This window comes from Leptodactylus fuscus, chromosome 1 (assembly GCF_031893055.1).
Source record: "Leptodactylus fuscus isolate aLepFus1 chromosome 1, aLepFus1.hap2, whole genome shotgun sequence".
NCBI lineage: Eukaryota > Metazoa > Chordata > Amphibia > Anura > Leptodactylidae > Leptodactylus > Leptodactylus fuscus.
Genome location: NC_134265.1, coordinates 106,446,877 through 106,552,343, shown reverse-complemented (window position 1 = coordinate 106,552,343; position 105,467 = coordinate 106,446,877). Strand labels below are relative to the sequence as shown.

Below are 105,467 nucleotides of genomic sequence, written 5' to 3'. Positions count from 1 at the left end.
GAACTTCACTAGACTGACATTTCATTCAGGGTATTTGCTATGTAACAACCTCTACAAAATGTCTGAATAGAATTTTTCCAACTGTGCAGAATCAGACAAATTAGTGATACTTGCTGCTATATGGAAATGTCCTTTTAATATTGTTTGTTTGATTGGATCATCACATTCTTAACAGTACTCTTTCTAAATTCTGTGATTTCAGGAACCCCAAGAGGAGCATGAAACCTCAGTTGAAAACACAGATGAAACCAATCACGATCCTCAGTTTGAACCCATTGTTTCTCTGCCGGAGCAAGAAATTAAGACTCTTGAAGAAGATGAAGAGGAGTTATTTAAAATGTGTGTTTGGCTGGTTCATGGGTGATGGTGGCTTTGGTTAGATTTAGTTCTGGATGTAGAGAGCGTAATCCAGGGCAGTTTGTAGTATTTTCACCTATCGATATCTGATGCTTATTCCTCTTTTATTTCTAAGATTTCACAAAGTTTTTCCCTTTTATTTCTAAAATACTTTTTGACTTATAAATAGTAGTGTTTGCAGTGGTAGAAATTCCAGGTATGGTCTGACCTCTGTAGTCAGTCCAAATGGTATTTTGTTGTGTTATCCTCACTTGGCAACAACTACTGGAGTATAATACGTTGTTTGGCCATTTGTAAATTTATTGAAAAAAAAACAATATTTTGGTTTTTTTTTTGTCTTCTGTAACTACATTGATACAGAATATCAAATGCATCTTTTTTGTAGGAGAGCAAAGTTGTTTCGATTTGCTTCTGAAAATGACCCTCCAGAGTGGAAAGAACGAGGTACTGGTGATGTTAAACTACTTAAACACAGGGAGAAGGGGACAATCCGCCTTTTGATGAGAAGAGACAAGACATTGAAAATCTGCGCTAATCATTATGGTAGGCAACAAAGAGCTACGTCATTAAAAATAATTGCTATTTCTACTTCTGTACTTGAAGAACTAATATATATAGACCACTGAACTGAAGGTTTCATCCTTTGCTTAGGATGTGTTCAAAAGTCTTCAGCATGACCTCCAACCTGTCCAATCTGCAGAATGTGTATTAGGGTTTTTCCGGGCAAAAAATGTTTTGTTTTGTTTTTTTAAAGGTCTGTTAGTGCTATTAATGGATTGATAAATGCACCCAAATAATTGTAGCAGTATTTTGAGTGATTTCTGGGTGTCTCTGGGAGCTCCTGGTATCCTCTGCATTTACTTGGTTCATGTTCCTACTACGTAGCTTCCACGCTAGGTCCCACTCACTTCACTCCACCCCCTGCCCCACCCTTTCCAATTAACTTAGCCTGACACCATTATATTTGCCTCTCTTCCTTCTAATCTTCCTCCTGTAGTTCCCTCTTTTCTGGTTCTGCTGACACACGCAATAGTCCTTAGATACACCCCTACTGCTCAGGCGTGAGACTAATGCACATGCCGGCAGTCAGGAAAGGTCCCCCAGCAGGAAGAGAGGTAAGTATAAAGGAGAGGGGGGGGGGGGGGAGTAGTAGTGACGTTCCATTTCTGATGGATCGTCACCGGATAACCAGTTAATGTCCCTGGGGCGGTCATGGGAATTGGGTAAATATACATTTTTGATAAATTGTTATTTAGAAAGTAGGTGGAGGAGGGTGTAGAGATTTGCTTTTATCCTGGAACCCCTTCTAAGTTTAGTGAAAAGCTATTTGACTTTATTCTAATTTCCCATTTACTCCCAAATTGTTACATTTCTACTTCCATACGAGAATCATGTTGAGATGCTTTTGGGAATGTTTTGTTTATGAACTTTAGTGCACGTCTGAACAGGAGCCTGATAGCAAATGCACATAGATATTAACCCTTTAGTGATCAGCTTGTATATATAGCTTAATGACCAACTTTTTAACTCTTTCTGGGAAGGAACGGTAAAAAAACCCCACAATTTTCATATTATGATATGAAGTTTGTGCTGTTCTCAAAGCAGCTTAAGTAACCATTTTCTGATAGTTGCAGTCAAGCTTCTTTAATTTGTCAAAATAGTGATTGAGTTCATGTAAAAGAAAATATGCAACAAACAATATCTAATTAAGCAATATCAATAATTGTATAATCGAATTTAAAATAACGAATAACTTTATTTTGATTTGAGACTGTAACTTTTCAACAAATCAACCCAAAACTGGTCCTGACTGTTTCCACTGCCCTGGTTATTAGTTGCTTATGATAAAAACACATTTTGCATAAAATAAAATACTTGTGCGTTGTCACATTCTAAGATTCATAACGAGTCATGAGGTTTTTTGATTACTTCTCATAGCAATTTTTTTTCTTGTTAGATGGGAAAGAAACAATTCTGGTGTGTGGGTTTGTGTTTTTTGGGCGTTTTGTTTTTTTTTCCAAATTTTGAATGGTAAATAACATGACTAGTATTGCTTGGGTCATTACAGACGTGGGGGTATCGGTTTTGTGGTGGGTTGTAAGGGGCAGGGGTAGAGTTGGCCCTTAATTCTACACATGATCTTTTGATCCCAAACCTGTGGTATATAAATTTTTATATTTTTTCCTCCTCAGTGACTCCATCAATGGAACTAAAGCCCAACGCAGGTAGTGATAGAGCATGGGTCTGGAATACATATGCAGATTATGCAGATGAGGCACCAAAACCTGAACTACTGGCCATTCGGTTTTTAAATGCAGAGAGTGAGTATTTTTTTTAATATATATATATATTTATTTTTTTTTACAAACTTAACTTCTTGGTTCACATCTGTTCATGAGTTTCCATTTGGGAATCCACTTGAGGACCCCCCGAATGGAAACCTAATCCGCATAAAAAAGCAGTTACTTTAGAAAACCCGTGGACCCCACAGACTATAACAGGGTTTGTGTGTGGTTTCCTCACGAAAAATGTGGAGAGAAAAGTGCTGCTTGCAGGACTTTTCTCTCTGCATTTTTCATGCGGAGATGGGAATGGAATGGCCCGAACACAGATGTAAATCGGGCCTCAACCGTTGCAGTTATTCATTCCCATTGGAAAATATGGGGGGGTGTTACCTTCCCATAACTTGGTGTAGAGCTTCAAATAAAAATAAAACATACAATCTCATTCAGATGTATAGACTTTCGAGCCTTTCCTCTAGGTTCGAGAAGTTAGATGATTGGCAGTTCCTGTACTGTGAACTTGTCTTTATTTTAACCTTAGATTTGTGTAGTTGTATATTGATGTGATAAAATGCAATATCTCATTAGGAAAGACTCCTGTTTAGGTTAATGGTCATTTTGCAGCATTCACGTGAACTGAGCTGGAATCTGGCTTCTTGGCAACCTCTCCACCACGTCTTCTGTTTTTATTCATAAAACAGTATGTTGGTGTTTAGATTCCTGAAAACCCAGCTGTGTTGTAAAAAGAGCTGTCGTATGTGTATATAAATATTACATTTATCTGTCTATCTTTTGAAGTTGGTTAAATAGCTGCAGTGTACAATGTTTCTCCAATAAGTTTTTGTATGTCTTCTGAGATAAGAGATCACACTGCAGAAGTTTGGGCTAACTTTGCTACAGTGAGGAGCTGTTTTTCCTCTTTATATACTACCGTGGTGCAGATTTCTATTGATGATTGAAAGGGAAAAATAAGTGAAGGGCACTTTTCTTATATAACGTATATCACAAAGTTTATTTTCCTATGAGCTATGTATTTATGAAACAAATAATTAATTACACTTGAATGCACCTGGCTATGTATTCCGGAAGCATGAATTAGTGACATATCTAGGATACACCGTCAATTGCTTGTTTGGCGGTCGTTTGCCATCGCCTGTTAATATGGCAAAAAAATGAAGAAATCCTTGAAGTATGTGGGTTTGTTTGTTGGTTTTTTTTTGTTAATTTTATCCATAAGCTATATTTTTAATGTGTGTGCATATAAATGGCCGCACTGCAGAAATCTGGTGGAAAGTATTAGAGCTTAAAAACCTCCTTATGCTGAGCTGATTTAATTTTTTTATTCTGCTATACAACTCAATATTTTACATCTCAATACTTTAGTTTTCACAGTTGTAATTTTTGTACTGACTAATGTGTGCCTTTTTTTTTCCCCCCAAAAAAAAACAAAAAACCAGATGCTCAAAAGTTCAAGGCAAAATTTGAAGAATGTAGAAATGAAGTAAAGGAGAAAGCAACTAAAGGTAAGGATTTGTATAATCCCCTTGTGGCAGACTCACTCTGTGCTCAACTGCAAACTCCAGTTATAGCGCTTTTTCAGTCTGCTATATAAACACCATGGTCATCTGAAGACTTTCTTTACTGCAGAAAATCTGTTTGACGATGGGATATTAATGTGAATGTCCAGGTGGTGATTCATTTTGTTTCTACAAATTATTAGCTGATATTGGAGGCATCTGCAGGTTTGAAATACACGTTTGTTCAACCACACTGAAGGTATTTGTACATGATGTAATCCGTATCCAGTATACTGTGCCACAGTGACTTAGGTGTACAGTTGGGCACTGTATTCTGTCTATGCAACTCAATTCTATGAATGAGGCCTTGTTGATACATTAAAAGTAAAAAAATAAATTCTACATGGTGGAAATTTGATAATTATTGGGACAGATTTCAGTTTGTCTTGGGAATACAGCTTCTGCTGTAGAAACTTCTATATAAACTTCACATAAATATGACTTGTATTTAAAAAAAGAGGTGTCTTTCCATATAAGAGGAAAGGTATGGACAGACAGACATATCTGTACTTGCTATGTGATTGTTTTAGGCTTAATTTCTTTGTCTTCTAAAGTATACATGCCTCTTGTCTTTAAACTCCATGCAGAGGTCAAACCATATCAGTTTTACCCAGTGAAAGACTTCATCATCTTGCTACTGAAAAAGTTACATTTAAAATAGATAAGACTATATTGATGATTTCTCCTTAGAACCCCGCTAATTATATTGATGAGCCACGATAACAACCAGCACCGTTGCTATTTGATGGGGCTGAGTTCCTTAGATGTCCGAAGTCAAGTCAGTTGGTCGCATGGCCATGTTGCTGCTCAGTTCTGCAGTGTGGTTAGTGCTGTGTTTAGTACGCCATGAAAAGCTGAAACACTTATCCAAATGCAGGAATCTTTTCAAACAACTACCAAAGAAAAGTCTTAGATTCCGTAATCCCTGGTCTGTTGCATCTCATTAGCACCAGTAGACAAAATGCAGCATAATATCAAGTAAAATGCAAACATGGTCTTTGTTCCAAAAATTGTAAAGCGGTCAGTGATGCCACTGAAAGCAACCACGTGGTCAGATATTCATGATATATAGAAATATCCTCCGTATCTGCATTCAAACTGTAAGTAAATATACATTGAGAATACAATAAGCCATATATGTCATACATATAGCCTAGAAACTGTATATAGATAACTAGTATGTCAAAAACAATACAGATCATAGCGTCAAGATTCCTATTGAGGTTGGAATCCATGGTCACAATTCTTTTTTTATATATTTGCTGATTTTATGCATTTTCTAGGTTATATTTATGACTTACGAATTTATTGTATTGATGTATATTATAGTCTCTGTGCAGTTATAGAGGGTATGTTTCTATGTTATGAATATCTCATCTTGTGAGCTGTTTCTGTGGCATCACTAGGACTTATTTATATATATTTTTTTAATGTAATACATACCATTGGTATTTCTATCTCTTCAGACAGCTGGCAACCCCACCAATTTGATTTTGAATACCTATTTTATAGATTTGTCACCAATATAACTAGTCTCTGAAAAAAAGCTCTAATATGCTGCAATATGTAAGGTCAGCCTATTACAGTTACAGGTCTGTACTGCTAGTCAAAATAAAGCATAAAAATGTCTTTTGGGATAGGACCGCTGAAGAATACAGCAAAGCTGGTTTTAGTTCTTGTGTGTTTGAGGACTTACTGTGTAAAAGAAAAAAGAAAAGTTTGCTTCATATCTATCAAATAAATAAAACATATTAAAGACCCCTTTTCATGCTCTTTTTGCTTTAGTGTTTTTGCAAAGTTATCTTACTGATGGTGTGGCCATTTTTTTTTTTTCTGTCCCTAGCAGATGTGACCAAAAATGATAGTGCTGATAAAGTGGCTGAGAAATTAGAAGAACTCACTGTAAAGGAGGAAAGCAAGGTTCAAGACAAAGAGGATGCCAAGCAAGAAAAAACAGAAGAGAAGCAATAAGTCAACTAGAGCCTTGTTCTTTTATTTTTTACAAGGGACTTATAACTAAGAAAAAAGAACTGAGTTTAAATATTCAGGTTGTTTTTTTTCTAAGCTTTTGTCCTTCAGCTGAATTCTTCAGAAACAAATCCATTCCCCAGTCATGAAAATGTACTGTGTTCACTTTCTTTTTCCATAGTGGAAACACTTATTTATAGTCATCCAAAGTAACAAATAAAACCAGTTTGAAAATGTACTGGAATCTATAATGGTTATATCTTGGCTAGGATTGTTCATGGGTGCGGTCCTTTGCAATTGGACATATAATACAGTCCAACATCACATTTCTTTAGAGAGGTGTTTCATTGAAAGGATTTGATGGGTTATTTTTTGTGTTGACCCTGCTAGGATGACTGTTGAATTGAATAAATTTGAACTGAGAATGAATATATCTGGTGGGTTCGTATCAATGTCATTTCATTAGTCTGGAGTAAAAGAATCATTCTTCAGTCTCTGCACAGCTCTGCTTTTGTGGATCTTATATGTTAAACATATAAGATATGATCAAGATCTTCTAAACTGCCAAAGAATGCTTTCTTTTACCAGAAATACGTTGTCTTCCCTGTGATGCACTAATGTATGAATTGTACTGTGGAAACTCCTTTTGTGTTACAAGGAGATGGAGGGAAGGTGAGGGACTTTAAAAGCATGCTCAGAATGATTTATAAATATAAAGCCGAATGGTACTTGCCTCACTGATTCCTTACTGGCCCTGTTCAGGTGCGTACTGAGTCACTATTTTCTGGTCTCTTCTTGATGTGCAGGAAATGACCACTCAATCACTGGATGTGGCAAGTCACTGCTGCGACAAATGATTGGACATATCCTGCATGTTAAAGTGGTACTTTTTTTTTTTTTTTCTGTTTAAGCACTATGCAATGTAGTCAAATGAATTCAATACTGCAGAATTAACACCCTCCAAGACCATACACTGTGAGAATGTCACCACAGTACCTGCAAGCTGCACAGACCACTGCTGATAAAACTGGGGATGGTAATGGGGCGTGGTGACTGACTGTGAGAGGAGGAGGAGGTAGGCTTTTTTTTTCTCAGGAGGCAGGTCTTGAATGAATCTGTGGTCACATGGTAGATCTCAGTAGGATCTGCAGGCAGCAGAGTCTCCTGTTTACAAGGCAACCCATATTAGAAAAGAGCTCACACTAGACAGATATTACCATTGAGGGGATGATCTTTTAGTCAATGTCTTATCCCAAAAATCGCACTATTGTCTTTTAACTGGAGGAACTTAGTGATGAGGAATGAGTGAGGTGAGAACTGCTTTTTTGTGTTTAAGAAGTTGTCCAGTTTCAGGCAAATATTGCGACAAATGTTTGTATAATGAAGTTATGTGGTTTTTCAATATACTCTTTGTATTCCTTATGTTTTCCTAGAACCATTTACGGCCATTCATTTTGCTTAGATCCAGTACAAAAAAAATCAGTTCATGGTCATGTGATGGACACCGGTGCACAGCTCGTCACAGCACAGTAATCGGACATCTGCCTGGTAATGCACTGTACACCTGTGTGTATCACATGGCCATGTACTGACTTATCTACTAGATCTAAGCAAAATGAATGACAGCAAGAAGAGATCTAGAAAACCGAGGAATTAATACAGAAAATATATTGGAAAATTGTATAGTTTTCATTATACAAACAATGTGTCAAACTGGAAAACAATTTTAACCTATTTTGAATTTGTCTTAAGGTTCCTCCCCCCCAACTGGAAAATCCATTTAATACTAGGTAATGCTGTTTTGGAAGTTTTCCAAGAGTTTTGCGTTACTTTGAACCTCAGTTGTGGCACAGTAGCTGCTATTTGACCCTATTATAGTTCTGTGACTTAGGGCATATGTATGGATGTTACATCAAATGTTTCATGCTGTAATAGATAGCAGCTCTCACCTACAGTTAAAAAAACAAAACAAAAACTTTGCTTTGTGGCACACATTTCTTTCCTTCTTTAATTTCTGTGCCAAATGCCCTCCTGCCCTTTATTTGATTGCTAGGGCTAGAATCTAAAATTCCTAAATCATGAATTCTTATGCATTAGTTGCTGACTGATGAAGCCTTTGCAGTGAGAAACACATTGAAGAGATAAGCGGCAACAACTCCTTTATGGTTCAATTTCCTGACCTGTAGCTGAATGTATTACTTTTATAGATTTAAAGCAGAGTGATTTGTGGTTCAGATGTTACTTAACCTGTAGAAAGTATGCGAGGATTTCCAGTTATTGTTGGCCTTTATGAGCTCCATGGGAAGTTGGCTGGTGAATTACACAAGGTTGCATATGGATAGTTCTTTATTTCCAAATGAATTTAATGCACTTAATGTCACTAAAATGCCGTTGATTTTAAGAAGTTATGTCCTCAGACTTAATATAGTCTCTGAAATAAAAACTATGTACCCACTGCTTAGTAGAACATTTTTTTTTGCCTCTGCATGTCAGAAATTCTCTTCAGCTACATTTTAGAGTTCAGATTTGTTAATATAGATATATGGAGTCACGTTAAATATATCAAACAGGTAATTAAAAAAATGTTCTATAGTCTTTGTTCAGAGTGTTAAAACTTGCAAGCAGTTGGAATTTATATAGTTCCCCCATTGTAGTTTCTTTAAAGGGAATCTCAGAAGTGAATTGACTAGAACCCTAATGTCAGTACAATGTGGATCTGAGTCTACAGTTTCCAAATATCCCTCTGTTCAGTCTTGGAGCCACAGTTTCAAGTTAATCAAATGATTAGAGAGTTGTTTTGGACGTGTGCTTAAGCATGTCTTGATCCCCAGTCTCCGCTATAGATTCCTGGGTACTTCCCTTATTTACATATAAATAAACTGCAATTTACTTGAAAATGGGACTCCAAAGCTTGAATAAGTTACATTTGGAAACTGTAGAATCTCCTCTTCAAGGTATGATGATTAGATGTATAACAAACTTACTGCTGACATTCCTTTTAACACAGGAAAGTGGTGGTATACATAGGAATACATGTTAGCGGGCGGCGCTTAACCCCTTGGTGTGCGGCCTCTTCCATGCATTCCTATGGGAGCAGAGGTATTTGAAACTATTTGGCGAATACTATTCGCTCATCTCTACTAGTTATGTCTGTGTGCACTCACGAACTCCTTAGCTATACTGTAATTTCTATATCCTCCAAAAAAAAACAACAACTTTATATGGAGAGAAAAAGGGGAACATCTGAATTTTTTTAAGCAGTCTGTGCGGTTTCAAATTTATCAAACATTGCACTGTCCAGAAATGGTAGTTTAACATCTATGCCATTTCTTCAACTGGAATGAGATTACTATCTAGTACACATCAGAGTGAATGGCTAACTACCGTGGGGAAGGTAGCTCGGTAGAAGCAGTGGTGCGGATCCAACCAGTCAGTGACAGGGACACAAAATATGCAGGAAACAGGTTTATTTAGAAAAAAAAAAACAAAACAGGAAAATAAACCTTGACTTCAGGCACAAAATGAGCAAAATAAAATAGCCTTACTTCAGACAAAATAAAATCCTGCTCGTCTGAGCAACTAAACAGTAATCCTAAACTAACTACACGTGTGGCTTACTAGCAGCCATACAAACAAACCAATAAGCACAATACAGTCTGCCTGGACTCTGGGTAAAAGGATAGACCCAGATCCCTCCTCTCACTCCCTGGATCTGCCCTGAAGTGCAGGTTCTGCAGCCATTTTGGGACCAGTAAATGAGCCTATGAGTCACACCTGGAGCTGAGGCCTATTCAAGACCCACACTGGACCACACATAAATTAGAAATGTGGGGTAGATATACTGGGACTCCAGCAGCACTCTGCCTGTCATACTACACACAGGCTTTTGAACATAGGGGGAGCAGTGTTAAAAAAAAAAAAAAAAGCACACATTATCATTTGGCTGCCAGAAATTTGGCATGCAGGGCATTAATTTATGCCTGAGAATATGTTGTGGACCTACTTTACTATTTGATGTAGGCTATACATGAGGAAAGGGCAGCCCGGTGGTCTCCATAGACCACCATTGTGAGGGGGTGGATTATGATGTGGATTACGCACCATAATCCGCCCCCTCTGTGCCCATGTGAACGGGCCCTTAGGGTCAATGAATAGAGTTTTGTGATGAGGATTTTGATGCAGAATTTGCCTCCAAAAAAGCCTCACCATAGAGTTCTGTGTATTCTGCTAGTGGGGAAAAAAGCAACATGATCTTTCTTCAGGCGGATTCCGCCTGATAAAAACAACGGGAGGCGGAAAAACCGCTAGCGGTTTTTGACGCTGTTTTTTTCAAAAACCACTTGCAGGGGTTTTTGGTTTTTTTTTCTTTTCAAGGTCCATACATTGTGCTGGAGGTAAAAAACATTTCCTAATTCCTGAAGAGGATTTTTTTCCTTTCCAGAATCCGGACTAAAAAACTCCTAGCCCTTTATTATACCAAGAGTGCTTTTAATATATTGTTCCCTGCGTCCTCTCCTACCCTTAACAAATCTAGCATCAACTTTGTTTCGATCAAGAATTTTTATTTTTTTTTATTGTAATCCTGTGAGATCAGTGACTCTGCTAGTGCAAAAACTGCCTTTTTTCCTTTATATTTCCCAGGGCTCCATATTTGGCTGGCAGACTATGCTATTACTTTGTAGTGTAAGTGAGGCTGTGCTGCAGTTTCCTGCATGATTACCAGTCACACCCCTGCCCCAAAATCAAAAATTTAAGGGAATATAACAGATTTTTACAATTTTATCCAAATTAGGCTAGTGCTGCACTATAACATGAAGACAATGTTTTGTTGTTTTTTGGGGGGTTTTATGAAACTACAGAGCACACCACTGTTGTTTGCATATTGCCTAACCTTAATAAATTTGCTGGAAGTTCTATCTTCTGAGAGCCGGACTGTATGGGTTTACAGCTTCTAAATGTAAATCTTTTAATACACAGATGGAGAACAAAACTTGAAGATAAAACAATACTCTGTGCTGTCAAGGAAGAACTACTCTGAAATACAATGCTGTGCGACCATCAAACTTAACTGAACTTGAATTGTTTTGTAAAGAGGAATGGTCCAAAATCCCTTCATCCAGGATCCAGGAACTGATTAAAAGCTACAAGAAGCAACTAGAGGCTGTTATCTTTGTAAAAGGAGGATCTACTAAATAGTAATGTCACTTTTCTGTTGAGGTGCCCATACTTTTGCATCGGTCAAATTTTGGTTTAATGCATATTGCACATTTTCTGTTAGTACAATAAACCTCATTTCAATTCTGAAATATTACTGTGTTCATCAGTTATTAGATATATCAAACTGAAATGGCTGCTGCAAATACCAAAATATTTAGAACTAAAAATGATTAAGATTAATAGGGGTGCCCAAACTTTTTCATAGGACTGTAGATGTTAAAAGCTGCAGGATCCTGTATTGAAACAGCAGATGAGCTGCAGCAAAAATCACTCATTGTCAGCTGCATGATCCACATGGAAATTTTTCAAGAAAATACAGTACAACATTATTAAAGGATATTTTAGCTTTCCCCAATCATTCACAGCATATAAAATACTAGCATCTGCCAGTGACTTCGTCTGCGGGTTGGAGTTGGCGCTGAGCCGGTGATATTTCGGCATTTGCCGTTTGGTTATGATCCGCCGTGTGCCGCCACATCCACTCTTGCACGCACCTGTTCCGTTTGCTCCTTGCCTGTCCCCGCGGGCTTTTTACCTACCATCTGCTCTGCGCAGCCACCCTTGTCCCCCGCGCTCCTGCCCCTTCATGCCCCCCCCTCTCTCTCTCCCATGGCCCCGGCCATACCCCCGTGGCCCCCATCCTCTCCGTGCCCCCCCCCCCCAGCGCCCTGGACCCCCTCACCCTCCCTCGGCACCCAGGGTCAACCTCCCCATCCCCTCTTTCTGTACACCCCCCCTCCTATGGCCCCCACCTGTCGGGCACCCCCCCCAAACCCCCTGTTTAGCCCCCTCCGCAAAATCCCCTAACTCCCCTGCTGGCACATGCACTGTCCCGCTGCCGAATGACACGGTGTACTCACTATAGCTAAGCTGAAGGGTTGTGAAGGCGCAAGACCAGCAAGCTGAGTGCGGTGTTGGGGACTGTCGCGGGCTGCCGAGGACTTCCAGCGCTGCGGCTTAGGCTACAGCCACAAAGTGGTGGCGTCCCAGAAGACGTTGTGTACGTCGGCAATGTGTGCATGCGCCTGCAAATACAGTGCAGTTGCTGTGGCAGGCCGGGCGGTGTTTGGCAAAGATGCCGGGTCCGTAGCATGGAAGAGGTAGGCCGCTGGAGTAACCTTAACGTGAGCGGGTAAGTGTGAAAGCATATGTAAATGTTATTGCCTGGGGTTAGGGTCTAGCCCGGAGGCGGCAATAGGGAGTTTGTGGTTTGCTATGCTAAGAAGTGTATGGGATTTTAGACGTGCTGCTATGAGTTCTGGTTTTCGGCGGCTCCTGCCAAGAACGTATGTCCATGACTGTTCCGAAAAGTTCTTTCATCCTGCCTATGAACTATATTTTTGGAAAATTTCACACGAATCGGTTGAGCGGTTTTTGCGTGATTGAGGAACAAACATCCAAACACACAAACTTTCACCTTTATAATATTAGTAGGATACAAGGCTTGTTGCAAGTATGCCCTATTTGTTGTAAAAACACTGTAGGTTTTCACCGCGGATTTCATCCACTGTAAGGCCTGATTCACATCTGCGTTCAATAATCTGTTCGGGGAGTCCACATGAGGACTCCCCCCAAACAGACTACCAAACGCATTGACAAGTGGTGAGCAGTGAAAGCACATGGACCTCATAGACTTTAATGGAGTCCGTGTGCTTTTCGCGTGGTCTCCGCACGAGTTATGCAGAAAGGAAAGTAGATCATGAAGTACTTTTACACCATGTGGAAAGCACACCGACCCCATTATAGTCTGTGGGGTCCATGTGCTTTCATAAGCTCACCGCTTGCCCCGTTCGGGGAGGTTCCCATATGGACTCCACGAATGAATTACCGAACGCAGATGTGAACCAGGCCTAAAGCAAAATGCAAATGCAAAGATCCATCGCTCAATCTGCATCAAAATTTTCAATTAAAGGGAGTCTGTCAGCAGGAAACCTGGCATCAAACTAATGACAGTACCTTGTAGGACTGCTTTTACTCTTTCCAAGGATGTCTTTCTTCTGCATTGCAGCTCCGTTTTCATGAAAATCAGCATTTTATTGTTATACAAATTAGCTGAAAAGGGCTTTAGGGGCGTTTCTTATCCTGCTGCAACGTCATTGTCTGCTCTAGATAACCACCCCTAACTGCAGGCCACCTCCCATTGCTTGGGTAACATCTTCCATTTTGCCTGCAGTTAGAGTTGCTTATCTAGAGTGCAGAGAAAAGCCGTCGCGGAAGAAACACTCCTAAAGCATTTTTCAACTAATTTGATGATTACCATTTCATTTAAAGTGGAGCTGCAGTTCAGTTCAGAATAAGGGCTCGTTCACATCAGCGCCCGGGACTCCGTTCTGCAGGTTTCCGATTCCTGCACAAAACAGGGCAGGAGACGGAAACCTGCTGGCATCTTTCAAACTCATTCATTTGAATGGGTTTGAAAAGTGTCCGGCCGTGAGCGCCAGTGAGCGTTTTATGCTCTCCGCGGCGAAACCGGTTTTTTTAAACCAGACACAGAGTCGGACATGCAGTACTCTGTGTCCAGTTTAAAAAAACTGGATTTCACCGCGGAGAGCTTAAAATGCTCACCGGCGCTCACGGCCGAACTCGGCATGACAGGTTTCCGTCTTCTGCATTACGCGCGTAATTCATTGAAAGCAATAGGGAAAAAAGCCTCCCATTGATTTCAATGGGGAGCGCACGTATGCTGGCTGCCATTCAAGTCAATGAGAGCTGCTTTTTACGCGCTCATTCTGAACGTGTTTTTACAATCAGAATGAGCGCAGCGTAACTCCGTGTGAAGGTTCCCTCAAAATGCAAGCAGGATTTCTCTCTCTGCATTTTCTTCCCTTTTCGAGCGGAAACCACACAAACCCCATTATAGTCTATGGGGTGTGCAAGTCTCCGAATGTAATCACTTTTTTAAGTGGATTAGGTTTCCGTTCAGGGGGTCCCCAAATAGAAACGCAAATGCAGGTGTGAACCTAGCGTAAATTAATTAATGGGCGGATTGAACTTAGACTGGTCAGATTTTCCACCAGCCACAACCACTGATACGTTTTCTGACTGCCTGTTAAACTTTGCATTGTACAAAACTTAGATTGTGCCCCATAATCTTTAAAAATTCCCTTTTGTGCCATGTATTCTGTTTTTTATTCCACATTTTGGAACATGTATTTTAACTCCAGCAAACATTTATAAATGTATTTATTTGGCCTCTTATAGTTTTTTCCGGGTAACTGTACAGACAGTTTCCCTTTTAGCTTATGGTTATGTGGAACATTCTGATTTCTTTTTATAATGAAAAGTCAAGCATATGGAATAGGTCAGCGTCATTTTGTTTTCCATAAGCTTCTATAAAACGTATGTGTTGACAGGGTTTTTATTCCCATGAGTAGAACAAACAGCAAGAAGTTTTCCAGGAATAGTTGGTGTCACCTTAAATAAAAATGGTTTTCATCTTTCGGAGAGGAGGGATTTCCTGTGTTAAAACCGGACAACAAATCACAGCAGAGCAAGTGATTATCTGTGTATATTCTGATTTGGATTGAGATGTACACAGACTGGGAGAGGTTCTGAACACTTCGCCTCCTGCGGGCATATCAGCTATACAGGAATGTTTTATCTGGGTTCATCAGAATGTGAACTCTGTTCATGTAACCAAAAAAATCTTTCCAGAAACTGAAGCATACTTATTGTGTAGAGCTCTGCACGGAAAATAATCTGGATGAATGAGATCCCAGAAAATGAATACTGTGCCCAATGCAGTGCATATCTGGCAGGAATAGGGTCTTATTACTGAACACTTTACTCTATACTAGCTACAAAACAAACATTGTTCCAGTCAGGAAAAATTTGCTCCAAATGTATTTTCAAGGTCTACTGGCTATATTCACATAACCGTATCAGTTTGTCTCCCCTGTGAAAAATAGATGAATCAGTCCATTTTTAGTGGTCATTTTGCATCCACTTCATAGTGTTGGTCCATTTTTAATGGCAGAGTGTTATGCATATAGCATTTATTTATAACAAATTGTTCAAAAAAAAAAATAGATTCATTTCATTGGTCTTTTTTTACCGAACCAACTGATCCCTTTTTAACACCCATCACTGCAAATCTGTTTTGCCGACCATCGAAAGTTGATTAATTGACTTAATTGGAGGCTGTGTGGCCTTAAAAGCTGACAAATACAGAACATGTCAGTTTTTGGCCGGGGCCCCACGGGACGTAAACGCCGCGATTTGCCCAAAGAGGAGATACGGCAGGAAAAATCTCAGCGTTTTACATGCGAATCCCATCCCCACTTTGCGGAAAAGATTGCAGCGTGTCCTTTGCGGCTTTGCAAATCGCAGCATGTCAATTATATCTACGGAAACGCCGGCGGCTTTCCCATAGATATACTTGTAACAGAAAGTCCGTAGAGGAAAACTCAGCGAACTTTCTGTTGAAAGCGCTGCAGAAAGAACCGCAGTGCGTTCACGCTGTGGTTCTTTCCGCAGCGCTTTAGCGCTGTGATTACGGCCCGTGGGGCCTTAGCCTTTAGTTGGGTTTTTTTGTTGTTTAATGAAAAGTTGAGTATATTTAAATATGGATGGACAGAGCAACTCTGGGACACACTATTATTTATAAGGTGGGAACTATTATTTATAAGAGGGACAATTAGGGGCACTTTATATAAGTAGGGAATATATAGAAAAAAGTAATCAACCTATATATAAGTAGGGACTATTATTTATAAGGGGCATTATTATTTAAAAGCAAGGAATCTCCCATCTTCCGTACATAGTAGTCCATGCTTATAAATTATGCCCCCTCACAAATATTGATAAAGGGGCAGTTCCTTGTGAATGGGAACTATTATTTATAAGTGCAGGGGCATTTGACTGTGTGATGAGCCACTGAGCGGCATTAGATTGTATAGTGTCACTAAAGAGAGATTAAACTATGTGGGGGCCACTAAGTGGGCATTATAATTTGTGTAGGTCAAGTATGTCTAAGTGGTGGTGATGGTGTGACACACCAATGTGTAAAATTTGCCCTGGAGTCAGTGGACCCTGCTGAACTTGGTGGGGTGCACCAATAATTATGTATTGTATATATCCAGTTTACTCTGCATATAAAGTTCAGTGGTGAGGCTAGGCATGCGATAATGCCTTAAAGCGAATCTATCACCTCCCCCCAAACATCATCTCTTCCATTACAGAGATAAATAATACACCTTGTTATGTCTATCAGGTTTGTAGGTTTGGATAAAAACAACGTTGAAGTATTATGCAAATGAAGCAATTGCACTGTGGGAGGGCCTTCAGCCTTGGGAGTCCTGCTCATGGTTCTCTAGTAGGATGGGCAGTGTCATAACAATGGGAGGATTAACTCTTAGTGCATGGGTTGGCACAGGCAGGAGATGGTGGGGGTCTAAGTGACAAGACCAATGCTCCAGGGAACTGAAGGCCTGCCCCTGAAGTACCACATTTACATGACACTTCAAAGCTGTTTTCTACACAAGTGACATACATAATAAAGGTATATTGTTTATCACTTAATGCACACTGTAATGCAGTGGTGACAAAGGAATACGCTTGGAGAAGGTGATAAAGAACAAAGGAAGACAGGAATTGTTCTGCTAAATGTCATTCCCAAGCAATATATAAAAACATGTTTGAGCTTTGTCAATGTTAGAAACAAATTCAGAATTATAATACTCCTCTTTGTGGGGAGTATAATCTAGGACCAAGACTCCATCTTCTGACTTACAATAAATATACTCAAGTGCATTCACAAAAAGCCCAATGTTATCCCATAGATACCTGCATATAATAGGTTTATACAACCATCATTCATGTGCCAGGGAATTGCCAAGATCAATCTTTTAGCATCTAGGAAAATATTGCATATTGTCAATAGAAAAGAAGTCAATGGTTAGAACATAGATTGTTATATCATAGTAGATCTATACTGCACATTTGCATTGTTTGTTAGTCTGTCAGACATAGGGGTGTGACCTGAAACCTGTAAGATCACTATTTCTGGTCTGAAATCCTACAGGGTGACTGTAGGTTTCGTTTAGAGTAGAGATTAATGACGTGTAGCTCATTAACATTGAATCACTGGTGTGGCATGGAAGAAATCACAATAAATGGTTTGACTGAGATGCTGAGGAGGCAGATTGTAATGCTGTTTAGGACTTACAATAGGTTTTCATCCAGTGTTGATAATTTATACAGAAGTTTCCCAAAGTAATTATAACTATATAGTCTTAAGCTAAAACCCCATGCTGCAGAAACTATTTTTTTTTTTTTGCCGATTTTGCAGTTTTTTTGAGCCAAAGCCAAGAATGACTACAGAAGGAATCCTACTAATCCTACTAATATTAAAAATGTGAAAGTTTGTGTGTTTGTTTTTCAATTACACAAAAAGGGCAGAACATACTTGAATGAAATTTGGCACATGGATAGTTTGTAACCTCGATTAACACATAGGCTACTTTTTATCCCAGTAAATGACATGGCTTCACGACTGTTATGAATTTATGTTCACATATTATATTACAACTGCTTTTGGCAGCAGCCAAAACGCCGAAGCAGGCAAACCATCAACGCCAGCAATTTGCTGAATATAGGCAGATCATCAACACCAACAACAAGCAGACGAAGTCACGGGCAGAGGTTAGTAAGAAATTTATAGGAAGTACATATACTTATACTTGTTGGGAAACTGCAATTCCTAGCATGTCTGATTGAAGTCTGTAGGTATTCCAACTACAGGTGAGCAAGTGTTCATGTTTGGAATTGTAGTTTTGCAACAGAGTGCCAGGGATTTCTATCCCCTGCTTCATATTTATTGTGGTTTGAGTGTTAAAGCAGCACTTTTTTTTCCTTATGTACTTATTCCCCTAAAGCCTGGTTCACATCTGCGTTTAGTATTCTGTTCAGAGAGTCTGCTTGGGGACCCCCTGAATGGAATACCAAATACATTGACAAGCGGTGAGCAATGAAAGCACACAGACACCATAGACTATAATGGGGTCCGTGTGTTTTCCGCACGAGTCATGCAGAGAGGAAAGTAGTTCATGAAGTAATTTTCTCTCTGCATGTTCTGTGCGGACACCGCGTGGAAAACACACAGACCCAATTATAGTCTATGGGGTATGTCTGTTTTCATAAGCTTCCCACTTGTCAATGCATTTGGTATTCCATTTGGGGGTCCACAAGCAGAGTCCCCGAATGGAATACTGAACGCAGATGTGAACCAGGCCTAACAATGACAAAAAAGCCCCACACCCAGATAGAAATGTTAAATTGCGTCAAAACTCAGCATACAGTGATATAAATGATTGAGGTATGGGTTTTGCCACAAGATTGCATAAAAGTCCTTCCCCTGATGCCTATAGAAAAGCTATCAGAGGCTACTTTGGGGTAGGTTACCTCTTTGAGAGAGCTTATTGACTGCTAGACATACCTCTACAACACACTTGAAGACATGTTGCTTAGTTGACAGACTGGGAAAGGGAATTCAATGGACTGAGAGAAGCAGGATAGTTGTTTTAAAGAGGACCTTTCACGTCCGTGGGCACATGCTGTGTATTACACCGCTAGAAAGTCAACAGTACGCTGAATTCTCGCCTTTCCCATTCTGTGCCCCTACTGAAGAGCTATTGGTGCTGGTACCGTAGCTCTTCAGTGTCAGAAGGGCGTTTCTGACAGTCTGTCAGGAACTCCCCTCCTCACAGTAGCGTCTATTGCGCTGTACTGTGAGAGGGAGCATTTCTTACCATCCAGCAATGAGCGGTGAGGAACGCCCCCTAGTACTCGCCTATGGACAAGTACTATCAGGAGTTGGGGAGGCGTTCCTCACCACTCAGCATCATCGCTGGATGGTAAGGAACACCCCCTCTCACAGTACAGCGCAATAGACGTGAATTCATTGCACTGTTGGCTTTCTAGCAGTGTATTACACCGCATGTGTCCGAGGACGTGAAAGGTTCTCTTTAACTACAAATTGCCTGCTATCTCAGGCCTGGTTCACATCTGCGCATGGGTTTCTGTTTGGAAGAACTGCTTGCAGGACTTTTCTCTTCCCATTTTTCATGCAGAAAGGGGAACGCAGATGTGACCTGGGCCTCAGTGGTTCTGAGGGCAGGCAAAAATGCTGAACAGACTGGATGGCCCACACAGCTCAACAGTAGAGAAGATCGTTTGACCCCCCAACAAATATGAGCAGCTTACACAGTTTCCTTGTCTATCATCCAGACACAGGTTGCATCTTCATTATACATCCCTGTCCAGACTATTTCCAGGCGCTTAGCAGAAGGAAATTTGATGTTACAGTGCCCATTACATTTCCTGCCATTGGCAGCCAGCCACCATCGCCTGTGTTGGTCTCTTGGTGAGTTCTTCAATCCTTCCTTTGCTGTGGAGTGGCATATATCCCAAACCCGTTCTGTATGTGTTATTTTTTTTGATCAGTGAGTGTACAATACAGCTAATATTACCTCATTTAGCATCCCCTTACAGAAGCATTGTCACAACTCCTGTCTAAAAGTCTGCACATGTGCTGAAGGTCATTGTAAGTGCTGTACTGAATGTGGTGAACATGGAAATACAGTACTGTATGTAAGTCTGAAGCTGGCTTTTCAGCATATGCACCAAACTTTAACTGAGCAGGAGGATAGGCACAGACAAACCCCTGCGTGTCCGACTTTGTGACCGGTTAAAAAAAATCAGTTTCGCCGCAGAGAGGCAGAAGACGCTCATGGGCGGTGACTTTGCAAACCCATTCAGGTGAATGGGTTTGAAAACTGACCGCCGGTTTCTCTCAGCAGAAGATGGAAACCCGAAAGTGGAGATCGGGCGAAGGTGTGAACCTGTCCTCATGTGTATGGGCAGTTTTTGCTGCTTAGTTGTAATTCTGGTGGTAGACTAGCCATAACTCATGAGTAAATACTGGACTACTACATTGTTATGCTCGGTCTACTCTAGCGTTCAAGTCTCCGTAAAAGACTCTGTTCGCCATTCTGCTTAAAATCGGTTGAAAGAAAAGTCCTCTAAGGAAGACCTGTTTTCTCCGCCGTGTATGGCGGAAACTGGGCGGACCCTATATTTTAAGCAGATAGGGTTCACAATAGTGTTCGGGTTCCTGTCTTTCGGGTCCACTTGAAAGATAGAAACCTGAATGCTAGTGTGACAATTTTATTAATTTATATTAAGTCACCTAGATTTAGAAAAATCTTACAGACTTCATAGCCATCATATCAAAGAGAAAATAACACGTGGAATAAAACAAGATTACGGATGATATATGTATCCATCTAAGGCATTAAAAAAATTCTTGTAAAAAATCCCTAAATTCTGAGAATGTATACCTACAGGTGCAGACCAGAAGTATTTTATTTTCAGAATGGTTACAGCTACAGTATGTGGTTCTTCAGGATAACATCTTTGTCTTTTATTATGTGTTCCTATGGATTGTTTGGTCTATGGCTGCTTGCAGTAACAGATGACAGACACGAGACATGAAAGGGGGGCCTTTAGTCACTATCAGTAGATGGCATTGTAGGATTTTGACCAATTTATTCAATAAAGGTGGGTGACAAGGACATGTTCACATGGTGAGTTGTCTGTGCAGTGTTTAGCATGGATTTTACACTTGATAACCACTCAGAAAACATTTAGATTGAGCCTCTTATTGATATGAAAGATAAGATGACATTTCCGTTCCTGATGCGGTTTCCACACATGAGCAGCTTGAAACTGTACCGGCTAGCAACAAGGTGACTGTCCCTTCAGTGGGGTCGAGCTGCAGTAGGATATATAGCAGGGTAAACACAAAATGGTGGAAGAAATTCTTGTGGGTTAAGGTCCAACGTTGTAGAAAAGCAGCTTTTTTTGCCGCAGATTTTGCTGCTTTTTTTTTTTTCTTAAGCCAAAGCCAGGAGGGGATTGAGTAGAAGGTAGAAATATTAGGATATTTTCACAGAGTTTTTTGGAGCAGATTTTGACGCGAAATCCGCCCTAAAAAACATCTTCTATTGACTTCAATGGGAGCCGCTAGCTTCTTTTTTTCTGCTAGCTAGTAGCAAAAAAAGAAGCAAGCTGCCCTATCTTGCTGCGGATTCCACGGCTGACTCAGCCGCGGCATCTGTGGCACGAGGCTCCCGCCCTCCCGATTAAGCCTATTCTTTGGAGCTAATCCGGAGTGGAATGCCGCGACTGGATGCTGGTCCATCCCGTTGTCGCTAGCCGCCCGGAAGTGTTCACACGCAGGATGCAAATTCTGCCGTGTGAACATATCCTAACAACTTCCTATATATTTCCCCCTCTCTTCGTAGCCATTCTTCGTAGCCCCCCCCCCCCCCCAAAAAAAAAGCAACAAAATTTTCAAACAAAAACTAATGTGTTTTTGCAAGGTAGGGCCTTAGCCATAGGGTGTGTCACAGGGAGCGCAAGTTTCAAGAAAGTATGTATATCATATGTATTGTATTATACAGAGAGCAAAAGGCTGTAAGGATTGTGTTCTGAGGACCTGCACGAGTATCTGAGACATATACTCGAGTATAAGCTGAATTTTTCAGCACAGTTTTTGTGCTGAAAAAGCCCCCCTCGGCTTATACTCGAGTCAGAAATTTTATTTTATTTTTTTTAGGGAGGGGGGGGGGAGGTCTATGACCAGGAGCAATATCAATGTATAGAATCTCCCATAAAATAGTGGAAAAAAAAAAAGCTTTAAAAAAAATAAAATTTTTTAAAGTTCTAAATCCCTCCTTTCCCTAGAATAGACACAATAGTAGAGAATTACTTTGAAACACAAACACATTAGGTATCCCTGTGTCTGAAAGTGCCCGGTCTACTGAATTCCAAGTGGGGAAAGAAAAACCCCAGTCCTCAAGCTCAGGGAAGGGGCAGACAGACAACCAAAACACCCCCTCCCCTTCCCCAGCACCCAGCAACTACTGCACCCAAAAACTCTGACCATTTTAATTTTTGAAATTTTCCAGTAGCTGCTGCATTTCCCCCCCTAGGCTTATACTCGAGTCAATAAGTTTTCCCAGTTTTTTGTGGTAAAATTAGGGGTCTCCGCTTATATTCGGGTTGGCTTATACTCGAGTATATACGGTAATTGATTTATGATGCCAGGCCAGCAATGTAAAGATGGAAAGCTGGGGTGGAATTATGAATGAAAACCCACAGTAAAACCAATTGATTTTATTTTTTTTTCACATAACCAGGTTGGCTGCAGCATGTTGATGGATGGCATAGACCTGGTTACATAACCTGATCTCGTGTGTGTCTTAAAGCACACACCAGTGTGGCAATGTTGTCTACCTGATTGTAAGATGCTAAGGGAATGTTTACATGTAATGAATTCTAATTTTATGGCTAATCCTACATGTGTGGTGAAACGTCTTTCAGACAACTACCCACAATTGCATGAAAAAATGTTTTTTTTGTTTTTATTTAGAGGTGGATGACATGGGTGATATCTGTGTGCCATCTATGCCTCCACAGACCCAAACATTTCATGTAGTGAGTCCAGGCTACAAAACTGCCAGGAATAGGACCTGTATTGAGTTTTACCTGGGCTGACGGCCCCTACCCAGACCCATGATAATGTACAGGTCGCAACTTTCAAAACACAGAAAGAAGGACAAAATGTGCGGTGGCAAGTTTAGCTCCACCCACTTCTAAATTGACTCCGCCCATTCCCATTAATTTCTCTCTGTGCTATCCACACAGTATAATGCTCCTACAGTCATCCTAATATTATATGCCCCCACATTATAATGTTCTCCTTAAATTGACCCAACAGTATAAAGTCTCTCTCCAACTGCCCCAGTTTAATGTCCACCTCCAGTTGCCCCCAGTTTAATGTCCTCTTCCAGCTACCCTCAGGTTTAATGTCTCCCTCCAGTTGCCCCCAGTTTAATGCCTCCTCCATCCATCCCAGTTAAATGTCCTTCGTTTGTCCCCAAAGATAATCCCCTCCTCTATCTGCCACCAAAGTTTAATGTCCCCCTCATATTCTCCCCAGTATATTGCCCCCTCTTTATCTGCCCCCATAGTTTAATGTTAGTCTTGAGCTGCAAAAGTTTAACATAAAACACTGATACTTCCCTCTCCTCGCTCCCCTGCTGTGTAGTTTGCAGTCTCTTGTCCTAGGAGCTACAGGCGCGATATGAGTGACATCATCACATCGCATCTACAACTCCTGGCGTCGGAGCACGCAGGGACTCCTGCTTCATCACTGTATTCAACTCATCTGCGTCCTCTCCAGATGCAGATGTGTTGAATCAGGGACATACCTCTTGCTGACCGAGACGGCAGGACATGACCCAGATTGCAGGACTGTCCCGCTGAATCCGGGACGGTTGGGAGGTATGCAGTTGTCAGTGTGCTAGACGTGAAAAACACAGTAGCACATTGACAAAGCATGCATATTCATGGTGCCTAAGGCTGAGACGACATATTGCAGAAATGCAGCATTTTCTTTGTTGCTGATTTTGCAGGGTTTTTTGAAGCTAAAGCTATGGGCCCGTTCACATGGAGTAAAAGCGTGTGTATTTTGGCAAAATACATGTGTAAAAATTTTGCTAAAATACACGCGTTTACTCCGCCCTATAAGTGGACTTAGCAGAAGTAGAAGAACTTCCTTCATATTTCACACATCAATTTTGGGGTAAAAAAATCAACCAATGTGTAATGTCCTATGCAGATTGTGCCTGGATATTTCTGTATCCCTCACTTCAATCTGCAGCCATGTGAACAAGCCCAGAGTGAATTTCATCTGCAACAAAATGTTCATGAGATCCTGTGTGAACAGTGCCATAACATTCTTTTAGGTGTCAAGATGTCTTTGAATCCCCTGAAACCACTGCCTGTGACGGAGGGGACTGCTCCGGTACACTTCATCCTTACACCTCATATGGATGCCAAACACTGCCGTGAAGGACTTTATACATTGGTAGAGGAGACACAACCGTCCAGACGACATGCCAATGCCAGTGCCCTCTGCCAGTCCTGAGGTAACTGTCCATGCAGCAGGATGTCCACATAGCAAGTGGAGGAACTCGGCGGATCCACCTTAAGGCGAAGGCTCTGGGCTCACAGAGGGCAGGGCTCGGTGGGGTGGGATTTCCTGTGCGAGCAGGTCAGCTGTTCTCTATGTCTGTCTGCTGCTCCCCCTCCCCATTCACTCTCTCTCTCTCTCTCTCTTTCTGTCTCCCTCCCTCCTCCGTGGATCGTGCGGTCAGTGCCCCTCTCTCCCCCCTGGTGCCTCTCTCTTGGGATCTGACTAGTGATGTGTAACCTACAGAATGCCCAGCAGCACTGGAAAGAGGTTTAAACCTACGAAATACATCCCTGTCTCCACTGCCGCTGCCTTACTAGTGGGCTCCACCACTTTGTTTTTTGTTTTCACGTAAGTACAAGGCTGGATGTGCCCGGGGCTGAGGTGGGCTGTGTGGCGGGTGGGGCCTGGCATCTAAGCTGGTAATGTGGGACCACAGGCCTTGATGGAGGAGCTCTGTGCCTAGTGCTCTGCTGTAGCATTTGATACTGTGCTAGGCCTTAGATGCAGGGGCACCAATGCTCTTCCCATAACGGTGCATGTATGTATGGCTGTAATGTATATGGCCTATTGTTGGGGGAGGGTATGTAGGGCACTGGCTCTTCTAGGCACTGCTTGATCTGCATGTTAGTATTAGTCTTGCTGCTGTAGCCGTTCTGCTAGCTCTAGTCTTACCTGATGTATGTATGGCGGCTCCTCATCTGGGATACATTCATTGCCTCCCCTGCTGCCTGCCAGCACTTTTGCCAGGCTGGCATTAACTCTGGTTAAGATGGTCTGCCATGTAGAAGAGAGCTTATGTTATGACTGTGCTACCATCTAACGTGGCACTGTATATTGTATGCTGTGCTTATATCAAGATATTGCCACATTTTCTACTTTATGGAAGGGCACAACCCTCACTCTTTCCTTACTAGTATGCTATACATCTACACCTATCTGTATCCACCCTATTTTCAGTAGCAAAATACTGACTTTTTTTTTAATTTTTTTTCCTGCACAGTCCTGTTTGGGACATTGCTTTGCTGATAACTTTTAACCCGCATTAGTGTAAAGAAGTAACAGGTCACACTGCAAGCTTTAACATGTGCCAGTTTTTTTATAGTGCTATCCAATTACTAAATGTATATAAATGATATAGCATAATAGGATCTGTTTTATGACTAGCAATGCCCTAGGCTAGTGCCTGAAAATCATAAACCACATACACACTGAACTGAGCTAATACCAATTCACATTAATTGCATATGCATTTTATGCATCTGAGCATTCAGACCCCCTGGACATTCACCTGCATTGTCATGACTGGAGTGTTGTCAGGACTGAACCCTGCATTCACGTCATTGCGTTTCAGCTGTAAAACTTGGTCCATGTGTGGGCCAAATTTACCGGCCTGAACTGTATGCTGGGAACAGAATTCTTAAGTATACGAGTCCCTCACCCTGCATATCTTCAGGCAGGTAAGTCCAGTCAATACACAAACTGGCTTTCACAGATGAAACTCGTCTTATGAATGTCTAGAGTGACTTTTGAGTGCAACTCTTAGGCCAAATTAGTGTGAACCTAGTCTTATCTGTTGCTCTGGTCTTTTGGAACGCTAGAACAACGGACAGACTGTGTGCTGTAATAGTGCTTACACACGGAGTGCGGCAGAGCCCAATAACTATATTGCGGTCCGTCATGACCATTGTTTTAAAACTGGAACAGGCTGCTATTGTGAGACTCTGGTACAGATATGATCTAAGCCTTACATTAGTATTGGAGTTGCAGGGCAACATGGTGATCTTTGGTATTGTGAGGGGAATAATGGCAGTAAAATCTGCAACAACAAAAAAATGCAACTTTTCTGTAATGTGCGGTATCATCCTTGGGTTGCTTTCTAAAGTACTGATGCAGTTAGAAGCCATACTATTAGTGGATCAAAAATAAACATAAGTACAATACATGTCTCCTTCCTTTATGATCTGCTTCTGGCATTGGCTTCAAAAACTTTATCAAACTGTCTTGTAAACAAATGCTGTTACGTTTCGGACTGTCGGGGTACAGACAAATATAGCGACCAAGTTATGGTGGTGATGCAACATAAGTTCTCTACTATCACTTACCAGATGTCAAATTAAGCATCTATAAAGTTAACCAGTTTTCTCCCACTAAAATACTTTAATATCATACATCTCATGGCAGTGGAGCCACCTTGGTCTATAGAGATTGCAGCTTATCCGCCCTCAATAATCATGCCACTATATTACATACGACACAGCCATGTGTATGGAATGAGTTCACTGACTGTCCTCGTGCCATATTGTCCTGGAATGATATTTTCTGAATACTTACAGCGTGTGATGTTGGCGTGTTCATTGCATGTGCTAATAGTCTGGGGGCAGTTAAGTGGGCACAAAAGGATATTACATTCAAAGCAAAATCTGTGTCCAGCCTCTCCCTCTGTAAGGTTAATAGTATAGAACCATGATGGCGAACCTGTGGCACTCAGAGCCCTCTCTTTGGGCACCCATCCATGGAACAAATTATACTGTGTGGGGGCCACCGTGGAGCAAATTGTACTGTGTGGGGGTCACTATGGTGCAGATTGTACTATGTGGGGATCACTGTGAAGCAGATTGGACTGTGTGGGGGTCACAGTGGATCAGAAAGCTCTATAAAGCCCCATTCGTATGACCATATTTTGCAGGTCTGTAATCGTATGCAATTGTGGATCCGCACATTATTAAGGTTAAATTGCCATGTTGGCACTTTGTGATAAATTAGTGGGTTTTGAGTTGCAGTTTGGGCACCCGGTCTCTAAAAGGTTCGTCATCACTGGTGTAGAACAATCTGATATTTCTTTTACATTTTACAAGTATGTGCTATGCACATTTTCTTGTTTTCTAGCAGCCAACAATTATGTTATTTTTAAGCCATTATTACTTTGTATTTGACTCTGTGGAACATATCTGGATGATACATTGTAGTTGAATCACAGCAATCTGTTTTTTTCACAAGGTTTGCTTTTTGCCCTCTGAAAGTCTTCATTCCATTTCTGAGTTCTACACTGTACAACCACTAATTTAATTCTGGCGAGACGACTGCTTCATGAAGCAGAATTTTAGTACAGAAAAAGTGAAATGTAAAGCCTCGTGTACACAGCCGTGTTACAGCTCCGTTTTTTTGTTTTGTTTTTTTTTAAGTCTTATTGTTTGTTTGTTTGGCATACATTTCTATAACTGAAATCACTTAACTTCACTTTAATGAGTCTGTCTTTGGCCAACACATGGATTTCTAGAGGTCTATTCAGATAAGTGGGACAGTTGCAGTCATTTCTGGAACAAAATTGCTGCATATGATTTAGCCTGATGGAGAAGTTCTCCCCTAGGCGGCTCCCCCAGGTCCCTGCAGACCCAGGACCTTCATGTGGCACTATGCAGCCTTTTGCATTTGGACCTAATACAGCTCAGTTGTTGTAGTACATGGGGGGGGGGGGGGGGTTTGCATTTGTTTTTTTTATTTGAGTGCATATAAATTGTATAGTTAAAAATTGTGGTATGCTGCATCAAATACTTATGGAGGCCTTCCCCTGAATCTCTGTGTCTTCGAAGCATATGTTCACAGAGGACTGTATATATCACACTGCACACAGATAGCAATGCAGCTGAATTATAGTCAAATTCCTTGGTAGTTTGGTCACTCTGCACTATAATTGTATTCCTGACAAGGAAGTTAACCACTGTACCTTAAAAAATGACATCATTCATCCAGACAGGACCTGCACATGTTGTAATTTAGATGCCTTCATCATGAATCCTGTCTGACTCTATTGATCATCGGATCTTTCCTGATGTCAGGTCCAGGGCGTAGTTTTGGTAATTATGATTGTCAAAAACCTGAGTATACAGATTCTAAATGAAGGTCTAGCCTGTCTCAATCAGCATGGAATATTTAGGGTTTAGGTTTCATTCGAAGGAGCAGCTTGATGTGAAGCATAACAATGGGAATTTATGTATATGTGTGTATGCAAAAGATGTTGCCAAATTCTGTGTGAATAAAATACCCCTGCATTTTGTTCAAGTTACTTGTGGGGTTGCCTGCCTGTTTTTTGCTTCTCGTGTACATATAGACTTAGGCCTAGTCCCTGATGTTTGCATGTGGTAATATGTTGCCACTTTTGTTCAGGAAAATACCACATACATATACACTTCCAGGTACTAGGTATTTCAACATTTTATTTTATTTAATTTTTTTGTCTTAAAAATTCATTTTTCAAAACTGAATACCTTTTTATTTTAGGCGCACAGCTTGTCACAAGTAGCAATTGTGAAAAATAAAGTATACTAATAGTTTTTTGTTTTTTTCTTTTTACATTTGAAAAAGCGGTTATATGGCTTTCTGAGGAGTCAGACAACCCTTTTGAAAAGTGTAAGTCTAGTTTTATGAAGGTTTTTGTAGATCCAATGGGAAATGGAGGATAACACTGTCCATATATCATAGCCTGGAGAATAAGTTGACAAATGGATATTGCAGGAGTAAGGCTAGGTGCACTTCTGCGTTTGGGTTTCTGTTCATGGGGTTCACTTGGAGACCCCCATATGGAAACCTAATCCACTTAAAAAAGTGGTTACCCTTGGACCCCTAGACTATAATGAGGTCTGCTTGGTTTCTGCTAAGTTTCTGTCCAAAAAGGGCGCAAAATGCAGAGAGTAAAGTGCTGTTTGCAGAGCTTTTCTTTCTGCATTTTTCCAGCAAAGAGAGGAACGGAAACCTTGAATGGAGAGCGAGCGCTGGTATGGCCCTTCATTATCCATGGGTTCATGAGTACATAAGTGCCTGAACAAGGTGAAGGTTTACTTCAAATGCAGAAGTGTAATCAATTTCTGATCTGTTTGGTATAAAAGACCAGGGATGTTGAGAGTGCGCCGCGCTTTATTATCTGTCACCAATAGTAATCAATAACCAGCGAATCAGTTCCTGTGTGGAGGACAGAGCCCTAGTCTCCTGAAATGCTTGCAAGTTGAGGTTCACATTGTTTCTGGTACTCCTTGGAGCTTGATGGGTTGGAAGTTATCCGTATACAAAGCTAAGGGAGCGTTCACTCTACCGTCGGTGTCTGACAGGTAGTGTCCGCTGCTAATGTCCGTTCAAAATCTTGGACGGAAATTAGCAGGGGACACTAGCTGTGTCCGTGACATTCTGCATTCATTTAAATGGAGATCGGGTGCGTTGTTTTACATTCTGTGCCTCTCCTTAAGTGTCCGTTCCTAAAGATGTCCGACTTTTCAAGCGGACAGCAAAACCCGACATGTAGGTTTTTTCTGTCTGCTTGAAAAGTCGGACATCTTTGGGAACGGACACTTAAGGACAGGCACGGAGTGTAAAACAACGCACCCGATCTCCATTTAAATGAATGAAAAGTGTCACAGACACAGCTAGTGTCCGCTGCTAATGTCCGTGCAAGATTTTGAACGGACATTAGCAGCGGACACTACCTGTCGGACACTGACGGTAGTGTGAATACTCCCTAATAGAGTTGTGTGGGCTCATCCAAATTACCTTGTATGGATCTAATTGATGTGGGCGGTAGCGAGATAGACCATCTTACCTACAAAGTAGATATCTCTACTACTTTGTTATCCATAGTAAATAGTGCTCACCAAGTGGAAAGTATTTAGTCAGTAAAGGTGAGTCAGGCCACTTACCTTACCCTGAATCTTACCGCTTGATTTCCATTTCCAGCTTTGTCAAAATATAGCCTTCTGTACAGGTCTGTTACATTTATACCTGTTTCCTTAGGCCTCATGCAAACTTATGATACTCACAAGTCTATGGGACCCTGAATTTCTTTATGCCTCTGATTTTATACAGATTAAATCTTTCATATGGATTCTGCATGAATCTCAAAGAAAATGTAAAAATAATTTTGTTTAAAACATGGAAAATAAAGCACTGGTTTTAGAGGAGAGTGGTTCTGTATTGCAAAAGAGAATGAGCTACAGCCAGACTCTGTCTGGTATATGTAGGTAAAATTATCTTGAATTACTTATGAAATGTATCAGCTTCTACCAACCACTTCTTTAGGTTACAGACATTTATTTGTTCCTCTTCTGTAGTTGTGTAATGTTATAGCTATGTTGTATGTCGAACATCATACGGTGAAATATCCTGTTTTTAAAAAAGTGTGACATTTACTAATAGTCATTATGACATCTGAGGGTGCATTCACACTGAGTAAACGCTAGCTTATTCTGAACGTAAAACACGTTCAGAATAAGCGGCGTCTAAAGCAGCTCCATTCATCTCTATGGGAGCCGGCATACGAGCGCTCCCCATAGAAATGAATGGGCTGCTTTTTTCACGACGAGCAGTCCCATTGAAGTGAATGGGAAGTGCCGGCGTGTACGCTCCGGCATGAGCAGAGCTTGCCGTACACGCCGGCACTCCCCATTCACTTCAATGGGACTGCTCGTCGTGAAAAAAGCAGCCCATTCATTTCTATGGGGAGCGCTCGTATGCCGGCTCCCATAGAGATGAATGGAGCTGCTTTAGACGCCGCTTATTCTGAACGTGTTTTACGTTCAGAATAAGCTAGCGTTTACTCAGTGTGAATGCACCCTGACTCTGTGAAATTCTGGTTTTGCTGAAATTATCAGAAGTGACAGGATTTGGTTATAATTCTCTACTTTATCACCAGGTATTTGCTGTTTAGATTGACATAAAACTTAGTGTATAATAATAGTAGCACAGATGATGGACTGTTTTTTTTTTTTTGTTTTTTTTTTTTTAAATCTAGTCAAACCTATAAACCTACATGTTAATCCAAAGGAAGACGCAAGAAAAAAAAACAAAAAAACCATGGGGCCTGCTGCCCCACGTAAGGGGAAAAAATTCTTTCCTAACTACAAATCAGGCAATCAGAATAAATTCCTGGATAAATATCCCATCCCAAATACTAGTTCCCTTTCCTCTCCAGTTATCATCCATCACCAAATCCTGGGTTAGCAATTTCCATAGTCTCACCGCTCTTACTGTAAGTAAACCCCCATCTACGACTATGGTAAAATTGCCCAATGATCAGAAGAACAAAGAGAACATGGGTGAGCTTCATTACCAGGAACAAAAGTTTGTACTGAGCCGCTGTGCATGTGTAAACAATAAAGAAATGGCCGCATTTGAGAGCCATGACTCCTGTTTTCTGGATCAGCAGAGGTCCTGGGTTAAGCCCTCTCCATTCTTACAATGCTGGTTTATCCTATACCAGACGGTCATTGTTACGTCTTTAAATGCCTTTGGTAAGACCTCCTTCACACAAGTTTTTTTTTTTTCTTCTTTTTTTTTATAAAATGCAAGTAAGAGAAAAACAAAACAAAACAGGCATTTGCTTTTTGAAGTGCTCTTTACAACCATGTTTGATTGCATGTTGTGTCACATTTTGTACAAAAAAAAAGCAATGGGAAAAATATGTTGCTAAAACACTGATATTTTGTGTGATTGCAGCCTAAACAGGTTCTCTGGTTTTAGAGAGAGTGATTTTGGGACATTCAAATTGCAAACTTTTACATTATATGCCCGACTGTTTTAGTGATCTTTTGTTAGGGAAGTCCAAAGTGAAACACAGATAACATGTTGTTAAGTGTTGCTGCATGGCCACCACGAGATGGGTAAGAGTTCACCCATTAAAGTCAGTGGACAGGATGGCTCCTCAAAAGTGAGACATCCTCTTCACTCTTACACCTCATAATTCACCAATATGGTTTTTGGAACCTAGTTTTCTAATCCAGACCCCCACCCCTTTTTAACTTTAGGTTGAAATGCTTTTTAACTGCACTAGAAAAATAGTGTGGCATTTGATTACTATGGACAACAAGGTCACTGTCTGTTTCAACCTTTGGGACCTATAATTTAGCTTTTTATTTTTACAGTGTATCAGTTGAACAATGGACTGAATACAGCAAGTTGTGTTATTACTGCTTTGTTCTTTCCCTGAGATAACCTTTGACCTTCTGCATTGCAGGATAAGTAATTGACTGTCCCAGATTAACATCTCTGCTGTTTGTATATTGCATAGATAAGGTGATATTTTGTATATTTAAGAGTAGGATGACCATGTACTGTATGTACCTGGGTTTTGTTTTTCTTTTAAGTATGATAGTGTTTGAATTGTGTTTCTATTCTTGCATCCCTGCTTCTTCATTATCTTGATCTTATAATTGTATCAACATCTCCCCATACATTAAACTAATAAGTAGCTAATCCTGAGTCTCAGGAAGATAAGAAGATCTCTCTGCCTTTTATAGCAAGGTAGACTGGCCAATATCCATGCAATGGATGGATTATACATCATAGCTGAGGATTCTTGGGTTTATACTATAAGGATTTAGAATAAGTCTAATGGATGTAAGGATTTGGATTAAGTGCATCCCAGAAAAATTAAAAACAAAAACTATTATTGGTTCTTGAGAAAGCTGAAGTTGTACCATGTAAGTTAGAAAATGTATTGTTCAAAATGAGTTGCTAGTTCTCTTCCTATCTACAAAAAAAAAAACCTACTGTAAGCTACCAGACTAATTTCTGTAGAGGTCTACTGCTATTTAACATCCCAGATGTCACATTATGTCTGTATTCCCCAGTAGCATGAATAATATTGTTTCCATATAAAGGGGTTCTCTGCTTTGGACAATCCCTACTTGTTAGAAGGGACTAAAGTGTTCTGATGTTGGGATCCCTAGCGATCAATTATAATCTGTTGTACAGCAGTTATAATCTAGGTGAACCTGGCACTTTAGGTTCTACTACACTTGGTTCACACAAGCACTCAGGATTCCATCGTGCGGGTCCACCTGGGAGACCTAAAAGACAGTCGCAGTCTGCTTAAAAAGTGGTTACATCTGGAAACCCACAGACCCCATAGAAGGTCATCCTCGCAGGACTCCTATGTAGACTCCAATGCAAGTGTGAATCCAGCCTGATCCCTTTTAGGCCAGGTTCACACAGGGTTTTTTGGTCCAGAACCTGAGGCAGAAGCCGCCTCAGGTTCCAGACCAAAATACGGGTAGCTGCTGCAGTGCACCGGCATCCAGTCTCACACTCCGCTCCGGATTAGGCCCAATGAATGGGCCTAGTCAGGAGGGAGTGTCTTCAGGCATTTGTCGCAAGGCAATTCCACCTGAGAGAATGAGCATGTCGCTTTTTTTTTCCGGGAGCCAGAAAAAAACGGCTCCCGAAAAAAAGAACTGACCATATCCCATTGATTTCACTGGGAGCCGTCTTTTTGGTCAGGATTATGTGGCGGGTACGGCCTCAAAATCCTGACCAAAATGCCTCATGTGAACTTACCCTCAGGGTAAGTAGTGTTTGTCAAGAAACATGGCGATTAGCATTTGCTTGCATCAGCCAAATTACACAAGCAAATGTATAGGGGAGAAGCCATTACTACTACAAATATCCGTCTTCTATTTGGGTGTACTGATTTATTATCAGCACATCTCTGTTTACACAGTGCGATATGCTGCAGATAATCTATATCTTTTATATATTACTTCATTGTCTGTTACTGTATATAGTTTGGGACAATAAAGCCATGGGGAGGCCAGGACTCCTAGAATCCTAGATCAAACTGGGAAATTCAGCCAATGTGCAGAGCAGATTTTCTGGCCCATATTCACCCATGTACAGGAGGCCTAAGGGCTGAGCCATGTGCACAGAGTCTGTAGAATGGCACCAAAGACACCTGGTTTACAACCTAATGGTGCCTCCTCTTTAAGTCAGGTTCAGTACAAATACAGATATTTTATTTATATGCGTGCATTTGTCTTGGGTGTGCCAGATAATTAATCCGTATAGGATCAGAGTATATATTTTATCTGGTATTGTCATTCAGTAATATGTACAGTTCAGAGACCTTTGGGTCCCTTGAAGCTCCAGGGCTCAGTAGTGATTGTTATATTTGCACCCCCTATAGCTACGCCCTTGTGCCTAATGTTTTCTATATATAACTAGCACATATAATAATTTCAACAAAATTGTGTGTGTGGCAGGGAATAAAGGTCAGGTTTTACTTGGTTTCGTTGCCAAGTGGGATTTATTTTTTGCCTCAGGCAATTTGTATATTTGGATTGTTAATTTCCCTAAGCAACAAAATAGGACGTGTCAGTTTTTGAATATATATATATATATATATATATATATATATATATATATATATATATATATAATATATATATTTTTAGGGATGCACAGGAACTTCTTGCGGGTCCCAACTAATGATGGTGAATTTTAGCGGTAGCTTGTGGGTCACAACATGACCAAGTGCACCTTCATTTTAAAACGACAACATTTTAAGTTTTTTGGTGGTTTTTTTTTTGGGAAATATGTTTCCAGTATTTAGTTTTGTAATATGATCCTTATTTCTATAAATATTTTCTCCTCATTCTTTTAAGGCCAACAATGTAAGCATTTGATGGTTTAATATTATTGACTATATCTACTGACAGTCATTCTGCCATTTTTGTTCTGTATTGATATATTTATAATACAATAATTCAGATACTTCACAAATGTAATGTGGTAAAAACAATGAGAAGTGTGCATGGAGGTAGCCATGATAACCAGAATAAAACCAAAATATATCACATTAATGGTTTATGGGAAAAATATGTAAATCTGTTTTCCAAGATGTAAATAGGAAAACTGTGCCTCTGCTTGCTGTCTTCTAAGGGCAGCCCCCTTAAACACCATGCACAACTTTTTCAACAAGCCTTGATGCTATGATGCGAGGTTTAGCCAAACCAGTAGATGTATTCCAAAAGGAACAGAATCCCAGCTGTGGACAGCGCTATTTCGATGTGGTTGGATCTCATCAGCACAGCATAGGGAAAACTGGTTTGGCAGAGATGAGAGATTTCTAGACCAGGTTCTGGGGATATTATCACTCCTTAAAGGGGTATTCCCACATCGCATACTCACCAGTCTTCACTGCTGTAAAATCTTCTTTCTTCCTGGTTTCTTGCATCATTTGGTGGGTGGGGTTTCACATGCAACCTGCTGTATAACTCCACCCCCAAATTACCATGTAGCTCCACCCACCACATAGCGTGATCCTATGGGGCGGCTCAAGGGCCTGTGATGTCATCAAAGGTCCTCAAATAACACTATATGCACAATATTGGACTATGAAGAACAGGCAGGAGCAACTCCATTCTGTGTTACATACAGAGACTGCCTGTCTCTGCCATAATGAACACAATTAGCTAGCCTGATAACTGGGAGAACAGAAGACCAGTCCAGAAATGCACTATCTGAGTGCAGGACCTAGGTCACGTGGTGTAGACACAGGAATAGCTAGATACACAGGCTCGCTCCCATGCACTTAGCCCCTCCTCCCTCCCCCCTGAGAGCAGCAGATTGACTTTTGACCAGATAAGTCAAGGGCTGTGTCAACAATGAATTGAATAAAGTAAGATAGTGGACAAACAAAGCAGTTTTGCTTAAGCAATGTATTTAGGAAAAGTCTTAAATACACATTAACAAGCAGTATAGATAGGATCCTTGTGATGGGACAACCCCTTTAAGGAGAGATCACCTTCACAGGCATATGGAGACTTACAAAAGCCGTTTTTGCTCCACTGGGGGATTATAGGAAAAATATGCAAATCTGTTTTCCAAGATGTAAATAGGAAAACCTCTGCTTGCTGCCCTCTAGGGGCAGCCCCCTTAAACATCATGCACAACTTTTTCAACAAGCCTTGATGCTATGATGTGAGGTTTAGCCAAGCCAGTAGATCTATATAAAATAGACCATATTAGTTTGACAGTACAAACATATCCATATACTATACTACCCTACATTGCAGTTTACAAATATATTCATACAGTTCATTAAAAAAAAGTGCATCTAAAAATTGTGTTGCGCTGGTCATCAAACACATTTTCCTGTACAGCCCTTACATTTCCCTGTGGGATGAAAAGCCTTGTACAGACATCAGCGCTCTTCAAGATCACATTCCAACTACTGGATGGTCTCCAGTAAGAGAGACAGCAGTCTAGTCTAATATACCTCTCGTAATGCCCTTTTCACACAGACAGCTTTATGTTATGTGGCCAGCTGAAATGATCATGTTGTTATACAATCTAGAGAGCTTTTCCCTAGGAACGTTTGTACTTGAACAATTTTTTTTTTTTTTTTTTGCTAGTACATACGCTCTGCCTTTTTCAGAATGCCCTGGTGACATTTTATAGAATAACAAGTATAAGTGTCATAACAGTAGTTACAATATGCAATTTAAAGGATTTTTCTTGGAGTCTGGTATTGCCAAGTTATCCTTAAGATACAGTCCTATGAAAAAGTTTGGGCACCCCTATTAATCTTAATCATTTTTAGTTCTAAATATTTTGGTGTTTGCAACAGCCATTTCAGTTTGATATGTCTAATAACTGATGGACACAGTAATATTTCAGGACTGAAATGAGGTTTATTGTACTAACAGAAAATGTGCAATATGCATTAAACCAAAATTTGACCGGTGCAAAAGTATGGGCACCTCAACAGAAAAGTGACATTAATATTTAGTAGATCCTCCTTTTGCAAAGATAACAGCCTCTAGTCGCTTCCTGTAGCTTTTAATCAGTTCCTGGATCCTGGATGAAGGTATTTTGGACCATTGCTCTTTACAAAACAATTCAAGTTCAGTTAAGTTTGATGGTCACCGAGCATGGACAGCCACTTCAAATCATCCCACAGATGTTCAATGTTCAATGATATTTAGGTTTGGGGACAGGGATGGCCATTCCAGAACATTGTAATTGTTCCTCTGCATGAATGCCTGAGTTGATTTGGAGCTGTGTTTTGGATCATTGTCTTGCTGAAATATCCATCCCCGGCGTAACTTCAACTTCGTCACTGATTCTTGAACATTATTCTCAAGAATCTGCTGATACTGAGTGGAATCCATGCGACCCTCAACTTTAACAAGATTCCCGATGCCGGCATTGGCCACACAGCCCCAAAGCATGATGGAACCTCCACCAAATTTTACAGTGGGTAGCAAGTGTATTTCTTGGAATGCTTTTTTTTTTGGATGCCATGCATAACGCCTTTTTGTATGACCAAACAACTCAATCTTTGTTTCATCAGTCCACAGGAACTTCTTCCAAAATGAAGCTGGCTTGTCCAAATGTGCTTTTGCATACCTCAGGCGACTCTTGTTTGTGGTGTGCTTGCAGAAACGGCTTCTTTCTCACCACTCTCCCATACAGCTTCTCCTTGTGCAAAGTGCGCTGTATAGTTGACCGATGCACAGTGACACCATCTGCAGCAAGATGATGCTGAAGCTCTTTGGAGGTGTCTGTGGATTGTCCTTGACTGTTCTCACCATTCTTCTTCTCTGCCTTTCTGATATTTTTCTTGGCCTGCCACTTCTGGGCTTAACAAGAACTGTCCCTGTGGTCTTCCATTTCCTTACTATGTTCCTCACAGTGGAAACTGACAGGTTAAATCTCTGAGACAACGTTTTGTATCCTTCCCCTGAACAACTATGTTGAACAATCTTTGTTTTCAGATCATTTGAGAGCGGGCTGTCCATGCTCGGTGACCATCAAACTTAACTGAACTTGAATTGTTTTGTAAAGAGGAATGGTCCAAAATCCCTTCATCCAGGATCCAGGAACTGATTAAAAGCTACAGGAAGCGACTACAGGCAAAAGGAGGATCTACTAAATATTAATGTCACTTTTCTGTTGAGGTGCCCATACTTTTGCACTGGTCAAATTTTGGTTTAATGCATATTGCACATTTTCTGTTAGTACAATAAACCTCATTTCAATCCTGAAATATTACTGTGTCCATCAGTTATTAGATATATCAAACTGAAATAGCTGCTTCAAACACCAAAATATTTAGAACTAAAAATGATTAAGATTAATAGGGGTGCCCAAACTTTTTCATAGGACTGTATATCTTTAACAATAATTCGGCTCCTGTGTCCCTATAACATAATTTTATATCGCTTTTTAAGGGCGTTTAGTATCATTATTATTATTATTAGTTCATTGCGTGGAGTTCAAACCAATTTGATATTTTAGCCGTACATAAAACAGGACTTGAAAGGAGCTTTTTCCAAAAACAGGAATTTTCATTTGTCCTGTGTGAGTGTGCAGTGATGACTCCATTCAGAATTAACTGTATTGAATGGTAGCAAAATCACAACGGTGGATATATGGGATAAGGCTTTGTTCACACCATGGATTTTCTGCATGTCTTCTGTATATTATGTAATTTTTTTGTAATATAGTAGTATAATATATCCTAACAAATATCACCAATAGATTCAGAATTAAATTTTGATCTACAAATGAGCACCCCAAAACTGTTTACCATCCATTTGTTCTGAAAGGGTCATCTACGGTCATGATCTTCCTTGAAGTCAGACACAGCTAAGTATTTGGCCTACGTTGGCTTTTATGGTTCCTTCTCTGTTCTCTGTATTTACCATTAACCTCTAAAGCTGTACATGGTAATAGGATTCATGACTCCTGTGGTCAGTGAGACGTCTTCCTGTCCTCACATTACCATGCCTCTTCCAAAGCAGTCTTCTGATCCTTTTCTTATGCATGAGAAGGGGAAGTGCAGACTCGCAGCATAGCTGTAAGCATAGGACCTGAGGCCACATTCAAATGACCAGAATACATCTGCGTTTTAATGTCTAGCGTCTATATTATGGCCACAGGACCTGGACCCTGCATAGTTTAAGTGAATTAGATCTCTGCAGTGTTTTATTGTGGCTTAAGTTCAGATTACTTAGTGTGATGGAATCTGTGTCTTGCAGCTGTAATAGAAACAGTAGCATGCATCTGTCATGTTCCCACCTGAATGTACCCTTAGAGCATGTTCACATGATCGCATATTCCACATTGAGATCGACGTGAAATCCACTTTCCATTGAAAAGTTGTGTTATTGTCCTAAAACTGAAATTTGTGTCAATAAGTAGGTAGTCACTTAAACTGACGCCACACAGCGATTTTTGGACGTGACTTTTGTTGCATGACCTTACATTACCGAGACTCCTTCACTGAATGACTTGCGACGCTGAGCGATTTGCCTCTTTTAGCCACAAAACATCCGCCATGTCCAATAGGTTTTGTTAGCCATTAGATTTCGCTGCTGGAGCGTTCTTGGGGTTACAGTTTAACGCCATTCACATAAATTAATGAAAGAATTGCACGTTGACACAGATCTTTGGGCAAGCAGTGGGGGTGCAACAAAATTGTTGTGCAGCCCCAGCATTACTGAAATGGATTTCACATGTTTATTAACCCCATTCAGTGATTTGTGACTACTCCATATCCTTGGATTTTGGATCTTTTGTAAATCCATAGCTGGGTTTTGTCACCTTGAAAATCTGAACATGGCCTTAATTTATTGCAGGTAGCTCAGAATGTATTTTCTCGTTGCCAGGGTTCTCTACCTGATGAAGGCCACAATCTCATAATAACATACAAAGTTGCTGCTTGTTGTGTAATGTGTCGGTAGTGTCACACTATCTTTGAGAACAGGGCATGTATCCTATATGTAATAACTGTAGTATATGGCGTTTCACCCTTGTAGCTTCTAATTTATCAAATAATGAAGGGTCAAAGGAATATGTGATTGATTTGTTGCAGAGTAAGGAATTCAGTGAATCCAGTAAAATTCATTTACTAAAAATCAATACAATAAAACACTGCTAAACTAATTCGGTCAGTCTTCAAAAAAAAAAAAAAAATCCAGATTGATGGATGATTCATGTAATAAATAATTCTAGTTATAGGCAGAGAATATAGATTTGTTTTCTTTGCCTTTGCTCATACAGCGGCAGATTTCAGATTTATGACTCATGATGACTAATTTATGTTATCTGTTGCTTTAATTTGCTACAAACATTGTTGTTTCAGATTTTTGTTTTCTTATAACTGTTATTTGTTTAGGCTGTATTCACACATTTATGAAGCCTAAATGTAGATAGACAGCTTTAAAAAATAAATAAATAAATAAAAATAAAGTAAGAAATTGGTCCCAATAAGCATTTAGTAAAGCTAGAGCCCAAGCTCAGTCTTCACTGTGCATTAAAACTAAAACTATCTTTAGGCTGAGGCCCTATGTTGCGGAAAAGCGTTTTTTTGGTTGTGAGTTTTGCTGCATTTTTGAGTCAGACAGGAGTGGCTTCAAATGCAGTGGGGAATCTTAAATTAGCCATTATACTTCTCCAGACTGCTCAATCCCCTCCTGATTTTGGATTTAAAAAAAACCCAACAAAATCTGCTACAAGAAAAGCAGCTTTTCCACAATGTGGGGCTTCAGACATACTATTTTTATTATTAGATTAAATTCACAGTCTTGTGTCTTTGGTGCTTGCACAGTGGTAGGAATCTATATAGATAAATGGAAGCCATTTATCTCTGCATTAATAAAATAAGGGTCTGTTCACATTAGCGTATGTATTCCGTCCGAGGAGAGTCCCCATGGAGACCTCCCGGACCGAATACAATCGCAATTGCAAGCGCTGTGCTGTAAAAGCACACAGACCCCATAGACTATCATTCGTGCGGGTAGTGCGCGGCAAGCACACGGACCCCATTATAGTCTATAGGGTCCATGTGCTTTAACTGCACAGCGCTTGCAGTTGCATTGGTATGCCGTTCGGGGGGGGGGGGACGGAATCTAAACGCTAATGTGAACCAGGGGTAACTTGCCAAAATAAGCATTTGGAGGACAGTTCTGCCTTATATTTTGCTACCAGGTGGCACTTCATGTCTGCAAACGAATTTTAAAAAAGTGACCTTTTTTGTATGTTTTTATTTTGTTACATATGTAGCATTTTTTTCTAGCTTTTTTTTTATTCCCTTAAAATGTTCTGAAAAATCATGTGCATGGAACCAGCTTTGGTTGAATGCTTTCTAACATTTTTCGCTCATGAATCTGTGTACTGCACTTATACTGACCTATAAACATAAACTAATAATGGGTATAATGTATAATTCTTATTTGCAACAATCTCCTGAAAAAGTTATCCCCACATGAATGTGTAGGCTCTTGGCACTGGCTGCAATGAACCCCAGCTACTGTTGCATAGACAAGGGCACACTTTGTACAGTCTCTATATGATGGATTGTCCTCCTCTATTTAGGTTGACTTTGTTGAATTTGATTCCAGCCTGGGCAGTCCCTTTTATATATAGTAGCTGCACTGCCAAGGAGAAGTCTCAAAATAACCCGTAAGGAATGGGCCTAAGGAAGACGTGCCGCACCCATGCTCCCTTGTCCTCTCCTCCATGTACAATGCAGGAATGGCCTAATCTCTGCTCTGTGTATAGTTACAGCAGGTGCTTATTTTATGACTAGGAATGCCATTTGCTCAAAACTGTAATTCTGTCTGCTAATTAAAGGACTTTTTATTGCCATGTTTTTGTGGCATGCGTGATATGAGGTTCATGATGACTATAGACAGACGTAGCCTCCCGCTTCACTTGCTACCATGTGCTTTATCCTGCTACCACAGTAGCAATAGGATGCAGTGGGCTTTCTGTCATTGCAGACTGTACACTCTGGTTGAAGAATGTGGGGAATGGCCCCATAATTAAAGCCAAGATATTAAAGATTGGATTAAGTTTGTTGTATGGGGTTAGAAAAATATGATTGGTTTCTTCCAGTAACACAAGTCTATATCTTTCATATCTAGCATTGTGACTCAGATCTTTCAGTTTGACTGGGACTTTTCTTCAAAAACCGCTAGCCTTTTCCAAAGAGAAGTTTCCAGGTCCATACACTGTGCTGGAGTAAAGAAAAAAAAAAAAAAAAAAACTAAAAACGCCTCAAAAAATGCTCCAAAAAAATGTCTCATATATGAAACTGCGTCAAAGCTTTTTTTTCCTAATTCCTGTGTTTTGTTTTTCTGCTGCCAAAAAACTCTGTGTGAACATACCCTTAAGGAATCCCATGTATTTGTCGCTCCAAAAGATATACAATATGTACACTACGGTCCAATGATGAGCAAATGGTGGCCACCCTACGGTTTCTTTCCTTACATTCCCATAGTAGCCACTAACTCAGACGTATTCTTTGCTGCACGAAGATTATTTCTCCACATAAGGCATGGTCCATCTTTTGTACCATGGAAGAAAGTGGTCAGTCAGAAATTCTATATACTTTTCAGAGGTCATTTTCACAACTCCTGCAACCGTGCATATGTTTTTCCACAATGTGTGGATGGAATTCACAACTTTGCAGGAACTGTAAAATGCTGTGGCCAAATCGTGGCGTTTATACCACGTGGGCCTGGCCTAAGGTGATGTGTTTATAAATCTAAACTACATAAGTCATGCAACTCAAATTTTCTACTGTGTCTGTTTGCTGTCTGTGACTGGGAACACTCCTATTTATATCTAGAGGATGGAAATCTGTGAAAACGTCCAGACGATACTGTGGGCTCGAGCACAGATCTCTCTTCTCGACTGATTTGTTTCAATGTTTCTGTGTAGATAAAGTGCATGAGCCAGGCGTCCAGACTGGTCACCGCAGAAAGCAACATAAACAACAAGCCTTATAGCCGTATAAGTGCACAGACGGTAAAATACCATTTTTGGCACAAGGGATGATTTTATAAGTGAGCTATTGGACAGGAAGATCACTAATAATTTTACAATTTCATCTGTTTTTCCCCATTGTAAGACTGTCATGCAAAGATAAGATCGTAGAACTGGGCTCCATTAACCACAAGTAAATTCAGAGCATCTGTCACCTATGGCTAAAAATAGAAGCCTGTAGCAGTGCCTGCAGTCTGTCAGAGGCCATCATAAAGACCTTCTGTTTGTTGACAGAGGGTCACCATGTATTGTAATGTTCCATAATAACCCTTTAGATCTCATTCACACAGGGATGTTGGGTGTGTTTGATAAACACATCAGTTAGCTTAATGTTTGGGATTCTTGTATTTTTTTTCTGCATTAGTAAGGTGTTCTAAAACAGTACTAAAAAAAAAATTCCCAAAAACTGATTCTATATGGGAAATAAAAAGTGCTAGCATTTTCTGGGGAAAATAATTCCCAACTAGCTGTATTGATATTGAGTGTTGCAGTCTATAAAATAATTGCTGAGACTTAACCTCTACAGGATATCGCCATTTTTTGCGTTTACTCCCTGCCTTCCAAAAGCCTTAACTTTTTATTATTTTTGGATTGGAAGGACTGTTTTTGTGGGACCAATTGTACTGCCTAGTGGTACCATTTAATTTCATGTACAGGGAAGCTGGAAAAAATTTAGTTGCTCCATATTCTTAAGCAGGGGTGTCAAAGCCTTTTTTTTTTTTTTTTTTTTTTTTTTTTGCCAAGGGCCATCAGCCTTTAGGTTTGTTTTGAATGGGTTGTTAGTAATTGAATACTTACCTATTTTTCCTGCAAAGTGCTGATGTGGCACTTGGCTGTGCACCTCTTCTATTGTCCTGCAGGCTACTCTGTCACATGTGCTATGGTAACACAAGTGGCATCGTAGAGTGGCAGACAGCATGTCCAGAAGGGCATTAAAAGACATTATACAGCTGGTCACCACATCAGCGCTTTGCAAGAAAAATAGGTGACTATTCATTTATCTACGTGGCCCTTTTTTTTTTTTCTATTTTTTTTTTTTCTTTTTGCCCACACATATTTTATTCACCTATCCACACTCCTGTCCAGGCTGGCCTACGCTGCCACCTCCACTCTGCTCTGTTCCAGATACTGAATGACAGCACTTAATGTTCTGGTGTTCTGATGCAACATGCAGAGGATGGTCTGGACAGCTGAGTAGATTATCGGTCACTATCTACTGCAATGATCCAATATGTAGCGGCTGATTCAGAAAGGATGCCGACCCCCTAGTTCATGCTATCACCTAAGATAGCTTCATAGCAGATATGACCATGGGTCACTGGCCATAACACACACGGCTGGATTTGGTCCATAGGTCTTATGTTTAACACGTTTTTATGCGCTTCATTTTTATAGCATCCACTGACTGGTAAACATGGAATGTTACTGTTATTCTGCTGGTCGTTACAATTTGCATCAATACCAATAATTTTATATGTTAATAGTATGGCTGATAATTTTGGACACTTTTGAACGTAGTGATACCTAATGTGTTTTGTTTATTTTTATAGGTGATCCTAATGAATCATGGGTAATTTGAAAGTTTTATATACTTTTAAATTGTTTTAAGTTTTAGTCTACCAGAGGTGTAGAGCACAATAATATGATGCCATTGGCAGGCTTTCAGAAGGTTTCCATGCATGCTTATGGTCTCCCTGCATGAGTGACACTTTACTGTTGAAATCGAAAGTGAAAGTAAAACTCAACACTCTGATGCCCTGATTAGATCTACGGTATGGTGCCCGCATCCGGACATGACCCAGGCTGTACATGTACATCCTGGTGTGCATAGGGATTAAAGGGGTTGTCTGTGACTGTAACATTAATGGCTGTAAAGAGAGGTAAGACATCCTGAAGCCTTCTAGTCGCCACAATGAAGAGGCTGCAGTGGCCATGCTTATCACTGCAGATATCCTGATTTATTTGGCCCGTTCTTTGTTCTGATCAATGGAGGTCACGCACAGGCATAAGGATAGGAGGAGTTTTTCAAGATAAAATATTAGAAATGGGGTATTGGGTTTTAAAGTAAGCATTATTCACCTCGCTAATCTACCACCCTTGCTGTTTCGACATGGTTCACTGTTGAGGTTGGTTTGTGTTGAGTCAGTGATTGATTTAGTGGGCACATCCTGCCATTGGATTATTGGATATCACGTTGAATTGTTTAATTTGCATGTATGAGTGGCCTAGTAAAAATTTGAGGGGTAAATTTCTTAATTTTTTTTTTTTTTTAGGGGCAGCAATGACAGGGTTAATAACTGCAGAGGTTAGTCAATTTCTATTTAACAAGCTGTGAAATATTCCAGACAGTCTAGGATTGGGTTACAATGAGATCACGGCAGCTGCTAAGTAAAATTAACCCCTTCATTACTGCTTCTACAATTGTTTGGAGCCATTGACTGGCTGTCCCTTTCTTCTACGTATAAGGTAAATAATTTGACAGCGCTTAAGGGGTATAGTCACTTATCTAGGTTTTTATGCAGTTTTCGAAACCAAAACTAGGAATGGATTCAGTAAAGTGAAGTGGTTTCTGAGCTTTATACTTTATTTTTATGATCCACACTTGATGTTGGCTTTATAAACTGCATCAGAAACGACTTGTGTAAATAGACAAGTGTATATTTCCTTAAGTACTTTGGCACTTTTTTCAGTGCAGTCTATATCTGATATACAGTATTTGTAAGGCAGCGTGCACATTTGCAATTGGAGTTTCTTGTTTAGAGCCGCCAGAATTCACTAACTATTTTAGATAAAAAGGATGAATATCTGACGGGCTCAGTTTGTGTCCATCATAGAATGGAATATTTCTCTGTTCTTTTGGTCCCCTGTCATGGGTGTGAACCTAGTGTAAAAAAGACATTTGTTCTTAAGCATATGGTGTACACTGCATTACCAGTTTTATCTACCATACCTCATGCTCTAGTATTCCAGTATGGGTGGTTTAGTGACCATATTGCATGCTGCTCATATATCAAAGTGCAGACACAATCCTTGCTCTCCTAGGTTTCCATATTCCGAACTTGAGGATCTAATAATTATAATAGAAGCTGCAAAGAGCCTTGACGTCGACCTTGTCAACCAGAGACTGTGAGCAAGGGACTTTTGTCCAACATCAACATCTGACCTCACAAATGGTCTTCTGGATGAATTTGTGTGATGGGTTAACAGCCATGCTCCAAAATCTACTAGAAAGTCTTCTCAGCAGAGCGGCAGCTATTTAAGCTGCACCAGGAGGACCAACTCATAATAATTCCTATAGATATAGAGCAGTTTGTCTTAAAAGCTCCGTTACGTGTATTGTATAGGTGTCTGAATATGGTGTATATGCTTTGAGCTAGATACTATTTTACTGTAGCATGTGAATAAGGCCCGGTTCACATCTGCGCATGCGTTTCCGCTTGGGGACCCACCGAACGGAAACCTAATCTACATAAAAAAGTGGTTACCTAACGAAACCTGCAGACCCCATAGACTATAATGGGGTCTGTGTGGTTTCCGCTTGGTTTCTGCATGAAAAATGCGAAGAGAAAAGTGCTGCTTGCAGGACATTTCTCTCTGCATTTTTCATGCGAAGAGGGGAATGGGATGGCCCAAACGCAGAGGTGAACCGGGCCTTAAGTCTTGTTATAATAGTAAGTTACAAGGATTTTAGTGGAATATAAAGCAGTATCTAACACATTTGACTGTTAAATGTTGCCAACATATCATGAAGACAGTTTGGATTTTGATTTGCATAGAACCCAATAAAATGTCTATTTATGTTTCTTCCCTCAATTTTCACACATATACCAAAAATTCAGCATCTAAAAATTCATTTTGTTCACTTACTGAAATTTTCCAGAAAGTATGAACAAGGAAAGAAATACAGTAGGCATTGTTGTGCAGCACAAAGATGAGCATAACTAGTTGGCGGTGTAACAAGTAGAAAATAAAAATCCCATGCTTCCAAAAAACATTCTTGCTCAGCAGCGTATAGTCCAGCCATCCCAGTATTAACTATCGTTAGGATCTGTCCTAGCTACCAGTCGTCCTAAAGGTATGGTCACACTCTGTTTTTTTGCAAGTAGTATCTGCCTCAAAAAAATGCCTCCCAACTCTCCCATTCATTTCAGTTTGAGTCAGTAGCAGATTTTTTTTCTCTAGCTGAAAAATCAGCTAGAGCCAAAACAAAAATTCATAACATCATCAGTATTGCAAAACCCATTGAAATGAATGAGAGGCGGTAATAAAACCCTAGCAGTTTTTTGCAACTGTTTTTGCATATTTTCTTGGATCATGATTTTTTACGCTCTAGCTGAGAAAATATGCTATAAAAAAAAAATCTGTATGATTCCTATTGAAATAAATGGGAAAGTTTGGAGGCAGAACCTGCATTAAACAACCACTAGTCAAATAAAAGATACCACAACTAGAATATAACTATTTAGAATACAGAGAAAATTGAGTAAAAACCAGACAACAATAAAGACTAGACAAACGAGAGGGGGCAATGAGAAACAATAGAGAGGAAAACAGGTATAAAATACTTTTAATACACTTTAATTGGTATGTTTCTGCATGTGCAGGTGTCCCTGTAATCCCCTTCAGATAAAGGGTGCAGTCACACAAAATTTATGTAAAAAAATCTACCTTGTGTTGAGTTTGGCATTATGCTAGTGTTTCTAGACACTGTGATGCATGCAGAACCTGTCATGTGGGCCTGAGTCACAACATCTTCTAACCATTTCATAGGAAGCAAATGCTACGTCTCTCTGCATATTTTCTTTTATATTCACTAGATATACAGACAGAAAAATAATTTAGTTTAGCTGTACAAATTATAGTTCCTACATCTACATCTGAGTAGAAGGGCAAAGTAGATTTCTAGGATGGAAATGATGGTGTCCAGCAACACTACGATTACAATTGCAATAAAAATTACCATAGAAGGAAACCTATTTAAAATGTTAGGTGGGTTTTTTTTTGTTTTTTTTTTATGGCACAGACCCATTCCCTCAGTTTGTTTATATTTTCCCTGTTATAAAAAAAAAAAAAGAAAAAAAAATTCAATAGCACTATGAAAAAAGACGCAAAAATTAGGTGAATAAACCAAATAATGAAAATGTTATAGCCCTCTAAACTGCACATCTGAAAACTCAAAAAGGTGTCTGCCCTGGTGCTGAAGTGGTTAATCAATTTTATTGCACTTTTTTTTTTTTTTTTAAACCAAACAAATTTATTTTTTTTATTTTTTTTTTAATAGAAAACTAAGCACAACAACAATGGGCAGAATGTGAAATTGGTTGGGGGAAGATCTGAGGGAAAGTTATTTTTTTCTGAAAGAGTAGTTGAGGATTGGAAAACACTTTTGCAGACTTAGATGGAAAATTCACGGTAAAGAGAATGTAGACAAGGCTGGAATAAACACATGCCTATCTCAAGACAAAAAAATCGCATACCTCTCACAGAGTGCAGAAAAAGGGACATAATTTGCAGGTAGCTGCAGTAAATTTACATATAAGGCACACCTGTAATCTCCCAATCCCACCCAGTCTCTTTGTGCTTCTGTACTGTAATGTACCCCCAATGTATCCAGAATTATAGTTTAATCCTTGTACCCACTGCAATTTGTAACAAAAACTAATAAAATAGTACACTTAAAAATTACCTTTTAAAAGATAATTTTTAAGTGTACTATTTTATTAGTTTTTGTTACAAATGTACTGTAATGTAGTGTCATTATTTTGGATAATACAGAGATGAAGTCTTCTAAAAGTTCCCCCTCTTAAAGTATAATGCCCCCTTAGTCACCCCAATTATAATGCCTCCCTCACCTAGAGCTGTTCTCCTGGAGGTGTCTATGGGTCCATTCTGGTTCTCAATGGCTTGGAGCAGCAGGCTCAATTATGTCACTACATTGTAACTGCCTAGTCCCAAGCCTTCAACAACAGTGACTTTGGTGAATGGTGGAGCAATAAGCTGATTGCTCCCTGCTTCACCATTTTATCCAATTCTATTATTGCATCCTGAGGATGAAGATGGAGATGAAGTCAGGCTATGTCAGTTACAACACAAGACAGCAGAAGAGCACTGGGACCTGCTGAATCCAGGTTATCCGGCTGGGGGACAGCACATGCAAGAGAAGATAACTCCCGGTTATTCCCCGACTTCCAAAAGCTATAACTTTTTTTTTTAATTTCCGTTCAGTGTCGCATGAGGGCTTAATTTTTACGGGACAAATTGTACTGGCACCATTTACTATTTTGTACAATGTACTGGGAATCCTGGAAAAAAAACAATAATTTGGAATGGAGTAAAATTAGAGAAAAACTGTGTTTCTGTGACTTTCTTACTGGCTTCATTTTTAGAGTTCACCATCAAACTGAGAGGAAATATTACCTGTATTCTGTGGGTCAGTACGATTATATGATGTCAATTTTTAAATTTTTTTTAAATGTTTTTTAACACCTTTAAAAGAAAATAAGGTGCTTTTTTTGGGGTGGGGGCAGGCAGATGTACTTTTTATTTGTACTAATCTGGGGAATGTCTGATGTTTTTAATCACATATATATTCAAATATTTACTTCTTCTGCTATTTTTCTCATCACATGAGAAAAATAATGTGTTTAGACTGGGCGTTATCCCAAACTGGGATACCTAATGTGTGTTCTAGGGAAAGGGGAGTGATTTGAATTTGTATTTTTATTTTAACTTTTTATTTTTAGAGCCCTCCCTCCCTCCCTAAGGTTCTTGAACCCCAGGGGCCTGATCACTAATTCAAAACACCAAAGCTAATGCATTGCAATGTATTGAGAAATACCTAGCTCAGCCTGTAATAGTTACTAACTAAGGACAAGCCTCTGAGCCTTCAATAGGCTCCTGGCTGTTGTAGTAACAGATCGCCATCTCCAGATTTCACTTCCAGGGCCGCAATCCACCCTAAATTGCGAAACCCATGTCCCGCAGGGAAAATTGCTCCTCTGTCATGTTTGACCAAGGCTTTAGGAGGGTTAATGCCTGTGATCAGTACCAAAAGCATGTTTTAAATTATGGCAAATAAGTATATTCATGAATACAGCACTAGTTGAAACATGACTGTGTTCACCTGACAGCTGTCACCTGTGTAGGGGAAGGACTTTAATATTGTGTTTACACCAAATAGTATTAGAGAAAGAAAATGTGTCATGGACATAAGCTACAATGTAGACGTTAAAAGTATAGCTATGCAATGACTATAAAGCTTTTATTGCTACAGAGTTGGAGAACATGTACAGAGCTTGATAAGGGTTTTTTTTTCTGCATTTTTCTTTTCAACTGAAACACTGAGGTCAGATATTTGCTGGCAGTCTGCCAATGTGTCAGATTCATCACCGTGGCTGATGCTGATGAAAAATCTGGTCCATCTTTAAAGTATCTTGTGTAAGGCCCCTATTAATTCCAATGACTTTACAGGAGATTTTCAGGAACAAGTGCCTGTACTTTTAGCCCTGTTACAATAGTGACAGTAGGGATAGGTAATAGTCCAGTGGCGTAACTACCGTAGAGGCAGCGGAGGCGGCTGCCACAGGGCCCGGGCCATTAGGGGGCCCGGTGACATTCGCTACCGCTGCGTTTTTTTTTTAAATAGGCTGTTACGGGCCCTATTCGCTTGCCGATCCTGGCTGGGCCGGGATCGGTAAGTGACACCGCGGGCCCCACAAGGGCTATCATTATACTCGGGGGTCTTTGCAGACCCCCGAGTATAATGACCGGCGGATTGGGAGAGATAATAAGCATAAAAAACTGTTACTTACCTCTCCGCGATCCTGCCAGGCCTCCGTCCTACTGTTGTCTGACATCTCTGACGTCACATGAACCCGGCATGCTTCCCGGGTCATGTGACGTCCGACGTCATTAACGAAGGACGCGAGCGGTGGTCAGCACAGGAGGACAGCACAGCACAGGAGCCGGGGAACAGGTAAGAAGCAACAGTGTTTTTTTTGTTTCTTTTTAACGTTTTTATTCCCCGGGTCTCCAATTATTATACTCTGGGGTCTGAAAAGACCCCAGAGTGTAATAATTGTTTATGGGTGTCCACAGAGGGACATCATTCTGTGTGCAGGGGACACTATTGGGGTTAATTCTGTGTGCAGGGGACACGATTGGGGTTAATACTGTGTGCAGGGGACACTATTGGGGTTAATACTGTGTGCAGGGGACACTATTGGGGTTAATACTGTGTGCAGGGGACACTATTGGGGTTAATACTGTGTGCAGGGGCCACTATTGGGGTTAATACTGTGTGCAGGGGCCACTATTGGGGTTAAAACTGTGTACAGGGGCCTCTATTGGGGTTAATACTGTGTGCAGGGGCCACTATTGGGGTTAATACTGTGTGCAGGGGACACTATTGGGGTTAATTCTGTGTGCAGGGGACACTATTGGGGTTAATTCTGTGTGCAGGGGACACTATTGGGGTTAATACTGTGTGCAGGGGACACTATTGGGGTTAATTCTGTGTGCAGGGGACACTATTGGCTTAATACTGTGTGCAGGGGACACTATTGGGTTAATACTGTGTGCAGGGGACACTATTGGGGTTAATACTGTGTGCAGGGGACACTGTTGGGGTTAATACTGTGTGCAGGGGACACTATTGGGGTTAATACTGTGTGCAGGGGACACTTTTGGGGTTAATACTGTGTGCAGGGGTCACTATTGGGATTAATACTGTGTGCAGGGGTCACTATTGGGATTAATACTGTGTGCAGGGGTCACTATTGGGATTAATACTGTGTGCAGGGGACACTATTGGGGTTAATACTGTGTGCAGGGGACACTATTGGGGTTAATACTGTGTGCAGGGGACACTATTGGGGTTAATACTGTGTGCAGGGGACACTATTGGGGTTAATACTGTGTGCAGGGGACACTTTTGGGGTTAATACTGTGTGCAGGGGTCACTATTGGGATTAATACTGTGTGCAGGGGTCACTATGAGGGATAATACTGTGTGCAGGGGCCAGTAAGGGACATAATAGAGAGCGGAGGAGGGGGTCGGTCGAGGTCTTCGGCATCAGTTGGCATGGGGGGGGGGGGCATGTCAAAAGTTCGCCACGGGGCCCCGCCATTCCTAGTTACGCCGCTGTAATAGTCCCTGCTGGCTATGCTGCTGTGTAGGCAGTAGGGAGGATTACGATACCCTGCTGCTACTATTGTGTTAGTGTAACAGCAGTCGGGAGGTGAGTGTTTTTTCCGACCACTGTAAATGTCAGGGGTTTACTGTATGTAGGGCACTAATGTGGAATTATACTGTGTGGGGGGCACTGATGGGAATAGTACTGTGTAGAGGGGCACACATTATAATGCTTCTTAATACCCCCAACTCAATGCACATCAGAATGTGTGGAGACGCCAGTAGTGAATTATACCTTGTGTGACTTAACTGTAGCTAATACCCCCCCTTTATCTTTTCCAGAAGACCAGTTAGTGACATTCACCTCTCTACTCCATTAGACCACTAGGGAAGGTTAAATTAATATGACATATTTTTCTTGCCCACACTTCAGGTGATTCGTATAATTAGATGCGTCATCTAAAACCTGGTACTTGCCAGGGGAACGATCATTTTAGCAGTTGTTCCTCCTGTGTAGAATAGGCCAGTATAGAATGAGCACTGATCAGGTTGTATGTCACTGACCAGAAAAATCTTAAAGTATAATACAGCCTTAAAGGAAGTATATCAGAAGTAAATTGGTTATAGACCTAATCCCAGTTCCTTATAGAGGTGATTCTACAGTTACCAAATATGCCTCTGTTACTCAGCTATGGAGCCTCCATGCTAGATTCTCTCCTGTCAGACTCCACCCTTCAGTATGTCATTGACCGCTCCCATCTGGCTCCCAGGATCAATATCGATCTTTAATAGAGAGCTATCAATCAGGTAGTGGAAAGTCACTCCTGGCATCAGCAGGGCACTCAGAGCTTGGCATCTGAGTTGCAGTAATGGTACCTGGCCACTATTTGCTTCCAGCTCCATGCACTGTATAGTATAGGGACCGGACGCATCCCCAAAACAGGTGAGCTGTGCACGTCAGCTGTGGTCTCCCCACTGATCAGATATTTATGGTTTAAGAATAGACCACAAAAAAATCCCTGGACATCCCCCTTAAATGGATACATTTTTTTGTTGTGTGAAGAATAGATATAAAGTGCAATATTGCGCTCTGCTTGCATTAGTGTTGTGGATTTGCCGTCAGGGAAATGGATTGCCTAGAATTCATTGGTTGGGAAAAATGTATTAAAAGTGTACCCATTTTAAAAACCAGTCAGTTTTTGCACAAATCTTTTGGACAGATTTCCTCATTTACTTATGATGTCTGATAGGTTTCTGTCAAAGTTGTTATTTTTGACAATAGTTTTGCAAACTAAACTGTTCCGGCTGTCAGAAAGCAACAAGCCCTTGATGGAACTGGAAAATGTCACTGGGAACAGAGTATTACCAGTACTTTAGTAACCAGATGATAAAAGAAGGTAGTATGCTCCTTATACCAGGCCATGTTGGGGATTATTGTAATCTGCAGACTGGAAGATTCCTTCAGATCATTCCTGTTAGCAGAAAATCATTGCAAGTCGCTAGCGCACAGCAAGTCATTGCTGTGCGCTATCGAGGTTAGTGAAAGTGCCTGGTTACTCCACCTTCCTGTAGAGTGACCCTTCAGTATTAATCTGTTAGGCCTTCTAATGTAGCGAGACAGTGTGTAGGATCCGCCTGCACATGTATTGTCTGCTGTGTGTGGGTTGCTGGCCTTTCATAGGAGGGCTTTGCTGTGCTGTGCACAAAGTCCTTAACTCATTCAGTACTGACAGCAGCACACGTTGTAACAAATATGAATTATGGGCTTATTTTTGTTTTATCTACTAAATCCTATAGATCTACTATATTACTGTGACACATACTATTTTGCAATAAAAACAATGGGGAGAATTCATCAAGTGGCTTAGATAGGTGTTATGTGGCACATTTTTGGTACATGGTCCTTTTTTTGCCCCAGGAATGCACCACATCTCCATGTCTGTGACTTTTTTGCTACTTTATGCAAATAGAGCTGTGCGGGCTGGGCAGGAAAACTTTGGCCTGAAATATTTATTATAATTGCCAGAAAACTGATATCGAGGAAATCTATGCCTGTTCCTGACTTACATAGATATCCATTCTGGTGCACGGGCATGCGTCTGATTTATTAAAACGCTGAAGCATCATAATAATTCTTGTGTTCCTCATGTCAGATAGGGCCTTGAAGAAGGCTGGCGTCGGAAACTCCATTCTTTATAAATTCCTCGATGACCGCCATCTTGACAGGTGTTTGATCTGAGATTAATAGCACTGTGCTATTTATTGTTAGCCTTGAAATCAATGCAGTTTGTTTTGGTGCCAGATATGCTGTTTAAGCTTTGTATTGTCAGGAGGGCGGAGTCAGGCAAGAGCAGGCAAAGGCTGTGAGTGCTGGACACAATGGAGATAGACATTTTCACATATGTTAAGAACATGAATTGGTGGAGGTGGTGAAAAGTCCTTGTTAAAGTTTAAATGGATGATTTTGTGAAAATTCCCCTCTCTAGTGTTGAAGCTAGCCTCTGATCTGTTATTACTGGGTGTCATATTCAGCACATTAGGTTTAGTCTATGGTAGTGAATATATATATATATATATATATATATATATATATATATATATATTTATTTTATTTGTACAGTAAATGATTAGTTTTTGAGAAAAATATTAATGGAGCTTTTATCACCTAAGACTTTTTTTTTAATTTTTACAAGTGAAATATGCAGGTATGTACTAGTCTGTTAATTTTTCAATCACCTGCATTTTTCACGAATCTATAAGCTCCTTGTATGTAATAGCCATTTGCTGGAGACAACAAGAAACAGATTTGGCAAGTCACAAAAAAACATTTTTTCCCTTGTAGCTGTTATATGTTGGATTGTTTTGCATGACTATTTTCATATCTTCATTACACACGTATGAAGTATTTACATATAGGGTAGATGTTTGTTTTTCTCCACTATTCTGTATCAGTTTCCAACACTGATGTCATGGCATTAGTATGTTGATACTTTAAGTAGCACTGTTTCCTCCTACGAGTATTGAATTTGTTTCCAGTGCAGTCACTTTTGGAAATGTTCTGCTCCACATTGGTGTAGTGTTTAGAACATTTTATCCTTCCGGTGACTGTATTATCCCATACAATGATTACTATAAAATAGATCACACTTATCGGCACAGTATTCACATATACAAAATACCTCTTAGAGTTTTCTTTATATTAGGAGAGAGTGGACAACTGGGCAAACTGTGTAATAAAAAGTGATAGGTCTCATGTACTCAGTAACACATAGCAGTTTGTAGTAGCATGCCACAGACACTCTGTGATATACCGTATGTCGGGAATATTCTGCCCTAAATGCTTCCAATGCAAAATACTTATGGCGTGCTATATGTTTTGTATTTTTTCCTAAACAGAAGAGGTACATCTGGACCCTATAGGCTCCTGTGGGTGCTCTATTGCAGCTCAGTACAACTCTGAAGTGTGACCTTAACATGTTTCCATACAGGAGCAAGTCACGGGTACTATCAGACTGGCACAAGGCTTGTCTGCCATTAAAAGAAGAACTTGCACATATCCTGCGGCTGTCTTGATCAATTCCTGATGTAGATTTCATATAACTTGTGTTATACTTAATTTTATAAGCAGAGATATCTCAAGCTCCAACTGTTAAAGTGACTGGCTTCGTGGGAAAAGGACAATGGGGCATATTCATCAATAGAAGTCCAAAACTTTACTGTCTAGATTTGCACCAAAGTTTCTGGAGAATGGCATTTACAACATATTTATGAACCGTGCGCACCAGAAAGAACTGAAAATACAACAGGCTAGACACTTTTGAAAAATGTGCTCCAGAATGGGCGTGGCTTAGAAGTGTCTCTATGTATGTGGAAAAAACCGCATATGGTGCTTATTTCTTGTGCAAAGTAGACCAAGTTTAAAATGGCGTAATGAATTTATGACCATTTACTTGTGCCCCATAAATTCCCGTCGTGTGCCACATATTTCTCTCCTTAGTAAGCGAGAAATGATTTGCGTCTGCTTATGTTGTGCCAAAAATTGTTGGGTATTTGATGTTTGCGCCAAATATTTGTTCCTTACAGCCTTCGAGTTACGTTTTTTTGCCTACAGATTTTGTCTACAAATGTCTGCATGTTTTACAGCAAATATGTCTCATGGTTAGTCAGAATTTTGGCAATTCTAGAAACTCTCCATATTTCTGAAAGTCCATACGACAATTCATTAATATGTCTAAAACTATGAACAGATTATTTAGTTTGACTGTGCAAAGTTTGACAGTTTTGATAAATGTGTCACCAAAATTTTGCCACCTTTATGCCACAAAGCTGACTTGTCCGCACGCTTGTTCAGAGTGCTCCTGTTTCCGACCAGTAAGAGTACACCTACTGTCACCTAGAAGTGTTGCTTAAAAGGAGTGCTACAATGGGCGACCGTTCCTTACAGTTTTCAGAATCTCTGGATTGGAATATTTGTGTGTCTTCACAGACTAAAAACGCATCCTGACCATGTCTGCCCACACAGAGGCTTGGAGCTTTCATCTAAAGACACCATTGTTGTTAGCTGGACCGTTGTCCGTTCTGGTCCTAAGATGGACCAGACAAGCGGACAGAACATGACTTGAGTTCTTGAAAACAATCAGATATTTTGACATTCAACAATATATTTAAAAGAAGCATATCTTTATTATGCAATGAACAAACTTCATTTGCATACACCGAAATCCCCTCTAAGATGTGTAGAAGGACTTTAAGTACAGAGATGGTCTAAGAAAAGCCTACATAAGCTGAAATGCATGTTATTAAACTGTCAGTGTACCCTAGTGTAAAAGGAACATGCTGTGTTTTCACTGTTCTAGATATTAGTAAATGTTGGAGTGCGTGTTTCTCTCTCAGCGTTACAGAATGGAACGTATTGTTCAGTCTATGGTTCTTACATGTGTTAATGATGGTTGGTGGGTAGTTGTGCTTGAGGTTTTGGATAAGTATTTAAAGCTAAGGCCCCACGGGACGAGCTGCAGCCAAAAAGTGCTGCGGGAAAAACTTTGGTAACAACGCATCGCGGTTCTTTCCGTAGCGGTTTAAACAGAAAGTTCGCAGAGTTTTCCTCCATGGACTTTGTTACAATTATATCTATGGGGAAACCGCTGGCGTTTCCGTACATATGATTGACGTGCTGCGATATCCAAAAACGAGTTGGTTTTGGAAATCGCAGTGTGTCTGCAGCGCGGTTTATAACACAAAGTGGGCAAGGGATTCACTGGAATCCCATCCACTTTGCACTTGCTGTAAAATGCTGCGATTTTTCCTGCAGCGTTTCCGGCCCGTGGAACCCTGGCTTAAGGGGTTTTCTGGATAAATGACCTTCGCCAATCTGATAGTGATATCACACTGTCCTATCAATATCAGATTGGCAGAGATCTGAGACCTGGTACCCCTGCTGATCAGCTGTTCTCACCAGCCTCTATACCAAGTGTTTTGGCTATATTGAGTTATTGCATCTCCTCTCCAATTCATTTGCATAGGAGACGAACTGCAGTAACTCAGCATGGCCATTACACAGAAAAAAATCTCCTTCCTGCTCTCTTCTCAGAATAATGGCTGAGAACAGCTGATCAGCTTGGATCCTAGTTGTCAGACACCCAACGATCTGATATTGATGACTTATCAATATAATTTTCCTGGGGCAAGAGGAAATCATGAAATGCGTGAGCTGATGGAGATTATACTGCCGGTGCTTGTATTGTACTAACAAATTCTCACCTGGTAGTTGTGTTGCAGTTGCAGAAATTGTGTTACTGTCTGTCTTTTCTGTGGAAGGTGTTTGCCAAAATCCATAGGCTTATTGTGGGAACAACTGAGCGAGTTCACTCTTATCGATATTCTGGGAGGAGGCTATAATCAGAATAATCGAAGAGTTGTTAAAATAACAACCATGGCATTAGAAAGCCATGAATATAGGAAACAATATATTACAGCCAAGGGTTATCTGTATATGGGTTAGATAAATTCAGGCTGATGTCTGTCGATTGCATTTGCAGTATGGGTACATATGCACACCAGAGCTGTTTTCAAAGACCTTGTAGAAGGACAGAGAGAGAGGTGGATTTGGCTCACACAGCGCTAGGTGGGAGATCTGTGATTTGGAGGGGGTTATCCAGAAATGTCATGCTGATTTCCAAATTTGAAAAGTAAGGCATAGGAGTTCCAGAGCAGACGTCATATCCCTTTTAACCACAATGTGTTGCATTAAATATTGGTAAAGACATAAAAATGTCAACACTGAATGGAAAAACTGTATACACGCTGACAAAATGTCTAATACGCCAAGAAGGAGTTGTCTTAATGAAATGATGATATATGTAAGTGATCACAATATTAGAATAAAAGCATAAGCTTATAGGGGAAACCTATGCAGCTGAACAGAGAGAGTGTAGTACACTCTTATTTCCAGGTTAGAGGGTGTTGAAGATGAGATTTGGTTGGGCATGGGGTCATTCAGGTTTTGTTTGGTATTCTGTGGCACATTTGTCTGCTGCAAGTGTTGTAGCTGAACCTGCAGGTCCTGCACACTCGTAGGATGCCAATGCAGGCGTCTAGTCCCATGAATACTTTATGGGTGATTAAATCTGGCAGCTGGGCAGGCAAAGGCCGAGTTTTGAGTTGGATCATTCCTGGGAAATCCTTGCTGTATAACATGCTGCAATGCAGATTGATTGGACTTCATCGTTATCTATAATTATTATATTTATTATTTATTTATTTTTGTTTAACTTTTAATCACGTTGTTGATAATGAATATGACATGCATACTAAGACTAGGTTCACACTTGCACTGTGCTCTTCGTCGTTCGAGTACCCTGGCAGATACGAATGATACGATAGTCCACCCGCTAAAATAACAGTTACCTGCGGACACCAGCTGACCCCATAAACTAATATTGTCCACAGGATGTCTGTTGGGTTTCTGCCACCTTTATACTGAAAATGGGGGAGAGAAAAGTCCTTTGTGCAGGACTTTTCTCTCCACTGATTTTCTACAGAATCTGCAACTGAGTCTCCTCCTAAGCCTAAGACTCTGTTCAGCCCCACATCTTCTGCATCTATCTTCAACCTCATTTAATGGGACACATACATTTCAAAGGGGACACCACAACAATACCTATTGAACTATAAACAAGATTAGCATTTTCCTGATATTCTAATGAGCTATTTGGTGTAACAAAGATGTCACTTTTGCTCTCCTTGCACTTAAGAGCTATGGCTGAGGGCGATGCACAGGAGAAAAGCCAGTAGCTGAGAAAATACAGCTCTCTGTTGCTTCTTCTCATTCCACCATGAATGAATAGATATTTGCATAAGTGCATATCTTTCCTATTCTGATTGTGCTCTTATTATTATTATTATTATTATTATTATTATTAATAATAGTAATTAATTTATATAGTACCATTAATTCCATGGTGCTTTACATTTGAGGGTTTACGTACGGTACACAAAATATACAACAAAAAAACAATACAATATTAACAATGACTGACTGGCACAGTGGGATAGAGAGCCCTGCCCGCAAAGGTTTACAATCTAGGCTTAGGTGAGTGGGAGAGGCTGTACATATGGTGGTGTGGTGACAGCATTGTTCCTGGAGGTTGTAGGCCTTCCTGAATAGGTGATTCTTCAGGACCTTCTTGAAGCCTGTGATTGTGGGGTCATTCTTATCCATCTTGGTAATGAGTTCCAGAGTATTGGAGAATGTGCATCTAGCTGTTGTTGGATTTTCATCACTATGTATGATAGGGATGTCCAAACTTTTTACCTAGAAGGCCAGATTTGGTTACATGAAAATGTGTGGGGGCTGACATTCTTTTAACCATTAAAGAGACGCATTTCCTTCACATTGCCTAAAGTTTTATTCTTCTTTTTATGCAAATTAAAAAACTTGATTTTTTTATTGATGACCTTGGCTCAGAGTAGGTAATCAATAAGAGATCAGTCACTACAGACACCTAGGATTCCACTGATCAGCTGTTTGAAGGGGTAGCAGTGCTTGGTCCCATTCATTTTTATAGGACGAGGCTGCAATTACATTGCACGGCTGCTATGAAACAGTGTAGAAGTCACAGTGCTCACAGGAGTAATGGCGGATCAGTGGGCATCCCAGGTGTCGAACCCCTTCTAACCTTATTGATGATCTATTCTAAAATGGGTCATCAATAAACAAAAGAAAAACACAAACTGGACAAACCCCTTAAGCTCATACTAGCCGAACCAGAAACCTCCATCTGTAGCCAGCTGTTTCAGAATCCATTCCCCTCATCATTACAGAACAGGGTTACTGGATGGCTGGGTCACTGCCATATCTACTAAAATAATATGCTGTTTCGACCAAACACGCATTTAAGGAACATTTGAACAGCTATCTTGTGTATGGCAGGTTTAACCTTTTAACTCTCTGCTTTAATGTATTGCCCTTCTATAGCATGATATACAAAATGTTGCTTTTCTTTTTTCAGTCATCTTGTTCTTGTAATGGACACCTGTCCTCCTGTGTCTGACCCCCGGTTGGCAGTGTGCTTTGTGTATTCATATGGCAATTTTTACCTTCCCATGTGGCTGTCAACATTCGTATGCTATATTCAATCTGAGAACAGACAAATGGGTTGCTTTGCTGTGTCCTTGAGGGACCGTGAGGCATTTGTACTGATATGAGAAGGTTACAATTGTCACAACCATTTAGTCCAGCGCCTAGCCTCCTGGGTGAGCTTCTAATTGCCTTTGTGCTGTAACCAAACCAAACAGTATTACCAGGTCCCTCAATCTAGACGTCCTAAAAAACCCTAAAACATATATTTGCGAGAACCATGTAAGAATGGGCATTAACAGAAGAAAACTGGCTTTAGAAAACCTGAGGGTCACTAGCTGTAACAAAAATACAGCTCTCTGCTGCGTCTAGTAGTTCAATCATGAATGGACAGATATTTGCATACATAATGTTTTATGGCTGGGCACTAATCTTATGAGTACATATCTTTCCTGTTCTGATTGTGTTTCCTTATAAAAGAATATTTAACTGTTGTTGGATTTTCATTGCTTACTATAGTTTATGAAATGGATATGTAGGATATGTATCTGTAGTGGCCTGAAAGCAAAATGTTCTTTAGAATAGGGCAGCAAATCATGCAAACAAAAAAATTTGTGTGACTTGCTTTGTGATTTTTTTATTTTTTTTATTTTTTTTTAAATGGCAAATGTAGTTTGAGTTTGCTGTGTTCTAGGCAGGGGTTGCAGTGTGACCCCATTGAAATTCATAGATGCAGTGTTGCAAAACACACACCATCTTGTATCCCTAGACTTATTGTAAATGTAATTGAGTAACCTATAGCCTTTCCATGTCTGAACTGGCTGATAACTGTGAACAATAGAAAGCATTCCAATGTGTCCTTTCCATTACCTGTTTAGATTCTATTGACAAATGTCATCTGCAAATGCATTGTATTTCCTAATATTGTGGCTGAAGACCATGACTGAGAATCCAGTAGTTTGTATGTGTGTTTATTATTATACTTCATGCCTATTCTGGATTAATGGATGTTGATATACATTAGACTACTATGTCTAGATTTATGCATTCGGATTAGAATTGACTATACTTTACCAGTCACTAAAATAGCACCGTAATTTATGCAGCATTTTCTCTTCTTCTTCAGGTGCCCCTGGTTAACTCGAGAAATCTCCCCAGCTATCCCAGTGTACAATGGGCTCATGTTCCTCTTTGTGTTGGCAAATTTCAGCATGGCAACCTTTATGGATCCTGGTATCTTCCCAAGAGGTAACTTTTCCTAGTGACTTTTCTTTAGGGATATAGTAATTATTGCTATGCCAAAAGAGTGCCCTTATGTGAGGTTTATGATGTAGCTGAATCTGCCATTTTTAGCTCTAGAATTTATTTTAGCAACATTGTTTGTGAATCTTATAGTATGTGTGAAGTATTTATCCGTGTTGTTTGTGGCTGCTGACTCCCATCTGCCTTGTATACTGACTCCCATCACGGAGAGACCTCGATCTGAACCCATCGCTGGCTCCATGCAATCAATATTAATAAGACAACAAGGCCGTGGGATTAGCAAAGCTGGGCAGGACGCAGGCCTTTGCTCAGCACAAAGAGAATCATTTTGCCAAAGTTACCTTACATAGCAAGTCTTTTCCTGCTCAAGATTAACCCTGTGATGCCAGATTGTATAACAAAGAAGATTAAAGGAAAAAGAACAGCTTGTAATAGAAATCACAAGTCTCTAATAGAATAGACAAGCTAAAGGACAAAAGATGGTTATTTTCCAAATGCCTAATACTCTGCAAATAAAATTACGAACGCATAATGACTTATATTGATGATACTTTCATTTACATAGTGCGCAGAATATATTACATGGGCTAATATGTATGAACTCAAAAACAACATGATCAATAATCCCAGCAATATATAAAAAATATAGAAATATTTATTTATAGATACTTTACAATCAATAGATACCTATAATTGAGCGCTGCGCCAAAATCCCCGTTACCAACAAGTATTACACTCCTGTAGTACTACAGGAGCATACTGCACATCCACAGGATTTCACTGACACTGTCGACATCCTGGACTTGTGCTGCACGCTAGATGTAGTATTTTACTACTTATGCGTGGGATTTCAGAGTGGCTCTCAATGACAACAGTGGTTATAAAAGAATGCCTAAGCTGTGATCTAGTTGAGTTGCAGTCTGTGGTACAAGCAATTTCATGATCAGAGGTTCAAGCGCAATGGAAGAGAGAGCTAAAAAAATAAAATAGTAAATACATTTTTTTTTTTTTAAGTATTAAAAATATTTATTCTGGAAATTAGAGGATAAATTATTGATAGGTGAGGGTGAGACCCCCTTTGATCCTAGGAATTGAATGCAGGTGCGCTCTTGATCACATTAATTCCAATGGAAGCCCTGCAGATGGTACATCACTTCTCAAGCATTCCCTTTGAAATGAATGGCAGCGGAGGCAGCTATGTTTACAACAGGGTTTCCATAGGTTTGGATAGGGTTCCATAGGGTTGGGGAAAAAAAATTGTCCCACTTTACTTGAATCACATATTATAATTGTGTAAGTACATACTTTATAAAATGTTGCCCTAATCTTAGAGGAGAATCTATAAAGTAGATATAGCCATAAAAAAATTGCCTTCGGAAAGATCTTTCAACTTACAAGGCAACGAAAATGTCTGCTATATAACCCATGGTTGTATTACAGCTCCCTACTTGCTGAGACCCTGCTGTACCTCCATATACCTCTGAGTTATTGTTTTATCTATTTATTTTTTTAAATTGCACTACTTTGTATTATAGAAGCGTTCTCCCTTTGGTGTACAATAAATCCATATCATATGGTGGCACAGGAAGTTCCTATGGAGTAGTAAAATAGAGCCCTCAGACTTTATCCTGCCATGTTGACTTTGTGTACAACAGCTTTGCCATTTGCTTGAGGCCCAAGTCACTTGCTGGTTACCTATGGTCTTTGTAAACTGTGTGTTGTGATAAAGTCCCACTAATTGATTTTGTTAATTTTTTTTTAATTTGATAAGCTGATGAAGATGAAGACAAGGATGATGACTTCAGAGCTCCCCTTTACAAGAATGTGGAGATCAAAAGAATACAAGTACGGATGAAATGGTGTGCCACCTGTCACTTTTACCGGCCTCCTCGCTGTTCACACTGCAGTGTCTGTGATAACTGTGTGGAGGTAAGTCTTATGCTTTAAGTGTTATTACACTCAATATTCCAACATGAGGAAAGTGGTTTTCCTGAACATACATATCGTTGACACTGCCGGATTAGCTGTTGAAAGAGACTGTAGCATTCACGAGTGCTATAGCTTTTTATTCTTGCCCTGATTATTTCATGTTAGTCGATCACATGGTACAACAGCAGTTCAGTCCCATTCAAATGATTAGGGCTGAGCTGAAATGCCAAATTCGTTATCTATGTAGTGTACATAGCTGTGCTTGGTATTGAGTGAAGAGGCCACAGTACGCACCTGGACACTACAGCCTCTTCAACCAGCTGATCTGTGGGGATCCTGGGAGTCAGACCCCACCTATTGCATACTGATTAGAGATGAGCGAGTACTGTTCGGATCAGCCGATCCGAACAGCACGCTCCATAGAAATGAATGGATGCACCTGGTACTTCCGCTTTGACGGCGGCCGGCCGCTTAACCCCCCGCATGCCGGCTACGTCCATTCATTTCTATGCGAGCGTACTGTTCGGATCGGCTGATCCGAACAGTACTCGCTCATCTCTAATACTGATGACTTAACCCAAGTGAGAAATTATCAATATATATGTCATGGAAAATCCCTTTTAACCATAAATTTAACATACTGCTCTTAATCTGCACATGCAAATTGCTTATGTTCACCAGGCCTCATTGTGGTGTAATGCTCTTGTTTATCAAAGAAAACTTCTGACATGTTAGGTATATTGAAATGATGGAAGTATACTTTAACAACGCCATGTCACTATATTTATTGATGGCATATTCATTAAATAAATATCTATTCACTGTAGGGTGAACCAGTGTACTCCCACTGATGCAAAACAATTTTTTATTAACCCAGAGTGCAACAAAATAAAAACTGAACAAAAAACTCTTCAGACGTATACTCGCTTCAGCATCTAATGTTTGTACCAGAAGTTTAGTGCACACACCAAATGGAACTAAGAATTTTGAGAGAGATTCTCATTTATGAAATATTTTATTAGTTTAATACATGCAGTACTGTGCTTTGAGAACTTTTTTTTTTTCTTTCTGTAGGACTTTGATCATCACTGCCCCTGGGTGAATAACTGCATAGGACGCAGGAATTATCGCTATTTCTTCCTGTTCCTGCTGTCTCTGAGCACACACATGGTTGGAGTTTTTTCGTTTGGCCTCATATTTGTCCTGCACCATCTGGAGGTTCTAGGAGAAGCCCACACTAGTATTACGTATCCTTTCAGTGCACAAAAAGCACATGTAAATTCTAGCTGACCTTCTGTTGTCAGTTGACAAACAATATTTCCCACTAATGATTACTCTTTGATTCATTTGTCTCTGACTGCCATATTCCTACAAGTGATTTCTGCCATGATCTAAGAATATGATAGCCAGAAACAACTAGTTGGTGCAATATTGCCTTGCACTGCCCTGAGAATAAACACTATGCACTTTTAATGCCAGGTATTATTAAACTTGGTTAGATCATGTTATTCTTCTTATATAGAAGGTTTAGAAAAATACTTATTGTTGAACTGTAAGATTGACCCAGAGCACAGTCTGTCATGTATAATATCTAGAGATGAGCGAACACTAAAATGTTCGAGGTTCGAAATTCGATTCGAACAGCCGCTCAATGTTCGTGTGTTCGAACGGGTTTCGAACCCCATTATAGTCTATGGGGAACAGATACTCGTTAAGGGGGAAACCCAAATCCGTGTCTGGAGGGTCACCAAGTCCACTATGACAACCCAGGAAATGATGCCAACACCTCTGGAATGACACTGGGACAGCAGGGGAAGCATGTCTGGGGGCATCTAACACACCAAAGACCCTCTATTACCCCAACATCACAGCCTAACAACTACACACTTTACACACTCAATACCACCTCTCTGACAGTAGGAAAACACCTTGAAACATGTGTATTTGGCACTTGCAGTGAGGAGAGCTTGTCACCAGCAGTGAATTTGGCCCTTGTAGTCAGTTGAGGTTGGCACCAACATTTGTTTTGAAAATCAGGGTGGATTGAGCCTCTAACCAGCAGAGTTTGGGCAAATTCATGGTGGAGGGAGCCTCTAAAAACCCCAGTTTGGACCAATTCATGGTGGAGGGAGCCTCTAAACAGCCCAGTTTGGGCAAATTCATGGTGGAGGGAGCCTCTAAACAGCCCAGTTTGGGCAAATTCATGGTGGAGGGAGCCTCTAAAAACCCCAGTTTGGACCAATTCATGGTGGAGGGAGCCTCTAAAAACCCCAGTTTGGACCAATTCATGATGGAGGGAGCCTCTAAACAGCCCAGTTTGGGCAAATTCATGGTGGAGGGAGCCTCTAAACAGCCCAGTTTGGGCAAATTCATGGTGGAGGGAGCCTCTAAAAACCCCAGTTTGGACCAATTCATGGTGGAGGGAGCCTCTAAAAACCCCAGTTTGGACCAATTCATGATGGAGGGAGCCTCTAAACAGCCCAGTTTGGGCAAATTCATGGTGGAGGGAGCCTCTAAAAACCCCCAGTTTGGACCAATTCATGGTGGAGGGAGCCTCTAAAAACCCCAGTTTGGACCAATTCATGGTGGAGGGAGCCTCTAAACAGCTCAGTTTGGGCAAATTCATGGTGGAGGGAGCCTCTAAACAGCCCAGTTTGGGCAAATTCATGGTGGAGGGAGCCTCTAAAAACCCCAGTTTGGACCAATTCATGGTGGAGGGAGCCTCTAAAAACCCCAGTTTGGACCAATTCATGGTGGAGGGAGCCTCTAAACAGCCCAGTTTGGACCAATTCATGGTGGAGGGAGCCTCTAAAAACCCCAGTTTGGACCAATTCATGGTGGAGGGAGCCGCTAAACAGCCCAGTTTGGACCAATTCATGGTGGAGGGAGCCTCTAAACAGCCCAGTTTGGACCAATTCATGGTGGAGGGAGCCTCTAAAAACCCCAGTTTGGACCAATTCATGGTGGAGGGAGCCGCTAAACAGCCCAGTTTGGACCAATTCATGGTGGAGGGAGCCTCTAACCAGCAGAGTTGGTGGAAATCAGGGTGGAGGGAGCCTCTAACCAGCAGAGTTGTGGGAAAGCAGGGTGGAGGGAGCCTCTAACCAGCAGAGTTGTGGGAAAGCAGGGTGGAGGGAGCCTCTAACCAGCAGAGTTGGTGGAAATCAGGGTGGAGGGAGCCTCTAACCAGCAGAGTTGGGGGAAATCAGGGTGGAGGGAGCCTAGTATTAGCAGAATTGTGCAACGCTTATGGTGGATGAGTATGAGGATGCGGAGGAATTGGAGAGGTTGAGTACAGACATGGAGTTTCATGTTGGGGTGCTTTACACAGGTGGGCACAAAAATGAAGGCTCTATCCAGTGGTGGTTCATTTTTATCAAAGTGAGCCGGTCGGCACTCTCAGCTGACAGACGGGTGCGCTTGTCAGTGATGATGCCACCGGCTGCACTGAACACCCTCTCAGATAGGACGCTGGCGGCAGGACAGGACAGCACCTCCAAGGCATATAGGGCAAGTTTAAGCCACAGGTCCAACTTCGACACCCAATACGTGTAGGGCGCAGAGGGGTCGGAGAGGACAGGGCTGTGGTCGGAAAGGTATTCCCGCAACATGCGCCTATACTTCTCACGCCTGGTGACACTAGGACCCTCCGTGGCGGCACTTTGGCGAGGGGGTGCCATCAAGGTGTCCCAGACCTTAGACAGTGTGCCCCTCGTTTGTGTGGACCGGTGAGAACTTGGTTGCCTACTGGAGGAACTGCCCTCCCTGCCGCCAACGTCACATGCTGGAAACATCTCCATCATATTCTGCACCAATTGCCTGTGGCAAGCATTGATGCGATTGGCCCTCCCCTCTACCGGAATAAAAGACGAGATGTTTTTATACCGGGGGTCAAGGATAGCAAAGATCCAGTACTGGTTGTCCTCCATGATTTTGACAATACGCTTGTCGGTTGTAAAGCACCCCAACATGAACTCAGCCATGTCTGCCACAGTGTTAGTTGGCATGACTCCTCTGGCCCCACCGGAAAGTTCAATCTCCATTTCCTCCTCATCCTCCATGTCTACCCATCCGCGCTGCAACAATGGGACGATTCGAAGTTGCCCGGAAGCCTCCTGTATCACCATCACATCATTGGACAACTCTTCTTCCTCCTCCTCCTCCTCCTCCTCCTCCTCCATTAAACGCAGTGAAGCGGACAGATGTGTGGACCTACTCTCCAGCTGTGACAGATCGGATGCTATCCCTAACTCCTCTGTGTGATCTGAGTTATCCCTGATGTCAATCAGGGATTCTCTCAGAACACACAAGAGCGGGATTGTAAGGCTCACCATCGCATCCTTCAGAGCTCACCCTCCTTGTGGACTCCTCAAAGACTCGTAGGATGTCACAAAGGTCTCTCATCCATGGCCACTCATGGATGTGAAACTGAGGCAGCTGACTTTGTGGCACCCTAGGGTTTTGTAGCTGGTATTCCATCAAAGGTCTCTGCTGCTCAACCACTCTATTCAACATCTGAAACGTTGAGTTCCAGCGTGTGGGGACGTCGCACAAAAGCCGGTGTTGTGGCACATGCAGGCGTTGCTGGAGAGATTTTAAGCTAGCAGCGGCTACTGTCGACTTGCGAAAGTGGGCGCACATGCGCCGCTCTTTCACCAGTAGCTCTGGAACATTGGGGTAGCTCTTTAGGAAACGTTGCACCACTAGGTTGAAGACGTGGGCCAGGCATGGAACATGTTGGAGTCCGGCAAGCTCCAGAGCTGCTACCAGGTTCCGGCCATTATCACAAACGACCATGCCTGGGCCCAGGTGCAGCGGCTCAAACCATATTGCCGTCTCATCGAGGAGGGCATCCCTCACCTCGGAGGCAGTGTGCTGTCTGTCCCCCAAGCTGATCAGCTTCAGCACAGCCTGCTGACGTCTACCAACGCCAGTGCTGCAACGTTTCCAACTCGTAGCTGGGGTCAATCTAACAGCGGAGGAGGTGGCGGAGGAGGAGGCGGTGGCGGAGGAGGAGGCGGTAGAGGAGGAGGAGGAGGGGGGTGTTCTTCTCGTGTCCCTGCCAGGAATGTTAGGCGGGGAGACGAGGTACACCGGGCCAGTTTGGGAAGCAGTCCCAGCCTCAACTACATTCACCCAGTGTGCCGTCAGTGAAATGTAGCGTCCCTGTCCGCATGCACTTGTCCACGCGTCGGTGGTCAAGTGGACCTTTGTGCAAAGCGCGGAACTAAGGGCCCGCCTGATGTTGAGTGACACGTGCTGGTGCAAGGCGGGGACGGCACACCGGGAGAAGTAGTGACGGCTAGGGACGGCATAGCGAGGTGCCGCAGTTGCCATCAGGTCCAGGAAGGCGGGAGTTTCAACAAGCCGGAACGCCAACATCTCCTGGGCCAGCAGTTTAGCGATGTTGGCGTTCAAGGCTTGCGCGTGTGGGTGGTTAGCAGTGTATTTCTGCCGCCGCTCCAATGTCTGAGAGATGGTGGGTTGTTGTAAAGAAGCGCCTGATGGTGCCTTTGATGGTGCAGGAGAAGGAGATAAGACAGGAACAGGGGAGGATGAGGGAGAAGTCAACAAAGTGGCGGAGGCAGATGAAGTGGTGTCCTGGCTCGTCCTCTGGAGTGCATCGCCAGCATAGTCAGCAGAGGCAGTGGCAGTGGCGTGAACGGCAGGCGGCCTTTGTCCTGCCGTTGCTGCCTGCCACTGATTCCAGTGCTTGGATTCCAAATGACGGCGCATTGAAGTGGTGGACAGGTTGCTCTTCTCAGAGCCCCTAATCAATTTCGAGAGGCAAATTGTGCAGACAACACTATATCTGTCCTCGGCGCATTCCTTGAAAAAACTCCACACCTTCGAGAAACGTGCCCTCGAGGTGGGAGTTTTTCGGGGCTGGGTACGAACTGGAACATCTTGGGAGATTCCGGGTGTGGCCTGGCTTCGCCTAAGCTGCTGACCTCTGCCTCTGCCTCTAGCTACCCTTTTTGGTGCTGCACCTGCCTCAACATCCACACTACTTTCCCCGCTTGACATCCCCCCTGTCCAGGTCGGGTCAGTGTCCTCATCATCCACCACTTCTTCCTCTTCCAACTCCTGTCTCATCTCCTCCTCCCGCACAATGCGCCGGTCAACTGGATGCCCTGACGGCAACTGCGTCACATCATCGTCGATGAGGGTGGGTTGCTGGTCATCCACCACCAAATCGAACGGAGATGGAGGAGACTCTAGTGTTTGAGCATCTGGACACAGATGCTCCTCTGTTAGGTTCGTGGAATCGTGACGTGGAGAGGCAGGTTGAGGGACAATGAAAGGAGCGGAGAACAGCTCTGGGGAGCAGGGACAGTTGGGGTTATTGTTCTGTGAAGCTTGGGAATTTTGGGAGGAAGGAGGACAAGACTGTTGGGTAATAGGAGGAGAGGAGGCAGAGTCTGACTGGCTGCTGGACAATGTGCTGTAAGCGTTCTCTGACAGCCATTGCAAGACCTGTTCCTGGTTCTCGGGCCTACTAAGGTTTGTACCCTGCAGTTTAGTTAATGTGGCAAGCAACCCTGGCACTGTGGAGTGGCGCAATGCTTGCTGCCCCACAGGAGTAGGCACGGGACGCCCTGTGGCTTCACTGCTACCTTGCTCCCCAGAACCATTCCCCCGACCTCGCCCACGGCCTCGTCCACGTCCCTTTCCGGGAGCCTTGCGCATTTTGAATTCCCAGTTAGAAATTGGCACTATATACCAGTAGCAAAAATTGTGGGTGCACGTAACCCCAATATATTCTTTGAATTCCCAGTCAGACAATGGCACTATATACCAGTAGCAAGAAATGAGGGTATTTATAACCCCAATATATTCTTTGAATTCCCAGTCAGACAATGGCACTATATACCAGTAGCAAGAAATGAGGGTATTTGTAACCCCAATATATTCTTTGAATTCCCAGTCAGACAATGGCACTATATACCAGTAGCAAGAAATGAGGGTATTTATAACCCCAATATATTCTTTGAATTCCCAGTCAGACAATGGCACTATATACCAGTAGCAAGAAATGAGGGTATTTATAACCCCAATATATTCTTTGAATTTCCAGTCAGAAACTGGCACTATATGGCAGTAGCAAGAAATGAGGGTATTTGTAACCCCAATATATTCTTTGAATTCCCAGTCAGACAATGGCACTATATACCAGTAGCAAGAAATTAGGGTATTTGTAACCCCAATATATTCTTTGAATTCCCAGTGAGACAATGGCACTATATACCAGTAGCAAAAATTGTGGGTGCACGTAACCCCAATATATTCTTTGAATTACCAGTCAGAAACTGGCACTATATGGCAGTAGCAAGAAATGAGGGTATTTATAACCCCAATATATTCTTTGAATTCCCAGTCAGACAATGGCACTATATACCAGTAGCAAGAAATGAGGGTATTTGTAACCCCAATATATTCTTTGAATTCCCAGTCAGACAATGGCACTATATACCAGTAGCAAGAAATGAGGGTATTTATAACCCCAATATATTCTTTGAATTCCCAGTCAGACAATGGCACTATATACCAGTAGCAAGAAATGAGGGTATTTATAACCCCAATATATTCTTTGAATTCCCAGTCAGAAACTGGCACTATATGGCAGTAGCAAGAAATGAGGGTATTTGTAACCCCAATATATTCTTTGAATTCCCAGTCAGACAATGGCACTATATACCAGTAGCAAGAAATGAGGGTATTTGTAACCCCAATATATTCTTTGAATTCCCAGTGAGACAATGGCACTATATACCAGTAGCAAAAATTGTGGGTGCACGTAACCCCAATATATTCTTTGAATTCCCAGTCAGAAACTGGCACTATATGGCAGTAGCAAGAAATGAGGGTATTTGTATTCCCAATATATTCTTTGAATTCCCAGTCAGACAATGGCACTATATACCAGTAGCAAGAAATGAGGGTATTTGTAACCCCAATATATTCTTTGAATTCCCAGTCAGACAATGGCACTATATACCAGTAGCAAGAAATGAGGGTATTTGTAACCCCAATATATTCTTTGAATTCCCAGTGAGACAATGGCACTATATACCAGTAGCAAAAATTGTGGGTGCACGTAACCCCAATATATTCTTTGAATTACCAGTCAGAAACTGGCACTATATACCAGTAGCAAGAAATGAGGGTATTTATAACCCCAATATATTCTTTGAATTACCAGTCAGAAACTGGCACTATATGGCAGTAGCAAGAAATGAGGGTATTTGTAACCCCAATATATTCTTTGAATTCCCAGTCAGACAATGGCACTATATACCAGTAGCAAGAAATGAGGGTATTTATAACCCCAATATATTCTTTGAATTCCCAGTCAGACAATGGCACTATATACCAGTAGCAAGAAATGAGGGTATTTGTAACCCCAATATATTCTTTGAATTCCCAGTGAGACAATGGCACTATATACCAGTAGCAAAAATTGTGGGTGCACGTAACCCCAATATATTCTTTGAATTACCAGTCAGAAACTGGCACTATATGGCAGTAGCAAGAAATGAGGGTATTTATAACCCCAATATATTCTTTGAATTCCCAGTCAGACAATGGCACTATATACCAGTAGCAAGAAATGAGGGTATTTGTAACCCCAATATATTCTTTGAATTCCCAGTCAGACAATGGCACTATATACCAGTAGCAAGAAATGAGGGTATTTATAACCCCAATATATTCTTTGAATTCCCAGTCAGACAATGGCACTATATACCAGTAGCAAGAAATGAGGGTATTTATAACCCCAATATATTCTTTGAATTCCCAGTCAGAAACTGGCACTATATGGCAGTAGCAAGAAATGAGGGTATTTGTAACCCCAATATATTCTTTGAATTCCCAGTCAGACAATGGCACTATATACCAGTAGCAAGAAATGAGGGTATTTGTAACCCCAATATATTCTTTGAATTCCCAGTGAGACAATGGCACTATATACCAGTAGCAAAAATTGTGGGTGCACGTAACCCCAATATATTCTTTGAATTCCCAGTCAGAAACTGGCACTATATGGCAGTAGCAAGAAATGAGGGTATTTGTATTCCCAATATATTCTTTGAATTCCCAGTCAGACAATGGCACTATATACCAGTAGCAAGAAATGAGGGTATTTGTAACCCCAATATATTCTTTGAATTCCCAGTCAGACAATGGCACTATATACCAGTAGCAAGAAATGAGGGTATTTGTAACCCCAATATATTCTTTGAATTCCCAGTGAGACAATGGCACTATATACCAGTAGCAAAAATTGTGGGTGCACGTAACCCCAATATATTCTTTGAATTACCAGTCAGAAACTGGCACTATATACCAGTAGCAAGAAATGAGGGTATTTATAACCCCAATATATTCTTTGAATTACCAGTCAGAAACTGGCACTATATGGCAGTAGCAAGAAATGAGGGTATTTGTAACCCCAATATATTCTTTGAATTCCCAGTCAGACAATGGCACTATATACCAGTAGCAAGAAATGAGGGTATTTATAACCCCAATATATTCTTTGAATTCCCAGTCAGACAATGGCACTATATACCAGTAGCAAGAAATGAGGGTATTTGTAACCCCAATATATTCTTTGAATTCCCAGTGAGACAATGGCACTATATACCAGTAGCAAAAATTGTGGGTGCACGTAACCCCAATATATTCTTTGAATTCCCAGTCAGACAATGGCACTATATGGCAGTAGCAAGAAATGAGGGTATTTGTAACCCCAATATATTCTTTGAATTCCCAGTCAGACAATGGCACTATATACCAGTAGCAAGAAATGAGGGTATTTATAACCCCAATATATTCTTTGAATTCCCAGTCAGACAATTGGAGCAAAAAAGGCGCCAGGGAAGGTGGGAGGGGAATCGAGTAATGGCGCACTTTACCACGCGGTGTTCGATTCGATTCGAACATGCCGAACAGCCTAATATCCGATCGAACATGAGTTCGATAGAACACTGTTCGCTCATCTCTAATAATATCATAATCCCAATAAATTATATAATAAACTTCCAGAAATTAGGCACCACCATGAGACCGAACAGACAACAGGGTGCTTGGAACAGGTGAGTACGCTTTTTTTTTATTTTTTATATATATATATATATATATATATATATATATATATATATATATATATATATATATATAGTATTTTTATAGTATTTTTTTATGTCTACTTCACTGATATCCCATTACTATATGGGGGCCAGTGATGGGGGGCTAATATCCTGTGTGGGGCATTGGGGGGAATATTAAGGGGTTGCCTGGGTTTAATATTTTTATGGTCTAACCTCAGGATCGATAGGGGGCTAACACCCGGTCCCATCAGTTGTACGGAGTAATTTTCTGAGTCATTTCCATCATGTACAAAATATTGGGATAGGCCATCAATATTATATCTGTGGGAGTCCGACTGCTGGAATGTTAATTCCAGGAGCCACGCTGCTTGCTTGCTAGAGAGTCTGGTTCTGACACATCTCCAACCTCTAGTGAGCTTTGCTATGGACCCTCTCCAGTTTACCTATCCGCCGGGGATTGGGGTGGATGATGCCATCATCCACCTTCTTCTTACCTGGAGAAACCAGAGAACACAGTGAGAATAATGTTCTTTGACTTCACCAGTGACTCTAACACCAAACAGCCAGGGAAACTGAGGGACAAGCTGAACCGTGTTGGAGTGGACCACCACCTCTTCAACTGGATCCTAGACTACCTCACAAACCAACCTCAGTATGTGAGAGCCCGGGGCTGTGTGTCAGACACCGTGATCTGTAGTACAGAGACGCTACAAGGTACAGTTCTTGCCCCTTTCCTCTTCACACTGTAAACTACTGACTTTAGGGCAGTGATTCTTAACCAGGGTCTGGTCGAACCCTAGGCCCTATGCACGGTTCACTTTGTGTACCAGTAAAAAAAAAACCCATATACCTTTGTCTTGAATTTGGAAAAAACTCATATTTGATTTATCACTAAAGAAGGGTTCGGTGAATGTGCTTATGAAACTGGTGGGTTCGGTACCTCAGACAAGGTTAAGAACCACTGCTTTAGGTACAAGTCATCCAGCTGCTACTTACAAAAGTGCTCCGAAGACTCTGCAATAGTAAGCTCATCACAGTCTGAGACAACAGGGAGTACAGAGACTTCAACTGGAATTTTGTGGAATGGTGCCAGTGGAACCACCTCAGGATTAATGCTGGCAAGGAAATGATGGTGGACGTTAGTAAGCAGAGACATGCTCTGAATCTGCTGGACATCCAGGGGACAGGCATTGAGATAGTCATGACCTATAAGTACCTGGGTATGCTCCTTAATAACAACCTAGACTGGGCAGATCACCTGGATGCTCTCTACAGAAAGGGTCACAGCAGGCTTTACCTGCTCAGAAGGGCTGAGGGCCTTTGGAGTCCAAGGGGCACTAATTAGGGCCTTTTTCAACTCTGTGGTAGCATCAGTCATCTTCGGAGTGGCCTGCTGGGGGAGTAGCATTCCAGCCAGGGATAGGAATAGACTTGATAGGCTGGTTAGAAGGACAAGCTCTCTCCTGGGGAGCCCACTGGACCCAGTGCAGGTGGTGGGTGACAGAAGAATACTATCTGTGGTGACCTCCATGCTGGAGAATAACTCCCATCCCATGCATGAGACCGTGATAGAACTGGGCAGTACTGTCAGTGACCGACTGCTTCACCCCAAGTGTGAGAAGGAGCGCTATTGGAGACCCATCCTCTCAACCACAGTTAGGCTGTATAATCAACACCAGGTTAAGCATAGAGCATTTTGCACATAGAACTAAATGATCCTGAAGTTTTTTCTTTTAGTTATGACTCCTACTATCTTTTTATCTTCTATTATGAGTTATTTTATGTGTTGTTTTTTTTTAACATTTTGTATTATTATTGTACTAGACCTGTTATTATCTGTACCCATGCTGTATCAGTACACCAAATCTGCAGGGGTCCAGACATCCCAGTCAGACACTAGGGGTGATGAGGTTAAAGAGAGTCACTAGATTCTAGAATATCATTTCTGGTCCATAGATAGGTTAGGGTCACCTGAATCAAACTGTGTTTTTCCTTTGAATCTGTAGCTAAGATATTTCTGATTTTTAATTTTTTTTTGTCAATTTGCAAATAAGCTCCTTGGAGCAGCAAGGCTGCTGCTGCGTGGAAGAGGTAAGCAACCATGTCCATATTGCTCCAACGAGCCAATTTGCACTTTGACAAAAATGGTGAGATCTGGCACCTGTGGCAATGATTCACAAGGAAAAAATACTATTTAAAGTTAAGGCCCCACGTTACAGAAACACAGTTTTTGTTTTTTTTGTTGCAGGTTTTGCTGCGTCTTTTTGAGCCAAAGTCAGGAGTAGATTGAAAAGGAATGGAAAATATAAAGGAAGCTGTTAGATATTTCCTTTCTGTTAAATGCACTCCAGACTTTGGCTCAAAAAACCGCAGCAAAATTTGCAACAAAAAACGCTGCGTTTCCGCAACGTGGTGCTTTAGCCTAAGGCTGAGGCCCCACATTGTAGAAATACAGCTTTTTTATTGTTGCAGATTTTGCAGTGTTTTTTTGGACTCCTCTGTCACCCATCTGTCTGAAAAGCAAAACATCTCAGGGCACAATTACGAACAGTTGTTTTGGGGAATTACTGTACATATAATATCTATGAAAAATTATATCTTATTAAAATCTATTGTGAAGAGCTAAAATCCTTATCGCATTGGTCCAGTATATCAGTCATGTGTGTGGCTGGCCTGTTTTTCATTCCTGTTGTTGGTCTCACTGGCTTCCATATTGTTCTTGTTGTAAGAGGGCGCACCACCAATGAACAGGTAAAAAGAAAATAAATATTTTATAATGATCCATAATTTGGTATATACGAGCTCTACTTTCCATGTTGCTAAACTGCTAGCAGGCCATGTTATGAAATAGTGTTGATAATACATTTTACTTCTCTAACTACTCAAATCTGTTTTACATATTGACTTCTTTTAGGAGACTTGCCTATTATAAAAAAAAAAAAAATCTGGCCTCGAACCTTTTGTAACTGTTGGTTAAATATACATATATTTAAATATATTTTTGTTTGAACATTTCAATTTCCTTTTCACATGCTTATCTTGATAACCTTTTCCCAGGTGACAGGAAAATTTCGTGGAGGAGTTAATCCTTTCACCAGAGGATGCTGTGGGAACATACAACATGTTTTGTGCAGTCCATTATCACCAAGGTAAGAAGTTTGGTAACACTTCAGTCTCCCGTGCTTCTGGTCTTGCATGGTATGTAATACCAGTTGTAACTGTAGGTACAATGTCTAGCCTTAATACAGATATCTTGAAAAGCTAAAGAGACTCTTTGCATGTCAGAATAACCACTGATAAAATCTATATATTTTTTTTGTTTTACAGTATAGGAGAACCAGAGTTTCTATAGGTTTTTTTTATGCATTTGTTTTTACATGCATTTACTTTTACACCTGGTCTTTAGTCATACATTAATCCTGTATTGGTCCCTCCCCTTTGTGTCTTCTGTTTGTGTTTCCCCTTTAAGACTGGTTGGTTGTACCTTCTTTTATGTCCATACTCATCTGAGGAAGGGGCTGGTCTCCCACATGTCATGCATATGGATATTTATTTAATAAGTTAAAGGGGCTCTATCAGCATGATTTTGCTGATAGAGCCCCACATATGCGTGAATAGCCTTTAAAAAGGCTATTCAGGCACCGTAAAAGTTACATTAAACTACCCCCCCGTTTTAAAATAATACCCTAAAAAAGAATGTGATCTACTTACGCATCGTGCACGCTGGGCGGGCATTCAGGGTGCGCCGTCTTCTTCATCCACGCCTCCTCTTCGTCCGATGTCCTCGGGTCCCGTCCTCCGGCGCTCGTGAACTGACATTGATTTAAAAAAATGGCCTGGGCGCATGCACAGTAGTATGCGGCTTCTACTACAGCTACTGCGCACGCGCCCAGGCCATTTTTTTAAATCTATGTCATTTAGCGAGTGCCGGAGGAGGACGGGACCCGAAGACATCGGAGGAAGAAGTGGTGTGGAAGAAGAAGACACACCCTGAATGCCCGTCCAGCGTGCATGATGCGCAAGTAGATCATTCTTTTTTAGGTTTTGCTGATAGAGCCCCTTTAAATGTGAAATCTATGCTTGTGTAGGATCTATTCTGGGCTCTTCCACAGTCAGCTCTGGTTTTCAATACAAAACGTCTGGATTATTCTGACTTGCAGATTCAGACACTAATCCCTGTGTTGATATTTGTGCCAGTTGTTTTTGTGACTTATCACAATGTCAAAAGGTGAGAACCCACCTATATAAAGATTTATTTAGCAAAATAGTATCTTACAGTACTGCCCTTTTTATAGTGTAGGTTTTCTTCCACTAGGTCTGGCATAAGCTTTTAAATTGTAGTTAGTTGCTCATTGACTCCTTGGCAACAGACTACATACTTATTATCCAGTGCTTCCTGTAATGTAAAAAAGTGACAATTTGTAGTCTGACAAGGAAACCATGGAATCCAGTTAGCAAAATTTTAAGTGGCATGCAATGAATTTCATGAAGATTGAATGGACACTTTAAAAAGGCTGTTCCTAACTTAAATGCTTTCCTACTGCCACATGACTATATAAGTTATGGTTGACGGTCATTTGTGAGCGGTCATATTAACATGGCAATGGCTTTATTCGATTGCTAACAATAGGTTTTACTGCAAATCCCTCTGATCATTGCTGTGCAGCAACAGTAGCAGTACTACAGCTCTGCTACTTCCATAACCTTATTGATGACTTAGTCAACCGTGAATACAGCATCTAGGTAGTTGGACACAGGTGAGGGCTCCCTGTCATATCCTATCGGTGCCCTGAAATGTCATTCTGGAGTTCTGGTGGATTGTAATGGAAGCTGAGGACTTCACATAGCTATGTGCACATTTAGCTGTATCAATTATTAGCTGACGGACACTAATGCTTACATAGTGTTATATATGCCATCAGAAGATTGTTTTGTGACATCTTATATGAGCTAAAAAAAAAAAAAAAAAATTAAGTTGTGTAAATTTTATTAAAAAACAAAACACCCCCCCCCCAAAAAAACAAACAAACAAACAAACAAATAAAAAGTTGCTTTATGTAGCAAAACTAAATGAACTTTGGTTGGACAAAATGAGCATTTATCTTGCTCTGTGTTGAACTACACAATTTGCTGCTTGCTGCATGTGTGTTTTGCAAAAGTATATAAAGATAATACAATTTTTTTTTTAAAAAAAATGATGTAATTAAATACCAAAATTGCTGCTAATACTTTATTTTTGTAAACTAAACAAAAAAGCTGACAGATATTGAAAGACCATTGTTATTGTTTGTGTAATAAAAATTTGTACAATTTTGTATATACTTTCTGAATCCACTCCTCACTTTATTCTAGATCTCTGCTTGCTTGCTAGCATTCATTCATTCTTATTTCCAGTGGATAAAAATCGGTCTATGGTAATGGGATACTCAGTTCATGGTCATGGGATATACACACATATTGAACTCGTTACAAGACAGATATCTGAATACTGTGCTGTGCACCTGTGTGACCATCACATGGCCATCAATTAATTAATTAATTTATTTATTTTGTTTTCAGTGGAAGTAAGCTGAATCAATGACAGCAAGCAGAGATCTAGAAAATTGAGGAACTGTTCCCCCTTTTCTCTTTTATCTAGAAAATTGAGGAATTGATGCAGAAAGTATATGGGAATATTGTGTAACTTTTTATTGTATAAACAATAACATTGGTCTGTAAGTGGCCACCCCTTTAAATGTTCTTCAGAAAGTCCATCTAATATGTCCAGTCCTGGTGGTCCGAAGTATTCAGTAGCTCATTCTTACCACCTGGATCTTCTACAGGAAAAGCAAAGCAATTTTCAGAGATATTAATTAGACTTTCTGAGAGGGAATAAAAGACCACCAGACTTTTATATAAATATTGTCCACTTTCCATTCCCCTCTGTATGGCGTCTGTCATCAGTAAATTGGTTAGAAGCCTAATGATTGCTATAATAAAGGCATATATGGAAACTGAAGAATCACCTTTACAAAGTATTGTAATTGGGTGTATAACCATATTACTGCTAACAAACTCCCTTTAAGAGTCTGCGTCAAACAGGAGTAAATGGAATAAATCCACTTTGTTGCTTTCACAGTAAAGTAAATTTTGATAGCAGAAATAGTCTTTAGGTTTCTTAGAAATGGAAGAGGTGTTAAATGTTATGTAAAATTTCATTTTAGACTTTATAATAATTTGGTTTTCTGGGGCAAAGGACAGAAACCCTGAAGCATTATAAAATGGATTGCCAACAGTCAAAGGCTGAATTATAAGCCAGTTTGTAAATGATAGAAGATTAGTTGCAGTTTCTAAGAATGATGTGTCTGTGCTCTAATTGGCATCTTCTACAATATTTCTGCAAATGATTTTATCTGAAGTTTTAAGTATACATAATGTACCATGACCATCTGCTTTCATACAATTTACATGCCATACTAAAATGCATGAAAGTATAACTTGCCAACCGTGGAACTGTGTACAGTTGCTGAGGGAACTCTGTGATATAGTTCAATTGTTTTAATTATTGTCTAAATTAGTTTTGCGTATGTTCAGTCCATACATGTATAACAAAAGGACTTCTCCTCTTCATAAGATATGTGGTTGAACCAAAGAAGAGGCCGCCAATCACACTCAAGCCTCCATTTATACGTCAAGATCTGTCAGAAAGGCAAATAACGGTAAAGATAAGCGACAATGGTATCCAGGCTAATTTACACCGCTCCAAGGTGACTAACAAACTAAGTAAAATGTGTTAATTTCTCAATCTTCTATTATTCCTTATTTTAATAAACATACTTTATTTCAGTCCAAAGGAAGTTTAGAAGGTATAAATGATAAATCTCTGGATATACAGCCGTCTCTACCTCCGAAAGGAGACCCCACCAAATATTCAGACATGAAGGGAACACTGGGAAGTAGTGAAGGTAAAAGTAAGAGTCTCCTTAGTCTCCTACTAAGAAATGTTTTACATATGTTGTCATATAGTTGGAAGTCTGCAAAGAAAAATGCTTTTTTTTTTTTTTTTTTTTTTTTTTTATATATATATATATATATATATATATATATATATATATATATATATATATATATATATATATCGCCTCATCAGATGAATAGAGCAGTTTTCAAATTCAACATTTGGGAACTCTGAATCATGTGAGCACCATCCTAAAATCAGGTCTCGCATCCACTTGCGTCCCTGTGCGCCCTGTGTCAGTCTGCCGGGTTTCCGTCCTAAGTCCTAGAGAAAACTGTATAAGCGACGGCTTCCCAACGGCCAATTTAAAAAACCCATTCATTAGCATGGGTTATAAAAGCAAACCACCAGTGTCAGTCTGCAGCCTCTGCACGGGGAAACCGTTTGTTTTTTTTTTTGACCTGACACAAAGTCCTGCATGTCCGACTTTGTGTCCAGCCAAAAAGAACCCAGTTTCCCCGTGGAGAGGCTGCATACGGGGTGGAGGGTGTCTCCATCTCTGGAGAACTTAGGATGTCCATACTTTACAAGATCAGTAGCTTCCAGTGTTGGAACTGCACAGTTGGAAGCAGACAGCTTTATCCATTATTTAGTGGCTGTTCTAAGTTGCTGCAGGTTGGCTCCCTTTCACTACACAGTTGGATGGGTTATCTGCCTCTGTCCACTGTGTCATATTGGCACTCTTTGCTGCTGTGAACAGCTGATGAGCGAGAGTTATCAGACTCATCGCTGTGATATTCTTGACCTATTCTGAGCTTAGATCATCAATGTGAAAAATCTGGACAAACCCTGCATGCACAACTTTATCTTCCATTACAAAAGTAAACAAAGGTGACTGAAGATAGCGTCATGATGTTTACATTAGTGTCAATGGGAACGGACACAGAATCGGTCTGTGACAGTTTAATGTCTGTTGCTGTCATCCTATGATGGAAGACAGCAATGGACATTAGTAACTGTAGTGTGAACTTCCCTTAAGTCTTAGTATCCACAAAACACAAAGGCAGAACCATTAGTTATTAACATGATAGAGATATAGTTACTGCAGTTTTGCACAATGGTTTGGTATGCAATTATGTCATTGTAATGTGTTGTTTTATAGACAGTGGACTATCGCCAAAAATGATCAGTCCTCAAACTCCAGCCATGTACAAATACCGACCAGGATTTGGAGTGAACCCCAAAGTACATTACCACCCAGCAACAGAACAGGTAAACTAAAAGCTGCCATAAAACCACACACATTTTTTTTTTTCCAACTATACTATATTGTGATTTTGTGTATTAGTAAGCACTAAAAGTGATCTGCAATTTATAACTCAGACAAATATCTTTATAGCAGAAAAATATAAATGTACATCACGTTATGTAAAAATTGATTTAATTGAATTTACCTAGGGAGGAGAGAGGTTTTTTTTCTGCTTAGGGAGACTTAAGCCAACTTCACCTCCAGTTTTGGTCCAGAGACATGACCACACTCAGAGCTGGGACCTGGACTCCTGCATACATATTCATCTATGATGATAGGAGTCTCTGCTTTCCCATAGCTATATTGTCTATTATTGAAAACACCATTACAGTACCGGACAGTAGAGCTGTAAGGAAGCAGGAACTGGGAGTCCAGCTCAGGGTTCGGCGTGGTAAATGCTGTTGATATCTTGACTGTATCTCCTGGACCAGATTTGTCCATTTTAAACTGGCCTAACTCCCCCTATCTTCCAACTCCATTGTACCTGTGGCAGTTCCTTGCATGGTTCTGGTCTGTCCCAAGTATAGTCATTCATAAGACATCATAGTACCAGACACTGCTCCTATTTGGGCAAATTCACACATGTTTGTGTCTACCCCCATATCCATTCCTGTGAATTAAAAATGTACAATTATACTGACTTGGTGATTAAATATTTTTTATTCATACTGATACAGCGACTACCACATTCAACTAGTGCATTTGTTGATGTTAATATGGATTCTATTTTAATGTGTATTTAAATGAGTATTTTTAATTTCTGTATTTTTGATAATTTCCATAAATGCAGTACAGTTCCATTTTTTGAAAATTTGTGCAACTACCAAAATTCTGGTAATCACATAGCAATGATCAAAAAAAGTGAAAAAAATATTTTTAAAAAAAACTCTTTATTTCAGATTGCTATGCAAGATGGACTTAAGGACAGTGTGTTCTTGGAGGAAGACTGCAGGAATCATGATTACCAATCAGAACCCAACCTGGATTTTCAAGAGTACCGCAAGAACTCCCTCCATAAGTCCTATCAGTCATCTCCACTGCAACTTGACAACTTCACTGCCAACTCGCGCTCTCTGAGCCTTAAAAATTCAGGGCGTCGTGAGTCAGAGAAAATTCCTCTTCAGATGGTGAAATCAGAGGGTGACACTACTACACCATATAAGAGTGTTTTTTCCCCTAACGCCTTGTCTAATCGTAATGGGAGTTTATCTTATGACAGTTTGCTCAATCCAGTATCTCCAGCATCTGGTAAATGCACTGCACACACTGCCGCCAGTTCTGTGGGATACCATTCACCATATATGTCTGCCAAAATGTGCCATCTAAGAGGAGCAGAGCGGCAACCAGCTCAAAGTTTTAGTCCTGTATTGAGCAGGGCTGCCGGACATCAAAGGGATCCTTCTCCTGTGCGGTATGACAACCTTTCCAAATCCATTATGGCCTCAATCCAGGAAAGGAAGGAGATGGAGGAAAGGGAGAAGCTGCTACACTCTCATACAGATTCTGTTTTTGCAGACTCAGGGGTCTATGATACCCCGAGCACATACAGCTTACAGCAGGTCAGCTCTCTCTCAGAGAACCCACGTGTTACTTCAGGCCGGTATGGTTCAAAGGACAATCTCTTGGCAGGAGCTACTAGTTTTAGTTCCAGGAACCCTATTCTACAGTCCTCTGTATCCTCTCTTTCTAGTGCAGTCTCCAGAGCTCCTAGGACTTCCACTGCATCTTTGCAGGCTGATCTGGCCAATAACAATATCCAGAGTCATCAACCCTTGCAAGGACGGGTTAGTAATGGTTCATACAAGTCCCCAGGTCATCAGGTTCCATCTTCACCCTCTGGAATTCCTAGGTCGCCCTCTTATGGTGGAGGGAAATCGGTCACATTTCTTAATACCATGGAATTTGTAGAAGGAGCTTCCATGGCTGTTCAGAGGTAAGACTTTGAGGCAAAATGTGCTGTAGACATTAGTTTGTTTTTTGCTTTCATTCTATTTGCTTGTTTTTGGATGAGCTAGAACAGTGTGAACAACTGAGATATATTGAATGCAGGCTTCCTTATCCCACCACCATTGACTACTGTGAAGAAACTGCTTCTGGTGGAGGAGAAAGCCTGCATGGAATATATTGGACTCTGGGTGGTGCTAACATCAATTTCATGATTTTGATGAAAACCAGAACTGTGCTTCGTTGAAGTCAAATATAATTTTAACAGTATATGCGATACTAGGGCTAGAGATGAGCGAGTATTATTCGAAACGTCAGTTTCGAATAGCATGCACCCATAGGAATGAATGGATGCAGCCGATTCCATTCATTGCTATGGGGTGCATGCTATTCAAAACTGCCGTTTCGAATAGTACTCGCTCATCTCTAATTAGGGCCCATTCAGACAGTGGAATTTGGCACTAATTTGGAGACTGATTCCGTCTTAAAATCTTTGCCTTATGCAACCCTGATTGTATTCATTGGGAGGCATAGCTCAAAGTAGGATGCTGAAAAACTAGGCGACTTTCTCAGTCTTGATACAAATACCGGAAAGCCAAAGCCAGACGGTGAAAATGGAAAGGGATTTTAAGCGTAAGTCTGCCTCAAATTACTTTTCCATTGTGTGAACATACTCTTATGTTTATAATTGTGATAAGTAATAAAGATATAAAATAGGTCTGGGCAATAAATCAGCTATAAATTTTAGTTGCCATTTTCTTTTAATCCTGATGCCACACATTAGATGAATTTCAACCAAATCTGCTTTTTGTTTCTATGGGTTTTTTTTTTATTAATTTTGTTTGTGACTTGAAGAAGCTAAGTTTGCAATTGTATGCAACCTGTCAGGTGGTTTTTCCACCATAACTGTCCATACCATGTGCAGGATGAAGTAACTCCCTTTCCATTAGTTCCCCTCTGTAATCTTTCTGTTGCAGAAGGGAAGTTAGAAATGTTTGAAAGAATAAAAAGTCATATGTAATTTAATCTAAATAGTCACCCTTGCTGGTCACACCTCCTGGATATGATTGACATTCTCCTCACAGTTCCACCACTCCCTGCCATCACCAGTCCCTCTCCCTACCCACTGGCCTAATCTAGTGCAAGTGCTATTTCACCTGCTTCTCCTTGGCCGACTGATGCGCATATGCTCTTGTCAGGGAGCCGCTAGTATTAGAGTGCGCTGTACAAGGTCTCATCTTTTTATTGAGCCTACTCACTGGTTGTTGCACACTGTAGGGAACAGAGCAGAACACACACCTGGTCCGGAGCCTATGCAAGATCTGGACATCAGATAGCGAGGGAAGAGGGAACTGAGGGAGATGTCAGTCACACTCAGGAGGCATGAATATCAAGCAAACAGTGTGACTATACTGAAGCTGCTCCTCGTCCACTGGGACTAGTTAGGTTAATTTATATATGACTTTTTTATGCTTTCATACATTTAAAACTTTGCTACAACACAAAGGTTACAGAGGACACCAATGGAAAGGGAATTACTCAGTCTTGTACATAAGTCCAGTTTATGGTGGGAAGAAAAACCTGACAGTTTCCCTTTTTAAATGTTTTGTTAATACTGAATTAAAATTATCTGGATGTAAAACTTCACCAAAAATATAACTAACTTTTTCTTTTTGGGCCTGACCAAGATTAAAAAGTGATTACTTGCCTTCCATGCTGCATTAACTGGATCCATCAGTGCACCCCGCTGGTCTTATGGTTCACATTACATTCCACTCTCCTCTGCATCACTACCCGCTCGGTTTGTCTCATACAGGCCAAGCGTGAATAGTAGAATGGATGCATTGTGGTACCGAGGCGGTTGCAGGAGCATGGAAGGTAAGTAATGGCTTGTAATTCCTCACATCTTTCAAATCGCACCCAGATTGTGTTTTGTTTTTTTTTGTTTTATATGATCATTGCCACACATGATGAATAACATAACAGATTTCTGAATAGTAGACAAGGCCCATCTTGCCTTATGACTGGCGTAACACTTTAGGCCTGGTTCACATCTGCATTCAGTTCAGGGAGTCTGCTTGAAGACCCCCCCCCCCCCTCCCCAACGGAATATCGAATGCATTGACAAGCGGTGAGCAATGAAAGCACACGGATTCCATAAACTATAATGGGGTCCATGTGTTTTCCTGCACGAATCATGTGGAGAGGAAAGCAGTTCTTGAAATACTTTTCTCTCTGCATGTTTTGTGCGGACACCGCGTGGAAAACACACGGAACCCATTATAGTCTATGGGATCCGTTTTGCTTTCATTGCTCACTGCTTGTCAATGTGTTCGATATTCCGTTTGGGAAGTCCGCATGGGGACCCCCCCGAACGCAGATGTGAACCAGGCCTGATTGTATTTTATGTATTTTGGAAGACATGAGTTCAGTGTTCTGCCTCAAAATTCCATCTACAAAAAACTGTGAACCTAGCTTCTAGAATCGATGGGGATTTGTACAAAATAGTCACTTGATGAACTCCATTAGCAGGTGTGTTAGTGGTTGCCCACACTACGTGTATAAACCATATGTAGCATTAAGTGTTTTTTTTCATACAAATAATAATAATTTATATGTAATATTTGTATTATTTATATAGTTATTTACGTACTTAGTAGTAGTAATAATAGTATATATAAACTTATATTATCCGCCAGACTCTTGGTGGTAGACCAGGGGTTTCGGGCTTGATTCCAACCCCCAGATAATCCCTTTAACAATATGACACAAAAAAGAAGAGTAGAGCTTTAAAGTCTAAATGGATGACTGAATAGGCCCAATTTTCTATGGTCTCTCTGCAGTACTGTTGGTCTGTTAATGTTGGGTTAATTATAGAGTGAAGATAATTTTTGCTATAAAATGTGTAAAGAGAGTCTGCATCGCCTCCTCCCGTTTTAGTAAATACTTCTATTACTCATGAAATGACTATGTTTGAGTATCTTTTCTTTGTAATCCTTCATCATGTCATTCCTCCTGAATATTCCCAGTTTATTCCCAGGGGGGCTGAGAGATCTCTGTTAATGAAAAAGCCTTTTATATAAGATCAGGTATGGTTATGTGCCACGTTTGTAGCTGAGCAGTGAGAAAAGACTATGGAAATGTTTGCCATTCTGAAATGTATTGTTCCCCCTAGTGTACCTAATATGCTCCACAAGTAACAAGGTATAGCAGTGGGGTTCATTGGAAACTGATCAGGGATTCCCAAGAACAAAACAACAGTAAAGGCTGTAACTAGAGATGGCAAACTGATATACATTTCTCTACAGGACTTTAAGGTAGTAGGTATTCCCCAGACATGGCAAATAAATATATATATATATATATATATATATATATATATATATATATATATATATTTATTTATTTATTTTTATTATTTTTTTTCTTGTTGTCCTGTATGGTGATAGAATCTAGGTTAGCTCAATGTGTATTACCCACTTCACACATCCGGTTGTATATTTACTGTATAGGAAGAAGGCCCCCACACGGAGTATCATTTGTAACATACAGGTGACACTCTGCTGGAGTAGCAGTCAGGCTGTTTGGGAGCTCATACATCACGACCAACTATGATACAGTGAGTTCGGTGCACACGGCTGAGTTCAGTTCAGGAAGTCTGATCCACATAAGGACCATTTTTTCCAGACGGGTCATTGACGTGTATATGGTCACTTAGGTTGAAGCAAGGCATGAATACAAATTTTTTTTTTTTTTTCTCTGTTGCAAATGTAGACACAATTCTGGCACATTAACCTGATACTTTTGTTTGTAAACCTAGCAGAATATGACTTATAGTTGTTCAGGATAACTCGTTTTTAGGAAGGAGGCTAGGTGAAATTGACAAAAGAAACAAACAAACAAAAAACTCCTTACTTACCTGTCCCCACTGCACTGATGTCTTCCACTGCAGGCCGGACCTGCTGTTTCGGGGTCTGGTTCTGGCGGAAGTACCTGCCGCACATGACTTTTCCTTAGGCCAGTGATTAGCCTCAGAGGTTACGTGCGGTGGGGACTTTGGCAGACAGGTGAGTATGGGTTGTTTTTTTTTCTTCTGCCCCCCCCCCCCCCCCACACACACACACACACACCTTTCCTGGCCTCCTTACCAAAAACTATACTGAACAACAACTTTAGCTTAATGGTAGAATTGTAATAATCATCCTGTCTTCTCTTCAGGGAGGATCTGAAGACACCTCATGGTAAGATAAATGGACAGCCAAAGGGATTATCAAGGCCTGACTGTCGACTGGGATCCACATCTAGTTCACAGAGCACTACAACAGTGAGTCCTCGGCATTCTAGTGTAAAGAAGGTTTCTGGAGTTGGAGGCACTACATATGAAATATCAGTGTAGACGTCCCTGCTTGTAGGTGCCTTGACCACTTAGAAGACTGCAAGTAATGAACCAATCAAGTACAAGGCATATTTTTTTGGACTGTGTGGAAAAGAACGTGGTCAATGGGAGCTTTAAATCATGACTGAAGAAGAACCTCTAACAACAACTATGTTTATCCATGGGAAGACGTTGGATACATGATAAAAAGAAAAAAAATAAGCCATTGTACGTCTGTCTGTCCATGAAAAAGAAAACAAAAAAAAAACCAGAAGAAATGTTTTAAAACTTGTGATGTGAGAGCAGTGGGACAACATTTTATATTTTATTTTGTCGTTTTTTTTGTTTTTGGTTTTTTTTAATTTGTGATTTGCAGGATCTGAGTTTTTTTTGGGCCACAATAAAAGAATCAAGCTCTTCTGAGAACAAATCCCAGGATCAATGGATTAAAACAGAAACTAAAAAAAATTCCCCAGATGTCCTACGAAATGCCAATTTCTTCACATAGTAACTTTGATGATAAAGGGATGTTTGTGTGGCATGTGTTTGGGATAACAAAATACATACGTACATACATTCCTTATTAGTATCTGTTTCCTTCCTCCTTTAGGAATTCCACCTCATTCGTAAACTGTATGTATTAATGTCATCGATATTAGAATGATTTCATTCACTTTTAGATTATTGAGGAGTTTTGCAACTTGGGAGACAGTTCCTAAAGAATTGACAAATCCTCCATATAAGAAAATGATTCTAGTACTGCAGCTTGAGATGGAGTATATACTGATGAGACGGCTTCCAACCTTTTATTCTTCTTCACGTCTAACTTGAAGCTAAATAGATAAAGGGGTTGTCCAGAGCATTAACACATTGAATGACTTGCAGGAGGAAATGAATAAAATGTAATCCTACTCAGGAAGATGTCTAGGTTGGTAATGTAAGGAAGGCTGCTGTCTTTCTGGTTCAGCTCAATAGTTAAGCGGCCTCCTTCTCTGTCTCCTCTTCAGCTATGGCAGAGAAAATGGTGGCTTATGGCTAGTTCACACGGGACTAGTGACCTCGTATTTTGGTCCTGATTTTGATGCGGGATGCCGCGCCAGAATAGGACCAAAATGCGCCTGTGGCTTCCAACAGTCGCGGCCTCCCGCTCTGGAGTAGGCCCAAATGAATGGGCCTAGTCCGGAGAGTGCTGTCGCGAGACGGACGCCGGGGCTGAATCAGCCGCAGAATCCGCCTGAGGAATGGGCAGCTCACTTCTTTTTTTCCGTGAGCAGGATTATACCGCTCACAGAAAAAAAGGAAGCTAGCGGTCTACATAGACCTCTGTTGTGAGGGGGCGGATTCTGAGGTGGGTTCGGCATCAAAATCTACCCCTCTTTCCCCGTGTGAACGAGCCCTTAACTAATAAACTGAGTCAGAGAAACTCTTTCCTTCGCCGAAAAAGGCACGCAAACTTCTCTGCCCCTCTGAAAACCATCATGGAAGTGGCGTTTACTGGACCACGATGGGGAATCTGGACATTGGGGCAGGCTTCAGAATTTAAGTACACTTGTAAGATTTGTTCATTTCCTTTTTCAAAAAACATCCAGGGTACATTTTACTTTGCTGTAAGGAAATGTGAGACATCCTGGTTTCTCAGAGCATATATTGCCTTTCTTAAGCAAGTCTTTAAGGTCCAGTCTGTCCCAGATTACTCAGTGGAGTTGCAATTTTGCCTTGAGCTGAAAATCTTGGATGGCTCTTGGAAGCGTGCCTATCTCTTACTGCAGCATTACCATAATAAAATGTGAATGGGTCTTTGCACTACGTTAAGAATTCTGTTACATCTTGAGGAGACAAACTACTAATGTTCCACCAGGAGTATAAAGTATTATGTGAAGAAAAAAAAACGACAACAGAAGTAGTTTGTTTGTGAACTGCAGCATATTTTTATCCTTGGGTAAAATTTGTAAAATTTTACATTGATTTTTATATATCAAGTTTAGGCAACATGTTACCGTGTTTGTCCTTTTGTCGCTCTGTTGCCGTGGTGCATCAGTGTTCTGTTATACATGTAGATGTTTTCTTGCCTTAACCTTCACCTCTGGAACAGGGGTTAAGCAATGTGGTGCTGTGTGGCTGCTAATATTTGTAGCGTACTGCTCTTCTCTAGTCAGAATCCGAAGATTACCCCAATACACCATATAGAGAGGGCAGTTCCCATGTAATAGAATACAGTGTGACGTTAAATAACGGATGGTACCATCCAGCCACATGGCATTAGATTTATCAGTTATTGTTAAATAAAAAATATGCGAAAGTATAAAAATCAATATTTCAATGAATTAAAAATGAAATAATAAACAATGTATAAACCATGGCACAGAAGCAGGAAGCGTTTGTTAAATCTTCGTGGGAAAAGGCCAAGTTTATATGTACCCTATACAGGTTAATATGCGATACGCTATTTTTAAAGTTTTAGGGTTTTTTTTTTCCCCTGTATTCCAGTTTTTTTGTTACTAGATTTTTTTTTTTTTTTTTTGTTGTTGCAAGAACAGTGTATGTTTTACAGGTCCTTTTTAACAAACATTTTTCTATATTTATTTTTTTAATGAAGGAAATATCTTGTCTTACTTGTCTCTTATATCCTCTTAAATGTATAACGGCTAAGATGTGTGAATGTTCAGAATACACAAGGACAACCCATGGGGGCAAACAAAGGCTGGCCCACTCTCATTTTACAAATGCTTGCTAATACCTAATGAGTTCAAGATGTGTTTGTTTTTTTGTTTAAATACAGTATAATCCAGTCTGTCACATGCAGATCCTTTCCTATCTAAATATTTGCGTCACTCTGAGACATTTGTATAACATTTCAACCAGATTTACCAGTGAAATACTGAAGTGAGGTCTGTTCGTGAAAACTTGGAGACATTGCCCATAGCAAAAAAAAAAATAGATTCCAGCTTTTTTTTTTTTTTTCTGCAAAACTTCTTTTGCAGGCGAACTGCTGCGCACATTATAGGCTTATAGTGACAAAGCTGACATTATAGGGCATGCATTTGTAAACATCCATGCATAGTCCTGCAGCCCTTGAGATCTCTTCAGGGACTGAATTTTATCAGCATGTCATTTACAATATTTCAGCACTTTTAGCTCTGAGCTCCACTATTGCAACATACACACACCGGCCACTTTATTAGGTACACCTGTCCAACTGCTCGTTAACACTTAATTTCTAATCAGCCAATCACATGGCGGCAACTCAGTGCATTTAGGCATGTAGACATGGTCAAGACAATCTCCTGCAGTTCAAACCGAGCATCAGTATGGGGAAGAAAGGTGATTTGAGTGCCTTTGAACGTGGCATGGTTGTTGGTGCCAGAAGGGCTGGTCTGAGTATTTCAGAAACTGCTGATCTACTGGGATTTTCACGCACAACCATCTCTAGGGTTTACAGAGAATGGTCCGAAAAAGAAAAAACATCCAGTGAGCGGCAGTTCTGTGGGCGCAAATGCGTTGTTGATGCCAGAGGTCAGAGGAGAATGGCCAGACTGGTTCGAGCTGATAGAAAGGCAACAGTGACTCAAATAGCCACCCGTTACAACCAAGGTAGCCAGAAGAGCATCTCTGAACGCACAGTACGTCGAACTTTGAGGCAGATGGGCTACAGCAGCAGAAGACCACACCGGGTGCCACTCCTTTCAGCTAAGAACAGGAAACTGAGGCTACAATTTGCACAAGCTCATCGAAATTGGACAATTGAAGATTGGAAAAACGTTGCCTGGTCTGATGAGTCTCGATTTCTGCTGCGACATTCGGATGGTAGGGTCAGAATTTGGCGTCAACAACATGAAAGCATGGATCCATCCTGCCTTGTATCAACGGTTCAGGCTGGTGGTGGTGGTGTCATGGTGTGGGGAATATTTTCTTGGCACTCTTTGGGCCCCTTGGTACCAATTGAGCATCGTTGCAACGCCAAAGCCTACCTGAGTATTGTTGCTGACCATGTCCATCCCTTTATGACCACAATGTACCCAACATCTGATGGCTACTTTCAGCAGGATAATGCACCATGTCATAAAGCTGGAATCATCTCAGACTGGTTTCTTGAACATGACAATGAGTTCACTGTACTCCAATGGCCTCCACAGTCACCAGATCTCAATCCAATAGAGCATCTTTGGGATGTGGTGGAACGGGAGATTCGCATCATGGATGTGCAGCCGACAAATCTGCGGCAACTGTGTGATGCCATCATGTCAATATGGACCAAAATCTCTGAGGAATGCTTCCAGCACCTTGTTGAATCTATGCCACGAAGAATTGAGGCAGTTCTGAAGGCAAAAGGGGGTCCAACCCGTTACTAGCATGGTGTACCTAATAAAGTGGCCGGTGAGTGTATAACACCATGAGAATCCCTTTAAAACACTGACTTAGCTTATCAATGTTTGACACCATTCACTTTTATGAGTAGGCTCTGTAAGGTAATGTCTGTTACTGTCTTTTATCATAGGACGACAGCAACGGACATTAAACTGATGTAAAGAATGGTCACATACTGATTTTTTTTTTTTTTTTTTTATCCGTTCCCATTGACACTAATGTAAACAACATGACAGAAGCCATCTTCCATCACCTTTGTTGATCTTCCGTTACGAAAGTAAAGCCAGGACTTTATCTTCAGTTATAAAGGGAACAAACATGATGGAAGATAACTCCTGTCATGTTGTTTACATTAGTACCAATGGGAACAGATGCAGACTCTGTCTATGACCATTATTTGCAACAGTTTAATGTTCATTGCGGGCATTCCTATGATGGAAGACAGCAATGGATATTAACAACGGCAGTTTGAACGCCCCCCCTCCCCTCCAAGGAAGAGCTAAAATAAGATTCTCTACTTGTTGAGACCATTCTTGTTTTATAAACATTTTGTAGTAATATTTCTTTTTCTTATTGGTTCCAGTTGTGATCTGGACCTTGAAAAGTTTTCACCCTCTTTCTTGGCATGTATTTATAGAGCCCTGTGTCTAGACCTAAGCATGAACTCCTTGTGAAGTCTGTACATATGTACTTTTGCATTACTACCTCTTTCTGCTGCTAGCACCTCTTCACAGCCAGTTGCTTTCTAGGTTTCCCACATTGCTTAGAAACCTTGCACACCTCTCAGTGATTTTTCTAACATGCTCTAGCTGTGTACACATTTTGGCCTGCTTAATGTTTTATGCCATTATTTTTATCTATTATATTTCTCTCTGGTTTATTAATAACTGATAGTATCAGGTTCCCCCTAGGTCACAAATGTGCCATGTTAAACGGGTTTTTTCCCAGAAATCATGTGCATGGCTTATGAATTAAAACCTTTCTTAAAATTCACATCTTTATATGTTCAGTACCTAAATCCTCCTCACATCCGTAACCCCCCCCCCCCCAAAAAAAAAACAAAAAAACAAAAACTGATCCCATTCTTGTTTTAGTTGCTAAAGGAATGACTGCTTGGCAGCTACAGAAACTTACAGTAACGTGTTACAGGTATGTTCAAACGGAGGAAAAGGTGGCGGAAACCTTTTCTACCATGTGAACTTTCCGTGTGGCTAACCGCAATGGGATGCCAATGCAGCATCGGCATTCTGTTGCGGCATCCCGCTCCTGAATAAGCCTGAATGGATGGGCCTAAACAGCAGCGTCTCAAGTCACGGAATCCACGGCAAGATAGGTCATGTTGCTTCTTTTTTCCGCTACTAGCTAGAGGGGGAAAAAAGCGAGTGGCTCCCATTGAAGTCAAGGTGGATTTTGATGTGGATTCCGCATCAAAAAAACTCTGAACATAAACTTACAGTTTCCTTAATTCCTTGTATTTTTAGCTCGCCATTGAAACTGGGATCTGGTCAAGACCAATAGTTGTTTGTTCCGTGGATTGGTGGTAGTCCCGTTTTCAGTGGACACACAAGTTCCACTTCTGTAGCCTAGACTATACCCTTTAATTTCCTGAATATGTGCAATATTTCATTGTTACTAGGAATGTATCAGCGTGTACAGTGATTGTATACATGCCACACAGCTCAGTAGCAATGAATAGAGTCAAACACTATCCTTTATATGAATGCCTGTTTCTCTGGTTGTAGCTGATGCATCTGTACTGCTGTTTGTGTGAACCGTTCTATTATATCAGGGTTTCTGAACACCTATTTTTTATTAGGAACCGTCATATGTCTCAAAATTTTCATCATGTATCCTGACATCCTGGAATGGATTCTGTAAATTTGTAAGTCTGTAATTGTTTATTTCCCCACATATGTATTTTATACATTTTATTAAGGTGAAGTAGCCCCAGAAGATAAGTGAGGTGTATAAGGTTTGAGTATCTAAAGATCTGGACAATTTGAGATTGTGCCAAAAATTAAGAGTGATGTAAATCCTTGCAATATTTCGCCTCTGTAAGAAGGTTCGAGACTAGTCCTCTTGATTTCTACAAGATCTTATCTATCAAATGCAGATTTTTATATTTTGTTGGGTAACACGTAAAAAACCCCCATTTACTCTCATCCTTCAAACATGGCATTTATATACTGAGGATCGGTCATCAATATCCTGAACTTATACAGCACGGTTGGACTGTCAGGTCACAGTCCTGACACCTTGCAGGTCACAATGTGATCCCATTCACATCATCAAATGCAATATAGAAGCCCAACATTGTGACTATATATTGCTATGTTCCTAAAGTAGAAGATTTCTGGTGACACTTCCTCCATTTTATAACCTGCATCTTTTTTTTTTTTTTTTTTTTTTTTTTTTTTTTTTTAATCTTATTGACCTGGGACTATCAGCTGTGAGGGAGATTTATCAATGTCCTCTGCTCTTAAATCTCTGAAAACTACATTTACTTATAGCAGACATAGATTTCAGGCTTCAGTTACCCTAATAAACTGATATAAATCATCATAAGTTAGATTGGGTCATCGTGATCAGCCCATACATCTCCACTTCCCATAGAAAGTATTGATATAGCAAACGAGACGAAAAGTTATAAGTACTGTGTTATGACTGAATATAGTGCAGGTATTTCTGGAATTACTGCAGGTATTTGGTCCCATTTGCCCACTATACCATCTTCTGAAATTATAGCAAAGTGGCACAAATAGCTTGTCTAATATACTAGTCCTAGAGAAGCCATGACATTACTGGTCGCTCACAGAGACCTGAGAGAGATACCATACCTGTGTTCCTGAATCCTCCTAAACACGACTGCGTTTCGGCCTGGATTTCTATTACTGATCACATATATACCCAATCGTTCAGTGTTCTTTATTTTTTGCTAATTTTGTTTTCAAATTATCACCTGCAAATATCTGAATGTTGTACATAGAAAATGTGTGAGATTCAGTCACTAAAGATTTTATGTTCTGTTTAGATGGCGGTAGAGGGGTTGTCACACACAAATATTAATTTACTGTTAGATCACAAATTTTTTTTCTATTGGAATCCTTAAAAAAAAAAATGTCCCTGTGTCTTATATTGCTGTTATCTACTTTTTCTAGCTCCCCATTGGTGTTCTTTTGATTCCCTCTCAGAATACCTACCTAATGTGTACAGTGCTGGTGGTCACACATGCTCAGTTCCATAGCCCGTATTCTCTGGTACACCACAGCAGAATGATTCCAGTCCGTGTGCAGGGTCACTAATAACTGTAGGTGGCGGCTTCTTACACATTAGGTAATATACAGAACAGCAGGGGGAGCTATAACAAGTAAGTAAATGGGACAGTATTAGAAAGGGATTGCAATTGAAAAAAGTGTGACACAATCTAGCAGAAGAATGTAATAACACTGATAGCATCCTTGGGTGACCTATACATTCAGTTTCCATTTGTTATAATGATCTTGTATGCCTATCTGTTCCACCTCTATGCCTGATAATGTAAGGGATGCAAGAATAGTATCTGTATGCTTTTGTGTACATGCCAGGTGCAATGATCCTGTGATGTGTATCCTGCTGCTTTGATGGGCTGTAGCACCTCTACCTTGAGTCTACATATAATTTACATTTGGTTTTGAATAAATCCCTTTTTTACCCAGTATACTATTAATATCCCTTTTCCCAATAACAATGGAGACTTCCATTTTGTTCCCAGAATCTGTATTTTACGTGAATGCAACTGTTGGGTACAGCAATGTCACTGGTTCTACTTATTTCTCGCCTTCATACTATGGTTAGAATTCAGGGTATGTATTATGAATGCAGCACCCAGAGAGGAGTTCACTTGCTATACTCAGGTGTGAACAAGGCTTTTGTATGGTGAGTAGTCTAGGCTAAGGTTCAACTCACAAAATTTCTGTCTAATTTGAAGAACTCCCACCATGACCAAAATAATATATCCATAACATACAATATCTTTCCATGCTGGACGGAATGTCTGCTTGATCGACAAGCGGAGAAAGCCAAAAAAGTGCATTGTAACACTTATACCTACGTTAGCACAGGGAAGAAATTCCCATTTCCATGTTACCAGTGACACAAGCATTACCAGTGTTTTCCAAAGAAATAGAAGTCGCTCTTACAAATGTTACTTTTAACCATTTCACACAAATGTTGCCAGCTGGATTAGCCCACCGTGCCCAGTGGACTGCAGTTATAGGTGGGGAAGTAACTGTTACCCTGTTTTTATGGGTCCTGAGGAGGAAAAGCAGACATGGTTGTGAAATGTGAACACTTGCAGCAGTATCATAAATCTGTGTGCCCTACAACAAGGGTTTCCTATGAATTGTGTGTATGTGTAAATAAGAATTGCATGAGCTAATTTAACTGTTAAAAGCAAAATATTTATTTTTTTCTTGTATTAAAAAGCAGAAACCTTATGTTTTTCAGCATCTGTAATTACATTGACAATGTACTTTACTTTCTGCGTTTTTCCCTGTTATTCTTTTTTAAAATTTATAAAGTTCTCTGTATTTTTCAGTTACTCCCACAAATAAATTGAATTTTTTTTTTTGCCTTTTTTCCCCCCCTCTCTTATGTCATGGTTTGTACTTTTTATTCCGGTGAAGGTTCTGTTCATCTTTTAAAACGCCACACTTATTTTCTGGAGACGTTGTACGGGTGGTATGTAGATAAGCCGTGACCATCACCTATGAGTCACTGATGAATCTTTCATTGTACTCCTGCCTTAGGCTTAGTGGCCAGAATGAAAACTGCAGGATTTTATTTATTTTTAGATAAAGATAACGACATTGGTGATGTTGATTTTAATTTTCAAAGAATTCTTAAGATTTATTTTTAAGAAATTGATTCAAACAGTGTAATTTTCTAATAACCTATTCCCTTGTAGAAGTCTGTAGAATGTAAGTATGTAGAAGAGAAATACTGGGGCTGATTTACTAATAGTCTAAAATTATTAGACCTCAAATCTCAGATATGCACCAAATTTATTTATTTTTTCTTCTTAATTTAGCCTTAGCTATTAATCCTGCTGTTATCTGAGCCGCTCCAAAAATGACTAGGGTCACAACTGTACCTGGATTCAGTTTGGGGTTTCTGTCCCCGAATCCGCTTGAAAAATGCGGAGGGAAAAGTCCTGCATACAGGACTCTTCTCTCTGCATTTTTCAGCCATTTTTGGCAGCGGATTTTGAGGCGGATTCCGCGTCAAAATTTGCTGTAAAAAAAACCAAAAACTGTGTGAACTAGCCCTTATACATTCTGCCAGAACCTATTCTCTGCCTCGGAAATTTCCTCTCTTCTATGGTCCTTGCAGCTTTCTTTGATAACAAGTACCCAGGCCACTACTCTGAACTAGGCAATCACAAAGAGGAATTTATGATTTACAACCTCAAGAATGGTAAGGCCCCAGGAACCAATGGGTTTTTCTCTCAATACTATAAGAAATCTAAATCCATACTCTCCATTATTCCTGGGCAGACCAGCCTCAGATAATGTATGGAAACTTTGTAATATTATACGCTGGGCTGGCCACCAACACGTACTTTACATCTCGCTGCCAACCCTAGACATTGAAAAGGCTTTTGATAGCCTACATGAGGTTACTTTTCCCAGGTCCTTTGGTTTATGGGTAACCCACGGGCAAGTTCCTCTATAGTGTACCTCAAATTCTCGACAGATTCCTTGATGCCTATTAATATCCATCAAGGTATCTACCAGGGCTGCCTGTTCTCTCCTTCAAAAAAAAACAAAAAAAAATATAAACTGTTTCCAGGTGGAGAAGCTGTATACGGACACCGGTGGTTAGCTTTAAAAACCCCATTCAAAAGAATACATTTTAAAGCTGACCGTCGGCATGCTGTCCCCTGTCCAGTTTCCCTGGGATTAAGAATGGAAACCCCTGAGCGGACAGCGGCGGTAGTGTGAACACCCCCTAAGTTCAGATCAAATTAAGCACTGTAATGTCCCCCCTGCAACCAGGAAACTTATTACTCTAAATTTGGGATTCCGGACATAAGAAAAATCATATACCCTATTTAGGAATCAATCTCTGCCACTCTGTTTCTGAACTTAAGGATCTCCCTGTATGGCATTGCCCCATCCTCCTGGGTCGGTAGAATTCATACAATTATTTATTTGTATAGCACCATTAATTCCAAGGTTCTGTACCTTTGAGGGTTTACCTACAGTACACAAAATATACAGTACAATACGAACAGAGACCAACTGGTACAGTTGGATTGAGGGTTCTGCCCGCAAGGGCTTACAATCTATGAGGGAAGGGGGATTGAGACAGAAGGTGAGGGGAGAGACTGTTCAGATGGCAGTGTGGTGACGGTAGTGTTTATTGGAGGTTGAGTCTTCAGGGCCTTCTTGAAGCTTCTGATTGCGGGAGACAGTCTTATGTGTCATGGTAGTGAGTTCCAGAGTGAAGGGAATGCATGAGAGAGGTCTTGGAGACGGTTGTGTGAAGAGTGGATAGCAGTGGAGTAGGAGGTCTTGGGAGGATCGGACGTTACATGTGGGCAGGTAGCGGGAAATTAGGTGACAGATGTATGGAGGAGACAGGTTGTGGATGGCTTTGTATGTCAGCGTTAACATTTTGAACTCTATTAGGTGTGCAATGGGTAGCCAATGAAAAGATTGGCAGAGGGTAGCGGCCAATGAAGAACGGGGGTAAGCGGTGCATTAAGCAAGTGGCTAAGATTAGGGTGGACTGGAGGGAGCCAGAGCATTTGCTGGGAGGCTGTGGAGAGGGGTGTTGCAGTCTAAGGGTGAATTCACACTGAGTAAACGCTAGCTTATTCTGAACGTAAAACACGTTCAGAATAAGCGGCGTCTAAAGCAGCTCCATTCATTTCTATGGGAGCGGAGATACGAGCGCTCCCCATAGAAATGAATGGGCTGCTTCTTTCACTCCGTGCAGTCCCATTGAAGTGAATGGGGAGTGCCGGCGTATACGGCAAGCTCTGCTCATGCCGGAGCGTACACGCCGGCACTCCCCATTCACTTCAATGGGACTGCACGGAGTGAAAGAAGCAGCCCATTCATTTCTATGGGGAGCGCTCGTATGCCGGCTCCCATAGAAATGAATGGAGCTGCTTTAGACGCCGCTTATTCTGAATGTGTTTTACGTTCAGAATAAGCTAGCGTTTACTCAGTGTGAATGCACCCTAACACCAGTCTAAGCGGGAGATTATGAGGACAATTGATTACCCTGATTAAGGTCAGAGGCCCAGTTTATGACCAACTGACCAGTAATCCTGGGTAACTGTCGTCCTAATTGATAAGGTTGAGTGCCGGCAGTAATGATAATGACACCAGACACTTATTGCTGGTATTCATTCCTCTCTCAGCCGAGGCAGGCGAGGTGAACTGACGTAGTTTATTTAAGACAAAGTAAAGTTAAAAAGCAGTGGACAAAGAAAAAGAGATAAGAACAGCGTAAGTTCTGTGTTGGCTCCTGATTGGTGTAATACATCTTAATCACACAAAAAGAAAGTTTAAACAGTTCCATATATGGTCAGCTACTTCCACTCCTGGTGGTGGCTTCTGGGAGAGGTCTCCTGGCAGCCAGCCAAGCATGTGCCCTTTACACAATGGGGTCTTATCCTGGGTGCAGCCACCATCTTGTATTTGTTTCAAACATAAACTACTATATCTAGCATTCAACTTTTTAAGGATAACAATGTTATTCATACATTATGAAATTACAACCTTCACAACCCTACCGAGAATACTTTACTACTTTCATATCCTGCCAACCCCTGCCACATTCTGGCGGGATTGCAGAGTGAGATCTTCCACTTCATGTGGGTGTATAAAAAATTGTGAACACAGAGACGAGCTATGTACCATCATAAACATATTGGCGGCTTCTCCATCCCCAATTTGTACAAGTATTATGTTGCGGCAAGACTAACACAAATATGTTCCACTTTCCACATCTGGGGTGAAACTATACAGCATAAGGGTACAAAGATGGTTGGAAATGGGCAAGGCCAAAGTTGACATGGACAGGACTGGAGAAAAGTTAACAATACCAGAGATGTCAATACCCAGAAGTTTCCCAATGTTTAGGTCCCCAGCCACTTTCAGCTGCTCAGTATGCACTGAACTGTGACATACTGGTGCATCTCAATAAATTAGAATATCATCAAAATGTTTTTTTGTTGCTGGTTTTTTTTTTTTTTTTTAGTTTTGCAATTGAAAAAGTGCAACCCATATACTATATTGAGTCATTACAAACAGAGTGAACTTTTTCGAGTGTGTTTTGTTTTTGGTTTTTTTTTCTTTCTATTAATGTTGATGATTATGGTTTACAGCCAAGGAAAACCCAAAAGTCATTGTCTCAAAAAATTTGAATATTATATAAGAACAACTGTAAAAAAAATAATTTAACACAGAAATGTTGGCCAAATGAAAAGTTTGTCCAGTAAATGCCCTCAATACTTGGTCGGGGTTCCTTTTGCATGTATTATGGCAAGAATGTATAGGTGTTATGGAAGCCCAGGCTGTATGATAGCAGCCTTCAGCTCATCTGCATTGTTGGGTCTGGGGTCTCTCATCTTCCTCTTGACAATAATATAATAATAGAATCTATGGGGTTAAGGTCCGGTGAATTTGCTGGTCAATCAAGCTCAGTGATACTGTGGTTATTAAAGGGGCTCTATCAGCAAAATCATGCTGATAGAGCCCCACATATGCATGAATAGCCTTTAAAAAGGCTATTCAGGCACCGTAAATGTTATATTAAACTACCCCCCGTTTTAAAATACAACCCTAAAAAAGAATATGATCTACTTACGCATCGTGCACGCTGGGCGGGCATTCAGGGTGCGCCGTCTTCTTCATCCACGCCTCTTCTTCCTCCGATGTCCTCAGGTCCCGTCCTCCTCCGGCACTCGCGAGCAGACACTGATATAAAAAAATGGCCTGGGCGCATGCGCAGTAGCATGCGGCTTCTACTACGGCAACTGCGCATGCGCCCAGGCCATTTGTTTTTATCAATGTCAGTTCGCGAGCGCCAGAGGAAGACAGGACCCGAGGACATCGGAGGAAGAGGAGGCGTGGATGAAGAAGACTGTGCACCCTGAATGCCCGCCCAGCGTGCACGATGCGTAAGCAGATCACATTCTTTTTTAGGGTATTATTTTAAAACGGGGCGGGGGGTGGGTAGTTTAATATAACTTTTACGGTGCCTGAATAGCCTTTTTTAAAGGCTATTCATGCATATGTGGGGCTCTATCAGCATGATTTTGCTGATAGAGCCCCTTTAAAGCAGGTCTTGGTACCTTTGGCAGTGTGGACAGGTGCCAAATCCTGTTGGAAATTGACTTTTCTATTTCCAAAAAGCTTGTTGGCAGAAGGAAGCATGAAATGTTCTAGAATTTCCTGGTAGATGGCTGTGTTGACTTTGGTCTTGGTAAAACACAGTGGACTTACACCAGCAGAAGATATGGCTCTCCAAACCATCACTGATTGTGGGAACCTCACACTAGACTTCAAGCAGCTTGGATTGTGTACAGCAGCCTCTTGACTCTTCCTCCAGACTCTGGGACCTTGATGTCCAAAGGAAATGCAAAATTTACTTTCATCTGAAAACACCTTTGACCATTGAGCAACAATACAGTTCTTTCTCTCCTTGGCCCAGGTAAGACACTTCTAGCATTGTCTTTTGGTCATGACTGACTTGACACATGGAATGCAACACTTGTCGTCCATATTCTGGATATGTATGTGTGTGTGGTGGCTCTTGAAGCAATGACTCCAGCAGCAGTCCACTCCTTGTGAAACTCCATCAAATTTTTGAATGGCCTTTTCTTAAAGGGGTTTTCCCATCTTGCTGTTCCAGCGATTTGCCTTCTTCTCACTTTTCCCCCTCTTGCTGAATGGGACACTGAAGTATCACAATATTTATGCAGATTAGATAATATGCAGATGCTGTAGAGAAAGGACTCAGTGTTATCTGTGTGTTTACATAGAGAGATAAGACATAATAATAAGGCTTTATTAGCAAGCTGCAGTTAGCTGAACTGGTTGTCTTGCAAAGCAGTAAGTGATGTCACTTGTCCTATCTCACAGGACCGTGGTTATGGAAACAACAATGGGAGGAATAAGTTCACATAGCAGGCAAACAAAGCAGAATTTCTAAAGCAATATATTTAGGAAAATTCAACTTACATAAGCAACCATTACAGATGGGATCCTTGAGATGGGACAACCCCTTTAACAATCCTATCGAGGCTGTGGTTATCTCAGTTGCTGGTGCACCTATTTCTACCACACTTAGTGCCATAATCATTAACATAAATAAACACTACAAAAAGTTCACTCTTTTTGTAATGACTCAATATAATATGCGTTTCACTTTTTCAACTGAATTACTTTAAACAAAAAACAAAACTTTTTCATGATATTCTAATTTATTAAGATGCAATTGTAATCTAAGTCCGGTGAATATCCACTGTCTATATAGGTTGAGGGCCCACATTGTGGAAACGCAGATTCTACAGCAGTTTTTTGAGTCAAAGCCAAGAATAGCTACAAAAGAAATTGAAAATACATAGGAAGTTCTTATACTTCTACCTTCTGCTCAATCCACTCCTGGCTGTGAAATGTAGAAAACAGGGCACTCACCCGCCACGGGATACATAAAACACTCCTGGCTGTGGCTCAAAAAAAGCAAAAAAAAAAACCAGCAAAAAATGCAACAACAACAACAAAAATCTGCGTTTTTGTGAGTTGGGGCCTCAAGCTTAAAGTTTTCCTTTATTACTTTTTTTTCATTAGGTATAAGCCAGGTATAATCAGAGTATACTATGTACTGACTATGGGATTCAACAGGAGTTTTTTGTTTTGTTTTTCATAGGCCACAACATTGTGTTTTTTATTTGCAATTATGGATAAATGGGCATTCACATGATGTAACGCGGCATTGATTCTGATACATAAACGTGTCAGAATCAGCGCTGCAAAACAGAATCCCAATGGGTTCCGTTTAGCGAGCGTATTGAAATTAATGGGATTCTTTTTTAACCCATTGATTTCAATGTGTTACGCGTGCTAAACGGAACCCATTGAAGTCAATGGGATTCTGTTTTGCAGCGCTGATTCTGACATGAGTTTACGTGTCAGAATCAACGTCGCATTACATCGTGTGAATGCCCCCTAAAAGTGCGGACTCCTACATTTCTAATGGGCCCAAACACATATCCATTGTTTTCGCGACTGTGTGTCTGGGCAGAATTGAAAATCTGCAAGATATGGAGCAGGTCCTATACCTATCTACATTTGCGGCTCCGTCAATTCATTTTCAACTTATGGGTCAGTGAAAACCACAGATGGCAATCAATATGTCATCTGTGCAGTTTTTATTGACTTGTAGGCTGCACAGGGTCTTGTACAGTTAGCCTTATACCAAGCTTTAACAGTACTGTTCCTAAATGAAGTATAGGAATATAAAGATATTTGTTTGCCAGTACATCATATGCTTTTAACCCCTTCCCAACATCCCCGTAATAGTACGGTGGACGCCGGGTGTTTAACTATGGCGACCGCCTGGGAGTCGGGTGGCCGACATAGCTGCCGGGTGTCTACTGTTTTACACAGTAGGTGTCTACTTTTACACAGTAGACACCCAGCGTTAATGCCCCCGGTTGGTGTCCGCACCGATAGGGGGCATTAACCCCTCTAGCACCTCGTTCAAAGCTGACCAGGCACCATTTTGCCGGTGATAGCTGGCGCCTGGAGCATGCTCCAGGGTCAATGTCACGTTGGCATGACAGCCTGTCTGCAGTGATTTTTTTTGCAGGCTGCTCTTTGCAGACTGCAAAAGAAATTAGGATTCTTTGCAATGTTTCAAAACCCCTAGGGGATCTAATAAATGCAAACAATTTAAAAAAAAAAAGAAAAAGTAAAAAAAATTCAAATCACCCCCCTTTCCCTAGAACACATATAAAAGTAGTTAAATACTGTGAAACACATACATGTTAGGTATCCCTGTGTCCGAAAACGCCTGCTCTACAAATCTATAAAAATATTTTTCCTGTACGATAAACGCTGTAGCGCCAAACCACCGTTTTTTCACTGTTTTGCCTCTGATAAAAATTTGAATAAAAAATGATCAAAGCAATACCAATTCCCCAAAATGGTAGAACTAAAAAGTACACACAGCCCTGCAAAACCCTATACATCCCCGTTCATGTAAATATAAAGAAGTTACGGGTGTCAGAATATGGCGACTTTTAAAGAAAAAAAAAATTGGCACAGTTTTTGATTTTTGTTAAGGGGTTAAAATGTAAATAAAACCATATACATTTTGGTATCATTGGAATTGTACCGAAACATAGAATACAGGTGACATGTCATTTTGGCTGCATAGTGAATGCCATAAAAACGAATCCCATAAGAAAATCGCATAAA

At 40.8% G+C, this 105,467-nt stretch overlaps 2 protein-coding genes and 1 non-coding gene across 4 annotated transcripts in view; all 3 read left to right on the top strand.

Annotated features, from left to right (window-relative positions):
• RANBP1 (RAN binding protein 1) overlaps positions 1-6,422 on the top strand; it is an 11,434-nt gene extending 5,012 nt beyond the window's left edge. The window contains exons 2-6 of one of the 2 annotated variants that reach the window (XM_075275280.1): positions 203-339; positions 743-900; positions 2,550-2,678; positions 4,097-4,162; positions 6,063-6,422. In XM_075275280.1, the coding sequence (XP_075131381.1) occupies positions 203-339; positions 743-900; positions 2,550-2,678; positions 4,097-4,162; positions 6,063-6,187 (615 nt within the window). In that variant the 3' untranslated portion in view covers positions 6,188-6,422. Of the gene's footprint in view, positions 1-202; positions 340-742; positions 901-2,549; positions 2,679-4,096; positions 4,163-6,059 lie in introns of both variants that reach the window. The other variant, XM_075275272.1, reaches the window with a different exon arrangement.
• Positions 4,189-4,314, top strand: LOC142191000 (small nucleolar RNA SNORA77). The gene has a single exon (XR_012714620.1). It is a non-coding gene; the product is annotated as a small nucleolar RNA SNORA77 (small nucleolar RNA).
• Positions 6,423-24,543: 18,121 nt separating the features above from the next.
• ZDHHC8 (zDHHC palmitoyltransferase 8) lies at positions 24,544-89,824 on the top strand. The gene is made up of 11 exons (XM_075275249.1): positions 24,544-24,791; positions 61,878-61,999; positions 63,786-63,943; positions 65,018-65,190; positions 76,707-76,809; positions 77,116-77,207; positions 80,672-80,804; positions 80,885-81,002; positions 82,158-82,267; positions 83,204-84,237; positions 88,467-89,824. The coding sequence occupies exons 1-11, from the start codon at positions 24,688-24,690 to the stop codon at positions 88,642-88,644; spliced, it is 2,325 nt and encodes a 774-aa protein (XP_075131350.1). The 5' UTR covers positions 24,544-24,687; the 3' UTR covers positions 88,645-89,824.
• The last annotated feature ends 15,643 nt before the right edge of the window (positions 89,825-105,467 follow it).

Coding starts and splice junctions, on each gene's coding strand:
- ZDHHC8 (XM_075275249.1), top strand. CDS start 24,688: ATGCCCAGCAGCACTGGAAAGAGGTTTAAACCTACGAAATACATCCCT. Junction 76,810..77,115: donor GGCGCACCACCAATGAACAG/GTAAAAAGAAAA, acceptor ACCTTTTCCCAG/GTGACAGGAAAATTTCGTGG. Junction 80,805..80,884: donor CTAATTTACACCGCTCCAAG/GTGACTAACAAA, acceptor ACTTTATTTCAG/TCCAAAGGAAGTTTAGAAGG.